At 40.5% G+C, this 123,666-nt stretch overlaps 9 protein-coding genes across 10 annotated transcripts; 2 read left to right on the top strand and 7 right to left on the bottom strand.

Moving 5' to 3' along the window:
• Positions 1–9,129: 9,129 nt before the first annotated feature.
• Positions 9,130–13,557, bottom strand: LOC118787869 (troponin I, fast skeletal muscle-like). Its single transcript, XM_036543602.1, has 7 exons — positions 13,467–13,557; positions 11,065–11,097; positions 10,614–10,650; positions 10,316–10,444; positions 10,052–10,141; positions 9,778–9,954; positions 9,130–9,648 (listed from the first exon to the last, which is right to left on the bottom strand). The coding sequence occupies exons 2-7, from the start codon at positions 11,070–11,072 to the stop codon at positions 9,559–9,561; spliced, it is 531 nt and encodes a 176-aa protein (XP_036399495.1). The 5' UTR covers positions 11,073–11,097; positions 13,467–13,557; the 3' UTR covers positions 9,130–9,558.
• Positions 13,558–14,783: 1,226 nt separating this feature from the next.
• LOC118787870 (troponin I, fast skeletal muscle-like) lies at positions 14,784–20,161 on the bottom strand. Of its 2 annotated transcripts, none has more exons than XM_036543604.1 (7): positions 20,115–20,161; positions 18,517–18,545; positions 16,918–16,954; positions 16,122–16,250; positions 15,759–15,848; positions 15,488–15,664; positions 14,784–15,104 (listed from the first exon to the last, which is right to left on the bottom strand). In XM_036543604.1, the coding sequence occupies exons 2-7, from the start codon at positions 18,522–18,524 to the stop codon at positions 15,015–15,017; spliced, it is 531 nt and encodes a 176-aa protein (XP_036399497.1). In that variant the 5' UTR covers positions 18,525–18,545; positions 20,115–20,161; the 3' UTR covers positions 14,784–15,014. The 2 variants fall into 2 exon arrangements, with proteins under 2 accessions (XP_036399497.1, XP_036399496.1); XM_036543603.1 differs by having other exon boundaries at positions 20,111–20,158.
• Positions 20,162–22,276: 2,115 nt separating this feature from the next.
• LOC118787871 (troponin I, fast skeletal muscle-like) lies at positions 22,277–34,349 on the bottom strand. Its single transcript, XM_036543605.1, has 9 exons — positions 34,251–34,349; positions 30,654–30,745; positions 30,392–30,535; positions 26,397–26,429; positions 23,925–23,961; positions 23,318–23,446; positions 23,014–23,103; positions 22,715–22,891; positions 22,277–22,569 (listed from the first exon to the last, which is right to left on the bottom strand). The coding sequence occupies exons 4-9, from the start codon at positions 26,402–26,404 to the stop codon at positions 22,480–22,482; spliced, it is 531 nt and encodes a 176-aa protein (XP_036399498.1). The 5' UTR covers positions 26,405–26,429; positions 30,392–30,535; positions 30,654–30,745; positions 34,251–34,349; the 3' UTR covers positions 22,277–22,479.
• Positions 34,350–36,573: 2,224 nt separating this feature from the next.
• On the bottom strand, positions 36,574–42,188 carry LOC118787867 (troponin I, fast skeletal muscle-like). Its single transcript, XM_036543601.1, has 7 exons — positions 42,107–42,188; positions 39,300–39,332; positions 38,489–38,525; positions 38,126–38,254; positions 37,855–37,944; positions 37,562–37,738; positions 36,574–37,024 (listed from the first exon to the last, which is right to left on the bottom strand). The coding sequence occupies exons 2-7, from the start codon at positions 39,305–39,307 to the stop codon at positions 36,929–36,931; spliced, it is 537 nt and encodes a 178-aa protein (XP_036399494.1). The 5' UTR covers positions 39,308–39,332; positions 42,107–42,188; the 3' UTR covers positions 36,574–36,928.
• A 5,558-nt stretch (positions 42,189–47,746) lies between these two features.
• On the bottom strand, positions 47,747–56,403 carry LOC118788445. Its single transcript, XM_036544447.1, has 5 exons — positions 56,340–56,403; positions 55,724–55,822; positions 55,458–55,541; positions 52,703–52,887; positions 47,747–49,860 (listed from the first exon to the last, which is right to left on the bottom strand). Exons 2-5 carry the CDS (start codon positions 55,809–55,811, stop codon positions 48,979–48,981), a joined length of 1,239 nt encoding a protein of 412 aa, XP_036400340.1. The 5' UTR covers positions 55,812–55,822; positions 56,340–56,403; the 3' UTR covers positions 47,747–48,978.
• Positions 56,404–60,641: 4,238 nt separating this feature from the next.
• Positions 60,642–65,203, bottom strand: LOC118788283 (synaptotagmin-1-like). Its single transcript, XM_036544239.1, has 8 exons — positions 65,071–65,203; positions 64,616–64,785; positions 63,713–63,808; positions 63,250–63,417; positions 62,359–62,526; positions 62,087–62,204; positions 61,750–61,883; positions 60,642–60,883 (listed from the first exon to the last, which is right to left on the bottom strand). The coding sequence occupies exons 1-8, from the start codon at positions 65,201–65,203 to the stop codon at positions 60,644–60,646; spliced, it is 1,227 nt and encodes a 408-aa protein (XP_036400132.1). The 3' UTR covers positions 60,642–60,643.
• Positions 65,204–70,953: 5,750 nt separating this feature from the next.
• Positions 70,954–78,217, top strand: LOC118787744 (cathepsin D). Its single transcript, XM_036543379.1, has 9 exons — positions 70,954–71,199; positions 73,267–73,423; positions 74,985–75,108; positions 75,398–75,516; positions 75,778–75,977; positions 76,169–76,291; positions 76,985–77,129; positions 77,222–77,320; positions 77,656–78,217. The coding sequence occupies exons 1-9, from the start codon at positions 71,138–71,140 to the stop codon at positions 77,815–77,817; spliced, it is 1,191 nt and encodes a 396-aa protein (XP_036399272.1). The 5' UTR covers positions 70,954–71,137; the 3' UTR covers positions 77,818–78,217.
• A 783-nt stretch (positions 78,218–79,000) lies between these two features.
• LOC118788326 (cadherin-related family member 5-like) lies at positions 79,001–86,495 on the bottom strand. Its single transcript, XM_036544286.1, has 14 exons — positions 86,290–86,495; positions 85,530–85,702; positions 85,104–85,160; positions 83,951–84,040; positions 83,211–83,297; positions 82,920–83,024; positions 82,517–82,702; positions 82,235–82,325; positions 82,029–82,126; positions 81,433–81,639; positions 81,153–81,266; positions 80,817–80,883; positions 80,223–80,392; positions 79,001–80,065 (listed from the first exon to the last, which is right to left on the bottom strand). The coding sequence occupies exons 1-14, from the start codon at positions 86,411–86,413 to the stop codon at positions 79,535–79,537; spliced, it is 2,100 nt and encodes a 699-aa protein (XP_036400179.1). The 5' UTR covers positions 86,414–86,495; the 3' UTR covers positions 79,001–79,534.
• Positions 86,496–108,360: 21,865 nt separating this feature from the next.
• LOC118788243 (D(4) dopamine receptor-like) lies at positions 108,361–119,857 on the top strand. Its single transcript, XM_036544199.1, has 4 exons — positions 108,361–108,742; positions 111,024–111,136; positions 112,975–113,549; positions 119,655–119,857. Exons 1-4 carry the CDS (start codon positions 108,500–108,502, stop codon positions 119,855–119,857), a joined length of 1,134 nt encoding a protein of 377 aa, XP_036400092.1. The 5' UTR covers positions 108,361–108,499.
• Positions 119,858–123,666: the final 3,809 nt, after the last annotated feature.

The following is a 123,666-nucleotide window of genomic DNA, read 5'->3' as shown; positions in this document are numbered from 1 at the left end:
TTCAAGACAAGCAGCACCCCTTCTCCATTCATTGTGGTCATCACAAGCTGTTTGGGACAAAAAAAAAAAACAACAAAATTTGCATTTAAGTGTTAGACAAATTGAGGGAATGTGGATTGAACCCAAGGAAAAATGTCCCTGGAATACATTCTCAGCAAGAAAATGTGATTAAAACAATTAAAGTAGAACTAGTCAGCATAAGTCATTTTAACTTTGTTATAAGAAAACCAATTTTGCTAACAAGCTAATTTATGTTACTTCACTATCAATCATAGATGAAAGCGCACATTTCATACACATATGATAAACCATACATAAGTAAATACACACAATTTATATTTGACAGCATTGTTTGTAAAAAATGAGGAACTGAAATGTTTGATTATATATGCCAGTATCCAAAACCAACAGATTTCCTAACACTGAAGTTCCCCACACAGGAGGCGCTGCTAGGTGGCCCAGTTGACCAAGGTGATTGTCTTGCTTCCCCTAGTGTTGCAGTACTTTTAGTTTGTCTGGTTACTTTTTTTTGTCTACTACATTTGTTCTGCCTTGTAAGTGCCATTGGAATCTGTTCATATGTGAATGCTAACTGATTTGTATCCCATATGTGTACTGTAATATCTTTAGTGCATGATAAAAAAAATAGATACATACATTTTGAAAAAGTGCTTGTTCTGAGTCCAACAGTTTAGACCAGGTTCAAGCCTAAGCTTTGTCATTCAGCGACAATGGCCAGGAGTCTATAACGGAGGAGCACAGCTGACCTTGCTGCATTGGGGAAGGGTGGGGTTTTGTTAATTGGGGTTCCTTTGTTACACCTCTCTTCCAGCACCATGCAACTCATCAGGCACATACGAGTCATTTAAGTGACATCACAGATGCAACTATCTTCTGTTCGGCATTCACTGTTCTGGTGCACAAGTTGCACGACGTGTTGCTATTGTACTGTAACTGGGTTTATATGAGTACACAGTAACATAGGAAAATGCATTGGAATCTGGTAGGAATACTTTACCTCTTCAACACCTCTTTACCTCTTTTGGTTAAGAATACTTCACCTCTACAATAATAGCATTCAAAATAAATCCTTTAAAAAATACATGTTTATTCTGCATGGTTGTAAACCCTAAAGATAACTACTGGGGTTGTACTGTGTTAATGGCCAGTAAGACATTAAAAGGCATTTGTTATAGCACAGCCCGGTTTAGTTGGCTGTCAAAAAATTTTGCCTGGGAGAATTTTTATTTTTGTAAAACCAAAAGGGAATGATATTTGGACCCACACATTGAGACTGGATTCATACCAGCTCAAGGGAGACATAAAACCGATACTGTGACTCCTTGGTGAAATGTGTCAGCCAAAACACACTGGGCAACCAATGGGTTCATCAGCTGGGGAATGGAGGGAAATCATGTTAGAGGGAAAGGTCTGGAAAACAACACAAAGCCTCCATCCAGTATTTTTACTGTTCATTATCATCAAGCTCATGCACACTTCGTCTGAGTGCAATGATTCATATATTGGAAAAGGTAAAAAAAATAATAATAAGTGTTTTTAAAATCTTGTTTTAATGATTTAACATTTGGTAGTGTTTCTGTTTGTGGCAAAAATAAAGGTTGTTGCTATGTGATGTACAAGGGGGGACAACATTTTACAGGATTTAAACTTTACTAAGAAGTGTCAATATAGCATGTGTCAAATTACCCAGCACTGAAATTACCTGAAAACACTGAAACTGAGCTCATCCTGGCCACAGTATCTTTTTAATGTTTTAATGTGAGAGCCACACAAGTCAATAACATGTGTTCCTGTCATCATGGATCAGACAACAGTCCTGTTGTATTGTGATGGTTTTACAGCCATGGCAGAGACAGATTTTCTACGACTATCACTTCCTGTGAGATATATTAACAGCTGGGTTCTTGAACTGCGACGGAAAATGACACAAACACTCCCCCTAGTGACAAAGTTGAGGAATGGCAACATGGAATGGGCAACCAACTATAGGCAACTCCCAGCACTACTGATTTCTGTTCTGCCCGTGGCTGTAATAAACATATGTTTTACAGAACCTAAGAAAACTGCAATCCATTCTGTTAATAAACTTCTGATGAATTAATCTCTGTTTTACTTAATCCAAATCCAAGTCTAATTGCCTGTCCATCTCTAAATGCCCGTGTAGTGTAATAATTATCTATAATGAAATTATATACATTCAATTTAAACCCACAAAGTAGATCAGATTATGCTGCTGAAACTTCAATATGAAGTGCTTTCACTCCAAGGGAGTTTAAAAAGCTATCAGTGATTTTATATTCAATATATTCAATTTATGTTCAATTTGACCTGTTGTGTGTGAGTGAGGCTTCATGTGCTCCACTATTTTGTTAGCACGTAGCACTTTTATTTATTTATTGATTTACTTAATTAAAAATAAATTATTAATGGATGTCCAAAGTACAGTTGTTATTTTTTTATTTAGATGTACTGAATCTGTCAATATTATTTTATGTAATATAATAGCCTTTACAAGTTTGGTGGAAATAGTATTGAAACAAGGTGTGTGCATGGTTGACAGTTTAACAGAGTAAAACTTTGTAGAGACTCAGGGACCTACAAGTAATAATGTGAGCACCTACTAGCTGCGATTTATTTTCTGACAAATCAGAAAGTTTTCCTTTTGGCTCGCAGTCCGTGTCGGGTTTCAGGAGTCAACAGGACTGCCAACGGCCAATGAAAAATGACCACCCATCGTCATTGTGCCAGCAGTCAATGGGTGTTTTTCCTGCAGAAGCACAACAAGGAGAAGAAGCAAAAGAGCCATATAAAAATAAGGCATCAATGGCACCACATCAAAAACACATTGTACAGAAGCATCAGTGGCACCACATCAAAAACACATATTGTACGGAGCAGAAGACAAGGGGCTATGGAGCTGTATGCCCCTGAATTATGCTCTGTGCTTTAAATCCTCTGAGCAAGCTAGCAAGGAAATAGCAAGTTTACTATGATGAGAACTAATCCTAGCTTCATCATGAGGTGGTGACACGTACTGCGTGTCTCTCATTTCAAAACTTGGAGGGTCGTCAGCCCAGACTCCATTGATTCCACATTTGCAATGCATGCGCTCACTTGTGATTTAAATATAATCATAGTGTGCATTCTTGGCTTTAATCGATGGTCTCAGCACGAGAGTGAAGAGCATCGAGCCCAGTCCATAGAGCAATAGTCTCCTATCCTCCCCATGAGCCTTTGTAATACTTTTTTATTATTTTACTCTAGAGTGCCTTCTAGAACCTTTCCAAAGCAACCTCTGTTTTCATTAACTAATCAATATCCAGTGTACCCATGGGAAACATTTCACGATCCATCTCATGTTAGGGTTTCCTCATTTTTCAACTCCAGTATTTTCTTAAATTACATCTACAGTGTGTGTGGTTTCTATAGTTGTGCACCAGTCTCTTAGCCAAGACTTCTGTGTTTAATGAAGTTTTTTATTATTTATTTTTCTCTGCCGTCATGGGTTACACTTTTATAGAATGTTTCCAGGAATTACAGTACTTCATGTCAGAAACGTAATGTCTTAAATGTTAGAAAACCTCAAACCTGGCCACAATCTGCAAGATAATCAAAACAAACTTTATTTTATGATAATTAATGTGTTTAGAACCAAAGCAAAAGTTAGTGCATGGGAATAAAACAATTAAAACGTGTGGTAATATTTTTCATGCTTTCACGCCCTTTAAATTTCACATAAAGATTTTATCCCTATATTCATTAGGTGTATTTGTTAAAACAGAATGCCTAAATTTAACTATACTGATAAAATGCTAAATGTAACAATATACACAATATAATCAGTCATGGTGTGTTTTGATAAAGGAACTTAAATAATGCAAATTGACTACCACTGTCAGTGAGATCCGTTACACTGAGAAGGGGAGCTTCTGGCTGCGTACTGTCAAATCTGATTCAGTGTTTAATGAACTACTCATTCAAGCCTAATTAATGGAGGGCATAGCTCGAACTAAAACCAGCAAACATGGTGTTCTGGGAAACCCTGGGTCAATAATTTTCACCTCAAGTGGGATGAGATCAGCAGTTATATGCTTCTGGAGACTAGGTGGCAGCGGTGTGCCATTTTCACATGTCTGATAACCCATACAGAATGGAACGCTTTTGTGACCAAGTGATCATTATTTTTCTTTCAGTATCTTGAGTAGCAGCTGTCTCATTGACTACCACTATCTTTTTAAGTAATATTACTTAACTAACTGATTAGCTGAGGAGGTTTTTGTTTAGCTGTACCCATGCAAACGCATGACCATTGCCCTAAAGTGCGCAGCGGTAGATTGATTGGGCTAATTGATACTGACTATATGTCAAACTGTAAAGCCAAAGAGCAAACAATGATTTGAAATGCTTCTGACGCATAGCTGTAGCGCACTTTGATATCATTTCCAGACCGAGATTTCGGACATATCGACTGACCTCGCAACTGTGATATGACCTTTCTGTGCAAGCCAGTCTGGTTACTGAGAGTGACATCGGGTCAGCTGGGGCACGCCTGTGATAGCACGGTTATATTTAACTCAGCTGTGCTGGCGTCAGTGTGAACAGAAGGTGTCAGCGTATACCGATGGAAATGTGAGCTGGGCAGCAGGCCTGAGTGACTTACTGACATCCTGAGATCCAAGCAATACTGGCTTGCAGTACTCAGGATGAAAGCTTGGCTCTACAGCTCTAAACCCTTTTCTGAGACTCTAACATAAAAGAATTTAGTGCTTGTTTTCTTTTTTAGATCATAAGGAATAGTTTTTTTAAATAAAATTTAAACTATTTTAGTTTTGTACATTTTATAATTACTTTGCAATTTTCTGTTACTTGTTACATATAACACAAGTAAGTGTGTTCATTGTTACCACATGCTCTTTTATTATTTGGCTGGTCAAATTTGGCATTTATTATGGCTCTGAAAGTCTGTTTACAGAGGGCCAAAATACACATATTAATAGTTTTCATTTCACTTAATCAATGCTGCGTTGGGAACATTGGCTCTGTTTCACTCCTGTCAGCCAATTCTTGCATGCACTGTGTCACACCAGTAAGGAAGGCTCAAAAACAGAGAAGGCTGTTCCTGTAGACCTGCTACTGTTTACACTGCCAAGGACCCGGAGTCCTCCAGGGCCCTGAACAACAGTGACTTCACGCACAGATAGATCATGACTCGTTGTCTCATATTCATTTTGTTAGGCTGAATATGAAAGCCCAGCCAGCAGTATCTTGGTTTTTAAGGGGTCGACTAGGAGCAGTGGCATTGCATATTTGCTGTCTTATAGCCCAACCTCAACACCACTCCCAACCATCAGCCACAGCCCCACTCATGGCTTTTGTATGTGGTTTGTGAGTGGCTTCTTTCCCATTGATGTTCCAGTTTATTGGTCTGTCCTTTGTTTTAGTACAGCTGCCAGCCATTGCACATTATTTTTCATGTACACTCTTGCTGAGTCAGTGGCACCTACAATGGGCCAACCTGCCCCACAGTGTTTTTAGTATATGTACCCTTTTTAAAAGGTTAGAAAATACATAAAGCCATGACATCCCTGACATAAAAATCTGGTGCACAGCAGAGGTGAGGCTGGGACAGTCAGCGTTTAAGAAACCCTTGAGGATCAAAGAACTGCTGCACTTGTTTTTAACATGTTTCAATGTGAACATGCTTGCAAGTTTAAATCAGGATCACCTATCAACAGCTGATTCTATTTCACTTGTGTGACATAGTAACATTAGAATATGTCTGAACACATAAAATACTTTTAATTACATGACAAAGAGATTGGTGGCTGGGTTTAAACTTAAAATAAGCTTTTGTTTTCATTGACTTTTCACAAAAAACCCTGGCATACTTGTCAATGAAAACATGTCAAACAATCAAAAACTGGGCCTGGATAATTAATAGCTGAAAGGTACCTTCTCTGACTCCCCTGGCTCACCAGCCACCTCATCAGATGAGGGCATGATGCGGAAGAAATATTTGGTTGGTACATGTACATAATGTTCATTTCACAGATAGTGTTTCAGTAATATGAGTGTCAACAATATCGATATCTATATGACTTTCATGCTAGGTGTATGCTGACACAGGGAGGCTCTGAGGCCGTCGATCCCCAAAGGCTACCCAACAGTGTCAGGCAGGAGGGATGTCTGGTCAAAATGCTCAAAATACGCGAATCTGGGTATCTGGGACAATAAAGTGAGGCCCCACAAACAGCAGCTCCAATAATATGGGACATCCAAGGGTCACTGAAATTGTCTCAGGGACAGGTGAGTTCCACATAGAGTGAGGGTGAAATCAGTGGCTCCAAAGATAGCACTAAGGCCGCCTCCTCGCGTTAGAAACCATAGGGTGTTCCGATACCCTTGGAATGTCACCTCCTTGCTGGCTCTCATATGAGCTCCGTGGTGTAACTTAAGCACGACAGGCATGTCTGACATAGAGCTGACAGAGGGAGGATGCTGGAATGGCCATAAATGGAGTGTCAAGGGTTCGCACAGCCAGCTGGAGCTGAGAAGGCCTTACTGGCAGAAAAGCTGACTAAACTCATCCAACAGCTTTCTAATGACACCACAATAAGGTTAGCTTGCAGCCCTCCATTTAACGGTTCAGCCCTGTCAGTATATAAAATGCAAATCTTGTAAAAGAGTGTCTTTAAAATTGTGTGTGAATGAGAGAGAGGGGTTCTTCCTCCTTAAAAGCGTTATTGCTCAGTTCTGTGCCCACCGGCAGTGATGGATTTGATCTCTTCAGCCAGTTCCATCCAATATGTAACGCAGGGAGTACGTGGCATTTTAAGCTACAATACACTCCAAACACTGTCAATGAGCATGCAGTTGACTTGCGAAATGGGAAGAGAAACCATTACTGGCACTCACAGTTACATTGCTATGCTTTTAGAACATTTCCATTGGTCATTTTTTCATACAAGATTAGTTGGCTTGTCATCAGAATTTTTATTTTATCTGATCTGTCAACCTGGAACAATTTGAAACAGTTTTCATAAAACATAGGGAAACTGATATTAATATTACACATCTAGGTAAACATTCCAATGGAAAATATTCCATTCACTTCTAGCTTACACGTAATCCTACAAAAGATTTACCTCCTTGTATGTGGCGAACAATGTCTCCATCTGGCTGGAGATGTGCAAAGTTCACTTTTAAAAATCAGCTCTGTTTGCAGGAGATTGCCGGTTCCATGGCATGGTGCCAGGCCTGTTCCGCCATCATTAGTTACATAAGCAAAATGTCAAACATTGCCTGGCCACGCCCTGGCTACAGTGCTATGTTGCCAACCGCATCTTGAGCGACCTGCATTCAACTATACCTCATCTACAGCTGGCTACAAGTGAAAACACATTTTTTAGCGTAGCCATATCTATGTGCTCCTTGACATGTGTTAGTCAAAGCAAGGGATTTAATAATGAAAAATCACCCAAAGCAGATTGAGAGTGATCAGTTTAAAGGCAGGTTCTTCCTCTCGCCCGTAGGCCTGTATCTAAAAATTTGAAAACAATCAATGAACTAACGGCTGCTGTTATGTACATTAGTAAATCTCTTGCTGTGAAGTTCTCATTGGGTCTACTGTTTGATAACTGATACAGATCTGTGGTAAATCAACAGCCAAAGCAAAACTGAAATGATTTATCGTGAAATGTCATCAGTATGGCTGTACCTTTTACTGCTAGGCTCCTTTTTGAGTGTGGCCCAGGAGCAGAGGACTTTGTTTATGTGTTCTTTCCTTACTCCAAGGTTCATACTGCCAGCCATCTCATGATCTCAAATATCTCTTAATCAGTCAAGTGTTTCTATTTACACAGCAAAATAAACACCGCTGAGCTCCGAGACAAGATACCCTGTCCTAGGTGACAAAGATAAAGCGCAAATGCATCTCATTAACCTTCTGGAGTTAATCTCAATTAACCTCATGCTTTGGCAAATGGAAAGAGCGTTAAAAATAAGTGTAAAGGTCGAATGTTCAAGTGGGCAGCTTACCTTCCAAATACAGGGACAGCTGAGTTTTCAGCACCTGGATGCGGCTAAGTGAAGACTCAGGTCGTTGGTATCACCATACACAACAGTTATTGTCATGACATCACAAAGCACAAGACTTACTTTGAGCACTTGAGAAAATCTAAAGGTTTGGATTTTGACTGTCGTTGACACAAATGGAAACAATATTATTTCTCATGGAAAAATGACACGCAAAATAGCAAAAGGAACAGGATCTGAGGACAAAGCCCAATCTTAAGCTATATTTCTCTAGAACAGATAGTAAGCAAATTCTGTGTGTCACTATTGTGAACAAGAAGCCATTCATCTATATGCAAAGTATACAAATGGGGCAGGCAAAGGGGAAATTATGTATGTCAATAAAGAGAAAGTGAAGAAGCCAAAGTACTTAACATGTATTGACCTGCCTGAGGCATATGTTTTCAAAGACTAATACCAGACAGTATAAATAGCTTCTCACTGCTTACAGCTCTGAGGCCTAAATGATAGAGGCATCTGGGACCCATTCAGCGTGTCCTTCTTTGAGAGTGTGTTTCAGTAAACATATAAAGTCATTAAAATTGAAAGATGATGGTTTAGGCATGTGTTCATAAGAAAGATAAGAAAAATCTTTAGACTATTATCCTTTGAAAATGAAGGTTGTGTGATATGGCTTTGCTCAGACTGTCCTGATCAACAACTGAGTATTACTTTGATGAGCTGAAATGCAGAATGCACTTGATAACATAGCATTCTATGAGCGGGTGTACATTGATAACACCAACCTGTCAACCTCACGTTATGGTTTATTGTCATTGATAAGGATCAGACTAAGTTGCAAATACAAGTTGGTGAGTTGGTGACAGTGGACTATGCCCATATGATGAAGCACAGGTGAAGGTCATGAATCCTTAAGGCCCTGATACATCTGGGTGTCCTCTCCCTGGTTGCATTTAAAAAGTGCATGGTTTGACTCAGTTTTGAATGAATTATATCATGAATAAACAGTATATGTGTATATGTCAAAAATAAGTCAAAAACAGTAAAGTCAATACAGAAAAGGCTTGAAAACTGTAAGTTGCACTAATTTAATTTATTTACATGTGACATTTCATGCTAGTACTGGAAATATTTCTCAGCAAAATGCATTATTGATTGCAATATATCCTTAAATTGGGGGAAGAATCTTTTTGGCAAATGCCATAGTTGTGGATATGTGTCTACAGTGGTAAGAGGCAGGGGAACTGCGAACACCAGCTGGTTACACCTGCCTACCTCAGACTCTCCCATTGTTCTGTCCCCTACTGCCAAAGGTTGACCAAGTACTGAGGTATATGACATTTTAATGATAAAGGGAGTCAAAACAGAGAAGAATGTGTGTCTGGCATGGATACCCACTGGAAAACCATGAAGTTTGTTGAGTTCCAATAGAGCCTGAGAGCATAGTGTGGCCTAACTGAAATCTACTGCAAAACCAATGACAACCCACTGAGTACCACCCATTTAGGCCTCTGCCTCAAACATCTTCTTCCTGCCGTCCATGCCAGCCTTGTCCTCGATGTTCTTACGCCAGTCACCGACCGCTTCCTTCTCCTGTGAGGAAAGAGTGTGGGAGAATAGGGGTGAAAAGAGAAAACTGTCAGCATATGAGAGATTTGAAGCGTGTGCACTGTCAACAGTCAGGTATCTGTCTCTGCTGCCTCCACAGAGCTCTTCACCCACCTCCTCTTTCACCTCCTTCTTCACTTGTTTTAGGTTGGCTCTCAGATCCAAGTTCACCTTGTGCTTGGAGCCCAGCAGAGCCTGCAGCATGGCGTCAGCAGACATACGCACTTTCCTCAGCGCTGGCTTCTTGAACTTGCCCTTCAGGTCCTGGACTTTAATCTTCAGATCCTCAATCTGGGCAACAGTGGAGGAAGACACAACAAAGTATCAGTGCCGGATTTACTTCTACACAAAGGAGAATACAAACTGAAGGGCTTGGAAGGCCTCAGACCTCTTTGTCGCACTTGGTGGCTTTGGCTGCCATGTCGTATCTCTCCTCATCAACGACATCAATCTTCTGATGAAGCTTTTTGCACAAATCCTTATGAGAGGTATCCAGGGGGAAAAAAAAAAACGGTAAATAATGAAGTCAACTTCATATTGATTTGTGAATTTCTCATTAGTCATACCTTCTGTTTAAATCTCAGAATTAGACATTCTTAGTCGGATTCTCAGTTGGATAAACAACTGATGGGTTGATAGGTTGCTATCATACCTGCAGTTCCTGCAAACTCCCAGGCATGTCCAGTGGGGGGCAGTTTTCCGCCATGTACTTCTTCCTCTCTTCTACCCTCTCAGCTTCTTCGGCTTCAAGCAAACCCTTGGCAATCTGGAGCATCAAGCTCTGAGAAACAGCAGGTGTGCGTACAGTGTTACAAGTTTGGCTAAATCAGGGAAAGGAAAGGCTGCTTGTACAGATATGTTCTGCAAATTGACTTCTACATTAACAAAGACAAATTTTGATTTTTAATATATTATGTACATTATGTACATTTGTGCTGAAATCTTTGTACCTTCAGATGTTGCCTACGGCTCGATGTCATCTTTTTCCTTGGGGGGGGGGGGGGGGGGGGGGGGTTGACAGATTATGAGAAGGAATATCCATAAGAAAATCAATGACATAAAACAAGGATGAAAAATAACACTCTGACTGTATCATAGTGGCTTTGGACCATGATAAATGCCAAGATAAATGTGGTTGATCCACTTTTTAGTGGATGTGTTGCCCTCTAGTGGTAAAACAACAGTACTGTCATGACTGTGGGGGAGCTTCTAAGTGTGAAAGACAGTCAGTGTGATGAGCAGTACTGTTGGCAGGGCTGGAAGGTGCATCCTCAGACTAATAATTACTGTGAGGTAGTTCAGTTCTTAGAATCACAGCTCACAGGTAAGCCATAGAGAAAGAACTGGGTCTTTATCACCATTTCTACTTTGATCATGGAAAAAAGCAAATGGCACACTTACTCAGACATCTTGGCCCTTGGTTTTTCTCACACCCTGTGAAAAAAAATGTAGTTACACTCTGTAATTCCTACTGTAATTCTTACTGGTACTTTTACTTTGGTACATGTACATTAAGTCATGCATATTTTGGAGAATTTTGGAGGTCTATATTTACACCTTTGCAGAGGCTGTCACCGTATTTAGTCTTTTCCATTATTTAAAGGTTTATTTATGTCATAGGATAATAGTGGAAATTGTCCATCTCAGGTAACACATTTCACATTTCCACACAGAAACTTTGAGCCAGCAAAGCATTTCTAAATGCAGGCAGGGTGTGCCATGCCAGCTGTCTTCTGTCACTCTGTTACGGTGTGTGTATTTTTTTCTGTGGGATGTCGTTAACGCCTGAAACCGTGACAGCTGATACCCATCCTGAAATGCAGGAAAACATCCTTGAAATGAGCAGTATATTGCTTCTCAGAGACGTTTTGACAGGCATTCCTCTGCAAAAGCTCTTTATGTCAAAAGGTCTGCATAGTTTATTATTAACACCAACACCAATTCATTTAATGCAAGTGCACTTGGTCAAGTGCGAAATACCCTACTGGGTCAGGCAGAAAGTGTGGCCAGTGCATCACACACATTTTGTTCCATGTCAAAAATGTCTGGCTAATGTATGCAATATGAGGCCATGCGTGATCATACATAAATATAAGGGTATGATTTTGCATGAAGCAAGGGGCAATGTGTGGGGCAAGAATATTGTCTGTATGGTATTTTACAGTTAAGGAGCCATGAATGAACAGACATTGATCTCCATCTGTACTGTACTGCAGCCTATACCATCACACCTCCACCTCCCAGCTGGTCCACACACTCAATGCAACATGGATGATACCTCTCCCAGCACCTGCATTTCACTCTCCATCTGCTGTCATGCCAGAGCAGGTAGACCCACAAGTCATCAGTGTTCATAACATTGCGCTGGTTTACATTCAACCATTTTCTGTCAGGATAACTTATACAGTTATACAGTACCAAGAAATCCTGTGAAGTAAGTTCAGATGCCTTTATAATGGGTTTAGTGCATGGGAGCTTATCTGGCTACAGCAATGTCCAGGTGTCTCAGAGACACTTTGGGATCCATGTAGAAACTGACCCTGGTGATGCCTCAGTGAGATATATCTTACCCTTTGGTGTGATTGGGTTGCCCTGCCCCTATCATATGTTTAACCCATCTGAATGTATCTGGACTGCAGACATAATATTGGTGACAGTGGACAGAAAAGTCAACCCATCATTGTTTTTAGACAGTGTTACTTGCCCCTGCAGTATAATGTTATGCTTGAATACCTGAAAAATAACATTGTTCATACATATTCTGGGAGCAGGACAATAGACATTTACATAGTACTCCACACTTCATAAATGTTTGTGTTGTTATAATTTACAACAGTACACCTACTTTTGGAGATAACATGTTTATATTGCTAATGTTGCTTAATACAATGTTATTTTTTGGGCAACCAAAGAGATAACCTTTGCGTGCACAAACATCAAACCAAATGTATTTCCTCCTTCTCTTCAAAGGAAAATATTTAGCACATCTGTATAATGGAACTCTCTTTTTTTCTCTCTTTTTCCACATGCACACAATTACCTGTGTCTGCTCTAAGTCGATTTTCATAAATTCAATTTCTTCACTGGTTGCCAGCCTAGCCTATGTCCTGATTGTGGCAATTTTGCAGTTTTGCCTTGCGTTGGTTGGTTTTTGCATTTCCGTACGCTGCCAATTTGGTTTAAAACACCCAAAATGAAGACAAGTGAACCCCCTCCTGAATGGCAGGCAAACATTCCTGAAATGGCTGTAATTGGTGCCTCATAAACACCTATCTAGTTTCAAGTTTCAGAAATACCTTGCACATCACCATATTTTGGCACTTATTATCACAGTGTTGTGCAACTATGAGGTCTGGAATTTGAAATCTCACTGGTTTCATCATTTTTTTAATCATTATTTGTGTCACAGAAAAAGTAATCTATGGATTCAATCAACATTTTCCGTTAACCCTTGACTCACAAATAAATGCAAATTTCCTCGCTGTGTGTCAATCAAAGAGCGAACTGGTACCATTATTTAAATCTGTATGTCTGGTCTTTCGACTGAATCAAGAGCCTTAAGATGCTAGGACAGACAGGGTCAATAACATGCTACTACAAACTCCCTGCTGTCCAAATACTCAGAATCACTGCCACAAGCTTTTACAAGCTAATACCAACAATGAGGTCAATCAATGTGCCCTTATCCTGCTGATGTGAGTAGGTCCTGGTCAGAGAGGTACTGTTAAACCACAATTCCCCGTGATGCCAGTACAAAGTGGCAACATCACAGGGGAGGCTGAAAGGAACAAAGAGGGTCTCACCTATGAATGAAGAAGGAGATCAAGTCAGATTTGGCGAAGAGATGAGAATAGTAGCTATGCCGGGGGCAGATGATATTCCCAGACGGCTTATATTGCATTCTCCACCGCCTTGGTGAGATCCCACTTCTCTCGTTATGGAAACTGAGTTCTCCCCAGACCAATAGGCTGGCAAGCTCCCGAAATACCCTCTAGCTCCTTACTACTGTTTCAGAATTAACCTCTCCTTCGATATGTCCTAGCGGGCCCTCTTTCAAAATCATCAGTGGGCATAATAGAAAATGGCCAATTACTCATCAGATCATTTTGAGTTATTTTGTCAGTAGAACTAGTGCAATTATTTCAGACTGTTTTTAGGTATACCCTACTGTTTCAAAATGGTTAAGGATAATTGTTTGAGCAAACTCTGTTCACTGTTGAACCAGACGTTTCTACACATCTGATAGCGTAGTAAATCTTCTTGAAATGAGCTCATCGTTTTTCAGAAATTCAGCACAATTTAATATGTCTGGATTGAAAAGACAACTAGCACCACACCGTGGCTCAGTGTAGCAAAAACAAGTTCTGGAATATTAAAACAGCCAATCATTATCACTTGATGCAATTAAAAAATTGATTATATAAATCTGTTCAACTAAGCAATATGATCAAAATGGACATGGGTTTGTGCTTCCTTTTTTATACTGTAATTCTACTCTCTGTTTCCACTGTAATGTCCAGGGAAAGACTCAGAGTCTTCAGGAAGGGCCTCAATGTTAACCTGTAGATATGAATGGACACCATCTCCTAGGTGTGGAGTAGGAAGAGATGCCTTGACAGTGGCACCTGTGGTCAAACATACTGTACTGTAAATTTGTCCTAACTGCCTATCATATTGGGTACCTGCTCACCAGGTGATCTGCTTAAGTGGGAGAATGCTTATCGAAGCTACAAAGTGTCATCTACCACTTGACCTGTACAGCAGTGACCAGTCACCAGATGATTTTTGACCATTTGAAACTCATTCATCACAGCAATACCATGGCAATATTCATTAATGCTTAATGCGTAAATAAGTCAAAAACATTGCACGTAATATTTCAGCATGTTGCCAACCACGTTGTCCATTTCATAAACAAAGGCAAATGGTTTAGCGAGCACATAGGCCTGAATAATTGGAATCCAGCCACCACATGGATGGTGAAGCACATACAGAACAATGACATGTAGACTTAGGAGTTCCCATCAAAACATTTATTCATTGAAATTTGTTTGGCATTGTAATATTTGTCTCAGTCTAATACGTTTTTGTTTTCTTTTTTTTTTTATTTGGTATATGCAATAACTGCATACCTCCAAGATAGTAAGAGGCAAGTAAGTTGTCGATCCATAACTGCTACAGATGTGCGCATTAGGCTTTCCCACTACACTGTACCTCAATAAATATGACCATGTGCAAAAACAACAACAGAATAATCATGAAGACAAAGAGAGTGCGAATGGTGAACGAAGTGTGGCCTATTTCCAAAACCTACTGAAAAACAAATGTCAGCCCCAGCAAATACAACCCATTTAGGCCTCTGCCTCAAACATCTTCTTCCTGCCGTCCATGCCAGCCTTGTCCTCGATGTTCTTACGCCAGTCACCGACCGCTTCCTTCTCCTGTGAGGAAAGAGTGCAGCAGTGGAGAGGTCAGGAGAGAAAACTGTTGGTGTCAAGCAATGTGGCAGGGGGTGGCGGTGTAGCATAAATGTAAGGAGCAGGGCTCATAATCGAAAGGTTGCTGGTTCGATTCCCCGCTGGGGCGCTGTTCCTGTACTCTTGGGCAAGGTACTTAACCCACAATTGCCTCAGTAAATATCCCGCTGTATCAACGGCTCAAATTAAGTTGCAACCTGTGTAAGTTGCTCTGACTAAGAGCGTCTGCTAAATGTCAGTAATGTAAAATGTAAGGAAACATGATGCACGTGCAGAGTCAGGTATCTGCCACCTCTGTAGAGCTCTTCTGTGCTGTAACATTCCATCAGGGCGAGGAGAGCACCCACCTCCTCTTTCACCTCCTTCTTCACTTGTTTCAGGTTGGCTCTCAGATCCATGGACACCTTGTGCTTGGAGCCCAGCAGAGCCTGCAGCATAGCGTCAGCAGACATACGCACTTTCCTCAGCGCTGGCTTCTTGAACTTGCCCTTCAGGTCAATCACTTTAATCTTCAGTTCATCAATCTGGGAGCAGTTGATAAAAGAGATTCAGCGACCTAGTAAGACCTTCTTCCACAAAAGAAATAAGAGATGGAATGATAGGGCAGACAGACTCTACCTCCTTGTTGCACTTGGTAACTTTGGCAGCCATGTCGTATCTCTCCTCATCAACAACATCAATCTTCTGATGAAGCTTTTTGCATAGATCCTGTGAATATTCAGAAAACATTCAGAAAAAATTTAATCAGTGAATAAGACTGTGCATTATGAATGCGCTGTGTCTTTTCCATTTGTTATATCAGAACAAGGGGCCAATATACGGAACCTAAAATGATTACATTCTATTACTAGTCATGATCATATCATAATTATATACAGTATAAAGATTTTCTGCAAATGGTAAAGGCTGGCAGTCTGGATGAATAAAAGCTGCGGATCCACTGAAAATGAGCACAGGTGTGTTGACTGGTTGATGTCGAACCTGCAGCTCCTGCATGCTGTCGGGCAGGCTGAGTGGGGGGCAGTTCTCCTCCATGTACTTCTTTTTCTCCTGCTCTGCCTCAGCTGCCTCTGCCTCCAGCATGCTCTGGGCGATCGAAAGCATCAAGCTCTGGGGAAAAAAAAGGAGCAGGTGCATATGCTGTTACCATGCAGACCCAGGCAAGACCTTTATCAATCAAGGCAATAATGACAAGGGGTTTTTCTCACAGAAATATTCATTAATTTGGTCAAGGTATCTATCTATCTATCTATCTATCTATCTATCTATCTATCTATCTGTCTATCCATCTATCTATCTATCTGTACATGTATGTGTATGTATAGAAAGGATAAAGATAAGTACATGAATATTATTGATGTCTGGAAACAAAGCCTGCCACGTAAACTCTCCTCAGTGGAATATGTTATGCTCTACTCTGAATGAGCTGAATGTTTACTTCAGATTATTTACAAACAATATACTAACACTGTTTCATAAATTCATAATGTATATCTTCAGTGATTACACTATCCTGTAGAGGGCAGTAGTGAGCCAGAGCTGAACTCAGCAGGCCTGGGCTGTTATGCAGGATTATCCTGGACAGGATGCCTGTCCTCTACAGGGTACACACAAGGGACACTATAACCCCAATCAACCTCGACTCTATGGACCGTGGGAGAAAACCCAATGTGGAAACATGGATGGCATGCAAACTCAGCACAGACAGAGCCACAATGGCCCTGACCCTGGACCTGTGAAGAGGAACAACAGAGGTATCGAAATGTTGCAGCTTTACCTTCAGATGATGCTTTCGGCTCGATGTCAACTTTTTTCTGTTGAGGAAGGGGGAAAACATTGGTTTAGGAAGACTGGAATGGGACCTCATGGGGCACAATTTAAAATTTCTATCATGATCCCAAAATCAGGGTAAGTGTACACTATGAACAATAAGATATTTTCACTTGCTGTTTTCACTTGTGCACTCCTTAGTTATTTAGCCAGGTATACTATACTGAGCTGTAAAACTACTGTCACCATACAATTTTGGAATTAAGGACAGTTACCAAAGGATTTCAAGAGGCTCACTTGCAGATGCTTTAATATTAGAAATTGGATTCCTAGGTGGTGAGTGTGATCTAAACTACTTTAATACAAGAGTGTGACAACATTTCAGAATGGCAAACCCAGTATTTACTGACTTCCATTCCATTCTCATTTCATTAGGTTCTACTGAGGTTTGACTGATTTTACATATTTAAACAATATTGGCTAACAAGAAGATAAAAATATGAACAAATTAGGAATACGAGTAGGCCTTGAGGTTTATTGATTAAGAATGATATGTTGTTCAAATGGTGCTAGAATAATTGAAAAACTTGAAGTTAAATTGGGATTGCTACATCAAAATTATTCAATGAGGCAGATATTGGAAAAACAACATCTTTGTCTTTATACAAGCACACAAACCACTCTGAAAGCTCATTTTCTTTTATTTCAGAAGAATTTGCATCAGGTTAAACGCAGAAATGTCAAAAAGGTAATTATTCAGTTCAGTTATTCAGCTCAATCAAAATGAATTAACTGAGGGCTCATCTTAAATGAAAAAGCAGAATGTGTAATAGGTATCCAGGGCCAGGTTTCTGAAAAACTGGGCTAGGCTGTCTTCCATGATGGAAGGAATCAAAAGAAGATCCCCCCAGCCATCTGCTTGGTATTTCAAAGGTCTTGTTGGCGTTTTTATGGACCCGACCGCCTGATCTGTAATTGTAGACACTGGCTGGTGTTCCAGCTGGTAATTCAATCTGTACCATTTTTTTGTTATGATTTTGAAATGCGTTTGACATTAAACGATTAGCCTACATTCTGTTTTGTAAGTTAATAGTCATTAATTTAATAATAGCTGTTCAATAAACACAGTGTGACATGGTGAAATTTAGAGTTTTGAGAGAAATGAACTAGGCTGTGTAGTGGAAATAGGTCAAAGTTTACAACCCTGTATTTAATTGTAGGCACAGTTGATATTTTTGGATTTAAAAGGTTGCAACCCCTCAACACAATCCCTGTCTCACACATCCACATTCACTCATGGCTCTACCCACTTAAAAAAACTGCTTTGCTTTTTAGAAGTCCTGGTCATTTTAAGAGGAGAGAAGAATGCACTGTGAATATGTATGCGCAAGCCTATGTTTGTATATGTGTATGTGTATATTTGTACACTGTGAAGATTAATCACATGAAACTTCAATGTGAAAATGTGAAACTCTTCCTTGCTCCAGTCAGTTTCTGGACTCAAGATTGCAACTGTAGTTTCATTGTGGAAAGTGACTGGTAGCACTGAACCTGAGAGGGGAAAAAATAATGTGTACAAATAAGTGAAAATGTAACAGACACTTACTCAGACATCTTGCCGGTTTGTTCAACACCCTGTCAAAAGAAACAACAGCAGTCAGTAAAGATATCACTTGTGCTGTTTTTCTCCACTGGAAAAAAATCACATGCACAACAGCATGCCATATCTAAATCATAGGAAAGCTGAACCCCTATACCAATTCTAGAACAATTGCACTATAGAACATGTCATTGGAACATTTAAGATTGGACACTTTTAAATGTCCGTTATGTGCTTTTGAATGAGAAGTGTTTTCCACATCTTGAGAGGAAACATTATCCTGAGAACAAGAGGTGTTTCTATATTTAGGATGTGTAGGCCGCAGCTGTCTTGAATCAGTCCTATGGTCTATGTTCCTCCCTAGGTGGCCCAAACACCCGAAACAGACGCAATTTAATGGTTCTGCCTTTTAGAACAACTTTATTTGAGGATCCTTGCCCTTAATTTTATATCTATGTGAACAACTAGTGTGCCATGATCAAAACTTGACATGAAAATGTTTTTTTTTCTTTTTTACATTTACGTTTACGTTTATTTACATTTGAGGTAAAGTATTAACAATAATTCCACAGTTTAAAAGTTAAAAAGTAATGTTTTACACAGCAAAAACTGACAAATACCTAAACTTGCCTTAACTGCAACAAATGAAAACAGTAATTACAAGTTGGTGCCATTAAGCAATTGTGTTAATGATAATTTCAAATACCAAATAAAGTTAAGTTAATGTTCTTGTTAAGTTTCCACACACTTCAAAATCTACTACTGCAATCATTTTAATGCTATATGATTACTTTCTAACTCATTCTGACATTTTGACATTTTGTCAGTTGTAACATTTAATCAATCTACCATCTTACTTATGATGACTTCTTTTCTCTTTTGGTCATTGGGTTAAAGTAGAGTCACTATTCACAGTTTATCCTAAACGATAAGGCAACAACAGTATATGTAAAAACCATGTCATGAATTTCACTCATTGAAAACTACACTGTTTCTCAAAATAACAGCCATTTCTATTCATATTCCCCAGTCTTTGGGCACTACCTATTATAAAAGCAGAGATTCTTCCTCAGTAACGTTTATCAGGTTGTAAAATGAACTATGTACATATCATATGATGAAGACTGGTACACCTGGACTAGAATCAATGATTCCAATGTTACAATGTTTCTAATTTTACATTAAGAATTATCAAACACATTGCATAGGGCACTGAGATTTTATTTTGATGGATCTCAAAGAATTTTACTTTTCCATTTGTCTTTGCCTGTTTTTCTTACAACTGTCCATATTTCCAAACTCATAGCCTTTCCTCATATACGGCGCACAGAAGAATGTGGCACACATTTTGAGGTCTTACTGAATAACAGGAACCAAGGCAGATAACAGAGCTGGATCCTGGCTTTGATTCAAGCTCGGCATCACAGGACTGCAGTAACTGGAAGCAAATGACTCAAGGCTCAGTTTTCTGTTTAGTGACAGACTGGAGGAGGCGCGCTAAGCCAGCAGCCCCAGAGATGTGACACCTAGATAAGCGTGTTAAGAGCTGGCAGAGATGCAGTATCACAACACAGGCTGAATGAAACAGAGAGGTGCTCACCTACTTTGCAAGAGGAGGAAAGCGGTGCAGGCGAGGTGGAGGTTAGACTGGTTAGGCACAGCTCGCCGAAATGTTTAGGTGTATATATGACCGGCCTTCTGTTGTGGCTCCAGACATTTCTCTCTTTAAGGAAGAAACTCCGTAGTTCAAAGGTCTCCTAAATTCCTGGCATGCCTTCTTCCTTCCAGCCCCCTCAATTATAAATAACTCTTTAGGACAATAAATAACCCTTCAAGGAGTCTTCAAGGCCCATAAAATGATAATTGTTCATTATGGACTCTATTATCCAATAAGTTTTGTTTCTTTTATTAATTTGTTGGTTTTTTGGTTATAAAACTGATGCCATATGAGGTTTACTTCATAAAACAGACATAGGAGAAAACGGAATTGTACTTAAGTGCAACAAAAGTATCCAAATTATTTTTGTTCAATCTGACCAGAGTTCACTCACAGACACAGAAATGTCTATGTCTAAGTATGTGCATTTGGTTTACATCTGAAACACAGACATTGACACACATCGTATTTCTTCTTTTTGAGATCAATGGCTAAAAATCATTATGGATTGGAGGGCTGAAATAGATCCATGACATGGATGGGGGATGAGGGGACTTGTTTGACGGTTGGGTTTTTTATAGAGAGTCAGGATTTATGATTGGGGAGTATTACTTGCTCAGACCTTTCTGAAAGGGATGTTATAAGGGAAGAGGGTTGATAAATAGTGTCAGCACACATTTCAGAAAATGTGTCTAGTTAGTCTTTTAGTAAAGGTTCAGACATTTTTGGAAAGGGGAATATCAGAGCAGTGAATGTGACAATGGAGAGGACAAAATGGAAGTTAGAGTGTAATGACTGTTGGGATTGCATTCTAAATACAGACACTTCGTCTCTCTTTTTTATCACATATATGCTAATAATTGCATAGGGATTTTATTAAGCACTAGGAATAAGATCAGGCTGTGTGGACTGGCATTTTAGTATATACTGTCTACTTTTTAGAAGACAATTAAATATCCACTAAAATTCCTTCAAGCCAAGGTTTCATTTCCCACTCAATCTTTGTAACCAAAGATTAAAAAATGCTTACCTCCAAAGGACCATAGAGAGAAACTTGCTTCAGTCCTTACGAACTACATCTAGAATTCATCGCATTCAGTGATGAAGCAGATCATTCTGTTTCAAAAACATAAAAATATAATTACATAGGCATTTCCATCTTTTATGCCTTAGTTAAAGGTGATTTGTAATGTCCTAAAATTAATAGACCATTGGCACCACCCTGTGGTGAAATGCTGTACAAAATAAGAACAAGTCCTACCATCTTCAAAAAGCAGTCATGTGAAGCAACATCATTAAGAGTTAGATGCATGCTACATTATTGAATATGACCACAAATACATAATATAATTATAATTATATTATAATATTATATAATTATATAATATAACAAGTTTAATAAATTAAAATAAATGAAGTAAATTACCTCCATTTTAAAATCTGGCACGCCAAAACACATAGGGTCTCCCCCGTTTTGCCTTTTGCAAAAAGTGTAAATTTCTTCATTTATCCCCCATAATTCAATCTGGCTTTTCTGAAGCATTTCAGTGCTAAGATTTATACATATATGGCCTGTGCCTCCCCAGTTATCAGAGCGAAGGTTGAGTAGGCATAGCCCTTGTCACACACCCAGTGACCTCAGCTTGTCCTGTTCTATTTACTATAACAGCCCATCAGTTGTTCCCTGCAAACTGATGAACAATGACTAACTCATATTGTATCTCCTGTTTTTTAAATCTGAGATCACCCACTGATTTCAGACCTGAAACTCACTACGTAGAATAACAGTATCAGGAACTTATAAAAAGGAAGTGGAGAGTACAAAAGTCATTAACACTCTATAAAATCAATCATAGATATATTTTTTTCTACTTCAAAACCATATTTTCTGTTCAAAATTGTATATGCATGTATGTTTTTCATTTCAGTAGAGCTTGAGCTAGGTAGAGCTTGCTTTAACCCAAGTGTGACATGCAAACTTGTGAGCATAACTGCCGTAATAGTTCCAGCATGGACATACATGCATTACGTAGGAAATGAAAATGTTCACATCACAAAGGGGTGAAAACTGGAGGTTTAACTTCAAATAATTTATTTCACAGAGGTCATTTGGCATTGAATGTATTTTTCACATACACTAGCTGTAAATCTGTAAGGTGGAGATCTTGAGGTAAGTGGTTATACACCATAATGCTATACCCAGACAAATCAGATAAAAGATGGCCATGTACACACAGACCAAAATAATGAAGGCACCAGGTCAAAATGGGGAGTACTATCTAGATAACAGGAAGTCCACAATGATAACTCATTTAAGCATCTGCCTCAAACATCTTCTTCCTGCCACCCATGCCAGCCTTGTCCTCGATGTTCTTACGCCAGTCACCAACTGAATCCTTTTCCTGTAAGAACAGAGCAGGAGAGACAACGTGTTAAATGTAAAAATGTGAAGGGCTGCCGTACTGCCATTTTAATTAATAACCATAGAAGCTCAGATCTCCAGCCTTTAGAGTTGGGTCACTTCCTACCAAGCAGCGCCGTACCCACCTCCTCTTTCACCTCCTTCTTCACTTGTTTCAGGTTGGCTCTCAGATCCAAGTTCACCTTGTGCTTGGAGCCCAGCAGAGCCTGCAGCATAGCGTCAGCAGACATACGCACTTTCCTCAGAGGCGGCTTCTTGAACTTGCCCTTCAGGTCCTGGACTTTCATTTTCAGGTCCTCAATCTGGTCAGGAGCAGAGGAAGACAAAAAGAGTACCAGCGACAGCAGTGAGGCCTACTGTACTTCCAAACAAAGAAGAAGATAACAGAGGGAATACAAATGGAAGAGATGGACAGGATGCTGACCTCTTTGTCACATTTGCTCACTTTGCTTTCCATGTCGTATCTCTCCTCATCAACCACGTCGATCTTCTGTTGAAACTTTTTGCACAGTTCCTTAGGAGAGGCATTCGAGCATGAAAACAACCGGTGACTGTTTATTCTGTAAATGTCTATGCTTTAACCATCAGCATTTTGGTCAGGCTAGCACGCTGGAACAATGAGTGAATGGACGTGATATTGTCTTGTGCAGAGTAACAAATGGGTGATGCGATCATAGATTTCGTGGGCCCGATTGAATTGAACGTGGAAGGTTTGCTTCGCTTCGTACCTGCAATTCCTGCAGCGAGTCTGGCATGGATATTGGCGGGCAGTGCTCCTCCATGTACCTCTTTCTTTCTTGTTCTGCCTCAGCTGCTTCTGCCTCCAGTAAACCCTTGGCGATCGCAAGCATCAGGCTCTGGGAAGGTGACAAGTGAACATATCATTAAGAAACGGACCGCAGCCAGAGAGCATGCTTATAGAATTGTTGAAACTGACATCCAGTGTTGACATTCATATGAACCCAAACAAAGCTTATCTTTCCATATCTCTGCAGGCTGTCATTTACAGATTTTAAAAATGTGCCTAGAGCACATCTGTGTTGAAATATAACCCATGGCAAATGCTTGGCTGTAAACTTGCAGTATTTATCAATTAGTCCTTTAAGAGTGGCTGTGTTTGGTACTGTATGCTGGGCTGTGGCACTTTCCTTGAGTCCATTCTCAAATATATTCATGTGACGAGTTGTTTACCCACAACAAGTTTATACAACTTAAAGCCTAAGACTATAATTACAGTATTGTTTTAGAAGTGAGAGAGCATTTTCCCATTCACTCTAAATATATTGGATGTTCACCCAGAACCATCATCGGGAAAATAATCAGACAGCTGTTTACCTTCAGGTGATGCCTGCGGCTCGACGTCAGCTTTTTCCTGTGGAGAGAATTAATCAGTGAATGCATAAAAGCTGAACAGATCCCTCATAGGAGTTCTAGATCTAATGCTCTAGCAAAGGTGAGTGTGGTTTATGATAAATATGGGTTGGTCAGACAAGTAAGCTGTGTGAGGTCCGTGAGGTGTATAAGTTACATTTATTCATTTAGCGGATGCCTTTATGGCAAGTACTTCTGGTGCATATAACGAGGGCTAACCATAGGCAACAAAACAAAGTCAAAAGTATCACAACTGACAGCAGATTTGTGCACTGTAGAGAGCACAAAGGTGTGAATGATTTCCTGGTTGGTGATAATGCATGGATACAGTGTAAAAGGCTACAGCAAATAGGCAGTCACTGACAAATGTGGTTAAGAGCCATCATAAATTCTTTTTTTTTTGTGGCACAAGAAGCTGTCTGTCTAATCTTGTTATCTCGTGAGTGCACACCACTTAATATTTTATTTTTGTTTATTTATTTTTTGAGACAACTGGTTTGATCTTGAGCATTGTTGAAGCTCAAGATCTCCCCGCCCCCCCCACAAAAGGAAATTATTGGCCAAATTACTCAAACAATCTTCAGTAATATCTACCTTCTGTTGCCAAACAACCACTCCTAATCAATTTTCAAACTTTGTACACCATGGAAAATCTTAAAGCAAAGCTGCAGGCATAGTGATGGTTACAATTATTTAGAAGGTAAAGTACATAAAATGGCAAAGCAAAAGAGATTATCTGAACATAATTATAGCCAGCTAACTACCAAGAGACCAAGAGAGGGCAGCAAAGCTGTAAGTTTTGATCACTTGCTAGCTTACTGCCCTAGACCTCAACCAAAGCAGGCCTACAGCCTGCTAATATTACATGCCATTTTACTAACATTGGCTTGCTAATAATCTGTAAAATCAGGACAAGCCTTTTGACAAACTGCTATCAAATTGATGTTATGAACTAACTACCTATCTAAAAAATACCACATTGCAGCACCTAGATAACTTAATGAAAATGAATATTCCCACACACAGTCACATTTGGCTTTAGTGGTTAGCTCCACTAAAGATCTAGGAGGCTGGTTAGCTACTGTATATCACAATGCCTGATGTCTAGTTGACTGGATTGAGAATGTGTTGCTTGTCACTGATTCTAATCATAAATGATGCTGCGTACTTGACTGAGGTAGATACTGAAGATGAATTGCTTAATTAAAGCTATCTATGTACATGCTAAATATGTAAAATATACTGGGTTATCCTGGGTAAAGGTGCCTGTTAAACAAATAAAAGGCAAAAAGATGAAATTGTAGTTGAAAAATGAATGAGTATGGAAATGTATTCACACATATCGGTCAGGTGTTACAACAGGCTTTGACTTTTTTCCACCATATAATATGACACAGTGACCAGCAGATTTAAACTTAAGATAATGGAGACAAAAAATTGCACTTAATGGACACTTAATACACAATGTACTCAAGATTAGCATGACAAGCAAGATGTATTTCTAACGTTTTTGAAGAAAATGAACAAATACACTATTTCCCATCGTAGCATAGTGCTCATTTTCTTCACATATTAAACTTCTTCACATATTAAACTTAGAATGAATAAATAAATTTGCAGGCAAAATCAGTTGATTTTGGAATAGTGTGTCCCACTTTTAACCCCCTCCACTTTCTCAATGCAAAAGCCTGTGGAATTGCAAAATGGAGAGCAAGCATTCTGTAAGTGCACTTCTCAAAAAATACAACAGGTGTCACTCTTGCGCTGTTGCCATTTTTTTTCTCAGCCAATCTTGACCTTGACTTAGTAAAAGAAAGCAACAGATTACACCCTGACATCACTGCTAAACACTGTGACACAATTAGGTACTGTATGCGACATGATTCATCTGTGCACCTGTCTTCTGATTTAGCCATAGTGAGGATATAGCCCAGCACTAGCAGAGCACACCTGCGCACAGTGTCTCATGACACATATTTTACAATGAAAGCAACACTGAATAGAAGCGATAGGTAAGAATACCCCCTCAACGATTACATTTAACCAATTTGCACATCACGTTCTGATGTCTACAGTGTTCTGAAGATTGCAGTTGTGCTGGAAAAGGTTACATTATATTACATCACTAGCTGATTTAGCAGACACTCTTATCCAGAGCAACTTACATAGGCTAGTTTTATCCTTTTATACAGCTGGCTATGTACTAAGGCAACTGTGAAATAGTTGCCCATACCTTGGGCAACGGTACAACAGCAGTGCTCCAGCAGGGGATCAAACGAGCAACTTTTTTTTTTTTTATTATAAACACTAGTCCTTACCACTGTACTACTCTACTGTTACCATTATGAAATCCAGCAGTTAAAATCTGTCATAGCCATGCAGTAAACTGGTATCTCAGTCATATCTTAACAGTTGCCAGCAAAGCAGAGTACTTACTCAGACATGGTGGCCTTTTGCTTGTTTCACTTCCTGTGAAAAGATGTGGAGCAACAGGAAAGAATAAGAAACAATTGTTTTGCCTTCTTTGAAGAAAAGAAGTTAGCACAGTAAAGCACTTGAATTGCATATTTGTTTTTGTTTAGAGCCGCTAGTCATGGTAATGACTTATTGAAATACATATGGCTGGAATTTACTTTCTTGCCTTTGACTTAATATGATATCAACATTCAATCATGAGAATAATTATCAACATAACTGAAATCCATCTGGGAGCACAGCCCAATTCACAGAAAGAGACACATTGCTAAACTTGGACAAGATATTGGGAGCCAGCTGTCATCTTGGGTTGCTGTTGTAATAGGCTTGTCTGATGTCTAGGGCATGTTAATGACAGCCCATGTTACATGGCACCAGTCCTGTCATGTAGAGGAACATACTTGAAACGCCCTGTTAGGTGCCTTCAGTACCTATTCCAGGACTTCACAGCATTAACACCGCCTTGAATGATATGAATTTATATATAAAAATGAATGCAATAATTATAACATCAATTATTTTATTATAACATTAATTATAATTCTTCAGCTTGCAATGAGCCAACACCTAGTCTTTTTAGAGTCTTTTTGAACGCGCATGATAAGAAAATCTGTGGTTTAATATATCAAGCACGAATATTAACATTTTACATTTACATTGACATATTCATTTGGCAGACGCTTTTATCCAAAGTGACTTACAAATGAGGCAGAGCACAACACAAGCAAAAAAAAGCCACATAAGGAGTCAACATATTTTCACCAATTGTTGGCGGCAACTTTTTCGTCATATAGTGCTGTACGAGCAGGGATCTATTACACAATGAGTTCCTCGACATCTGATATGTCAGCATATTTTGGAAACATCTTCTTTCTAAAGTGGGTAGGTGAATGAAGTAAAGGAAGAGTTATGGTAAATGAATATTTACATCCACTGCCACCAAAGGAGGGCTCTGGTGTACAGCTTTCAAAATGAACTGCCTGCATGGCTGACATGTTTCTTGTTATACTGTATGTTGATATCGTATATCAAGCATGACCTTATAAACTGCCTACCCCTCACTTCATGCTACTGCCACACCAAAAGTGAACTATGACTTAATCTAAGGGATTTTTATGTAATAAAATATGGCTATTATTTATTATTTCATTTTTTAATTACTATTTTACTGACAGACATTTTTCACATACCGTATCATACCTAAACATCTTACTTAGGAATTATTTAATTGAAGTGAAAACCATTCAGGCTTGCACAGTAATACCTTAGACACGATGTGTCTAGGATGTGCAGAAACCAAAACTGTGACAGCTGCTGTATGTGTAGGATGCAGGTAACAAAGTAAAGAGCACAGTTACATTTCATTCATTCAATTCATTTCGTTGTCAAAGGTTTTAAAATATAGCACCTTTTGCTCGATCACCTCGCATTTTATAATGAAATATTACGTGTCCTACATACTTTTTTCAGATAAATGTACTGAAATATCAATGATTACACATCAAAAACTTCACATGAACGGTCGTTTAGAACTATGTTCAATTTGCATTGTGTTCTTTTATGTTGAAGTTCCCAACTTAACTTATCAAGTTCACATGGACTCCTTTTCTACTTATGAACATTCAACTTGACATTACAAAAATACGTGTTCCAATCCACATCACAGAAACACATCCGTCATATCACTGCATGCATAGTCATTACACAAAACAAGGGATAACATCACAAGGACACACACTGAAAGTGTGTCACAGCAACTCACAGCCCTAATGTCTAAAATTGACACACTACTCTGCAGCAGACAACTCAACACAAAATCCTTAACACATATCATGATGTGGACTCACAGGCATTTTTTTTCCATACATTATCAGATATTTGTATGTAAAGATGTGTGGTCGTGCTGTTAAGATGTGTGTCGTGCCTAAGACACTGATCTCAGCCAGATCTACGTGGTGAACCCCAGTGGGACACAGACAGTGGTGTACGGCCCAAAAAAAAACACGGAGAGGTTCTCACCTATGTAAGAAGGCGACGGACGGGACAACCTTGAGACTGGCACCGGCGGCTGCAATGCCAAGAGGGTTTTAATGGCATTCTGTGATGACTCAGCAAAACTCATCTGTTCTCTTTAAGGAATTGGGTTCCGCCTCAGACCAATGGGTCGAGGAGCCACTGAAAGGATATCCCCCGCCTCCCAGTTCCCCCAGTATAAATAACCCTTCCTTGAAGTTTGTTATTCTTGCTTGATTGCTTATTTATCCAGCAGCCACCCGCGTCCCTGGGCAGTTTCCAGAGCATAATGACCTCTTAATTGAGGGGTCCTCAACAGCTTTGCCTAAATGAGCAGGGGTTCATCAAGGGTGCCAAATGTGACTTCAGGACTCCTTTTTGGATATGGAACTATGGACTTTTACTACACTCCTAAAGCATGGAAAAGGTCTTTGCAAGTGTTGAAACAGACAATTCTATCAAAAATATTAAATAAACAAGTTAATAAATGAACGGACAACTACAAAATATATCATCAATAGTAAATCTTTTATTTTAATTATAAACTTAGTATAATGTTTAGTATAATAATGTTTAATAATAGTATAAGTATAATGTTTTTGAAATGCTTACTCTTGTTTTAGTAAGTTACAAATCCAGGATTGAACACATTGGACACATCCCAATGGCTCTGTGGTGAACAAATCATAAAGATTTGGAATCACAGAATAGTATTCACATATGCCATTCTTGTGTCACATGAATTAAATAGAAGCTATTTGAACAGACAGCCAATCAAAGCATCTGGATTGTAATTATTACATCTCAGTGCTTATGTAATGTTTGGCATCCTTTAACAGGACAGATGTTTGGTCTTTCTACTGTCACTCCATGGTATCAACCAAGCACACAAAAACAGGAGGAGATATGGTCGAGGGAAACGGAATCCCTGAAATCTCTGTGAAGTGAACAGATATTACGACAGAAGCTATTTCAAGCTGAGTTATGTCAGAAACATGGGCATTTGTTAATTGCGAGTTTTGCACTGACTCCAAGAAGAAATTTTTTTTTTTATTTTATACAGTTATTGAAACGTTGAAGAGCTAGCCAGGATTCTTTGTGGGAGTACAGCCCATTACAGCCTTTGCACATTGAATCCCATGCCTTTTTGTTGTCCATTTGTCTGTAAAAAATTTGCGAGTTTGTCTGTAAACAAACATTAGTATACATGTACAGTGTGCTGATGTAGATGTGGCTTCTGGTGCATGTTGTCACATGAACCTCTGGGCTTTACAATTTGAGAAGTCCTGCTCTAGACCGTAGGTAATACGACAAGCCTATATGGGATGACTTGTTTTCCTCATTAAACTTCTTATGCTCCCATCAGTCTTGTTTAGTTAACTAGTACCAGCTCGATATACACTGAACACTTCAGTATTAGCTGGCTGAAAAGTAATAGCAGTGGTAGTACTAAAACAAAGGCATAAACGAAGTATTTATCATTTAGTATGAAGAATTCATATTTAATTAATATAGAATTATACTATACAGAAGGTAATGAAAAAAAGACCACTGCATTGGCTAGGCCACCAATGGCCTGCAAGTTGTATGCAACCCTGTGACGGCTCACACAGAGGGAAAAAACAGACATCTCAATGAAATCCCAGTAGAGCTCACATTTAAATGTTCCAAAAATAGCTGAACATTATACATTAATGTTTTATTATTCTTAATTTCATATTCAAATATTGCTTCGTGTTACAGTCAGGACTAAATTATATTCAGGCCAATTTGGTACGAACGAAAATGATTGTAATTCACAACGATAATGTGTGCGTAGCCTCACTGGTTTCCAACTGATCTCTTTAACTGATCATTATTAACCCTTCATGCATACTTAGTATTAGTAACACAAAGTGTACAATTTAAGGCACTGTTGATTGTACAATAGAGCCGTCACCCACCTCTTCCTTCACCTCCTTTTTCATTTGTCTCAGGCTGGCTCTTAGATCCATGTTGATCTTGAACTCGGAGCCCAGCAGATCCTTTAGCGTGCCATCAGCAGACATATGCACTCGAATTGCCAGCGCTGGCTTCTTGCTCTGCAGCTGAACCATGTTAATCAGTCATTGCTTTGGGCAGGGGAGGAAAGGAATTCACATGAGGACTTCTACGCTAATGACTGACGACTGGATATGTGAGTTAAAATGACCACAGATGGTCTACCTTCATGGAGGGAGACAGGAGCTTCTTTCTCTCTCTTCTCCCTGCATCTCCTCTGGCTTGAGCATGTGAGTTGCAAATTGGATCGCCATGCACTGAAAAACAAAGTGTTCGTGTTGGTGATGACAAAACTGCTGCAGAGTTTTTAAAATCAGTGGTTGATGCAGACTTTTTAAGGGATGAAATATCTCTTAAACAGTCATATATTTTGCATGCTAACATTCCTGCTTCCACAGTGAAAGAGATTAGAAAAACATTGTATTCAAATTGTGGGAGGATTGCAGAAAATACAGGCAAAGCAGGGTTGATTTTGGTGGTTGGAAACAAACTAATGTCACAGTTCTCAGAGCCTTTTGATTTGCTTCCCACTAAGATGTTCATGGACAAATGAAATCACAAGCAAAAAGCCAGTCCTAGAAAGAGTTTAAATCCATCCAAACTACCAGTACAGACACCCTCATACCAGCACAGAGAATTACCAAGATTTCCAGGAGATGTTCAAGCACAGGAGGATAATGGGCGCTAATGGTCAATAAAGCACTGGAGGATAAGAGTCACACAACTGAAAACACACGTAGTCATAGTGATAGTTTAGATGCCACACTGAGGCTTAATGAAAAATCTGAGCTGAACTATCTTAACTGCACCTAAAAAGAACAGATCTTGAAGACTGACCAATGAAGTACGAGGTTTGATTTGTCAGAATGACATACAATAGTAGTTCAACTTAAAGTACGGCTTCTCCAATACAGACTTGGGTGGAGCTTTCATGTGTTAACACTGACTCTGATTTCAGGCAACCCCAGCATTTAGCTTTAGGAGGCAAAGTATTTTGTTTGCTTCAATCCAATCTATGATGAAAGTACTCCACCCATTATGGGTTTCATGAAGCCTCATTTGCCAAGCACTACCCATTTGGTCTATAGAAAAAATTACAATCAAAAAGGTTACTTCCAATCTACACGATCTGACACAAATGAAATACACAGCACAATTTCCTACTGCAGCAAATTCCCTCTTGGAACAAGGTAACCCAGTATTGCCAGTCATAGTTCACTAGTTCAGAGTTTAATAATACTGTCCAGTGGTTCGAAAACTGCATTGGAACTCCCTTGTGGATTATAAGGGTGCTGAGGGCATTGTGACTGATACCTCTTCTATCAACAATAATCCCCATACTGCCAAATGTACAAGAATACCTTTTGAAAGAAACTGTCAAAATACCCCAACCCACAGACACTGTGACATTATAAACATTGTTTGATTACTTAGTCTTAGCCATTAATACAATTGTGATAAAGCACCATTATTAACAAAAAGCAAAAATGCAAGTCTGATATGTTTTTGATAAAACTGGATCTTCTCAAGAAACACACACACACACACAAGAGAGAGAGAGAGAGAGAGAGAGAGAGAGAGAGAAACATATATATATATATATATATATATATATATATATTCTGAATATATATGTGTGTGTGTGTGTGTGTGTGTGTGTGTGTGTGTGTGTGTGTGTGTGTGTGTGTGTGTGTGTCTAGGCTGACCTACTGTATCATAACACAGAGGCACTGGAGAAGGACATACTAAAAACTGCTCTTCCTCTTTTAGTAAAACCTGTGCTTCATCTGTTGCTCTTTTTTGAGCATTCATAAAACTGTTTCATGTAATGGAAACGATGATGAGTGAATGATACATTTCACTCAGATACTTGACTCCAAAAACATTTTATGATGCAAGCAAAAGTGTGTCTAAATTTGGGCTGAGTGTCTCTGTTATGTGGGGTGTGGGTCGGACAACTATCTTGAGTCTCTCTCCGTTATGACAGGCTTCTCTTAGAAGATTGCTGAAACCTGACACCACGGATGATGATCCCCAGCCTTGCCTTCTAGAACATACTTGACATGGCCAAGACATTAGTGCACATCTCAGAAGTGACCACAGACCGCTCTGTCATTGCAGCTCTTAACAACCTTCTGTATGCTTCCAGGCTACACACAGACACACACACACACACACACACACACACACACACACACACACACACTCATTGGTCTTTTTTTATAACAAAAACATGTTTCACCCTCAAAAAATGACCATTAAAAAATTACACAGATTCAAATGCCTTAAATTTTAGTTAGTGATGACCAATACCCAAAAAAACATCTAACAGACTAAATACTTATATAAAAGAAAAACAGGCATGGCTCAAGCAGCTATTAATTAGACAAATACAGGACCTTTTCATGCACTGTAATGATAAAAAATAACATACAAACAAAGACTGTTTTCAGCTAAGGATACACAAATAATTGATTTGATGGCCAATCACTACCTACATGCCTATTGAGAATCTCACATTTACTTATAAAAGACCTATGTGTCTCTTAAATTCTAGCCCTTGAATATTTTCCTGTATATTTGCATTTCAGTCATTCTGCTTGCTATCCCTAACCATCTTTCAGACCAAACCAGACCGGTAATCCTTCCATATATATTTAAATCTTTAAAACAATTTTTAATCAGTTTGTTTCACAACAATCCTCACCTTAAGGGGTTACTTATTAAAATTGAGGTGCTACTAATTAAAATCAAAATATCACTAGACATTTTTAGAGAGAAAATGGTCACTTCATTATTATAAAAATGTTTGTATTGTATTGTCTTGTGTTTTACAAATTTTTGTGAGTTTAATAACTAAAATATATTATGTTTCTGAACTGAAATGTATCTTCAATGAGCAGAGCCTTGCCCTTTTATATTTAATGTGCTGTTTTCCTTACATTTTTTTCTCCTATCTTACCGTGGTCTATTTTTTCCATTTTACCAGAATCATTATATGAATGGGCGATTTCATTATGGTTCCAGGTATGAATGAATTAAGAATGAATGTTGTATTTAAGTAGTGTGTGAAGTAGTAGTGAACTTTTTTTCATTTTTGAGTAATATTTATGTCCAAATGTTTGTGTTGACAGCAAAGAAAACATTTGAGGATCCCTTTCAGATTTATTGCCTGTAGTGGTGTACCGTTTCGGCAAGTCACATCACCAGTCTGTATATCAAGCCTACTGCTTTTGGCCACTACATGTCACTGTTCAGCCAAAAAACATGTTATTGAATCAAACCACAGGAAATCATTACAGGAAAGGAGCATATGACACTAATTACTGTATTATATATAAAATAAATATGCTATGTAAAACCACAGGATTTCTACTTGGGTTTGCCCTCCAAAACATATCATTTAAAAAAATAATAAAAAACAATTAAAACATAAATAATAAAATTTGAATTTAAGGCCTTAATCTCAATTAAGGGATGGAACATATATATAAACAATATACATGGGAATCAAAGCCAGTCCATTTAATTACTTTCATGGAGTACACGTAAGACCATAAATCAGTTGATCTACATATCTATTCACACAAAACATTTTTCAAAGTATGAGACATTGCACACAGCTGCCATCAGATTGAAATATGTGCCATCATCACACACCATTTTTTTTTTACCAAATTAAATATTTTACATCTGTTGCATTCAGTTGACTCAACCAATTTTGCAACGCGAAGCCACAAAAAGGAATGGAAAGCTGCTTACCTTAGAGAGGCAGGAGGCAGAGGGTCTCACTGGCTTTGCACACGGATGGGAGGCTGGCTTGGAGAGCACAGGCAGGTTGGGCGCTGATGAGTCAAGTGCATCCTCCGATACTGATAGCTTGGTAAATCCTGCATTTCTCTTTATGGAAGTAGATTACACCTCAGGCCAATGAGCTAAAAAGGTCATGAAACATAGTACTATTCCCCCTCCCCGCCAATCACCACCGCTGCCACCATCATTATAAATAACCCCTCTGTCAAGACTGTTATTCCCTATTATTATGTATTTAGCAGATGCCCTGGTGCAAGATGAGCACCTGCACCTGGCACCTGCGTCAGGGTGGAACAGTCATTTGTCATGGAAGTTCTGTAGCCTTTATTTTGCATTGCATTTGGAGAATTTCACTTTGGCTGTGGACCAAGCATGCGACACATCATTCTCACATTTATGTGCATTTATGTACATTCATGTTATGGAAATGAAGACATTACCATCCAGACAGACTTGCAAGCAAGCATATGCAAGTGTATTTAATGAAGTCAGAAGAACCACAGTTCATACAGAACATGACCAACCACAAGGCACTTACCCTTATGATATCAAAAGGGCTGAAGCTGACAGCTGGGCCTTGGAAAAATGTTTGCACATGTTCTACAAAAAAGAATTTGAGAATCTGACATCACTATAAATCAAAATGTGAAACACTTTTAATCAGTATTAAATTTAGCTGCAAAAATGGACTGAAGGGACCTGTAGTACCAATGCATGGCTCTGTGCTTTATACCATATTAATATCAAGGGTGAAAAAATAGCACTGCTAAATCCTTGCAAAAGCAAGGATTTATAATAGCCTTACCTCCCATTTTATCCTGGGAAACTCACTGTAATATCATTTAGGCCTTAATCGGGTTTACTATATAATTGTCAAGAATGGCATTTCTCTTACAAATTTCAAGATGGACTTTTGTCCCTTCACTCATATAGTACCACGTTTCCACTGAAAGCAGGCTGTTTGTTCATCAGCGCACTGGGAAGACTCTCACATCGGACAGAGTACCTGAGTCATTGCATTATGGGCCAGTAGCTGTTTTTGGGTCGTCAGCTTTGCCCCCTCAGTGTGAAGCTGGCACTTTTGCAAACCTGTTCCGGGTGGACAGGTAAGGGTGCAACAAGCTCCTTCCACTCACCTCCTACCGAACTGAGACACAATGAATACGGCAGACAGCATGCTTCCAAATGAGAGGAGTTACCAACCAAGGCTGTGGGGAATGTTTTGGGACACAGACAGAGAGAAAGTGTGAGATAATCCTCTGACCTCTGTGGTCACATATTCTGGATCGACCCTTATCCTGTTCCTGCACAATGACAAACCCTGGCCAAAACACGTTATCCTCTATTCCTCCCCATGAATGGTACATTATTGCTACCCATTAATCCAGGACCTCCTAAATCTTGTGGTTTGCAATAGCAATATAGTGAACTTATTAAAGCCAATAACAAGCCAAAAACAGGCATCAATGTCACGTTGCATTTTGGACCCTACTGATATTTTGCGTTTAAATTGCTCCCAGTTCCATGGATCAATCCATGTGTATATTTCCTTAGGTTTTCTGCATGCTACATGGCTCATGGTCCATGATTTTTGCTAATGCACTTGTAAAACGAAGACATGTCACATGCAAACATATACAGGATGAGAGAATAGTTACATACAAAAAAAAAAATCATTTTAGCTGGGTTAACATTAAACCTGGAGGACACCAGTTTGTCCCAATGTAAAGTGGAAATGCATTAACATGTGGGATTCTGCAGATTTTGGAACTTAATTGTTTGCTTCAGTAAAATTTTAGTAAACTGATTATGAACAGGGGTTAGAATTTAATTATTATAATTTCTCTATTTCTGCTACGTAATGAATCCTTCACAGTACCACATCAAGGGATCTATTTGTGTAGAAAAGAATGCTAACAAGGAAATCATACCACTCAATTACATCTAATAATGAATATGTATATATAAATGGATTTTATCAAATCGTCTACAAGATTTCTTTCTGAGAGATGTAAGCTGTTCCTGTGTGTCTCAAAGCAATTGTTTTGCCACTGTAATGTCTGTCATAGCCGTATATTCATATATAAAACAACATCACAACAGCATGATCTAGACATGATAGGACATGGCAAACTGAGGAACTCTACATGCGACCTGACTTCTTCCAATCACTGTGGACCTGACCAGCTTCACTCAAAAGTTCTTATTGTTTGGAAAACGTGGTATATGCCACACAGCATAGCCAAGCTTAAAAAATGATTAAAACCAAGAGTTTCCTTAAAATGGTTTATTTCCACAAGGGGGTTTGAAGCAGACATACATTTCTTAGAAAACTAATTTTTAATGAGTGATTTTCAAAAGCCCTGAGGTGTTTAAAGCTGCAGCTGTGACTCTGGTCTCTGTGATGGCAAGAGGCGAGGAATCTGTAAGCCAAAAAAAAGAGGGCACTCTTTCGCACGTGAATTACCTGCTCCATCTAGATATTGTACACTCTACCCAAAAATGACCATGTGCAAATGCAAGACCATGATAATAATTAAGACATTAGAGAGACAGTCAAAATGGAGAGCACAGCGATTTGACCTCCTACTGGAAAAGCGAACAGCAACCCAGCCATGATAGTCCACTTAAGCCTCAGACTCAAACATCTTCTTCCTGCCGTCCATGCCGGCCTTGTCCTCAATATTCTTACGCCAGTCGCCAACGTCACGCAAGTCCTTATCCTGTAAAGACGCAGAACATCAGAAATTGTCAACAGCTGTAAGATGTCAGATATACAGAGTACTGTCTAATTACACCACACATATGACTGAGTACAACCACAAACAGGGACAGAGGTACAACTGAATGGAGAAGAGGTTGAGGGGGGTTAAAGGCAACCTCAGCACACAAATGGTTGAAACACAATGTCTCGCAATGTCATGAAATGATGATGTTTACAGAATAACTGAACTAGCTAGCTACTGTCGCCTTTGACCTCTGTACTCAAAAAAGGTCTTCATTACTATAATTGTATACTATAATATACTATAACTATTATAATATATTATATTATATGTTTGTATATGCTAGGTAGTGTATACTATACAATATTATATTAAAATAAAGCACTTGTGTGCTTCACAGCAGATTGAGCAGTATGTCAATTAATAAACTTGTAATGATGACTGGCTGCAGTTCATCTCTGCAGAAAGATGCACGTGAGGTAGGATTGGCTGTTTTAAGTTGCTATACCGCACCATCTCCAGAAGAGCACCCACCTCCTCTTTCACCTCCTTCTTCACTTGTTTCAGGTTGGCTCTCAGATCCAAGTTCACCTTGTGCTTGGAGCCCAGCAGAGCCTGCAGCATGGCGTCAGCAGACATACGCACTTTCCTCAGAGGCGGTTTCTTGAACTTGCCCTTCAGGTCCTGGACTTTAATCTTCAAATCCTCAATCTGCCCAGGGGTTAGGAAGAGAACGTAAGTGATCCAGTGAGACCTACTTTCAAGCAGATGAGAAGCTGGCACAGAGAATGCCAAAGGAAATGCACAATGGATGGGAAAGACTCTACCTCTTTGTCACACTTCACCACTTTGCTTTCCAAGTCATATCTTTGCTCATCAACCGTATCAATCTTATGGTGGAGTTCCCTGCACAGTTCCTGAGAGGAGAGATTCAGAGCAAAACATTGAAAAACAACATTATATTAACATTAGTATGACCACAGTCATCACCTTTAATTTGATTGATATTGGCTTGGGAACAGTCATGCAGGGATAATGCAGCATGAACTGCATGGACCCTGTTAAAATGCACGTGATTTGTCTGACTGGGACTCATACCTGTAATTCCTGCATAGACCCAGGCATTGAGAGTGGGGGGCAGTTTTCTGTCATGTACCTCATTCTCTCTTCTTCTCTCTCTTTTACCTCCTTATCCAGCAGGCTCTTCGCAATCGAAAGCATCAAGCTCTGGTGAAGATCAACAAGAGCAGATGTTATTGAAGAGACTGGCAAATCACAATAAGCTTCTAGGACTGCTGTTCTCAAATGGACCAATAATTGAGAGTAAAGTTTGCATCTTTATGTTTCATTATGGTTGTTTGTGAAGTACGTGTCACTTTTTGTTCTTGCTTCAGATTTTTTGACATCTGAAAAGTAAATGAATTATAAGTCAGTTATGAGAAATTTTGTCAAACTCCATACCTTCAGATGATGCTTTCGACTCGACGACATCTTTTTTCTTTAGTGGTTATGGAAGAAAAAGATGTGAATTCATTTTGTTATTAACACTGAACACGGAATATTTGTGAAACTTAACATCTGCAAATTGGGAATATGGTTCAGTCACACCTATTTTAGAACAATATCAATGAGGAAAGAATAAAATAATTCAACTGAGCAACATGTTACTGAGCAACATATACACATTCCTTGCAAAATACAAAATTCATGGGGCAAGCATAATAACAATAATAAAATACTCATTTGCTGTACTTTTGGTGTCAAGAATGACATTCAATCACCCAGCATTTTTGCTACTGTAAAGTTAAGTACAGAAAGCGTATCCACATCAGTAGGGGTGTGAACATTATGCCCTCCATACAGAATGATGGGATATAGCAAATGGTTCCAAACTCAGATATCAGTTTAAATCTAGCCTTTTCTCCCATTCTTGCCTAGATATGCACATATCTACCAACAAAGTATTTCACTTCTAACATCTTCAGAAATATAACTGAGGTTAGCGGTATGGGCTCCATTTGCCAAATTGCTGGCAGTCACAAGCATTATTTGGCATACATAACTGCTTATTTACTTTGAGAGATCATAACAGACATGTACTTCACTCAGTGATTAATTCTAAATGAAAAACGTTTGGGAGGAGACTTAATGGGAAACTATTATAAACGTGTTGCATTTCTTAGACTCCTAACGACAAGAATAAAAACCAGTCGACAGAAATGATTAGCCATCATTCCTAGACCAGGTCCAACAACTTAAACAGAGTACTTACTCAGACATCTTGGCTGTTTATCCGTTTCCCACCCTGTAAAAAAAAGACATACGTGCAAATTTTTATTTCACTGCAACCATTTTCATTCTACCTCTACCTAAACAAGATTCACATCTTAACAGTGATATTAGTCATTCTCAAAGAAAACAAATATAAATTTAGGAAGTTTTAAGTGTAATGCATTAATCTGGATAGGCTGTAGGAAGGCAGGCACCTTCTATATTCAATCATTGTTGGCACTTCTCCAGGGGCTAGCCAACACCTGATACTTACACCAATTGATAATGCAATGCTCCAAAGCCACTGAATATTCCACCTTTAATCTGAATATCATTCATATGAGAGATTTCTGTAATGTTCATTTTTTTAAGACTTGCACAGGGAATAGAACAGGTCCCGAGAAGAAAGAAAAAAAAAACAGACACTTTGATTTTCCAGAATGGAAAGCTTATGGAAAGCTTTATAGCTGTTTGGATTTTTCTGAACTATTCATTATTATTAATGGGAATTATTATTATTATTCAGCATTATTATTGAGAACTCCACTATTATTTTGATAGCGATACAAGCACTTGATTGATTGTATTTAACTAGCAAAAGCCATAGCCAGATACCTTTACCTGCAATTTATGTTTTGAGGTTTCTATAGTACAGCTTTGTCTGTGATATACAAACCAAAGAGATGTACTGTAGCTAAGGTATTAACTATTATTATTATTACAGTCTAAGATGTGAATGATTGGTTGTCGATGACAATTTCTCATTAAAAAGGCCCACTTTCTTTCAACTTACATGGAATTATCACGGACTTATTAGTGCATTCTGCTTATAATATTAATATATTAATCTCTAGCAACCAATCATGTACCTCAGCTTATTGCCATTTTTCATTTGTTTTATTTTGTTGAAACACACACAGCAACCGAACAGAATGAGCCCTGCTTCCTCTTCCGAAATATATGACTCACAGCTGACAGCTACTGACAGCATTTAAATTTAACCGTGCTTCTGTTTATACTCTGAATCCCAAGACAGGCACCAAATAGGAAATAATAACCATCCCTAGACAAATCCAGATGACGTTTTTACTGTACAGAGCATTATATGGTATAGATTACATAACCTCCCAGTAATGCTGTGCTCTGCAACCAAGCAACAGCTTTCTAAACACTACATATAGTACTGGATAGCATAAGTACAAAATACTTTTAAGAATGGTGTCTTGAAGATTTGTACAATGTTGCGTCTAAAGCAACCAAACCACAAGTCTACCTGGACATAACCTTCTGTAATGATACTACTATACTGTGATTGACCAAACCAACATGCTGGCTTCTTTAACATTCTGTTTACAAAGATGGCATATTGCCTTAGATGTAGCAGATGCTCTACTACAGTGGTTTTTTCAGTAGCCTGAGGCTATTAAGATTGTAAGTTTGCCAAATTGAAGCTATTAAATAGACTATACTGTACATGAAAACCTCACAATAGCTTTTTTATGTTCTGCCTGTAAATTTAGACAAGAACATTTACAGACCTAAACCAGCCTACTACTACAGGAAGCCGCTTGTCCTGGGAAATACTGATTTTGTCACAGCACACAGCGTGCTGACATACTGGCCTTATACTGTATTTGATTAAGCGCCAGAGGCATCAAATTGCCCTAAGATTATCAAGGAGTCAGCAGATAGGGATCATCTCAAATTCTCTTTGCCACGAGATTCCTGATGACTCAATGTACGCGATTCAGTGCAGCTGGGTGTGCAAGTGTAAGCAATGAGTCTGAAAGTCTTTCAATGTGCATTTAAACGTTTTAACATTGAATGCTGGTGTGCTTGTGTGTTATTATAAAGGTCTTGCAGAAGTCTGATATAGCGTGCATGCAATATTAATGTTCCATCTCTCCATATTTCCAAAGCCTGAAATGTATCAAAAACAGCTTAATTTTTAATTGAAAGTGTTCATGTGACACTAATGAAATAAAAACCTAAAGATTTATTACTAATGCTATTTAATACACTACACGGTTTGAATTGACAGTTGCTGCCTCATTACACTGCTGTAACACTGATAACTAATACCACCACTGCGGTAATGGCTGAATCATCTTTAATCCCCTGTCTTACCAAAGCAAAAGAAACCTCTATGGAATTTTCTACTTTCAAAGACATCCTCCCAGGTTAAAGATATTTCTGTTGAACCTGCGAGGGGCGCCTGGCATCTTTTCCAATGAACACCCTTCTACAGCCCACTGTTTATGTTGACACCAAGGTAAACACTGCCGTATCCCTTTCAGAATACTTTCTTTCAGCCTTGTGTCAGCACATCCCATCATCAGACACCACACACAAGTGTCTCTGATGCAAAACAAAATTACTTGAAAAGGCAATCCTTGGCAATGAAAATGTTGCCTTTGCATGTTAACTGTCCTTTTTGGGACTTTGGAACTACTCATTTGACACTCACTCCTTTGACATTCAACAACTTACATACCGAAATTAAAAAAAAATAAATGCATAGAACAAAAAAGTCTGTTCAAATATGTGACATTATAAATAATTAGTATTTGTTGCGTCATTTCTTCCTAGGGTTGCACTTCAAGTGAAGTATCACCACATAAATTGGAGTCAACTACTAAAGCGATGCAGGATAATTTGATTAATGTTTAGGTCTACACAGTGTTATACGACCTTAGCTAATACACTACAAGCTTTACACTACTGTTACACCATTAATCCAGTCTTACACTTGGCTCGGAAAGAGGCATAAACGACGGTAACATTGAGGCTGACAGGAAAGCTTCTCACCTGTGAGAGAAGAGCAGGACAGACCTTGTGGAAGGATGTGACAGACCAACGAGTAAAAGCCGCTGACGTGTTAAAGGGTATATATTGTGTTATCTGATGGGAAAAGAAGTCTCCTCCGCCTTCTCTCTCTTTATGGTAGCGGATTGCTCCTCAGACCAATTGGCTGGCATGCGCCTGAAACTCTATATCCCCCTCCCAACTCCTTCATTATAAATAACCCCTCCTTTAAGATTGTTCTTATTCTACTCTTCTTCAGTACAGATGCTGCCCTTATATAGTTGGGAGTTTTAAATCCAGGATTTGCGCAGGAAAGGACAACTCTGCTACATCTATATCTACAATTTCGCTACATTACATGACATTATTGTCAATCAGCAGACGCTCTTATCCAGAGCGACTTAAATAGATTACAGTTTTTTCATATTACCCATTTATACAGTTGGATATTTACTCAGGTAATTGTGGGTTAAGTACCTTGCCCAAGGGTACAGCAGCAGTGCCCTAGTGGGGATCCAAACCACGAACCTTTTGGTTACAAGCCCATTTCTTTACCAGTATGCCATACTTACATACACTATATGAACAAAAGTATTCGGACACCTGATCATTACATTGTAATGACATTGTATTCAAATACATATACTTTAATATGGAGTTGGTCCCCCTTTTGCAGCTATAACAGCTTCCACTCTTCTTGGAAGGCTTTCCACAAGATTTTGGAGTGTTTCTGTGGGAATTTGTGCCCATTCATTCTGTAGAGCATTTATGACGTCAGGCGCTGATGTTGGACAAGAAGGCCTGGCTCGCTATCTCCGTTCCAGTTCATCCCAAAGATGCTTGATGGGGTTGAGGTCAGGGCTCTGTGTGGGCCAGTCAAGTTCTTCCACACCGAACTTATCAAACCATGTCTTTATAGTTCTTGCTTTGTGCACTGGGGCACAGTCATGTTGGAATAGAAAAGGGCCTTCCCCCTTCTTTGTTGCCACAAAGTTGGAAGCATAGCATTGTCCAAAATGTCTTGGTATGCTGAAGCATTAAGATTGCCCTTCACTGGAGATAAGGGGCCTAGCCCAAACCCTGAAAAACAGGTGTGGCCAAATACTTTTGTCCATATAGTGTATATTATTTCAAAAATGATATTTCACCCTCATCATCTCACATCCCTTTCTGACATCCTCCATCCTCTGCTCTTCCACTCATTACCCTGTTCTTTACATTTTGCCCATAAGGTCACTGAGAGTGAAGAAAGCAACACGCTGCAATAATCTAAGACATTTACCTGGGTTGCAGTGAATGAAAGAAGGTGAGGAGCCCTGTCTTTCAGGAAAGCCATGGGGTGCTCAGTTCCCTTCTGGGGTGGAGGGCTGTGGATGGGAATGAGCAGGCATGTATAGGCAGAGCAGGACAGGTAACATATTGGGGTGTCGGAAGAGGGTCAATGAGACAATGCACAGAGGTGTGAAACACAGACTACAGCTGGATGCAAGCGCACAGAACCAAGAAATGGAGGATGCATGAGCGTCACCGGGAGTGATCAACCTGGTGGGCAGTGGAGGTCTGAAAGAATCAAAGGTGGCTGTACAACACAGGTAGAGAGTTGCACTAATCCGCATAGCAGAGTTCTGGAGCTTGGGCCTGCAGCTGTGTAGAGCTGGTGGGCGGTGAGGTACAAGCAGTTTCTTCTGATGCTGGGCGGGATGAAAGAGAAACTGCAGCTCTGTACACCCTGTACAGAGCAGTGCTCAGCGTGGTGTCCGGCATCACGCCACGATCACTGCCTGTCTGACTCTGGCAGTGCATCAGTGTAGCTGAGTCCTGGAGCAGCAAACTCTTCACTAGAGGGCACAGGAATCCTGTTTTGGGGAAGTTCAACACTAGTCTGTGGACACTTATTCAGGTGGTGATGCCAGCGTGGACTTTGGAGGCAACCTCCTAATTGAGATTAGTATGACAAAAATATATTTCAGAGTGGTGGGTAGCCACAGCTTAAGTTAGGCTTTGGCTGGGGAAAGGAGATGGCTAGAAGTATAGATCTGGGGTAGTTTAAATTTCTACCACTTCATTTCTGTCAAGCCCAACTTAGCTCAGGCTGAGTGGAAACTGGAAGAGAGCCAAGGCAACAGCGGGCAAGGGGGACCAGCAAGCGCAAGGCAGATGGAAAACATGAGGGATGTGACAGAATGCAGTCAATGCTAATGGATTACTGAGAACAGGACTGAAATTTGTGTCAATTTATATGAGAAAAAGATTTATCTTCTTATTAGTATCTATATAGAACCTAAGAATGCTGACTTATTCATTTAATATTAATTTCCCTGCCCGCAAGTGCGCAGGTCTGCTGCGAGTCAAGTTCTGCCACGAGTCATGCCTTTAAAAGAAAACAGAAAAACAGAAAAATTTAGACATTGTGTGAGGAATTGAAGTTGAAGGTTGATTGAAGATTGAATATTTGAATGTCCAGTTATTCTAAACACACCTTCATAGGCTCCTGAAGGCAGCATTGTCTGTGAGGAAACTGGAGCTAAAAAGTAATGCATAATCATGCATAAAATATGTGCTGATACCTCACCTTGACCATACAAGGAATTGACACTGAAGAGCCATTTTTATGCAGCAGTACAGTTAGCTAATATTTCCAATTCTGTTGACTCCATACCCAGCTCCTCTGTGATCCAGCTCCAGAATGCATTTCACTGTCTCCATCACTTTGGATACGCACACCGAGGAATGGAAGCAGAGAGGAACAGTTCTGAGGAAATCACTGACCGTGAAATCTGTACGAAACATAATTGGCTAAACTGGTACAGGACAGTCACCTGAACATGTTTTGACTTGAGGGTACACATTACGATTGCAAAAATACAGATTTACTGTAGATTTATCTGTCCAATCATTTTCCTAGAGAGAGGGATTATAACATTCAGACTGGAGTGTTACATTTTCAGACACTGAGATAGCTTTGTGGTCTTTGTTTGAATATTCATTAAAATGTAATCATTTAAAATATGCTTTGAAGTTTTTTGTTTTTTTTTTTTGCTTTAACAACAGCCAAGATGGAGAGAACAGATGAGGGGAATGTTGCATAATGAAGACCGTGGCAGTGAAAAGTTTGAGGGAAAGACTCGTATGGCAGGAGAGAAAGCTGACATTTTAATGAACTAGCTTTCTTGTAGAGTCCAAGGAGAAACCATCCATGTAAACATCATGTTTGTGATTAATGCAATTTAAGAGGATCAATTTCATTAATATTCAAAATTCACCACAATATCAGCATGTTATGATACTGTAGGTGAAACACTGCAAAAACTAGTTCAAAACTTTCCCACAGGCAGACAAAAAAGGTAATGACTTACTGATTCAAAAGTTATTTTAAATAACTTGCTGTAAAACATTAGGAAAACTGTTCCCACATGAAGGGGATTAAAGAGGGAACTGGAGCAGTGAACCGAAGCGACAAGACAGGTCAAAGGGGAGGAGTCTTCTGAGAACACAAAGTGAAATTTCCATCTTATTCTGTAGGTGGGTATAGATGTGATTAAGGATGGTTCGCAAAAGGAGGAAGGGGAGGCCAGCAGAGCAGTGCGATACACCTACGTCACACGTATGGCATCAAGTGAGAGAAACCCATCTCAGTGACCACGTGAACTTTCGGGGGGATTACTGGGAAATGTGAAGACCCAGCCCACCATCATGCCCAGAAGTGAGAGCAGTGAGACGGCACATACAGCTGGCATCCGAGCAAGCAGCTAGGGCACAAACTGCCATCAGTGTGAGTCTGTGTCGCGCTAAGAGCGAAGAAATCTGAAATTCAGCAAAAGGCGGGAGCTGTAATCAGAGATGATCTGGACCTTCTTGGAAACAGACTGGCAGCTCCTGAGCCAAAGATGGCAGGGAGCATGGGGTACGGGGATCAGGTTTGGGGGATTGGGTCCAAATGCAAGACAGTGGTGACAGGATTGGGGGGGGGGGGGGGGGGGGGGCAGAAAAGCAATGAGAGGATCGCACAGAAATAGACAGTTTACATATGACTTGATGGGGAGGAGAATAACAGATGGTTATGATGATGATCGAACTGCCACTCTGACAGGAAAACAGCCCACAGGCCTACCTTCTAGCACTTTCTCCCTAAGTATCCAGATCCATTGAGAGGCTGTGGCTGTGTTACAGTTCCTCTGGTACTATGAACAGACAAATTAATGAAACACACATAATCAAACACACACACAGAATGGAAATAAAGTCACTCAACCACCATTTTAATTCTGAAAACCCAAGGAAATCAATCCGCAATTGGATCACTACAGTCTGCACTTCCAGTTACAACCACCTTCACCCAATACTAAAAAAAAACAATGTAACAATCCAATGCATCCCAGAACTATATAGATCAGATGTAAAAGGGAGGGAGGTCCAAAACACACCTGGCCACAGGAGCCTCTGCTATCAGCATGAATCCTGATGAGGAGCACGTCACACACTCTGCAACAGGAGAGGCTCCACCCACGGTCTTCTGCTCGAGTCCCTCTGAACCACCCACAGGTAGACTCAGGAATGGCATCGGCGTTCACCTGAAAACAGAGCCTGCGTCTCCTCAGCAGATCAAAGAGAATTTAAGAAACGATTATAGATTTTTTAATATATAACAGATTTATTTTTCTAAGGCCATTTTGTATTTGGGAAGTAGTCTGTAATTGCTTTATTAATACTTAAAATGTAAGATGTTGAGAGAGAGAAGGCATACCAAGAGAATTCTTGTTTTAACTTAATGCTGAAGTGTGATCAAATTTGACAAGGGGTGGGGTGGGGCCTCAATATAACTTTTGTGGCCACATCCTATCGATCAATCTGATCTAAACTGTTCCTTTATCCAGCTGCTACCTTCTCGTCTGGAGTCCTTACAGGTGGGAGAACATTGACCAGAGAGTCACACTCATTAACACCCTGAAGAGTCAAGGCAGGAACACATCTCCTTTAATATGTACAATTCCATATACAAATACAAATGTGACTTGAGAAAAATGACATTGGAAACACGTTTCACATTTTATGCTTTTCAGTTCAATCCACATAATCCAGGTCTACAAAATTCGCCTGAGTGTTAAAGTTCCTAGACCTACCTAGTACTGACATAGCACCAGGCCCCTGGTGAAATATAATTTGGAGGAACAAAAATGATACTAAGCAAATGTTCTTGCAGCAACAACTACAACTGAAAGAGCTAAGATGTCTATTTAAGCAGGAATCAATATCTACAGAGTGTGCGATTCCCAGAAACGTCAGAAACATTATAAAATGCCTTGCACACACCACTGCCACATTCTGCACTGATAACACACTGGAACCGTTCAGAACACTGGAGTACAAAGCTTTTACAGCACACCATTAATGTCACATCACAGATACCCGTACTCTGTCATTAGATCACAACATATTCCACATAGTGCACAGTTTGTCATTACAGCTTGCAGCATCAAAACTCCCATTAGTCAGGGTCTGAACCAGCTATGCACATGTATCACAGTACAGCTGCACAAGACAAGTTCATACAAAGGCACCAAACACTTAGCTTTTGTCCAGGAATTCTTATGGGTTGCTTAATAATAATAATAAAAAAAAAACCTCCAGCAATAACAACAACCAAAAGTTTCATCAAGGTGGTCTGTCTTAGTGAAGCTGGGTGTCTGGGAAGAACGTCACATCAAAGTTGCCTCCACTTAACAGTTTACTAGTTTTTATGTTTTAATGTTTAATGTTTTTAATGTTACACAAGATGTCTCCCGTCTTGCCTTACACAGCTGTTCCGAATGAATGTCAGTTCTTCATTTATTGAAATTGGATTTTTTCCCCCCTCCCACAAGATGTTTTGCAGTATTGCACTGTATCACAGCTCAACCCAATTTGCTCGCCAATACTGACATTCACCAGCAATGCAGTCTGTGATTTACCTGCAAATAACACCTGCAACGAGGCAACCACAACAACCACACGTCGCCTGAGCACCAAAGCAGCTTTTATTCAATGTAATGTTCACAAGACAGGGATCACCACTGATTTAAGTCCTCACGGAGGACACTGTCCTGGTATGCACCATCCTACTGGTGGACTAACATAGAAAGTCATAAGGCTAACCGGCAGTGTACTGCTATGGTTAGCAGATATGATGGCGATAGTACTGGCAACAATAGCCATTGGTAACCAATGGCTAAAAACACCACCAAAATGACAAGCTACAAGTCTATTACGATCATACAAATTCTGCAATAAGCAGATTACACTGGCAGTCACTCCCCTATTTGCTCCCCTAGAACAACTCTGAATCTCTTCCACACTTATATTCACATTGATATGGGTAGTGAGCAGCGGTCTGTGCCGGCCCCATCAGCTCAGAGACTGAGGCAGAGACAGTCTTCCTCCTTCTCATCCTGCAGCTCTGTTTGATTGACATCATTCGCTCACCTGAGAACTTCCCCCAAAGGCCCTGAAAGAAAAACAGTGCTGAATTTGCACTATGGCTGTGGTGATTGTGGGACAATAAACAGCTCTGTTTTCAGAACTGTGACGGCAGGTCCAAAATTCCCGCAGGGTAAAGTTGGCATCCCATCAGTAAACCACAGAAATCTCAGTCAAGGTGAGGATGTGAGAATGTGTACGGAGTGAACATCTCGGTTGTCATTTTTGTCCTGACACAGTTGAAAAGAGTAAAATAACGTCCATTCTCCACACATTGTAAGGTTCATTGTTGGGTTTTACGGGAGGGGCATGTGGTGTGGGGGAGTGAAAGGATCACTTTTCTGAAATGGGGTAAAAACAAAATAGAAGACCAAAAACACAAACAAAAAAAAAACAACCAATGGAGTGAATGTGCAAGAAAGTCAGGTCCAGGCCATTTTGCGGGAGATGGCCTGCTTGAAGCACTCTGGGTCCACGTCGCCCCCAGGCCGAAGGGCCTTCTCCAGGCTCACCAGCAGGTTTTGGTGGGCCTCTCTGATGTTCACCGGGTACTTGGCCCTCAGCAGCTCGTAGGCCGTAATGAGCCTCATATTCTGCTTGACCATGAGGTACTGGATGATGCAGGTGGGGGCCAGGGAGTAGCCGTCACGGCAGTGCACCAGCACGCGCTTCTTCTTCTCGGCCGACGCCTCGATGCACTCGTTGATGTCCTCGAAGCAGCGGCGCTTGAGGGCGGGGACGCTGGCGGCGTCGGACGCGTCGCCGATGTCTACCTTGAGGCGGGACCAGCTGTGGCGGGCGCCACGGGAGCAGGTGCAAGGGATGAGGCTGAGGCTGGTGTCCTCGGGGAGGCTGCTCATGTCGATGATGCTGTCGATGTTGTTGCGGCAGAGGGCACGCCCGCTGTAGGCCGCATTCAGGTTGCCCACGTAGATGTAGTCTGTCACCTTCGAGATGACCGGTTCTGAGTACTGGAAGTGCTCGGTCGTGCCCTGCTTGGCCTCCGGAGTCTCCTCCCCTTTTCCCCCGGCCCCACCCAGCCCTGACCCCACCCCGCCTCTCCTATAGTTGCGCAGCTTCTTGGAGCCGGAGCGGGAAGGAGGGTTGGAGTCCGACTCGGAGCTGCTGTTCCAGGGCGGGGAGAAGAGGGAGAAGCGGCTGGAGGACTTGCTCTTGGCGAGGGTCTCCACGGGGCTGGACAGGCCCGAGCTGGAGGTGGTGGTGGAGCCCGAGGCACAGAAGAGAGAGGCCCTCTCCAATGAGCCAGTGCTGCTGGCTGCTCCCACACTATGGGCTTGCTCCATCTGCAGGCAAACACACATGGCATCCGGTTAAGTGGGGCCTGTCTTGGCAATAAGCGCTGCAACCTAAAAAAGGGGACAGCTGTGCAACTTTGGTCACTTTTCTTGGCCTCCAATCAGATCTTGCAACTCCAACTCCCTCCAGGCATGCAGATAACAGAATACGCCCCCAAGACACCCCCTGCAAAACCCTGCACTCTCACTTATAGCTTTGGTCTATCCCCTTTTTTTCAATTAAGGAACTCTGCTATTTTTTTCAATTACTACCTGCCAGGACATGCCACTACAAGACCCATGAGCACTCATTTGCACCTTAAGGCTAATTTTAGAGATTCGCCTTGAGACTCCTAACCCCAGATGTGACAAGAACTCCTGAACAGCTTGGACACAATCCGATCTGATGAGATGTTTTAAAACATGTTTGGCTGCTTAGGTATTAGGTATTCGAAATGACCCATATTGGGGGCTGACCCATGGTTACTTTTTATTTTTTGGTATGAAGCATAGAATAATAGTGCGTTGAGGATCAATGGCTGAATTTAATGAACATTTCTCTGAAACAAAAGAAGGAAACAATAATCATCCAAATACAAACATGGGACCCAGTGTCCCAGGGAATTAAATGACAGTAACATGCCTTAGAGCATGAGTTAAAACCTAAGGCTAGGTTTATCCTTTTAGTAAATGGATTTTATGACTATCATCTTCTGTATCTATCTGTATCTCCCCCTGTAATGAGGGAACACAGTATAGCTAGGCATTTGATTAGTTACAAAGGTTTTTGAACTCCCGTCAACTCCACAATCCAATGGGCCTACACTAATTGCTACTGTGGGAATATCCTGGTCATCTCCACAGGCTAACCCCTGACAATGCAAAAACCTTCATTCTGTGGTACTTTAAACTCTGTAGGTACTACAACTCTTAAAACAAATGCAACTTTAACCACTCACCAAAAGTCAAAGTCCAGCGGGAAAAATATATAATTATATGATTCTTGCTATGATCCAATCAAGAAATTACTGATTTTATGGCTCCTACCCACCCAAGTTATTTTGTTGTGTTTGTTAAAAAGGCATCCAAATTCAGACAGGACTAATGACTTCTGAGCAGGTTTAATGCTTTGCCAAACCTAGAAGACTCCCTAAAATATTTACAGCACAGGAATCACATTTCCCACAATGCAAAGGGCAGAGCTGAATTTGGAATAAAATCTGTCACTGACCCCTTCTCTGGTAACCCCCCAAATGTAAGTAAGGCCCAGATATGATGATAGGAGTAATATTTAGGTCTGGGCCTTTTTTCAGCCAAGATCAATTTTTCAACTTTCAGTTGCCCACGGGAGAGACGGGGGTAAATATATCAGTTTTGAATATGGCAAGCGCCAAACACCTGAGGTGAATTTTTCTAGCAAAATCTGAGACGAATGGTGAGTGAGACTAATATACTTGGACTGATCCACTACTGTATCCAATAACACCAGCTAATTACCTTGAAAGAAACTCCATCTGTTAAGCATCTGACTTACATAACCTTAGCAAACTTTCATCACATATACTTTTCAAGATATGCCTACATGTGATCCCAATACGTAACTAGGGATGTGTCCTCAGTTCTCAGTCTCAGTGAAAGCGCCGTTACTTTCGAACCATCTGAATCGCATTAAAACGTCTGATAACTGTAAAATGATAATCAGTTGTAAGAAGTCAGAACATGTTACATACTACACGTCTATTTTTATGTCTATTTTACCTACAAAGACCCTTAAAAGCCATCATCTGCTACTACATTCAGTGGTTTACAATGAATTCATCTTCTCAAGTAGTTAATTTGTTTGCTGTTATTGCATTTCCTACAGCCTAATTCATAACAGAATTGTGAAAAAAAACAGTGAGATATAAGCAGACCAACGATGAGAATGCTAACAGGAATATAACATGCAAGTGGGGAAGCACATTTAACACCGCAAAGCATTGGATTTGTCATGGAATCAATCTAAGATTGCAGCATTACACTGTTCTTGGTCACTCTAAGAAAGAGCATCTCAGAAAGTGTAACTCAAACAACTGTTTCTGCTTGTTTCCAGTTTCACTGCCCTCCAGGCACCTCAGCATTTTCAAACCTGTTATTGCCCACTGATGATACTAATGAGGGTACTTGAGACACTACAGACTAATGGCAGAATCGAATTCACAGTGAGAATAATGTTGATGAATTACATGTTTTTAAAATACCATCTGTGTTCTAAATATCATTTAAATGCAGGAAAGGTCTGCAGTATAAACGTCTTAGCCAGAATAATTAAAAATATAGTAGTTTGTAATGACAATCATTTCAACAATCAGCTTGCTTGCTAACACAGATTCAACATCATTGTCTCAGTAAGAACCTGAACACTAATGTGGCAAAAGCAATTTTCATAATTTAAAAGTACAGGCTTAATTAATAACTCTAGCTACATCTGTGGAAACATACAGTACCTGGACACGTGACAGCTATGTAAAATAAAATAGTTCTGTTACTAACACACATGTGCTTTACTCAGTCATACAAACTGTTCTACAACTGAGTCACTACCTGGTATGTTAGAGAAAGGAGTACTACTGGCCCATTATCAGCTTCAATACCAACAACATGGGAAATCCTTATTATTATAAGCTAACATATTGGTAGTCCCCTAAAGAGGAGTCCCAATCCTGACTATTCAGAAATATAAGCGCATATTTTTTCTGGTTGTCCAGCTGTAGAAGAAAGGATGAAGAAAAGGAAACAGAAGAAAAGGATGTAAATGCCCATTTGAGAGCACTGGCAGAGCTGGACAGTCAGTCAGTCGCTCAAAGTTTACCTGCGCTTTGAGGTTGTTTTTCCATTCCTGTGTCTCCAGGGCCTTGAAGCGGCCATTGCTGTCAGATGAGACAGAGAGGCAGAGAGGCCGGTGGGCCCTAGGGGGCAGCTGGGGGGTGAGAGCCACGGTGACCTGCCGCGGCTCGGGATGCTCGTTCCTACTCATGATCAGGTTCGGACAGGAACCTGGTATGTGGACAGACAGGGGAAACAAAAGGATGTTTGTAGGATTTGGGGGGGCAGGCAAAACCAGTTACAACATGCTGTCATTTTATCTCTGAGAATTAAATTTAAAAGGGCGGCAGTGTAGCATAGTGGTTAAGGAGCAGGACTCGTAACCGAAAGGTTGCCGGTTCAATCCCCGCTGGGACACTGCTGCTGTACCCTTGGGCAAGGTACTTAACCCACAGTTGCCTCAGTAAATATCCAGCTGTATAAATGGATAACATTGTAAAGAACTGTAACCTATGTAAGTCGCTTTGGATAAAAGCGTCTGCCAAAAGAATAAATGTAAATTTAACATTGGCCAATAAAACCCTCCCAATCTGGCCTAAAGAAGGCAATTGTTTCCAACATTATGGACTCCCAGCCATGGTCAGTGAACAGCATATTCAATTAATTTCAATTAATATTTTGGAATTGATGTCAACAACTGAATTATGACATGTAAAGACAGCACTGTAACAATTTCAGTTACAACCTTTGAAAGCTTAATATGTTATATTATATATGATATCCAGAATTCCAATTTTGATTAGTAAGAACAGGACTTTTGATATCAAGAACTGTGACCCTGACTAGTAAGGACAAGCTATTATTATTATCATCATCATCATCATCATCATTATTATTAACTTATTTTGACATTTAAGTGGCTGTAATTTAATCACAACTTACATACACACAAACATAACGGAATGAAATCATGAGTTACCACTTGAAATGCATTAAAGAAGTCAAGAATCAAATTTTACATTTTGTAAATGAATTGCAACTATTCAGGAATAATACATATTTAAATGGTTTGCCATATGGAACAGCTGTATTTAACACCATAGCAAGTCCAGTTACAGGTTAAACAATGCCAGACACATTTTCACTGAATTTAGTTGTATGTATGTCCTTCAGAAAAAGTACTCCAATCCAAGGAGAATTTTAGGCAACACTTTTAGGCACATTTTCATGATGTTCATGAAAAACTAAGTCCTGTAAATCTAGAACATCAACCTGTCTTATTGTATAACTAAGACTATAAGCAAAGGACTGGGCAAACAGTACGTTTATGGTTTGCATATTTGTATATTACTGCTCCTAAAAATTTAGTCAGAGGTTTTACAATGTTTATTAGCATCACCAGTTCCAGAAACATGGATTGTGTGCAAATGTGTGCTGTGTTTCTGTACGAGTCCCGTTAAGAGTGCTGTTCTCAGGGTCTTCTGTCAAATGGCAACTCTACCAGAGGAGCTGAAGTGCTGATAAGCATGTGAATCAGCACGGTGAAGCCCAGACGAATCAATACTCCTTATGCTAATGCACAAAATGTGGGCAGAGAAGAGTTGCACGCACACGAACCACTGTGCCGCCACCTAAAATTCACATTTCACGGCAATAATGGAGAGCTCCGCAGTCTGCCACCTCAGTGAGCACACAGTGATTGTGATCAAGTACTTTCACATTCACACCAGCACAACTCCCACATTGTCCATTTTTTAATTGCATGGATTAACCAATCATGGCCATCTCTTCAGGACACAAACCCATGATTACGGCTGATTTTAAACAAGCCAGTTTAATCAACACAGCCTGGTTCAGGATTGTTAATGTTGGTGGACATGAAGAATGTAGGTAGAATGGGCTATAATGATTGCCCTCTTCAGCTAGAGACTGAACCACACAAATCAACACTGTGAAACAATTAGTAAAGTTTGTGTACCTGTAATGAGGTCTTATCTGTGCAACAAGATAATTTTCCCCCAGCCTACAATCGTATTTATAAAAATTTTGCAAATTCATTTAACTTTCAAAATATTGAAATAACAATATCTCTGCCTTTATTAGTGAGTTATCGAGTTCATTTGTCTTAAGGCTTCAAGAAATCAATATTTAGTCTGCACATGTTAAATTACAGCTGGCCTTAACTTCTCTATAGTTTACCGGCTCATACAGTCCATTACATACAGGCCATTTCACTCAGAAATGAATTCCTCTCATTCTTTCATGTCTCCTAAAAGTGAGCATAATTGCATGCTAGTGTCTCTATCACACTCAAAAGGTCTATCAACAGAATGAGCACACAAGAACAGCCAAGTTTACAATGACGAGAACAGACCATTCTGCCCGTGTAAGCCTCATTTTGCTGAGTCCAGAGGCTCCCAGCTCAGATGCATGAAATGGAACATCCTTCTCATTGCATGGCTAATCATTAACATGGAAAACTGATGGGTGCTATAGACCCTTCTAGATTAACAATGGATGAGGAAAATGTCAATGTTTGCATGTGTCACTAAAACTAATTAGCAAAGATAAGTAGCCTTTCTGATAGACCACGTGACAGATTATTGTAAAAGACTAAGATTGTGGAACAGTCTGTCGTCGTTACTGTCCAAGCCTGTCACTGTGGAACATTAGAATGGCAACAATCATTTCAAGACGTTTATTATACACATTTCAATATTAATTATAGTCAATATTAAAATCTACAACATCCTATACTTGCCCTTCTCCTCCCAGACATGAGATATGAGAGAACAACTTACCCGTAGCACATTCTGATCGAGTGATGGCAGACTGTAAGCAATTGTGGATCTTGAAAGTATTCTGAAGATGCTTAGCGATCATGCCTACAAGTTACGAAAACATAAGGGACCTGAAAATGCTTCTGAGCACTTTATCAAATTTTATATTAATACATTCAATAACAATCAATACTATATTGATAAGTTGGTCAGTTTTGGAAATATACTCTCTGATACACATAAAACATGTTATATCATCACATTGTATTATTAAAAAGACCATTTACCCGTCCTGCCATTCTTTTTTGAATGCAGCTTCTTATCTAGCAGCTTAAGTGCTATAAAGTCTTTGTTCCATTTTTCTATGGATTCCATTTTCTGGTCCCCTGCGGCAAAAAAAAAAAAATGCAATTAGTGATAACTTTATGTCAGTGGTGCAACAGGACAGTAGTAGTTGCACACAGCGTTAACAACTGCACTCCCACGCTGGTTAGCATGTTCGCAAGTCAAAACAAACGTTTTTAACGTTATTGACTCACGGTGCAAACTTTCAACCGTTACCAGCACGCTGTGCATTACAACACATACCCAAGACACCCGTTTCTAAAACGCATCGCGACAGATACATGGACATTGGCGATCGCTATCTCCTGGCTCCTTGGCTAACCCCGTCCAAGCTAAATGAAAAATGCATTACTACATCACTGCGGTTCTCTGCAGATGTATGATACTGTAGCTTCGTGCTATCACCGCCACTGGTAGCTGGGTCGTGCACAAGATTTGGCCAATTTCATGGGTGCGCGCAGATTACTGTCTTACACGACATATTCTGTTTATCACAAGGACAACTACTATATACATACATACACGCATAAACCGTTTTAAAATAAATTTTACACAAACCCTTTCGCCATTCACTCGCTCTATGCGGCACACAATCGAGAAAAGCTCATGTGCACAATGAAATTACGTCAGCAATGCGACCAGAAAGGGATTCTGGTATATACAGTCCTGTCGGTCTTGGGAAACTACAGTTTGTGTACGCTTACAAACTGTGCTGCCACAACTGTTTCTTGCTATTTTAAACTGTCATAATGATTAGAAATAGTGTTCGGTTTGATATTTGTCTGAATAGAAATTACCAAAGACAACAGCAATAATTGCTACCACAAAATCAGTAATAGCACCCACAACAACATTTATGTCAAAATGTTTTAAAAGTTTGAGGCGAGCACATCCTATAAAATACATTAATATATTATCTTATTCTAACTACGTTGTAACTATGAACCAATGAATCGTCACTCTTTAATTCAATAATATATGGTACTACAGGAATAATACAAAATATTGTGTTACTTCGTGTGGTCCGATCAGGAATCGCCGTTGACACAGCACAGTAACATCCTGCATTTCGTAGAGTGATGTGTCTCAACCACACACATTTCCAAACACGCCATTGGATGAATTAAATGGCTGCTTTGGTAGTCAGAGGCGCAGACTGAGGCACACCCAAAACCAATCTAAGACTAAGATTAAATCTTCGATTTACGTTGATAATCACAACATGGTTCCAGCATGATTGTTTGCATTATACATTTCTATAGTCCCCCTTTACCTGTGCAAGGTTTTAAAAGAATTATTGTGAAGGGGCAATCGGTAAATGCCTTCAGCTTCAGATTAACTGGCATTGAATTATCGATGTACGATTCTATTCTTTTTGTCGATGAGGACCTCTTGGACCTTGCTGCACATTTGTAATTTGACTTACCTGTGGAATACAGCTACGAATTGCAGAGGGGTGCTAATCGTACTACTTCTCTCAAGCTGTAGCAAATCCAACTCGGCAGAGCTTCAATGAGAATGCTCCCTGCATGATTCCGTATTATACTATGGGGTAGAAGAACCTCTCAGAGCATTAATTTATGTAACAGGTCTATGGCACTCAGTTGCAATTGGACGGCTTCACCCCTCTCTAGGTAACCTGGTAACATGGGCCAAGGGTGATGTCACTTCTGACTACGTGTGAGCAAAGTACATGCGGCGGAGAAACTGAGAGCGCCGCACTAAGCGCTTAGCAATTATTCCGTTTTCTTTGAACCTCGTGTGTTTTGTATTTCGTCGTGTGGAAGCGGTGAGACTATGGAGGAGCAGAATCCTGACACCACCATTGTAGATCCTTAGATCACAAATTCTAATTTTGCGTGTAAGAAGCATCAAAATGAAATATTTGGGGAAAAATCCTTTCAGAGTTATATATTTTTGTAATGGCGACGGACACGTTATTTTCAAGCATATTGAGAAAGACGTGAAATGTAATATTTGAAGTGACAGACTTTAAATTCAGCCCTTGAATCTAATGCAATGGCAGAATGCAATGATTCTTTGGATTTATTTGAGGAGTGTAGATCGTCTGTCTATAATCTCAAAGAAGCCCAATATTCATCCTTTTCTAGCTATCTGATCAAAACCTGATGTATGAAGTCAATATCTCCCCTTTCTGCCCTATCTGCACCTTTCCCATACCTGTAAGACAGAAACAAATGTGTAAGCAGATGTACATTTGTATAAGCAGCAAGTTTGTTGCACCAAATGCATGCCTCATGTTAATATTATGAAGAAAGAGCTGTCCTGCTGTTGACAAGACACTGAGTGCAGAAGGCTAGATTGTCTCTGCTGTTGTATATATGTTGTATTGTATGTCATTTTGTGGTTCATAAACATATTCCCGCACAACAAAGAAAAAAAAAGCCTCATTGTTCTGTAAGGCAAACAGGTCACATCATTTTAATGTCGCTGTTAGCTAGCACATGTAAAATGAAGAAATCGTGTCAAGCAAGAACCACCAGCGAAGGAAGCCCAGACAAAACACGGTGTCACCAATGCAGCACCAGTATATTGGTGCGAGATGTGATTATGGGCTGATGTGAGAGCTGATGATTATGAAAACACCCAAGGCATCTTCAGGCTGAATAAGGAGACGGCATGGTAATGGACACTTGCTTATGCATGGAGACGGGCGATGGATCACAACACTGGTGGGTGGCCGGCGGCCTGAATTAGCATTTCAAAGGGTTTCCTGAGCCACTCAGCCCCTTTTTCATTCACAGGTAAAAGACATGCTTCACCAAGACCGTCGTCACACATCTGCCCGGGCTTGGCCAGACCACGACGTTACCAGGATGTGGGACCACTGCTTTACTCCCTCCTCTTCAGTACCCATTGTCTTGCACCTGTTTGAGGTTGTTAAAGCACACTGCCCAAAATCCGTGTTCACACAGATTTCCCTTGTGGGAGGTAAAGAGAGAGGAGCCGCATGTGGGATGAAACTGAATTTGATGCCTCTTGATGGGTTGACTGAGATAAATTAACATTTGAAGTGAAACAGCGAATGCTATTGAGTTACTTCCTAATATGGTATTTTGGCTTATATTACTCAAGAGTCAGCTGTTCTTTGATGGGGCTTGCCTCAGTATTTAAGGAAGACAGAGACAACCTACAGCATACAGGACTGAATCTGTTGACATACAGTATACAGTAGGGAACGGTGGAGAGGCGTGCGCCTAACTTCTATCAGATGAAAGCCTTTCAGGGGCCCCACGCATGTAACATTACTGCAAACTCATGCGACGATTTGTTTGAAATATCCTGAAATAACTGCATCTGCCTTGCCCTAAGGCCATGGCAAAAAGTAAACTGTGTGTGGTAGTAAAATTAACTCACTGTTTTGTCTCTCTGGAGGGAGATAATGGCTTTCCCCCTTTACCAGTTAACACTCCAGCGGTGAAGGACAAACTGCTTCTTGGGGCCCCAGCGAGAGTGGGGTGATGTGGCCAGGAGATCAGAGCAGGCAGTGGTCATGACATCGTGAGTCACTGCCCAAAGTTTCCTCTACAGGTGCATCAACAGGTCTGATGTGCAGTCGGCCTATTGTAACAGGTTGGACATTTTACTTCACATTTACTTTACATAAACAAGTAACCTCAAGCAACTAAAACAAGAAAGTCTTTTTTTTTATTTTGTTTTATTTGCCGTTGGCCCTTGGCCATTCTCAGATTTATTACTCAGAGGTATTACTTTGGCTTAAATCAGACAATAATAAGAACACGAGCAACACATCTCACAGAGGCATCTGTCACAACCTGCTAATTGACACATCAGTATGAATGTGATTGCCACTCCCTATTGGTCAGTGCTCCAATTACAGCCCTGCAGGCAGGAATGCTTGCTTTCTCATTAAGTGACACTAATTAAGCCACATGTGAGCTGACGCGCTAGCATACTGTATGTCCTGCTGCCATTGTTGCTGCCAGAGGGACTGACACTGCTGTGTGTTCACTGATTTCCCACATGTGGTCTTGCTGCTTAGTGTCAAAGGGACAGAAACGATGCTGACACGGTCTCCTCTTAATTAAGCATGGGACACGTCCCCCTTGAGAGACTCACAATTAAATAATGAAGCATCCTTGCACCATTCTAAGTGCACAGGGCAAAAGCCAGTAGCACTCTGTATGGAATTTGCTATTACAACAGACCTGAGAATGGATTTCATATAAGCTAAAAACAGCTTAAAAGTTTAAAAACAAATAAATAAATGAGCAGCCAAGCAGATAAAATACAGAAGGAGCTTTCATCTCTATTCATAAACAGTGTTTTGAAAATGTCCTCTTAAAAATGGCCCTAAATGGCCACAGCCATTCAAGACGCCATCTCTTCTAAGAACGTGACCTCACCACACAATGTACCAATATGGAGTATGACAACAGCACTATGCTATTCTAAATCAACTGACCCAAATAATATTCAAACAGAGCTGTTTTAGATACATCATTTGTATCTATTGGGTTTAAGATTAGATTGTAATAGTTTAGCACTTCAATTTATTTGTATGTGAATGCATGTGTGTGTGAGAGGGAGAGCAAGAATATCATTTTTCTCTCAGACACTGTTCTTATTGTGGATTAAATAGCCTTAACAATGGTCTGATAAAAAAAAGTGGTTTTATAATCTCAACAAACCTTCAACATTTAGATAGCTGGTTGAAATCACCCCCCCCCCACCCCATCATGTCAACTATGAAAATGTATTCATTTATCCTAAGTATATGTGCATATATATTAATATTATTTTGCAGTGATAAAAAACAAACTAGCTACAGATGCAGCCCAGAAACCAAGATAAGTCTTTCTCTCAAACAGCCTGGGTCCTCAGAAGGTTTTGTTGGTGAAGGGGATCTTGAGGGTGTGCTTAAGTGCCAGGGTGGAGTCGACCTGTTCGGCCGACAGGAGAGAGTGCCACTGTGCCACCGGTCTGCGGGGATTGGACAGCATGTCCGCCCAATGGCGCAGCTGGTTCCCGGAGGCATCGCAGCCCAGGAAGATCTTCCCGATGGCGTCATTCCTGCTTACCTTGTCGTAGTCCCACACAGATATCACCAGCTGGACCCTCTGCAGAGACACAGGACACCCATGTAAAGCATCACTCATCGGATACCAGAGGAACATCCAGGGAATGTGGGCCTCAGTCATAAACACTTAATCCCAATTTAGACATAAAAGGGAGGGAATCCCTGCTTCATTGCTGACCTGGAACAAAAATATTTGCTGGCATATACATGAACACATTAATTAATAAAATACTTTACCATTTTGCAATTTATGAATCTCTAAACACGTCCGCCAGACGTGATGTCTGGTATTTACCAACAAGTGATAAGTAAAGAAAGAATCATTGCGTCTATGTGTTTGTTCTCTTGTCAAGAATTTAGGGGTAGATTCATCAAATATCTGTTTCGTTTTCCTTCATCCAAACCAGCTAACATTTCCTTAGTTCTCTATAAGGCAGTTGACAATTTGTCCCACCTCTTGAAATTCTACCTTCTGAATGTTTTGTTCTGAAATTTCTTGAAATTCTAAAATTGCATTCAAAGATTTTTTTGTATTCATATTATTCAAATGACAGGTTACAACCTTTTACCACTTGTTTTTTTTTTCAAGATATAGCAATGTTACAGTAGTTCAACAGTTGCCAATGAAATTAGTAAATGACATGTTAAAGAAGTTATGGTGACATTTTGCAACAAAGGGCATGGTAAACTCAAGATTGTAATTATTGTTATAAAATGAGGCACAGAAATCATTGCTGTATTATGAAAAGAAGCAGATCACATGATTATGTTCAGGCTGTTACAGCTTACCAGCAGAACTTAACATAATCAAGGCTGGAAAGCTATAAAGACTCCAAGCTTTTTCTTACTGTATAAAACCTGTCATTATCATTTGTTGCAATCACCTTGATTAGCAGCTGCACTCACCTGTATCTGATCAAAGGACACTTCAAAGTTAAATGATTCATTGAAGTAAGGATTCAGTGTTTTCTTCTTCACTGTCGTCCTTTTTTTCTTCCACTTTTTCTTGTCCAGGATCAGCTGCACTTTCACATACGGATCTATGATGGAAGAAAAAAAACAGAACTGTGACCAATCAATGAATCAACGAACCAGTTAGTGGCTCACAACCTGCCACGCCATCAAATAAGAATAACCTGATGCTGAAAGGCATTGAAGCTAAGGTGATCTTCAATTAAGGTGGGATACCAATTCCACATGGAATACAGTTGTATGTTAGTCCTTTCCTGCTGACATGACTGACCTGATAGCCCTCCATAATCCATCTTCTTCAGGTTCTTGGCTTCCAGGATAACCACAGTCAATTTGCTGGCAGTGGGAACATAACGCAGAGAGAAGCATATCTCCCCAAGGTTTTCCTGCTGTTATTCAGTAACACAACAACAGGAAATGCATGTGAAAATGTGCAATAATGTGCCAGAATGGAATATCACCAATGGACATCACAGTGTAGCCGTAAAGCTGTGTCCTTTATGTAAGGTCATACTAAATCTTCCATTGACACAGTGGTCCTACCTCAAACTTGGATGCTTCACCCAGATCTTTCCACTCTTCAATAACATGATTCCAGTCTATGGTGCCAAGCTGCAATCTTAGCTCGCCAATGATCTCATGTTTGGAAAATCTGTTGAAGTCGTACACCTGCATCACCAGCGTGGAATCACTGAGCTCTGACTGAGGGATCTACAGACAGGATGTAACCCAGCCCCAGGAGAGAAGTAGGCTGTGACTACTATCCCACAATCAACATTCAAAACAGAGGATGAAGCTAATATGATATACTGTATACATTCAATATAGTTTTTATTCAGTATGTTAAGAACCATAGAGTCTATTTAAGGTCAGTTACACCAATAATATTATTAATCTCAGTTTACAATTGTTACAGCAAGAATTTGTAAATCATGTTATATTTAATCAGAAATGGGTCACAACACCTAGTTTTAAACTTTGGATCTATGATGAAGGCAACAGCTTGTTATTTACAATAAGCTATGGTGTTGGCTCTGTTTAATTTTCAGCCATGAGAACAATGCAAATACATAATCTGACAGCATATATTTTATATAATTAACATATAAGAGTTTTTTTCTGCCCAATGTGGAATTGCCAACTGCAGTATACTAAGCTTGGCTTGCAAACATCAAATGGTCAGAAGACATCTCACGAGTGGCACAGTGCCAAAAAAAAAAAAAACTCTGGCCAAAGAAACCCACCTCATCCTGATGGAAAAAAGCCAATTGTTTTTCACCACTACAAATGAGACATCCATTGTCAGCGAATGACAGGTTCAAACCTGGGTCTCAGATATAGGACTCATGACCCATGTGGAACAAGTACCTTAGAACGTGTGTATTCTGTTGTTGTTTTGCAATGTAGCTGAAATGTTCAGTACAGCATACATACCTGGAATTTAAAATACTCATTGAAGACTGGCTGGAGTGTTTTCCTGAACACCTTGGTCTCATATGTCTTTGACTTGTTGGGGAGGCTGTAGACTTTTACATAGGGGTCAGATGTTCCTCCCAGATCCATGGCTTTTAAGGCTGTAGCCTCCTTTATTCCCACTGTGAGCTATGGAAAGGAGAGCCAGTCAAAGCCACTCGGTTATGGTAAATGGTCGTAAAACATAGTGCAGGGCATGATATACAGCATATCAAGGCATCCGGCCCTCTCGAAAGACAAGTATAATGCAAATTAAAATGTGTGCATGAACATGCAATGCTGAGCATAAAATTGCATATGCTAAGAGAAAGGGCCGGATACAGTCAAAAACAATGGGACTGGAATAATATGCTGTAGATAGAAGCTTTAGAGAGAGGCACTTCGTAATATGAGATTCAACATATATAGAGAGAGTGCAGCCCACCTCTGAGTCCTGGGCGTTATATTCCAGAGAGTACAGCAGTCTTCCCCTGGGCTTGTCTGCTGACCCATATTCCACATCATCTATCTCTGGCTGGACCTGCCAATCACAGACACTGTCAAAGGCAGGATCAGCCAATCACAGGCTCTGTTGAAGGCTGGCCCAGCCAATCACAGGCGCTGTTATGGGCTAGACCTATTGGTCATCGTGAAAGGCTGGACCTGCTAATCACAGACACTGTCAAAACATTGCAGTGGGTCATCTGAGCATAGACATTAATTTACTGTAACAATTATTGCAATTAATTAGATTATGTAATGTGCTGGGATGGAGCAATAAAACATAAAAATCTCTAGCACTCCCTGGCTGCCTTTAGGGGATATTAGGTGTGAACATTAAGATTTTAAGACGCAAAAATTAAGAAGTGAAATGACAATAGTTCAGGCTTACAGACTGACATACTATAACACAGGCTAGGCGCCAGGAGAAACTACAGTAGGGTGCACTTGCAATCCATGGGGGGTCACAGAACATCATATCTTAAAAAAACTTAATAAATACTGTGTAGACATTGGGATATAGGAATACAACTGGGGGTGCACTGAGGTCCATCTGGGGGTGCAATGCACCCCTAAGCATCCCCATAACACTGGCCCTGCTATAACAATAGGTTCACTGTAAACATTATCTTGGTTGTTTGCAGGTATAGAGCGAATACAGTCAAAATGCAGGCACTGTCAGTTGCATTCAATAGGCTGTGACGGTTTTTTTTTTTCTCTTTTCAAAGTTCTCTGAGGCCTACACCACAGCACAAATAAGACAATATCTCAGAGTGAGGGCATAATGGAAGGTAAAGGCATGACACATCAGATTCTCAGCGGGGGGGCAATGCACTTCTTATCTCACCAGCGCCGTTGTGGTGGAGCCATTTACACCTTTCATGTTGATCTGCTGGTCCACCTTCTTCTTCCTCTTCTTCTTCCCCTTGCAGCAGCATTTCACGCAGATGCAGAGCAGGCAGACCACAAACACCAGGATAACCAGGGCAAAGATGGCGTAAACCGCCCACCTCGGCACTGGCAGGGGAATAAGAGGGACATCAGCCCAGTATTATCTGCAGCAGAGCCGCAGAGTGGAGTTTCAGTGACCGCTGGGGGAACATACTTGCAGCATGAGACAGAGCACAGCCACAAGGATTAAAGGGAGATAAACTTGTAACAAGTGAAAATTGAGCAGTTAGAAATGTGCCGTTGGCGTGGAATTAGATATAGCATGCGGAACAGGTGCGACGGCAGTGTTCCATCTGTAATGTGGCCCGGCGGAACCAGGGAATGGGAGCTTTGGGGAGGGCGGGTACTCACAAGGGATCTTGTTGAGCAGCTGGGTCAGGAACCCAGGCGAGGCGGTGGTGGTGGTGCTGTTAAAAGCAGTGGTGGGGGTTACGGTGGTGTTAGCGCTAGGGTGAGTTATTGTTAATGGGCTTTTGGAAGACATGGTCTATGGCCTGAAATGATGAGACCTGAAACACGATGAACAGCAGATATACATCATAACATACGGGAACATATTATGTGTGTTATGCATGCTTATCACCGTGTCACCATCAGCCAATGCAAGTGTTATAGCAGGAACTGCAACATCGCTCTCTGCTGGTTATAAGTGGTATTGCCGCTTTTTGAACACACTACAGGTGGTCATGACTAGATCATTAGTTTTTCTTAATCCTTTAAGGTCAGAAAAGTAAAAAATAATCCATTTTTATACATACATACATTTTTTAAACACTATGAATTCATTTTATTTATTCATTTTCACACATTTGTAATTCTAAATAATAAATGTTTGTAAAACATGTAATACAAATCTCTGCATTCACTGTAAAGGTCGAAGAAGAGTTTCTGGACTCCACACTGAAATCACTTTTTCAAGTATAAAGCTTTTATGCCAGCTGCCCAAATTCAGACTTCGCATTTACAAATATAAATTCCTGTTTTACTATCATCGATCAGCTATTTATTATGAATAAAAGCGGACACAGATGAAGCTACAGTGTTCTCCTTGATAGAGGTTTAACACTGTAGCAATGAGAATAGAGCAACCATTTTTTACCTTCTTTGTTCACCAAATTCATGGATTCATAAGGATTGTCTCTCCGCAACATCACCTATTCCTACAAAGGAGCACCGAAGCGAGATAAACGCAATCCCTCAATGTAATAATGCAGGGCCAATGGCTATATTTCACACTACATCTCCCACAATGCACCACAGTGAAGGTGCATCTCCAACAACATCATCCAAGTGATTTACAGGCACTTCACAAGTCCCTTGGTGACCCTATTATGTGACCCACAGCATCTCAGCCAATTGTATTCTGCTGCTATGGACTCATGACCATTGTCAGCGAATGTCACAGCTCAGACTCGAACTTGCACACTAAGTCTATGCGCAGCAAGCACCTTAATCAGATGAGCCACCCATGAAAGGTCAACTTCTTTCCAGTCATTTACAACATAATAACCAAATTGTAATTTGGTGTGTAAGTATGCTGTGATGCCTGTGCGTAATTCTTTTGAGGGCAGAAGAAATGTAGATGAAGTCACATTTCACAGTTTATAATGAAGTAAGAAGCCTTTCTTACACCATAGGAATCTACATTTTACCAGCTGTTGGTCAAGTGTAATGCAGACAAAGACATACATGCACTTGAACATGCACATGAGCACATACTCACACACACACACACACAAATAAACACAACCTTTAATAAACACAAACTACTTTGAAAGTCTTTCTCCTATATCTTCAAATACTCGGTTGCTATGACAAAGAGCGGAAACTTAGCCTCCACCATCGTTAAACAACTCTGGGGAGTGCTGACAGCAGCACTAGCCAGCCATTAAACCAGGGCGTGCTTCAAAGTCAGATAACATTCCTCAGCAATAACATTGAACCCACACAGATCTGCTGTGTCGTAGTTAAAAAAACCAAGGAGTCCTATGCATTATGTCAACACACACATACACAAACACATTATATACACATGCAAACAAAAACATGTGCACACACATAATATGCACTGTAAATGTCATGCACAAATGTGAGATATATGAGGAAATAGATGAGCACCTAGGTAGAGCATAATAACAAAATACACCATTTTTCACATCAGCGACTCTTATGATGTCACAAGAGCTGAAGCGAAGACAATTCCCACACAGTGGACTGAAACATTCTGCTGTGCATGCAAGAAGAGCAGAGTTCTGTGTTCAATGCTACATCATCAATACCTTCACATATTCAAACTTCCCTCATCTTTTGTTAGTATCATAGTTTAGTGATGTTCACATATCAACCAGTTTAACATCACCTACTTGCTCAGTATCGCCGAAGTCCAGTTCGATCTAGACTGAGAGGGCTTTGTGTTATTGTGTCTCTAATTATCATGCTCTGGCTAGGACTTCCACTAGAGAAGCAAGAACAGGCAGCAAGGAAGGAAATCATTTCCTATGGAGAGGGCTGGGCTAGCTTGTGTTTGTCCAGTATAGTACAAGACTACTGTAAGATCTGAGGGAACCTCAGATTGCTTGTATTTGTTGAATACGGTTTATGTGGACTTTTACGCACATCATTTAAATATGGTGCTAATCACATAAACTGTCAGCTCTTTCACATTGTCAGGACATGTAACAAGGACAGACTACAGTTTATAGATGAATGTGCAAATATAGACTTACAGGCATCCACTGGGGTTATGATGTTCATTGGATATTTGCTCAGCCTAATCCCTCCACGATCAAAACCAAACAAATATTCCAGTTCAGTCCTTAGTCATTTTGGTTTTGTGGAATTAAAATAGCCCTAATATACTCATTCAAGACATTTAAAATATAACACACACTTCCCATAAGATATTGCACACACCCACACCCCTCATCACAAAATTCATATTACCATTATAATTCTTGTAACTGTGCGCCAAATAAATTTTGCTGAAGGGTATCACATTTGCTTATGCGGCTCCACATGCCCTCCTTCCTCACAATATTAGCATGGAACTGTTGGCACCGATACAATCTACAATCTTAGAATCAGATTCTGGACTTTGTCCTGCACAGAAATGATATTTACATCTCCTATATATAGTAAGTCTACCATTCCTGTAGCAATCAAGGTACCAACCTGTTGGAATGTTTTCATTTGCTCATTTTAAATGTTTACACCAGACCTTATTACTCTAGCACTACTGTACCTTATGAATTCCTTCACTGAGTCAGTATCAAAAAGCATTTGCTGCTGTAATTCACACTACTGTACTTTTCTCGGCATTATGCTTATCATTGCATACAGATAATTAATCTTACAGTATTTATGCTAGACAAACTGCATTTATACTTTGTGTGCTCATTAATTCCCCCAAGCTGATTAGGTTAACAATGTAACCACAGTATGGGGTGTAACCCAGAACAAACCTCAGAACAGTCTACCAACTGACCCAAATTTAAGACTTAGAGAAGACTAAGAAGATTTTGTTTGTAGTTAAATGATTCATGGTAAAATTCAAAAGCACACATTCACAGCAATGTGTAAGGCTAAACAGCTTAGCATAACAGCGTACAGCATAAACCTGCTCTTACTTCTACCTCAAGATACACAATGTCATATTAATTTGAGTGTAATGTGTATGCAGTGTTTTGCCAGTGAGTGTATAAGAACTCAGCTCTGACTAAAAATATTTTGTACTTGATCTCATCATTTCATGCTTCCATAATTCTGCATAGCTAAAGCTCAAATTATTTAGCAGCTATGGCTAAACTATAAGGACAAATATTGGTTTTCCAAAAAATCAAAGATCACTTACAACATTGTGACTATCGATTTCCTTATTCAAACTCTCTCACTAATGTAAACATATCAGAATGTGACATACTAGGGATACTGCAAAATCATATACAGTTGTGTCAAAGCAGAACTGACCCTCTGAACTGCTATAGGTAAAAAGCAATGCTCAAATGAATCTCACTAATGAATGACATTAGGGCACTGCAACTAACTAGTTGACACAGTCTGACGATTGCAAAGCATGTACCAAACTACCCATGGGTAGCCCAATTCCAGATACTTTTATAAAATATGGACTACATTGTGAATTCACTACAATGAGATTGTCATCACAGCACACATCATCACGTCTGGGAACTAAACTGTAGTCTTACACATATAACCCATACCACATGCACCAAAAACCACAAGTCACTTGTGGTCTTTGGGATATCAAACGCACCAACAATATGAAATGCTACACGTGTCAGTTAGACAAGACTTACCTTACTTACTACTTGTGCTTTGAATTAGGATGAAAGAACAGGGAGAGAGAAAAAGTTCTGCCAAAGAGAATCTTGTTTCTTGAAAAGGTACCCCCTTTACTCTTCCTCACTTGGGCAGCAGTAAATTCCAAACATCTGGCGTTCTCATTTCTCAATAAAAGTTATGGTTCATATACAGTTAAGCGGTTGTGAACAATCAGGTCTTGTCATTTCAGTTATACACTTAAATACACTAAAGTAAATACTAAACCAGTCACTGAGTTGTCCCAGCCACACCTCATCTTTACACACACTCACCTGAAGACTGGGTGCTCTGCTGGAATGCACTTGAACTCCACCCAGAGAAAATCTCCATGTTGATTCAGTGGAATTAAATTAAAATTAAACTAGAATATTAAAATTTGTCTACAAAATTTACCCACATGCGTTTTCACTTTTCATAGAATGTGTCTATTGTATCACAGTAGGGTAACACTAAAAGCATAATGATTGTACTTTTAAACCTGAACAATCCTGTATAACAATGTCAAAAATGCGAAGCTTCAGCAACTGTGTTACATGCACTGGTACAATCATTTATTTACCATCTTAGTTTAGGTTGGGTATGAGTTAAGTAAGACAAAAAAAAAAATCTCAGTGCTACAGGATGTAGTATAACATTATTGCAGCTATTGCTGTTACCATGATGGATTAGATGTTGTGGTATGCAACGTAGTCTATGGTTCAGTCTAGGGTTAGCCAATAAAGGGGGCACTCCAGGTGAGTACTCGCAGACTAATCCTCGCTAAGTATTGTAACGCTTTAACAAAAGTAATTTCCATGAGTTTTCTAATGAGACATTTTGAGTAAAACTTGTCAAAAGGCTGGAGCAGGTATGTGGTTTAGCTTATGCTGCTGCAATGCTGACACAGTGTTGAGGCAACATTCTAAATTTAGATTTTTACAGATTCTTCTCAGCATCAAAAGTCTGCCATTTTTCTTTGTCATTTAATCTTGCCATTGGGTTTGCTTTAGTCTCATAATGCTGGCCACAATGGATTGGGGAAAATATGTCCTGAGGGACAGATATGCTGTTTGAGACATTCTAACTTTTTATTTCCTTACATGTTTAGCATTACAGTGACACTTGGAAAACATTTTGAAAAATGGATTAGCATGGAATGTACTTACTCCAGTGCTTATTTTCCGAGAAAGCCTTTCAGTGTTGTATTGTAGACCTGTGATGCAGTGGCTTCGCAAAGCATTTAGACTCCTTCACTTTTTGCGCACCTTACTTTATAGACTTACTTTATAGTCATCTAAAATGCATTAAATGTATTCTTTTGGGTGTCAATCTACACACCATAACCATAATCACAAAGCAAAAACATTTTTTAGAAATGTTTGCAAGTGCATTAAAAATCAAAATTATTAATATTTTATATAAAATTATTATTACAGGATAATTGAGTTGTCCTGAGACACTATATGACTTTTATTATTTTCACACACTGTGATTTTTTTTTCTTGATATATTCCCTGTGTCTTTAATGCAATAATTTGACATCTGATTGAATATACTCATGTATAATTTGGCGAGTTAGGCTAAATATGTTTATAAGCTATTTGATTAAACAAATTCCACCCATCATTTGGACTTGGACTACAAGCAAAGACAGCACTGATTTGTTTGATGTTACGTTTTTCAAGCCAAGTAAAACATTTCATAACATTTTATCACAAAGAATGTAACATGGCACCGGCATGGTGACATAGAAACAAAGAGGCAGAGGCACGTGAGAGGGAGAGAGACATTTTGCGGTTCCTCCTTAAGGTTTTGGGAGGATTTAGGTGTGTCTCTTTAAGAATTAATATCGTTGCAAGTCTGTGACTGGCGATAAAAACATGGTAACCGAAAAGGAATCATTTTAAAAGTAAGGCTTCCGCTGGTCACTCGCGCACCTCGGGCTGACTCACGCTGGTAGTCACATGATCGAGTTTGTGCCGTCAACATCAGCTGACTTCAGAGCCTCTTTTATTTACCCCAAACCAGACGACCCAGTCACAAGTTTAATCGAACAGGGAAATTAAAGTCTTCTGTAGTTGGACAGTACAGCTACGCAATGCAGCTTTTTCATCTGTGCTTGTTTGCTCTGTTTGCCTGGACGTCCGATGCACTCGTTCGGTAAGGCAGTTATTGCGCCTGCTAAAGTAGCTTGTTAGCTAACTTAGCTACACTGTCTTGGTTCAGTCTGCTAGCTAAATTAGCTAACGTCACGTTAGTTACCAGCACACGCATGGTATATTTTGCTCTCAGACGTATTTGCAAGAAATCACTGATTTGAAAGAGTCACTACGGAATCAAAGAAATAAACTCAGCTTGTTAGGTAGCCTTCTAGCTACATATGAATCGTTTGCTGAATATTACCACGCTACCAATAGATTATTCAGTTCTCTGGATTTAATGTTTAGCCTGCTGGCCAAACTTTAACTTGCGTTTGAGCTTTCAGAAAGTGAATATATGTTAGCTATTATTTATTCGCTGCTGTAGAAGTGTGTGGCTGCGGTGCAGTTTCGCAGTCTTAAGTGGTAACGTTAGACTAGCTAATTTAGTTAGCTGAGTACCTAACTGTGCAGCCCTGTTCAGCCAGCATTATAATAATCCTCACTTGGTTGCTAAGTGACAGTGGTAGAAACTGGCCATTTATGTTTTTGGTGAGCAAGATTGATTAGCAAGATGAGTATGGATAGGGCCAAGGATTTGCCCTAATGAACATTTAACTACGGCAAATCAATAGAATACATGATAATATAATCCCAGTGTATTGTTTCCAGTAGAATGGTGTGCAAAGGTCTGGGCGGTTTACTAAACGCAGGTGTTAAACTGGGGTGTAAAGCGTTTCTTATCGTCTGCAGTGTGCACAAGGTTAGACTGTCAGGCAATATTTGACACGTTTTTCAAACTTGTTTTTCAAACCAGACTGATTACGACCAGAATGGCTTGTAGAGAACAGCCGTCTGTGTTCGCATTCTGCCATATCTTGAACGATTCAATGCAAGATTAGGCCTGCATTTCCATTACAGTGCATGTGCATGTGACGATATTTGTTCTGTTTATAGATGGAGAATATCTTCTAAGTGTTTCGGCTGTGTAAATGCCTTCATTGCCTCAAAACTGAAATAAAATACCAAGTCTCCCTAAACACGACGGTTTTCATCTTATTCTTATTATGGCTTTGTGTATGTACTTGGCTCAAGGCTCAGAAGGTGTTTACGTAAAGGACAAAATGTGAAACTAAGCTTTGTTTGATCTGCATGTGTCCAAAACGGGCTTTAAAATTGACCTGATTTTGTATTTTAAAAAGGTGTCGTTTGTAAAGCCGATGATTGCGCAGTTAATAGTTTGAGGGTCAGAGTTTGAACGCAAACAAAGATCATCTGGTACGGGTTTCCTCTAATCTACTTGCTGTAACAGAGTCCAATCCAAGGAAACTAGCCAGACGCTACCCCGAAAAATGAATTGTTCTCGTTTTCTGATTTGAAGGTTTTTTTTCCCCTCAGTTACATTACCCAATTCACAATAAGCATCAGTGGTGTATGACATTAAGAGGCTGGCTCATTAAGAGGCTGGCTCATTAAGAGACGCAATTCTTTTAAGTTGTCACCTCCTTCAGGTTTCTTGTTTTGCCATTGCTTGAAAACCACAAGTCACATGCAAAAGAACACTTGCGTGCAACAGCAACTGTGACATTTCCACAAGCATGTGCAAATAAGTGGTAACAGGTAAAGTATGAGGAAGACAGTCTGCACTTAGGCACATGAACAGATATGAATTTGAGGACAAAGTTTCAAATAAATCATAGAAGCAGTCCTACTTGAACCTACTTGAATAATTTTCTTTAGTCTTCAGCATGTTTAGAAATAACAGAAAATCAATGTTTGGTGTCTGAAGATATTTTAAAGACTTAAAGACTTTTTAAAGGGAGAAATAGAATGAACAGACTTAGTTTACCTGGATGTTTAGAATCCAGTGGTCAGGGAACATTTAGCTGAACATGTAAAGTATATTTTGAATGTCACGTGTTCAAGTTATAATCATTATTTTTGTTGTGCTTCATGCATGACAATCAGTTTTTTCCAAAACAATTTAAGCTTGCAAAAATCATTTTCAGTGATTTAAATCAGGCCATGTAGGCTGAGAAGTTGTGGAAGGGATCCCTTGAATGTGAGAGGATTGTGTGTCTGTTAATAGGATTCCTCTGAAGAAGTTCCGGTCCATCAGGCGGTCTCTGTCGGACTCTGGGCGGAGTGCAGAGGAGCTGCTGGCAGGAAATGAGGGGCTGAAGTACAACCTTGGCTTCCCTTCCAGCAACAGTCCCACTCCAGAGACGCTCAAGAACTACCTCGATGTGAGAGCCCTTCTCCTGCCCACCTGACTCCCCTTTCTGACTCTCTGAGCACATGCTCGCTAGCAGCGTAAATCAGGTCCCTGTGGTAAACAAGACAAAGCCCACCATTAATTAGTGTAACCCTCTCCCCTCCCCCCATGTCATTTATCTTAGCTGTATAATCCAGCAAGTTAATCGTGTTTCACTGACAAGAGACGACAAGCAGAAGGTCCCCTTTTGCCCTGATTTCATCAAACTTCCTTTGAGAGAACGTGGGTGTGGGTGAGGTCTTGGTGAGCATAGTGAGCCTCAGTGAAGAGGCATTTGCTCTAATTTGCAAGACTGACACAATGTTAGTATATAGCACAAACACACAGGACTTGGTGACTCACCAAGTTGCCGATCTGTGAGATACTTCATGCTAACCACCGGACATGAGCTTTCAGGCTGTTACAGAAGGCATGACTCTGTGGTTTGGTTTTTCTTTTTTTTTTTTTCTTTTTTTTTGTCTCTCCCCCTCATCTAAATTAAGGAAGGCTATACTAACATTGTGTCAGTCTTGCAAATTAGAGCAAATAATGGATCTAAACTTGATATGTCAGCTTTTGGGAAAAACTGAGAGATGGTGTGCCTTGTGGCTGCCTGCTGAATCATTGTCACATGAATGTTGACAAATGGCTTTTACCCTAGCTGCCAAATGCCCTGGAGGCTGCAGTTTCTGTTTCCAAAACTGCCTAGTCATGCAATGATTGCAGGCACATGCAGGAGCACAGTGATAAGCACAACCAACAATATGCTATGGAAATGCATGAGAAAATGGAACAAATTTGTGGTTCCTCTTGTGTGCTTTGAGGTGGAGTCCTACTTTTATACCGCCGTGTGAGACTGGCACAGAGTTCACAAGCACTGTCTGTTAGGCAGACTGCACTTTAACAAGATAAAGATCTCTTGTGCCTGGGACTCAGAAGATTAAAAGGAATCCTGGAGCAGGGTAAGCTGACATGAGGACAAGAACGCGTAGTGCTGTGTGACATGTAAAAGGTCAGAACATGCAAAACAGGAAATTCATTGAGAAATTCAGTCTGGGGAGACAGGATGTCACTGCAGAGTTACAATGAGTAAGAACTCGGGACGCTTTCTGCACAGAAAATCTGGAAAGAAACTTTAGTGCAGCGATGCCTGGGCTCGTCAGGCATTAGAAGTTGTTCTCTCAGCCAGATTTTTGACCAGTATCGCGAGGCACGGCGGTGTACATAAATATTGACTTTAGAGTCTCCAGTGTCCACCTCTTCACCACGTATTGAACTTAAATGAAACACTGCTCATCCCTTTCGGAATAGTTAAGGCATGGTAACAAGGTGTGGGAATCATTGTGAAAATATCAATCGTAGTGACCAGCTTCGAGAGGTCTGAAGAGCAGTTTGACCTCTGAGATGGGAAGGATAGGAAAAAAGATGTGGCACATGATAGCGTTGCATAACATCGCATGACACTTTTCTGCATGTGCAAACCACATGTGTCATACTTCCCTGTTCTCCCTCCATCCGGACCGATTTTGAGCTGACAAAGCGTCTTCCTACAGGCCCAGTACTATGGCGAGATCGGCCTGGGCACTCCAGTCCAGCCCTTCACCGTGGTGTTTGATACAGGGTCGTCTAACCTGTGGGTGCCCTCCGTCCACTGCTCTCTCACTGACATAGCCTGCTGTGAGTATGGCCTGCACTTTCACAGGGTTTCATTACTACAGCATCATTTCTTTGGTAGTTTTTGTCAGTTTAGTTCTCTTACTTGTGTCATAAGAGTATATGCTTCCCAGTCTGAATGAATCATGGTACTATTACTAATCTTTGTAACAGTGAAGTATCCAAAAATATATGTCTGCGATGCAAAAAGAGATGGAATAAAGGAGTAAAATACTGGATTAAAATAAAATTTGTTCCAGAAGTGACTAATACAGCTTGACTGTTGTTGGTTTGTCTTCTTTCTGTCTTGCAGTGCTTCACCACAAATATAATTCTGCCAAGTCCAGCACATATGTGAAGAATGGGACTGCCTTTGCCATTCAGTATGGGTCTGGTAGCCTGTCTGGGTATCTCAGCCAAGATACATGCACGGTACGGCTTTTAGAAATGATAGGGACACCAGATATGGTACTACGGGATTCTCAGCTCGTAACAAAAGCCATCGGATGACTTCATGTGTATTATGTCATACAATAAACTACTTTAATTGGAATATCACTTTCACCAGTACGCAACTGTTAAAAACTTTAGTTTTTCCTTGAAGCATCTTTGACAAGTTATGAAAATTGTTGTATTTAAATTTTGCATTGAAGTTTAGTTGAGTGGAAACCATGCATACGTCTTTCCTTTCAGATTGGAGACTTAGCTGTGGAAAAGCAGGTGTTCGGGGAGGCCATCAAGCAGCCGGGCATAGCCTTCATCGCGGCAAAGTTCGATGGAATCCTGGGCATGGCCTACCCCCGCATCTCTGTGGACGGAGTTGCCCCTGTCTTTGACAACATCATGAGTCAGAAAAAGGTGGAGCAGAACATCTTCTCCTTCTACCTGAACAGGTGAGTAATGCCCTTATGTAGTCCATTGTCTTGCGGCCTGCTAGTGGGGAAAATCCACCCTGAAAATCTGTTAATCTAATGGGTGATTGCTAGTGGAATTCGCAACTGCAAAGGATCTGAGCAAATAACTGTGGACAGCAACACCTCTGGGTCAAAAAGGGCATGTTCTCACACAAATGTCACTGTGGCAGGAACCCTGAGACACAGCCTGGAGGAGAGCTGCTGCTCGGAGGGACTGATCCTAAGTATTACACCGGAGACTTCCAGTACCTCAACATCAGCAGGCAGGCCTATTGGCAGATCCACATGGATGGGTGAGTTCCGTGCTCCACAATGTCAGGGGTTTGATCATGAACCTGGAAGTATAATAGTAGTATTTAGGAAAGGATTAATAAATTAAGTCCCAAGTAATTGACACACTGATTTGAATAATAGCACCAGACAATTGACAACTAATTCCTGAACCATACCTTTAACAAAAACCACAAGTCTCAAGGGAGAGGTTGGAGCTTTTTAAATTGCCAGATTGTGATCTTTGTTTCTGCAGATTGATTCTGCATTAATAATAACCACCATGATCATGCTATTTGGCCATGTATCTCTAGTAGGCCAGTTTGTGCCCTGCTGATTTTTCTGTGAGGCTGACTTTCAGAAATGGAATGGTGGAATTCCCATTCACATAACTGCACCTGAAGAGGTTGCCAGGTGCTCTAAGATGGAACAGAGTGGTCCCTGCTCCAAACAGAGGCCTCTGTCTTCACTGTACAAACTGAAATGTCCTCCAGAATCTGCTGAGCTCTTGGCTGACATTTGCATTGCAGAGAATCTCTAAAGCGGTCCAGCACACCCACTGTGCTGCAGATACCAGGCACTGAAGTAATGCAATACTGAAATTAAGGGTTCTGAAAGCACTGTTGTTTGTTAATGTGCTCATTCAAATATATAAAACTCCATGCACGTATATAATTACTGTGCTCTAGTGTAACAGCTGTACTCTGGTTTGACAGGATGAGTGTTGGAAGCCAGCTTACCCTGTGCAAGGCTGGCTGTGAGGCCATTGTCGATACAGGCACCTCTCTCATCACCGGACCGGCCGCTGAAGTCAGGGCCCTGCAGAAGGCCATCGGAGCCGTCCCCCTCATTCAGGGAGAGGTACAGCATGAGCCGGACTGAAAGCTAGAAGTTTAAATGCTGTATTGTGATGAACTGCATTCTCTGACACACTTTCCTTGGCTGTGTTTCAGTACATGGTTGACTGTAAGAAGGTTCCCTCCCTGCCCACTGTCTCCTTCACCCTGGGCGGAAAGGCCTACACTCTCACTGGAGAGCAGTACATTCTCAAGGTGAGTCGTCGCTTGTTATGTTACATTTTTTACCTGTGTTCTTTGCAGCCTCTCTCATCCAGGATTTCTTGCGTAGCTTACATGTGGAATAGTATGGGCCTATATTTTCACCCAGTGAATGTTTTACTTGTCACACAATGGTCAATCATGGAATAGCTTTCCCTCTGTAGAAGAACAGCGCTGTCACAATACAATTGAACCTTGGTCCTTTTCTCTACGAGCTAAATGTTTTTTGAGAAATGCAGTTGTAAAATGGGTAGCAGTTTAAAAAAATTGTAGCAGAAGAAAACCATGTCATTATTTATCACCTGATATATATGTGTTCCTATGTGCAGGAGACCCAGGGAGGCCAGACAGTCTGCTTGAGTGGGTTCATGGGACTGGACATCCCCCCACCTGCTGGGCCCCTGTGGATTCTGGGAGATGTGTTCATTGGCCAGTACTACACTGTTTTTGACCGTGAGAATAACCGCGTGGGCTTTGCCAAGTCCAGATAGGCACAGTACCACTTTAAGGGGTATATTAGTGGTAAACTCAAGGCCCAAGATATGGAGTGAAAATAAGAAACCTAAAGATGCTGCAAGACAATGATCTCTGGTGGTTTGGATACTTGGTAGCAAAATGGCTGTATAGAGTTTTAATGCACTGTGCTTCTGTGTGCTCACAGAATATTATGTTTAAATGACTTGCGGAGCGATCAAAATGTTCAAAATGAATGATACTGGGAGAGACGTCATATCTGAATGTTTGATACCATTCGGTGATCGGAGTTTTTAGCATGTTGTGTGGTGTATTTTTTTTGGTTGTCATCCTCTTTTGACCAGGTGCATGTGTGTTTAGCAATTACGGTACAAGATTTTAGTTCCATTTTAACGCAGATTTACCTGCCACTGACTGCTGAGAATAACTGAATGAAATAAATATCAATTTTACTAAGTGTTATACGGTCTACTTTCATTGAAGTTTACTGTGTGTTGGTATTACATGATTACATAAATACTTTACTCTGGTGAGTGGTAGTAAATCCTCACATCCTTAAAGCCTCCATCCTTACTTTAACGTGGCAAAGTTGGCTAACAGTTGCTATGCTAATGACACAACAATTGGTAGCAAAATGGCATGTATTACAGAGGTGTGATATGAAGGTGGTAATATGTCATGTAACTGAATGCGTATTAAATTAGGCCTATTTTAATTTTATTATGGTATATAAAAAAAAACTATTTCAACCTAAAATAATGGCCAAACCCAACCTGAGCCCAAGTGTTTGATGTAAAATATCTACCTGACCTCTTTGGGTCTCATCGGGCTCAGGTCAGGTATCATAACTCCACACTAGTGTGTCAGTCTGTTTTAGTAAAGAAGCCCTCGTGATGGAATGGTAAAATTGGCTTCGAGTGTAAGAGCCAGTTTTTGTGATGCTTAATACTGGAAAATCTTGCACTCTTGCAATCTTGACTCATGTCAGTGATGAACACATCACTCGTTTGTTTTCTTAAATCAAATTTGTTTTATTATTCTCTTCTGAAAAGTTAAATGTTTCACTTTTACATCCAGAATTGCAAAAGGTACAAAAACATGGTAAGCTTTATAATTTAGACCTTTACCCACAAGGAAATGAGATAAGGAATTATTGTTACAACTACAAGTTAAATACAATTATTTACAAACTTTATTGCTGTGTTGCTTAATGTGCTCTTAGTAATGTACTGAGCTAACTTCCCTTTCCAAACATTTTACAGTCTAATTAAACATGCACATGGGTTGTCATGTAAAACATCTGTTTCTTTTTGCACATTAGTAATGCATATTTAAATATTTTCCTGAAGAAAAGGGGTTACTAATTACAAGTTACAAACACAAGTGACTACATGACTAGAATGATCTAGAAATTCCAAGAGTGGGCTCAATTTTGTGTCAAGGACGACCAGTTACAGTTACATGTTGTATGGCTTGTTAGATGTTGCATAAAAATGGAGGTGAAATGTGAAATTAGTTTGTTTCTTGTGAACTTAAGAAACCATACACTGAATGTGAAAGATCAAAAGATCTTGTTACACACTGACATGGATCTAACAATCTACATAACTAACATTTTTTGATCAGCTACTCGGGAAATCATATCTTAAGCAATTGATGATTTTGACCAGCTCTTTATCTTCAAACATCAACACTGAAACCTGACCCTTTTTTAAGACACACTAGGTCCACTTATTATACAGCTCTGCCCTCAGATTCCGAAATGCCGTTCTTTGCCGGGTCCTGGAATCGCACGGCAGCCTTGTCAGTTGTCTTTGAGTCGGCGAAATAGACTTTCGGGGAGGCAAGGGGCGAGCTGTCATCTCCATCCTCTCCGTCCAGGTACTCCTCCTCATCCTCATGGTCGGGGATGATCACCACTTCATCCTTGGCGCTGGGATCGACGTCCTCCTTGAACCAGACGGACTTTCCACCCTCCTCGTTCCTCCGCTCCTTGGTGAGGATGGGTTTCACCGCCCTCTCGCTGTCTGTTTTGTCGGACCCCGTCAGGCTGCTGGTTTCAGGTGCGATGCTGGCAGCGTGTGGGATGGCGGAGGCCTGGGGTGTCGGCTTTTCAGGGGGCGTCCCTCCAGCCTGAGGTTCTTGCTCTGTGTCCAGCCTCAGGTCCATCTCCTCTGTGGGTTGCGGCCTTGTGCTGCTGGTGTCCCCCTCGTTCTGGAAGCCATCATTGGTGTAGTGCATCTCTTCTTTTGCCTCAGTGGATTCCTGGATAAACAGGAAGCATGGAACAAACCATGGAAGACGACACATGGGCAGGGTGGTGGGGGGGAAGCACCATATCCCTATGCAGTGTCACAGAAATTGATACACTCAATCAGCACAAAGACTGGGCTGCATTTTACGCATTTCACACGAAACTCACAGAACCGCGGAAGGTGCTGGCCTCCGATAGCTTCTGCCAGTCCCCATTGCTCTTCTTCATGTGGAAAATGAGTAGCCCGATGATGACCAAGCAGAGGATCAGCACGGCTGCCAGGGTAGCTCCAAGTACTGCCATGTCTTCAGCCCGGTATCTTCCCGAGAGCCATCCCTCTGCATCATTACCCAGGGGTGCAAGTCATTAAAGGTCAGCAATTAACATCTGTGGCACTACATACAGCACGGCTCTCCTGATAGGGACCCCACAGCTGCTCATTCTGTCTGTAGGTTGTTCTCAGTAAGATGGTAGGCCTAGCAGTGCTGGTACGAGTAAGAGCAAAAATTCAGCTTTTGGGCAGTAGCCTGACCCTGCTTCTGTAGTGAGGGCAGTTTCCCGCTCCATACTTTAATGAATCTGACATATATATAAGCTCTCAGAACAGACATTATTTATTGATTAGATCACATTTTACTTTAAGGCTCTTTAATAACTGAAGTGTTTATACTCCATGAACCTTTTTGTATACCATTTTAACACTTGAAGCAGTAGAATAAGACAGAAGCCATGAAAACAATGTACATGTACAAGAAAACTCACTTGGTAACACCTGGACAACAAGTTTGGCATTGCCCCACTCGTCATTGGGAACATCGATTGCACGTATCTGCATTTCAACACAATGAAGCAAGGAATTACTTATTTCCCCTTTGTTTTAGTGTTGATATTTAGTCTGATCCACAGAGTGTGCGCTGACCCCATCTAGTACCTATGATATTTGTTCACTAATGACTTGGATTTCACCAGAAAAAGAACTTCTTACATATCATTACAGGTTGCCTTAGTTTGTGCATATATGTAAAGATGGTCCATTTATACAGATAGACGAAATAATGCAGAATAAGTGTCATGCTTCTGATCATTTTTAAAACTTACTTGTAAAGTTACTGTGCCTTGAGCCACTTCTGCATTCAGAAGTAAAAACCCTTCTGCGGTCAAAGTGAAATCGGTGCTGTCCACAACTCCATATATTAAGTCAGGATTCACACCCTACAAATAAAAACATGGATTTAATCAATGAGTTCCCCACTTCCTGGCACAGAAAGTGATACAGACACATATCTTTGGTTATCAGCCCTGTTGATTTATAGAAATGGCCATGAGATGGCATACACCCATGTCATTACCACCTCCACACTCAAGAAGCCATTCTTACATCCGCAAAGTCTTCATCCTTTGCCCAGACCCTGAGGGGCCTGTTGGAGAATTTGTCATCCAGGACCAGGCTGCCAACGGGGGAGTCACAGGATATGTATCCTTGGTAGCACTCCTTCCCAAACTTGGGGAAGCGGCGACTCTTTTTCATGACCTCAAATGTGACCGAGGTGATGGCGAACTGGTCGTTGTTTGTAAATTGCGAGGCCTGCACATCAAAACAAAACCTAGATGAGAGCGTGAAATCTGCACATTTGCTCACATTATGCAAAGCCATCTGGAGACCAGAATCCACTGGCAGCTGGCCACTGTCTCCCTCCTGAAGTCACATTACTAGATACCCCCCAAACACAAACGGAGGAGCACAGGCTCTGGAAATTTTGGGTTTCCTCATTTACGCTGGCTGAAAAAAAATATATTGTTACACGTTATGCACTGTTACACACAGGAAGTGCAACAGCACATTGGTGTGCAAATGTTTTCCCCATCATTAGTCAACTATAACGATGGAGTCCTCTGCAGTTTAATGAAGCATTACATTTTTACATCTTGATTTCATCTGCACCTGTATGTAGTGGTAAAGGATCATTTCTTTACCAAAACTGTTAAGGTTATTGGGCCAGCTACATCTGCAGCTTTCAGCATTGTTATGTCTCCAGTGTTCTCATTGATGTGAAATATGCCAGCTTCATTTCCTGGGAAAGACAAGCAAAAGACAGCGTAAGGTTAAATCTTCTGAATTTACGATTTGTCTTGGAGCGAAGAAGAAAGGGGGGAGGAATCTGTTTTTTTTTCCTTCTTACCACTAAGAATCTTATAGCTTATTGGTTCATCCCTGTCTTTGTCCCCATCTATAGCCAGCAAAGGGCCTGGATCCAATGGTAAATCACCCTCCTGTAGCGCAGAAAAAAAATCTATTATATCATCCACGATCATATTACAGTTGCAGTTGCCAAAAATACATTTTACAAAGCCAAACATTGCCAAGGAAGAAGGGCTGTCCATTTGAGGATGTATCAGTATAGGGATTTACAGGAAGTGTTATTAGTACAGATATGATCATGGTGGGAGATGTGGACCTGTACCTCTTTCTCTGTTAAGTTGACCCTGCCTTTATAGCCAGAGCTCAGGCAAATTTTGGCTGTGCCAACAACTGTTTCTGTGCAGGGCTGGAACCAGGGTGGGCGGTTATCAATGTCCCTAATGTTGACGGTAATGGTTGTTGTGGCCGTGTGGGAGGCCTCACCAGCCTGTGTGAGAGTGGGAGTGTCCTATGGAGAGAAATGCACGAGGATCAAGCAACCAATCACTCAATAAACCAATCACAAATACTGAATTCTAATCAAATCTGCAAAACACAGACATAAATCTCAAGACGAAACTCATCAAAAAAGCAAGCTACTTTTTGGTACTTTATGGTTAACGAATGGGTCGAACATGTATTAACTCAAGTCTTCTGCATGTTTATAGACGGACAACAGCACTTACCTGTGCATACAGGAGGAGAGTCAGGGTTTGGATGATGTCGTAATCAAAAACCTTGTCCACAAGTATATTTGGGTTGTTCACAGTTTGTATTTTGAAATATCCATCCTGTAAAAATGAGAAGGATCATATTTATGTGTATTACATTTTTGTCTACATTGAGTCACTTTCCCTTCTCTGGTATTACTACTTTTGTCTATGATCTGGTGTGAAAATACACAGTAACACTTTTCAGGGTAACAGGGGCGTATCATGGTAAATGTGGGGGGGGGGGGGGGGGGGGGGGTGGCTTACCGTAGAGGGTTCCAAGTGATAATACAGCAAGCCTGCATCACGGTCATTGGCTTCTATCCTTCCAATACTTGTGTCTTCTGGTGTCAGCTGGACATGAGAGATGGATTAAAGTTTCCCAGTGGAACTTCCAAACTGGAGAAATAGTGCAGATTCAAACTAAAGACGCTAGTCTATACTTCTACTCTATAATTCCTATTCTAGTCTATACTTCAAAGCATGATGCATATTTGTGTTTGTATCTTTACTTTTTTCTTTAAAAATTATACCTTCATTTACATTCCTTCAACTGATTTCAGAAGCCTCTTTTGAAAGCATTTTAAAGTAGCAATCTAAAAGGCCCATTTGTCAATGAAATATTGGTCTCATTATTTCATATTATGGGAGCCTCTACAAGCTTATAAAACAGTTTTTAGAATGGCAAGGCGGTTCCATAATGAGAATAGGATATTTTAATGGGGCGGCAGTGTAGCATAGTGGCAAGGTAAACCTGGGGCTTGTAACCAAAAGGTTGTTGGTTTGATTCCCTGCTGGGATACTGCTGCTGTACCCTTGGGCAAGGTACTTAACCCACTTTTGTCTCAGTAAATATCCAACTGTATAAATGGGTAATGAAAAATTAAGATGACGTAATGTAAGATAATATAATGTAAAGGATCCTTGTGATGCAGGAACTGTAAGTGCTTCATACATGTGGCAATGTGAATATCAATACTGTGGCACACTGTGACACAAAAGCTCACCTCATCAACATTCAGTGTGTACTGACTTTGAGCAAAAACTGGGGGGTTATCATTCATGTTCTCAACCAGGATGCTCACCAGCAATTCAGCCTACGGGACAGGGGGAGTATGTGTTAATTCAATGCAAGCTTTTACTAAACCTAACAGGTATGCTATATACAGGGTATACCAAACTGAGTACCAAAGTAAATGCCATATACCCATATATATACCCATAAAAAAATGATATAATTACTATTATAAAATGAATAGTGCTGGCTAGGTTTGCCTTGAGTAAAAACAGGGTGAACAGCTTTGATGTCAAATCAGCCCTATTGTGCTTCAGCCTTATGAATATGTACTCATACACATACCTTATTTATACTCTATATTTGTACTGAATATATTTATCAGGTAACCTTTGGGTAACAGGGTCACAAGGTCAGCTCCTGAGCTACACAGCTCTGCTACCCCAAATGAGATCATGCAACATCATAAAGTCACATAAGTATCAATCATACTTGATAAGTTTAGGTCTCTTTCTCAGTAATGGCTTTGGCACAATCATCAACCCATCAATTGATTAATCTGAAGTTAATGTGAAGTCGCATCCCTGTCTCACATTAACGATTTAACACACATTTTGTGAGTGTTAGTGTATCTGAACTAAGATTGAAAGTTTCTTTTCAAAAAGAACAACCCTTTTTGATTTTCAGTGATGCACCTTTGCCATGTACAATTCAGTTCAGAACACATTTGTTCACAGAAGCTGGCATGTATAGCTTGGGCCAGATGGAAATAACACCAAAAATAGCAAAGTCAACTGCAGCTGCTTACAGTCAGACCTATACTTTTTTCTATTTGCACAATATTGTGATTTATGTCATTTTCCCATGAACACCTGGCAAGATTTGGCCTAAGCTATCCCCTTAATTTCAAATAGTGTTAGTGTGGCCATATGGACATGGAAATTCTGTGAAATTCTGTTCACAGGGCAGCTATTCCTCATCAAACCCCGATTCAATTTTCTACCATTATCAATAGCACAGAAATTAATATAATATCAATATATAATATTAATATAATAATATCAGCAATGAAGCATGTACTCTTTTTCAGCTTTGTTCATACCAATTAGGAATACACACCACACAGTGATGGCAATTCTACTTACAGATGGAAAGTTAGCTTTGTCACATTGAACACGAAATGTGAGTTCACTTGGTAGAGTCTGAAAAGTAAACACAACAGATAAATATTTGTATATATGTATTTCCTTTGTTAGGATTCACCATTTTATTAGTTGACCATATTAAGCAAATTTAATTTGAAACTGTATTTATGACAAATGTGTATGACAAATCTGGCATTGATGCATGTGTCTCTACAGTTCCATCTCAGGACTAGAACAATTCATTTGTTTTCTAAACTACAACTATGCCTTGCCATCAAAGGCAAAACTTCAGTTATACTTATTTGAGGGACAGTTAAAGCTTCAAGTTTTGTTTTGAGAATTCAGTTTTGCTCTTGGTCAAAGCCAGAATCCCATACCATTAGCCAGGATAGTGCCATCAATCAATAAATCAGTGTAAAAATTTACCTCAAAGTCCAGTACTTTCATCAACATTACTCTGTTGCCCTGGAGTCCAAATAAATTGTCTGGATTATCCAACAGAGTGAGAGTCACCCCTTCGATGATGTTAATTGTGATGAGAGGAATGTCGATCGTGTGATTCTCTTTAATTGTTACTGGGTCAGGGGGCACAGAGCAAACTGTGGAAAGGAAAGAAAACATGGTATTGATTCTACAATACGTGACATATGGGACACAATCAAAGTAGTGCATACCCTTTGTGTAATCTGTTAAACTAGGCCTTAGTGTTCCAACCTCGCATTTGATATTGTCAATACTGTACCAAAAGCAAAGAGTCATTAGAAATATATTCATCTTCAGAGTGTTCTTTTTCTGGAAAATGTTGTTTTTTGATGGTGAGATAGAAAACATGTACTTTAATATTTTGTGGAAAACAGTATAGGACATACAGTTAGGGACCATGAAAAGGGGGATGTCACTGGCTGTTATTAGTTCAGATAGAAGTCACTCATTTGACTACTAACTTGTCCACCTGTGATTTATTATGTGATCTTCTATGAAATACTGTAATCGGTAATATACCTCTCAGCAGAAACCCATCACAATCAGTGATTTGATTCATCCAATCTATGTTTAGCTACTATACCATTACACATAAGATGCACCAACTCTTGTACATACAGACGCCACTCACATGGGCACTAACTCATTGCCCACCCCCAACCCCCCAAAAGAAGACCAAAGTGTTTATTTCAGAGATACTCACGTTGCTGGCCCAGAGAGGGTTTGAGAAGCAAGAACATCAGCAGAAGGCAGTAGACAGAACTGAGTGAAAAACGAGTACATTTTAGCTCCATGGCCCGTGTTTCAGGTCCGCACAGTCTCGGCATGGGAGAATAAGAGTGCTTGGTACCAGCGGGTACCTCCCCACATAAAGCGCTGACTGTTGTTGTCTGATACGCAGTCGTTGACTCCGGTCCCAGCAGTTGTGACTTCAGCTCTGCCGGTTTCGTGGGCAAGAAGAGCTTGCTGCCCAGCGAGGATTTTTTTTTCTACTATTATAAAAATGCAGACATCTGTTTTCGAGCAGTTATTTTGCGCTTATCCCCATGTTCTCTTTACAATGGAGTTAAAGAGCATTGTGCCTATGGATGGGTGGACATACTTAAGAGACTTAATTTGGGCCTTCATGACTATATTATGTGTGGTCTTATAATCACAGGGGGAAAGCAGAAAGGCTGCAGAGAAAAAAATGTGTTAAGCCTCTGATTGCCAACACAATTTGACAAATCCCTCTGATAAGATATACAAGGGTTAATCTGGGAGCATGTATTCCAACCCTAAAAAATGTTCCATACACAGTCTGATTTAAGTCTAGAATTCTCTAGCCCTTAGGTTAAGGCTGTTATTTTTTATTTTGAGGTTAAAATATTTTTTAAAATTTTAGCCAGTACAAATAAACTTCATGACAGTTAAAATATACGAGGAGCACTTGCTGTCAATTTAGAAAGAAAACAAATAATATGGGTGATGGGAAACACCCCTTTATCTGAAATAGTTAAACAATACTGATCTGAGAAATGGGAAACAGTTGTAAAATATGGTATTACTGATACCACATAGAGTGATGTTCATGTGTGTCACATTATCAACCAGCTCATTGAATGAAAAAATGTGTTCATTTATGTATTAACCTGGGGATGGATGACTGCCAAGGAGGCACTTCATATCATATAATACTTTTGCAAACATATTCCCATGCTTACCCTCTTCCCTTCATCAATGTTCAAACATGAAAACACATGCGCACTCAAAAAGTTTGCACTCATACACAATAGTTCCACCAAGAAAAAATTGTAAATGCCTTATTTGAAATCGTCTTCTGAAATTAAATTACGTAGGATTGCAACGCAATAAGATCAGAGCAAAACAAATTGAATTCCCCATACAACTGCATTTCGACAGAGGATATAAAATAAATGTGAGATGGAAACAAGCACCCACACTAGTTTCTTCTTTATGGGACAAGTGTGAAGAACTGCATACGTCCAAACAGGTTTTTCATGTTTTAAAAATCTTGCAAGGACAAGACCAAGCAAGTTTTACACAGGGAGTGTGACGGATTAGGAACATTCGATCTGAGACACAGTCATATCAGATGGTCAGGTTTTGGTCCTGTCAAGGACTCGATAAATTTACTATTTCTATGCCCTGTGTGCTGCAAGCAATTCCCCAAATCAACCAGTTGTAGCCAATACATAGTTTTGGCAAATGTTACTATATATATACACACTAATTGTTCAGACAAATACAAAGGGTCACTTTCCACGACTAATCTATGATTAATACTGCTTTTAAGATGTGTTTGCATAACAGCTGTTCAGCTAATTTTGGTCTGATCCTCAAAAAAATTCACTTCTTTCACCAAGCACAACCCACACCTGTATGAGATCATACAGTAGAGAGAGAGGGTTTGTCTGAAACAAACACTAACCCGTGGCTGATCGCAGGATTACTAAAGAAATCACAACTGAAACATATGCACAACTTCCTAATTTCACCTGAAAACAATGTGTCAACACCATTGTGTTGTTTGAACTGAAGACTGGAAATTGAGTAGGAAAACAGAAAAAGTGGAGCACCCCAATGTGTACTTCACAATACTGCTAAAATACACATAACCGGGCCAAAGAAATACCAACTTTATTTAAGACAAATCACAGAATATAAGTCAAGTATACATCTTCAACTCATAATTTACATCCCTATCATCAACATTTTGTTAACATCAAAGAAATCATACAAAGTGCATTTGCCTCTAGGTATATTTAAATCTATATTTATTTGAGTGTTAACAACTGTCAATAATTGGATTGTATGCAAGGCCTCAGAAACAAACTAAATTGGATAAACTGATAAACAATGAGAGATGAACTGTATTCTCCATCCATTTATTTCTATTTTAGCTCACACACCGCCATCAGTCTCTGTTTTTAATCCTGGGGGGTGTCTTCGGATGTTCCTCTCTTTCTGGGCCGGTCCAGCATCTCTGGGCTATAAGTCAGGCATCCACTGGTACTCACTGGGACACATGTACTGCTTCATGAGCTGATTGACCCCCTCCACGTCCCCCCCGAGCCCGCTGTGCAAGCAGAACAGGCACACGGTGTCACAGGATGCATGGGACATTGTGTGGCCGTGCAGTGGCATGCGCATGTCACGCATTTAATCCAAGAAACATGAGAAACCAAAGACAGCTGCACTACAGAGGTCTGCATTGTTCTGCCAGGCGACACAGCAACGGCTGCAATGGTTACCTTTTCTTAATGCTTTGCATTCGGCGCAGGAAGGAGCAGATGGTGCTGATCTTCGCCTTGGACCTCAGGTGCTCGGCATACCTGTTGGAGAACTCGATGTCCCCGAGCTGTCTCGTCTGCAGCCCGGACAGCTCAGACAAGCTGGAGGAACAACCATACCGGGAGAATTAATGCAATGGTCACGCTATTGGTACTTATTACATAACATTCAGTGTCTGAGAGAGGAGGTGTGAGAAATGCCCACTGCCGGTGGTGGGCCTGCCTTACCTTCGTTTGTCAGCCAAGAGGGCTTCCACATACTTCCTCGCAAACAGAGAGTTTAAATGACTGATCTTGTTTCTAGTGATCCCCTCCACATCCTCCTGACTTCTGCCGTGAAATTACATGTCAAAGAAAAAATATGTTCACTCTCTATTGCAATGCAGTGTAATAAGATATCTACGAAAAATACAAGACAAATACAAGACAATATTATCAGGGATTTATTGTGATTATGCCTGCTTCTGTTATTGCTGTCTTCAGTAGTGATTAAATTAGCAGTCTGTCACTAAGAATTGCATACAACTACATCAAACTGAATCTGGAGACAATGGCACACACATTATTCTCACAAACACACTGTGCATGTACACAGGTGTATGGATGCACAAAGTCAGAAATAGACAAGTGAAGACAGAGCTGTTGTAATCAAGGATGAACATGGAATATCCAAAGCCTGAGCCAGACATATGATGGTAGAAGGGAAGGCATTCTTTGAAATACCACATAAATACAACTATTTAACTATTTAATGCAGCAATTTTTAAAAAGCAGTAATTTAAAAAATTAAATATATTCGAGGAAAGAAAAAATACACATACAAGAGTGAAATGGTTGCTTGAGAATCAAAAACAAAGTAAGGCAAAAGGAAGGGAAAAAAAGGAGAAATACATATGTGTGTAACCCGTGAGAACCCATGGGAAGCAGTGAGATTACCAAGACTACCCAGAATTCTCAAGAAAAGAGGAAACCAAGGCAGTCCCAGAGGAGAACCCTGGGTTACTGCGTTAATGAGAGAGTAACAAGTAAACACAGAATGTCTCTAGAGACACAACAAGTTTAATTAGCAAAGTAAAAAGGAGACCAAAGCATGAGAAAGAATGGAGTAACCTCCAGGATCCAAAAGACGCAAGACAAGTTAGTCACAGACAGCGAAGTGGTTTCAGCTGAGGGGGAGAAATCAATATTAGAGCAGAGTAAAGTGCTGAGAAAAGGCATGTATTGTGTCTCATCCATAAGACTGTGCCAGGAGACGGACCTACCTGTCAATGACAGGAAGTGATGCAGTGTGCTGGAAGAGAATTGTGGCAAGCACTAGCAGCTGCCCCAAGCTAATGAGAGAGGTCATGATGTCAACCTGGGGGGAAAAAAAATCAGTTTGTTTCACATCTGCTGAAAACTTACTGATACTGTGCTCTCTGACTAGATTACTAGACAGGGTGAAATAGGAATTTTACACTCTTTCATAAACCACACACAAGCAATACGGCAAAAAAGTTGCAACCAGGACAGAGATTCACCCTCACTCATTTCGACAGAGCAGTAAATATTACAATAGACAAATACTTCCAGATGTGGGCCAGTCGGGTCCTAGCTGCGGAGAACAAGAGACTCCTCATTCTGCAAGGTCCTCGGTTGCTCTATTCGGTTTAAGTAGAAGCACTCTAAATAAAAACGCATGATATTAGCGCAACAAAGACACCACTCACCCTGGGTAGGATAGGCTCAGAGCGAGAGGAGAATCCGACGTGAGTGCATGACGCACGGCCAGAAGTGCGGTTTAAGTACCCTGGTATTATTGACACGCTGAGAGAAATGACTCGAAATGATGTCACCCGGCCCCTGACCCCCACTATACAGCCCAAAACGTGGTTTTATTGCCATGATTATTTGGACAGGTCATAACATTTATCTGCTATCGTTTTCCGCGACCGGCACGGCTACCTTCCTCGCGTACTCTTCCTAGCTACGACCTATTACTCATCTGTCGATCATTTCCTTAACTGATATTAATTTCAGCAGATTGACCCTTTTATTATTATTAATTAATTTATATCATGTTGTATCAGTGTTTACACATGCATTCATTGAAAAAAATCGATGGAAAAAATAGATCAGTTGGCATTTACAGCCAGAATCCCTATGAGACGGGTAATATTTGAAAATGAGTGAGCCATGCTGGTTGATCAGTTTTCGCACTCCTAGTAATTTGAAAGACACACTTTTTTGAATACTGTAAAGCAGTATATTTTACTGAGGTCAAATTACTCTAAAGAACAAGGCTTGAAACGAACACGAATACAGTGTGTTAGCAGTGCTTTTAAACATGCATAAAGTTCAAGAGAGCCTGAGACACGTGAGAAAGCATACAGCCAGTCTCACACAAGCACAGGTATTTCATACATAGAATGGAGGATTTGCAAAATACAGATATACGTGTCTGCGTGTGCGCATGTGTGGTTTTCATGATTAACTATGCGAGGTTTAAGATGTTCTCAGTTTCCTATATGCATGTTTAGACATTACTAATGAAATCGTACGAATGATGTCGTGTTGTGACCCATTATATACAATACAGTGTATCTTTCAACCGTACATCTTATTTATACTGGTTAGTTAAGTAATTGGATTGATTTGGGAATAGCTACTGTGTGCCGGTAAACTGCACTCCAACTTTGCGTAGTTCTCTGTCAGCGGTTTTTGGAACCACCGCAGTAAATTGTAAGTGTTTTGCAGGACACAGACAGAACAGCAGAGGGCAATGTTGAGCTAGAAACCGCAATTGATGCAATTTGGTCGGAGGTCAGTGTTTCTATCTAATAATTTACCACTAAGACCTTAACAGGTATTATATACAAACTACCACATTAGCATTGAATCAAGCAGATGCGTTCTATACCATATTGTACATTTCTGCAAAACCCAAAGAGACTAAATTTCCAAAATATCGTTGTCTTCTGATCCATGAACCACAGTAGACAAGAAGCTTGACATTTCAGAATTCATACTTGGTGCACTTCATTCTTATAGGCAACCTCTTTTCTGCAATAAAATGCATTGTGTTGCTTTCAACATCAGTTCATCTGAGTAGGATTTCTCTCGGTTGCGTTAAGTGTGTCTGTGAACTGAGGACTCCTACAATCATATTAGATTTGATGGCATCATCACACAGGAAATTAGCTAATAATATTGTTTTAATAAAATAGTATTAAAGCAGCCCAACAGCTTCATTACCACTCATTGATGGCGCTGCAAGCAAAAGATCCAACTCTATGTGGCAAGAACATTTGGTTCTTAAATCACGCCAGTGTGAGGCTGAGGTGCGACGCCTCAGAGAAGCTTTCATGTCTGTAATGTGTGCCAAGTCGGTCACACAAACTGTTGAATGTCAGACAAATAAACAAACAAAACGTATGTGCCAGACTTGCATCTGAACAGGTTTTGTCTGGCAAATGGAGGTAGAGTCCCATGTTTCATCCCCTGAAGCTCTGAGTCAGCACTGTAATTTTCCCCCATTCAGATGGCACACAGCACAAGCCATCATATGATTTCATTCAGCTCTTCAAAAGACCTGCTACGACCATCACGGCACTCCAGCCATGGCGCTAGAATTAACCGCTTACGTAAAACTCTGCAAAATCCGTTTGCTATGTAATCCAGGAGCTATGCAGTACGGCTGCTCTGATTTCCACATTGTGTTTTTTCATTAATTCATTCATTTACTGGTAAAGATGCAAAAGAGAGACTTTCAGCCTCTCATGTAGGTCAGACTTGGAATATGACCCTTCTTAAATCCATTTAAAATGTGAGGTTGAGATCAAGGTTGCCAGGTTGAATTTTTTTTTTTTTTTTTTTTTTTTTAGCTCAGCTGTGGGTAAGAAATCGGGAGAGGTTCCCATGCCCTGCGCTTGCACTGAGTGACCTAAAATGGCCTATTAAAACTACAGTACAGCCAAAATGATCACTTCCATCTCATGGCTTTTGTGTCATCTGGCATCTCGGGGCGAGTGAAAAAAAATGCTTCTCGTACTGGAAAAACATCTGGAACAGTTGGATTGGAGTACTGTACGTACAGAGACAAAGCACATATATGAAAATACAAAACAGGCAGATGTGACATGAGCTACAGAGAGTTAAAGAAAATGTCCGAAAGTTTAAACAATATATATTTTAAATGGAGAGAAAAGAACTCGTAGCCAAGATGATGTCAAGCAGGGGAAAAAGTGGTCATGTAGCACTGTTTCAACCAATGGCTGGCCTGTTTCTTGAATATCCTCATGAGATTTGCTGGTGTGACTCTGCACAAGCAGCTTACAGGCAGTGAGAGAATTCCTCCATATGCTTGACCTGAAACAGCCATACTGTGTTGAACAGGGAGTTTCAATCATGTGGTGCCAGGATTATCCTACCTTAGTGGCTAGCGGCATCAGTGCCATGTACCACTCCGAATATGCGTCATAATGCCAAGATTCCACACCTTTCACTCATTTTCTAACATACACTGACACAGTAGTAAGAAAGTGGATTAGAAAATATCTTTTTTTAGCTTAAATTTAATGAAAGGGAACAAATATGTTTTCAGTATATAAAAATCTATCAGTAACAAGGAATTATATTCATCAATATCAAGCTATATTAGCAAAATTATTTCTTGAACTGAAGACACCTCTGTGTTAAATTTCCAGTCCAGATAAGTTTTGATATATTTAAACATCTTTCTTGTCATTGAAAACTCATCATGAAATCCTTACAGCTACTTGGTGATGGACATAAAATGTATGATACCATTTTTCTGTGCTCTCATCTCTGTGATTTGACACTCCCTTTCTCTACAAAGGTTCCACACAGTACAATTTTGTAAAAAAAAAAAAAAAAAAAAAAAAGATGGAAAAATCTGCTCCTAAAAGTCTTGATTTAAAATCTGAATTTTTGATTCCTCAAACGTATTCAGAGCATGAACAAGGGGTATTTTCTTTGCATCTGTTTTGACAGACTCATCCTATCAATGCAATAACATAATAAAATATCTTGCATTTATGATGGTTATTGAAGGCATTTATAAAGTCATACTAATACTGCAATATTTTACAGTCTGACACTGTGTAAGCTTGTAACTGTTATGACACCATACACTTTTCCACAGCATGCACATAACAGGAGTTAGCAAGTAAAATGAAACGGGACTAGCTGCATTTAATGCAATGAGACAGAGCATGCACCAATCAGTTTTAGCCCTATGCTAGTCAATTAATGTTGTCAGCAGAAGTAAAAACAACAATCAGAGAGGAGTTTGTATTCTCTGACAGAAGTGAGTCTCGGTAATAGCATCTTGATGCTGGTTTGCACAGAGTGCTTCCAGGAAAGTCTCATTTGATGGAGAACACAAAAGTTAGGGGGCTGTACAATCCAATATCGCTTACAAGGGTTCCTGTGTGCTTTCATACATTTCATGTCTGCAGTAGCATGTATAGACAGTGGGAGAGTTATTACTGTACGCTAATGCAGCGTTCTTAAAATGCCAATACATAACAAATTGAAAGAGCATGGCATTGTGGGTGAAGCTAGCTTTGCGGTCAGACCTTTGGGAGAGCTTGTGTAACGGATGCAGACAAAGCTCTGCCAGTTAAAGGATTGCCCAGTCAGCCCATTGTATCAGGTTGGGTCCATCCCTTCTCCTTTGACATCAGCTAGAGGTAATATCGATGTAGTCCTGGCAATGGGTGGGAAGTGATCCAGTAAGGCCCTTTCCCATGTACAAGGGCGATTAATACACAGTCTATTTCCTTCCGTTCTTTGTATTGGTAAGATTGTTATCATTGAGAGTACAAATCAATAACCCATCTAGCTGGCTACAGGGTGTTGACCTGGTCACTCCCCTAAGCTGTGTAGTTTTAATTTGGTGACTGTTACACTATAGCTAGTCACTTGCTTAAATAGAAGTTATTATCAGATTTAAAAGACATGGAACATGCACATTTCTTTGTGGAATGCACATATGATAAGAATTTTGATCACACTCATGGAGATGGAGTTAACTTTCAGGGACAGCTGCAAGGAATCAAGATACTGCTCTCATCTCCAGTAACAGTGTCATTTAATTGAATAGTGTGATGAAAGTAAACTTTTGTGTAATGTCTATATAATGTCAACATCAGGTTATTTATTTTGAAATGACATTCACATCACTTGTCTTATATTAAAAAAAATATTCTATATACATATACATACATATGCTTTAAGTTCATCGACCAACACCCAACATGTTATTTTATAACCAATATGGATTCCAAACAAAAAAGGCTAGTTTTGGTTTTAGTGACAAATATTGTGGATTGAGCATGGAGCCCAGCAAGGCAAATGCAATAAACTTAGATTAGAATCCTGCTAATGACAGGACTTTGATGGGATCAAAATGGAAACAGTTTAACCTTAGCAATCACAAGATGACCTCATAATGATGCCATTTCTGATCTCACTTGCCAAGATTTTGTTTGGTCTTTCACAACTAGTGGTTCAGTTTGTTAAGCTGTTTCACAATACATGTGATGCTTGCTTGTTGTTCAATTAAAGCAGGAATGTCTGGAATGAGTTGGCCCTCATTTGCACCACATCCTTTGCGATAAGATGAAAATATAATGCCACCCACCAATTTTAAGCAAGACAAAGTAGTTAGAATTCTAATTCTAATTCAAAAGTAATTGCAAAATGCCATGGCCCTGACTTCAATTTAAAAATTTGGATGCCATCATGTCATTCATTAAAATGTGTCCAGATGCAGTTTATTTTTGTCAAACATTTTAAATGAATTCAATTAAAATGGTAACATTTGCTACCTACAGCTTGGTACTGAAACACAAATCTCATTCTGGTCTATGTCCCCATTTGCTCCCTCCTTCCCTCTCATTTTCACTCTGTAGGGAAGCCCAGTTTTTGCCATAAAGCAGGATAAATTCTTATGGCATAATATTGAGGTGTTTGCTCATCATTCTGACTTGATAAGTCATTATTATGATCTGTGGATGCTTGTTTGCGTGTGAATATTGAGTTTTTGACTCAATCAAATGAAATTAAATGGGGAAGTCAAAAAGCACAGCTCCAATCATTGAAAGAGACAAGCAAGCTATTCCCTAGGAGAAACCTTTGAAATTCATCCATTCCAAAGCAAATCTAATATTGATTTGTGTCAGAGTCATCTTTTTGCAGGGTGAACAAAGAAATTATGTTGGGTCAGAGTTTGTGCAAAAATGCTGAGTGCATATTCCTCTCCATCAATCTCTCTGAATGCCAACACAAAAGAACAAGAGCTATTTTTCGCAAAGCATCTCTTGACGTCATTTTATTGCATTCATTTGAAGTTACTGGATATCTTTTCCAGACCAATGAGGTACATTTCATCTTGCCTCGTTGTACTTTACAGTCTCATAGGCACAACCCATTGTAACTGGGAGAACTCTATCTTAACAATAAAAAAATACCAAATTGAGAGCTCTGGTTTCAAAACATCTTCTAAATCTAAACCAACTTAGCCAGAATCAGGGTACACCAACAGAGAATGACATTAGAGTGGACAGCCAGGTTGAGGACTGTGACCTCTGGAACCTCAATGTTGGAAATGTTACTTGAAAATGTATGCTGATAAAGAAGGCAGGTTGCTCTGCTCTTTATGTAATCGGTTTTGTGCTACTCAAACTTGGTAACGCTTATTTTTTAGAATATAATTATATCATACCTCTTCAGATTACCTTTAGCATACTTTTGCAAGATTTGCTCAGTTTGATTAATTTCTTCTGATTTCTTTGGTTTGATTCAGAAATGATCAAGGAGCATAGTATGTAGCATGCTGATACAACCTAGAAGTTATTACTATTGTATTGTCTCTAAATATATCTATGCGCACAAGTCCTGTGCATGTGATTGCGAGTTGATACTGTTTTAACAGGTTATTTAGCAAGCAGCTAGATACTCACTGAGCCCCCTGAATCAGCCAATCCATGTACCGTTAAGATCATTGTATCTGCGTATATGGCAGATGCAGATCAGACAGACAAATGCTTAGTTTAAAGAGCATATAAATAACCATGGCATGAGACAGATTAACTGTTACTTATTACCAAATATATATCCAAATATAAAATCTTTTTACAAAATAATTACTCAACTTCTGCTTTATGTGCATTTATTTGGATATACCCAAATTATCACAAAATGGATGGTATTTTCACCTCTAGAACACAACCGATCACAATAGACTGCAGTGGTTCTCCTGTACTTCCTGTATTACATAAGCCTCTTTTGCAGCACTTTTGCAAACTTAAAGCTGACCTTGCAAGGGTCATCACGCCACATTTTTCAAACAGAAAGCAATCAACTACTGGACAGGTGGCGCCATGAAGGGAAAAAAAAAAACAATGCTGTGAATTGAGCCAGCTCAGCTGAACGGAGGATGGAGGCTTAAACTAGCAAAGCTATGGACAGGGAGAGGAAAGTGATTTAAACATCTTTTATTTGAACCTTGTGGATGGTTTCTCAAATTATTCATAAGTAATGCTGAAAGCATTCCGCTGAGCTTTAGCTCTGAAAGTATCGGTAATCTTAATACCCACTTTACTTCTGCAGCCATAATGGAATACGGTTACCGTGTTTTAGTGCTCTGAATACAGGAGATCACTCCATCCCTCCCTTGATCTTGCTGACCTTGATAAAGGAGCTATTCACAGTTCCCGGATCCGAGAAGCAGGATGAAACAAGTGTGCTATCGGCATGATAATGTGATACCAGCGTGACATCGTTGTGACACCAGTACGATATCGGTGTGACAAGTGACTGGACAGAACAGCCTGGAGCCATATGGTGTTGTCCAAATCTTTCCCGGCCCGCTCATACTAAATTTTATTAGAGGAAGAGCCCAGCTGTACCACCATGTCTACTGCAGGCCAAATCAATTCCAGTAATGGACTGTGTGGCACCGCTGCCTCATTCAGCATCCCAACCTGTGGAATGAGCCATCTGTACTTAGCGCCACTCACAGCCATACTAAACTAGCATTTGTTGCTTTATTTATGTATGAGTATCGATGCAGGCATCTTAATCGGATGCAGATTAAATTCAGTGCAGCCCCTCTTTGTGGTTTTGTGCTTTGAGGGGAGGGAGACACAGAGTCGAACATCTTCACAAAGCTACAGTCCTGGTGATGTTCCTCTTAATGGACTGAAACTTCAGTCCTCCAGAAACCCAAGACAGCATGGATGTAGCTCTCAGTGGATCCTTTAGCATTCGTTCTGCCATGTGCCGGAACCTGAGGGTGGCTAATTTTTCTGAAGTTGTGCCATAAGGTGATATCCTTACCACACAATGTAGTCATATGAACAGATGTTCCTCCTTGGGCTTGCGCTAGCAGGGCCGCCTGTTTTCAGATAAACATGCTAGTGTGAAGGTTGGGGCAGTGCAAGCACATTTTACATCAGTTGATTTTTTTAAGGTGGAGACAGGGAGTTAATTTATTGGTATGAATTAACGTGAATGAGACTCGGTGCTGACCATAGGTGTGACACATGCAGGAAGAGAGACAGCCATGCATAATCCTGAGGTCTCACAAACGTAATGACCTGGCGCTTACTCGGACAGCTATTTCATTCCTCCACTTGCCTCTTTGCCAATTGTACCAAACCAGAAAGAAAAAACACCCTTTTCACTGTAGTGTATGTTGATCAAGTAAAAGTAGTTTACTAGTTTTATTATCATCTAGTGAGCTAGTGTTTTCAGGAGCAAGTCCATTCATCAACATCAAGAGTGCAGTACTAATGTGCTAGAGGTGGGGGAAGGTTGGATGTGACTTTCAGTTTGTTATCTGCTACGTCCTTTTTGCTTCGAGATTGGTATAATGCTGACACCATTTAATTAGTTTAAATTCTATCTTCATCTCCTATGTTGCCTGACAGCAACACACTGACATAGCACTAAATTAAGACAAAATGTAACTTTTAGAATTGTTTTGTATACGTACAAAATAACACTTTATGTTAGCTAAAAATTTACAGATTGTTACAGAAAGATTCAATTCTTTACTATGGGAATAAACAATTGTATTTACAAATACAGTTTATTCAGTTTTATCTCAAAGATTGTGAATAAAGTTGCTGCTTCATGTCACTGCTGACATAACTGGAGCGTGACATAGTTAAAAAATAACAAGCACATGAAACAATTGCTCTGCCTATATGAAAAAACCCACAACAATGGAGGTACACTGGTTCCGGCAGTAACCCACAGTGCTCCAACAAAAGCAACCAAAAGCAAACAGAAACGTTATTACACTGTTCATTCCGCATGAGCGAAGTACAAGATGGACTCTTCATCAAGGATCTGTGCACTAGCTCTGGAGGAGACAGAACTTAGAACACTGCATGCCTGAAACCGGGGGCGACGATTGGTTCGGGCATATAAGCCCCTCCCACCTTTAATGATCAGCTCTTGCATCAAAAAACTTCTTGAGTTGTAGAGCTTCACAAAGGGTGTTCTGTCTGCGTGAGGCAGCGCAGCAGCAAGGGGAAGAAGAGGTTAAGTGGTGCTCGCGCCCCGTGATGCTTCCATTCCTGGCAGCTACAAACACATCCCCTTTATAGCCCTTAACTACATTTGACAGGTGGAATCCTCTTACTGTTCTGGGCCTATCAATTAGAGAACCAAATAAAAGGAGTGAACTACAACTGACCCACTATAGTTGTACTGGAAATATTGCAACAGGAGGGCAAGGGTCAGTTGCTCAGGTGCTGAATTGGAACACATTTGGAACCCAATGGTTTTTGAATGGCTGTGCTATTAACTGCAGAAAGCAAATATTTGGCATGGACCGGCATGAAATACTAGTTCTATTTACACAAGTGCATGTAGGAGTTGGCTCACAGAAGGGAGTGATGATGTTCAGTACCCCCCCCCCCCCCCCCCCCCCACCAAATCTCGCCAGAACATCCACATGCACGCATGCTATTGTCATGAAAGGTAGAAGCTGCAGTGGACAGGAAGTTTTGAGGTAAGTGTGGCACAGCTGACCTAGCCTTGCACTGTCCTCAGCTCAGATGGCAAACCATCTTTGGAGCTTTAGCAGGCTGAGTTTCCCCTGAAGTACTTCAAAAACGCTCCATGGCAGGTCACTCCTAAAAGGGCTATGATCTGGTCAATAATATTGGTTATTTTAATTACGGCAGTTGATTTTCAGATCTGACACCCATATGCAAAGCGAAACTTAGGATCTATTATTTTACATTTTTGGAAATGCATGACTAAAAATGGAAACCATTAGTAATTGGAGTCATTTGGGTTAGCATCTTCCTCAGCAGTTAAAAAAGCTGTTTTCAACCCCAGACTGCCCACAGTGATCCCTTAGCCCTAACCATTTGGCATCACAGCAGCCAGTGTAAAACATATGGCCTGTCCTTTTGGAATCCATGACTGAGGAAAGTGGTCTGAATTTACCTGTTGAATACGAAATTCAGCTATACCAGTGATTTCCTGTAGGTGTTTTATTCATCTTGAAGACCGCAGTTTCTATGGTAATATGCCTAAAATTCCATCCTTTAAACAGACAAGGTTTTCTATTGCATTAATACATCACAGCACCAACATGAGTACCCATGACCTTGCAGAGTCACTTATTGAATATGGCAATACTACTGATAGATTCTTATATACATAAGTGTGGTTACCTGGTATGCTGCTACTCAGAATGGATCATATATTACATAAATATATTTACAGAAATAAAAAGGTATGTTTTTTCATTCAGCATGCATGTCCTGTGAATCCATCCAATGAAACTCAAAATGTAAATGACAAAGCATAAATGATGAAACTATTAACCACATCCACTAGACACTAGAAAGAAAACAGATTCTTGTCTTAAGAGTTTCAGATGTGTCATGCTCCACAGCGCTCATGCCAGCCATTATCCATAGTGTGCACACTGCTATGATCATTATTTACCTTATTGCTAATCGACCTCACATAGACCAATGAAGTGAAAACCAGACGTGACCAGGTCTCAGATCTTTTTTTTTTTCAGCTGTTGAAAAACTGACATCATCGCCAAGCATGGACTATCAGCTTTCTGACCATGTGGGACATGTGCAAGCGCTTAGCGGTGACAGAGGTGCACTCAGCTGGAGAAAGCTCTTATCCCTCCTGATTGTATTAGCCTTGCTACAGGCTGAGGCCCAAGCAGGTGACCACAAGGATGTGTGCTTAAAAAGGTAGTGGAATCTACAGTAAATGTTGTAGTCGTTCTTCACTCTGCAAAAGTTTATTCTTCATATACGACTGACTTCTAAGACTGCATTTATGCTTTAGCCCCCCCCTCCCCAACCCCCCTGGTTTGTGTAATCATTCAGATTGGCTTTTGCTGTGACCAGTGTCTCCAGAGAGATTGATTATCCCACAGACGAATCGTTTTCCGCGGGCCGTATTCCTTTCAGGCCCCCCGAGACATGAGCCTGAGAACGATCTCCCGGCAGGTTTGATCTTTAAACGGTCTTTGCTTCATTCCTGTGCTTCCATGAATCACTTTACGCTGAGGGCAATTCATATCTTTGCGCCGTCACTTCAGGACAATCGCTATGCAGAGGGACAGCAATGAATCCTGAAAAGATCTGAAATGTGACTTTGCCTCTATGATGGTAGAGACCCCCTGGCTCAGAGCATTCAGTGACTAGGCTGTGGAATGGAAAGAGGACGGCAGGAGTTAAATTCTATGCATGTACATATTAACTGTGTATACAACTGTATATGTTTGTATTATATAATGTATTGTTGTATTTTTATGTTCGAGAGTTGTGGTGTACAGATGAAATGATGATGAGGATAATAGCGATAATATTACCCTGATATACTTGCAACATGAGGATGTTTTATGTTCTAGTAATCTTCCTTTGTTCTAATGGTATTATTAAAGTGTTAATTATGAGAGGCGCTAATTTGAAAGGGGTACCCTGAAAACATTCACATAGCAAACCATTTCCGATAGTGAGCCATTGGCCATGGCTTTACCCCAGGAATATCATCTCGTTTTATTAAAGATGTGCCGTTTCCATTACATTACATTACATTCATTTAGCAGATGCGCTTTTCCAGAGCAACTTCAAGCACAAAAGAACAGAAGTGCATCCACTCAAGCTGAATGGACAAGTGTCGGACCAGGCTAACAACACTGCCAGACCAGTGAGTGTGAGCACAACACCATTCGAATGCTATCGCAAGTTAACTTGTGCTAACCTCACTAGACAGCCTAGAAGCTAAGGGAACAGCCACTCCTGAGTGTGTATGTGTTAGTCTGTCACTGGTTGTCTGACATCTACAAGTTGTCTCTGCATCGACAAGATGTCTTCATTCAAAAAGTGGATTTACCCAATAGGCGTGTGGCTGAATGCCACATGCAAGAGCCAGTCCATGAACATCATTTCAGTTTCCTCAATGAAGTTTAAAAAAAATCCCTAAATCATATTTCATGTTGGTTGACATTTCCATTTGTTGCATTTTTTTTTTTGGATCAACATATTTATTAAACACAATTACTGATAACGGAAAGGCACCAGAGTGCAGAACAAACACATGATCACAACTGGCACTCATGCTCCAAGCACGTTCAACTGTGACATTTCCTACACAAGTAGCTGGGGACCACCACTTAATTCAGCACACGAGGTTCAAGGTTATAGCAGATTAACTTTCAGCTTCATTTAACCTCATATATTAAGGGCTGCAGCCAGTTCACTAGAGCCTGGTTTAAAGGGCAATGACTGTTAATGTGTAGTAAATTGTAGTTTAGACTGAAATCCAAGGTTAATCTCAACCATTTACCATCAGAGGGCCCCAAGAGGGTGGAGGCAACATCAGAATTGGGGAATGGGTGATGCTCGGGCCCCCCTGCTCCAAACACCACATGAACTTTGGCAACAGCACTCATTTGACCTCCTTGGATTTCACAAGAATGCCATGGCGAAAGCCACTCAGCTCATCACCAGATCACAGCACCGAAAAACGACTCGTTCCAACGTCATGCAAGACGAGGAGCTCGGATGGCTGAACGAAGGAGCCCCCCCCCCCCCCACCCCCCAGTTGCTCTCAGACACAGTCGTCAAGGCGCTCTGTTCGCAAACAAGTGCATGCATATGATTAAAATAAAATTAGCAGCAATTAGCCACTACCACTTCTCTCCTCTGAGCCACGGGCAGAAGGGTTGGAGGGAGCATCTGCTGGGTCCTGAAGCGACTTGAGGACAAGCGCAAATGCAAATGGGGGCCGGCGCAGATGTTCCACAGCTCATTTCTCAAAAAGAGAGGCACGACAGAGAAGGAGCCGAGATCTTTTTTTAATCATGACACACATTCTTTTTTATAATAACAAACAACAACATCTTTTTCATATAATGTAGTAATAATAATACAAATTTCGCGACACAAGCTGAGGTGACAGTGCATTTACATTACGGTGTCTCATTTGAATAATCTCCTTGGAGCTTCACCTAAAACAACAATAAGAAATGTTCGATGTAATGGGCAAGCACGTTAATCCTCTGTGTTATGGCAGTGGAAATTAGGTGAACAGATTTTTAAAATTAAATCTGCTGCACCGAAGCCAAGGCGGTTGATTAAAGAGGTTGTTTTGACCAGAGCTCCTTTTTTTTCCTGAAGACCCACTGATGGAATGTTTGCGGCTCGTCTCTGAGCTCACTCCAAGTACAAGGAGTGCTAATTTGTTATGACTGAGCATTTGACTGGCAACACAGTCTCAGCTGCCACGGACACACTGGCTCCATTGTTTTGGGTCCTGGCTGGTAGAGTAGTCATCTATTGTTGATGCCAGACTGAAACTACTTGAAAGGCCCAGCTATGGCAGCAGTGTGGGTCAACAGCACAGGGAGAGTGGGACATGAGTTGCTGCACTGCCTCTCAGGGAAGGAATTCCTCACACTCAATTAATCCACAGAAATCTAATGGTACCGCAGGAATTTGCCTTTCCTGGTTGGGTGTGCAGTTTATTTTTCTAATCATTGCTTTCCTCTGAAGATTTAGATGTACATTTCGTAATCTGGCAGACTCTCTTGTCCAGAGTGACTTTCAAAGTGCAAATACAAACTGCATCTAGTAAAGTAAGAAATCACTTAATTTCTAATATAAGTGAAGGACAAATTTAACTGTGGTGAGAATAAATGTAACCACATGGGACAACTATGTATCATGTCTTCCGTGTTTGTCTTTTGCTGGACATATGCTGAATCTTATAGTATATACACCCTTCCTGCTACAATACACAGAGCTATCCAACAAGAAAAAAAAAAACTGAGGTGACACTGCCACGCTCTTGAGAGTTCTCCACTAGAACTGACTGCAGTGCTCTCCACAGCAGGGTATCAAAGTATCATTTGTAACCAGACTGCAAAAAAGAAATTATTTTAAAAAATTGATTTGAAACTTGCACTTCTTGCACTTGGGCGGCAGTGTAGCATAGTGGTTAAGGAGCAGGACTCGTAACCGAAAGGTTGCCGGTTCAATCCCCGCTGGGACACTGTGGCTGTATCCTTGGGCAAGGTACTTAACTCACAACTGCCTCAGTAAAAATATCCAGCTGTATAAATGGATAACATTGTAAAAAACAACTGTAACCTCTGTAAGTTGCTTTGGATAAAAGCGTCTGCCAAATGAATAAATGTAAATGTTTCACCTGTGACAGTTGTAGCATAGGCTGGTGGAGCATGTTCCCTGTTTCTCCTGTCTAGCGAGAGGGAAACCACTGCTTGTTTAAAGGCGCTTGTTTAAATATCGGCTTGTGATTCACACAGAAACACTCAAGGCCTCCTAAGGATTAATGAATCAGCTTGAGAGAGAGAGAGAGAGAGAAGCTGTAAAAATAGGCAGACCAAGTTGCAACTTTAGGACAAAACTGAAAAAAAAAAAATTATTCTAACTCTCTGCCCTCATACACTGGCTGATCGGGTGTCATCATTTTGTGTTCTTTAGCATAAACCAAGAAAAGAAAAGAATGTACAGTCTCAAATGAAATTTAAGAACAAATCTTGCAGTTGGTGTCACTGTCCTCAGTCCTCAGCTAGTTTTGCAGGGGTGACCTCTGCGGTAATTTTGAAACCATCCAGGATCATGAACTCATGAGTGGGTTGTAAAGATGGGGAATCAGCAGAATGGGAGTCTAACACAAACTATTTTTACACATCTAACTGTAATAAAAACCGACCAGAACATAGTGTAACTTCCTTGGTTCATCTCTTTTGCTCTATTAATGTAGAAAAAAAATAATGGGTACTGATACCTTGTAGAATGATGTTACATTCACTGACAGTTCTGACAGTTGTTCTCAGGCACAACATGGTTCTTTTGCACATGAACAATTCCCTTTTTTCTGTGTCAGAAGAGATGGCACCACTCGTATATCAAGGAGTAGAATGCACACACACACACTTGCGCGCACATAAAAAAAGAGTAATGGCCACAATTACACCAACCCATCACAAATGTCCAGCTACATGAATTACACAGAGCATTACACCATGCAGAGAGTTATCTAAACACATCACAATGCCAATGTACACAATTGCTCTTCATTAGTGGGGCCATTTATAAGGCAGTTGGTTCTCTTTTTTTCCTTTTCCCCTGGCAACAGAGTTAATCTCATAGAAGCCAGAAGGCCAGGTCTGAAGCACGGCCCCATCTCATTTCAGACACATGTGAACTGACGTTTTACCAAAGGTTCATCTGAGCACCAACAGGCAAGTGACTCAAAGACGGCTGAAATGAAATGAAATGTATCGCTTGGCAGTTTCAATTGTTTCAGATGTGAAACTTCAGCTGAGATAAAGGTTAGCAGCTCAAAGTTCAATGAGAGCAAAAAATAATCATTATCGCAGCTTTACTACTTGTTGCATCTACAGTAGCCTAATGCAAGCGTAAATAAAGCAATTAGCTACTTCTCCATCTTAAAACCGTAACACTAACACTGTCTCCCTTTATCGTTTAGCAGGCATTCTTAACCAATGCATCTTCAATGAAATGCGTGATTAGACAATTTAATTTAAAATACAGATTTAGATGTTTGTGATTTTTAAACAGTGTACAGTATGATGTAAGTAAACTCGTAAACAGTAAGTTATTATTTATAGGCACATGTAATGGAGAAGACTGAGTATTGCATAATATGAAATGGCAAGATGGTGTCAAAGAAGAAACGAACTGGGAGAACAAGGAGGAGAGACCCCTGGGTTTTTAGCAGAAAGTGAAGAGACTTCACTGTAATAGACCCTCCTACGCACTTTTTAAAAAAAAGTCAAAATGATATTCTCATACGTTCCTTAAAAGAAGGAGACTATCGAGCAGCGATAAAAAAACAAAGAGGTCGGAGCTGGAAAAGACAAGCTAAAGATAAACCTGTCTCGCGCGTATTTTCTTCTGCAGTCCGTTTTTTTCGCAATAATTATACAGCTGTCAAAAGACAATGGATCTGCCTTTAAAGTATTTCCACCTCGACACCTGAACCATAATGTCCTGATCTGAAGAGAACTGATTTCATGTTTATACACTGAAATAGCTGATATAATCATATTTACTATATTATAGCAACAGCACATAATCAATAAACAACTGTGCGGAGTTGCCCACAAAGAATCAAATATCAGGGAACGGATAAAAGGTGTAAATTCCTTGTTCTTGAAATGTTTAAATTTTACATTTCAAGTAGCCCCTTCACGTTAAACTATAAAGGGGTGCTGTATGGTTTTGTCAGCCTCAGTTTTTTCATTTAACTCCCGGCTTTTTCGACATACTTTGCATTGGGAAATACGATTATTCTGTTACATATTGCTTGTGTAGACGAAACGTCTTACAAATGCATAGGCATGTAGAAACTATTTAATCTCAGCTCGAATCGTCAGAGTAAACTGAATTGAAGTTTGACAGCGATGCAAAGGCGCCCGTGGTTTCGCGGCATGCTTTTGTTATCAGAATGACCAGCGGCATTTGGACACATCTTTGGTCCATCGACCAGACGCGCTCTGCGATTTAAAAGGCTAACCAAGTGAAAACATGCAGCTGGGGCATATCAGTAGCCTATTCTAGAGAGAATTTTTGCAGGAAGGAACCAAAAACTTGGAGAAAAATAAGAGCATAAAATTTTGAGCAATTTTTTCAATAGCAATAAATGCAGCAAACATGTCAGACCTTTCGTCTTAAACATTCTTAAATAAATCAAGTATTGTTCCAATATTTCACACAGTCCAAAGGACAACAGAGTCTGTTTCAAAGTATGGCAGAATATAAACACAAAATTATCTGATAACGTTTCAGACAATACGCCAGTGCTTGTCAAAAATAAAACATCGTCTGCTTCTGTTTAGAATCTTCTCCTGTACAGCGTAATACCTTTTTACCAGTTGTGCGTTCTTTAAAGGTATGCGGACAGCGCTCTGTATGACCCATGAAATGTGGATGTAAATATTTTTAAATATTTACACACGTTCAAACAAATCGTCCATTGATCAGTGCCACATCAGAAATAAACTTTATAAACATAAAGGTGTAGATCTAATTAACTTTTCACACATTTCAAAATCAAAGAGCTCTTGTTGCATGTATTCTTGATGCTGATATTAAGATTATAAAAACGACAGTGCAAAATCTCATAAAAAAAAATAATGCACTTCCTCATAACTATCATAGCAAATAATGGGGGTACTTTGAATAACTGATGTGATGTGCCTATGAAGTATTGTTGTTTATGCGTGTCCAAATGCCTTGCATTGAGCAATGACATCATTTACTGGAAGCATTAACACATAAACACCGCGCGCAACTGAGAGGATTAATGTCACGCGAGCGAAAAGAATTCCTCCCCTTTGCGCGAACGATCTCGCTCACTTAGCCCAAATTCGTCCGTGAGCTTGGTTTCTATAATGCTGAACACCTCTTCCCCAACCCATATTCGATGCATGACAAGACAAGACACTTGGCTTGAAATGAGGAGTGGAACTCGCTTGCGCAGAGCTCTTGCCTCCCGGTGTCAGTCTCAAGGAGATACGAGTCAAACCTCAGCTATAAGCAGCTTTGCTTCGCTGGATTTGGGACTGTGCTTCTAAGTCTATTCAGATACGCAAAAACAGGTCACGGAACGCAGCTTCTTCTTTCTGCTTTGAAGAAAAGTATGTATTGAATTCAAAGCGTCCTGAGAATATAATCGACTTGATATGTATTTTTTAGATACTTCACTTCGCTGAGCCGTGTCTTAGGTATTGAGCTTTGGCATTTTGTTTTTCTCCTTCAGACAAACGGAAAAGAAAGTTTTCAGAGCACTGGATAGGAGGCAGCTTTGCTGCGAAGCGCCGGGCCACTGTCCACAGCTCGTGGTGCTGAACGTCGAAGACGACGTTAAAAGAGGACATCGGTTCCACTGATGGAGTATATTCTCACCGAAACTTTCAGCTAACAAAAAGCAACATTATTTCTGCAGAACTGGTAGAAACGATGCATAGATGAAAACCCATCTCAAGGAAGCCGCTCTCGCTCGGACCAGGCGTTGTAGAGGGAGACTGTGGATCTCTGGCCGGCGCGAGGGTGGCTGCCAACAGACATGCCAGCCAACCTCACCGTCTCCAACCACACCATACAGTTGCCGGACACAGACTATAACTTCCCCGCACTGATCTTCGGGATATTGTTAATTATCGTTATCATTTGTGGAAATGTGCTTGTGTGCCTTAGTGTATATATGGAAAACGCTTTAAAAACTACAACAAACTACTTCATAGTCAGCTTAGCTGTCGCGGACTTGCTATTGGCCGTCTTGGTTTTGCCATTGTTCGTGTATGCGGAGGTAAGTGGGTAATATCCATTTCGTTATTGTAGCTACAGCTTTCATACCGATGCATGTGCATGTTTGCAGAGCCGTTTTCTCTATACAGTGACCCGGGATATCACCGAGGTTCATATTACTGGTGTATTAATTAGTGAATGAATTGTTATCAATGCCCTAACGATGTAAGAATTGTTTCGTTTGAAATTCCATTGCTGTATGTTTTATTTCACTACTGTCTTTCTAAAGACTAAGAGCTACACGGCTTTCTAATTAGTGTAAATTACGAACCTGGATGGTCATCCAGTTTCTTGTTAGCCAGTTCATGTCCTCCGTTAAAAATCGTACGGGGAAATCACGTGGCAACAAAACGTTACAAAGGATGAGGGAGAACATCCAATGCGTAGACACATACAAACAACTGTTGTGCACTGTGAAACTAATGCTGAGATTTAACCTGCTGACCGTTTTCTTGTGGGAAAATTAAAGAGCCGACGAAAAATCCAACTTAGACACACCACGATGATTTAAAAAAAATGTTGAGAAAAGTGACACTCAAGAATTCTTAAGTAGTTAGCAACGCTAGGTGCCGCAAGAAGATGCGCATTTCTTTTACGTCTCTCTAACACTTCTTGTGCGTTCTGCACAGTTATTAACGTCAAGTTGTGCTGTAGGAATTTTTATCCCCTCAATTTCTTTTTTGTTTTGGTCTGTCCATCTCAATATTTTATCATTCCCTCTCACTTCACCAATGGTTAGCATTATCTAGTTCACTCTGGAGTGCGAGCTAAGGAGTGTTACACATCGAGCAGAAATAAAATGACAGAATAAATTGTTGTCACTGTTCCATGACCTTAGGTGCTCACATTATTACATCACACGCCTCTATTCAGACAGAATGTAAAGCCTTTAATGCTGGTCGCATCAGGTCCCTATACTTTGTGTACCTCGTGACCTCTTAATTAGGTATACTTGTTATCTTGTTTCCTCAAAGTTACTCAGGCCATTCACTCTACGCAGCGCATAGCGAGTGCTACTAACCCGTGAGGGTTGTCTGCTGACACGACAGTGTTTCATTTAGCAGGAAAATTAATGGGAATTGGACAGCCAGCCTCGGTCATCTGCTTATTTGCTCCGGAGGGTGGGGGCGCGTTTCGTCTTCATCCAGTATACACTGAACAGTTACGCTTGTTTGAATTAATAAGTTGTATTGTTGTGACTTGTGACAAGGGCCACATTTAGAAACATCACCTCGACTTTTTAAGCAGTCATCACTGGTACATTGCAGGGGCACATCAACATGTATGGGTGTTGATAAAATACTGGAATTAGAAACAGTAGAGATTGATTTGGAATTTGCCATTAATGCAAACCTAAGCATGTACTGTGAACACAAATTGGAGAACTTGCACTTTCAGTAAGCCGCATAAATACAAGCTTTGGTGACTGCACTTTTATTTTTTCTATACAAATAGCCAAAGAATAAGGGTATTTGTTGTCAAAGAATACTGGTCTGTCCTCCATTACAGGACAAAGTGTGAATTGAATCTGACCCCACACAGGGGGTATTTGGGTCTTGTCTCTGAAAGAAGCTTCCTCCCTGCAGCAAGGCACCATCTGGGTCTGATCAAAGGGTGGTCCCTTTCTTCAGCCACGACATCTGAATCAGAGGAACAATCCTCAGAAACTGTACATTTCGTTCCCCTGTCACACCAGATAGTGTGGTGGCCTCAGATTGGCCGAGTGCGAGGGAGAACAACCCAGACTGCCTAGGCAGCAGAGAAAAGAAGAAATTCATTTTTAAAACCAGGCCTGCGTGTGTCCTAATGATCCCGCTTTGGTCTCTGTTAAAGTGCACAGTTTTGGCTTTTAAGGGGAAAAAAACCGGTCAGAGTGAAAAAAAGCAATCAAATATTCCTTTCATTCAAAGAAAGGTCATGCCCTACAGATAAGAGTCCACATACCTTCCATTTGTTTGAAATGCTGAGATGTGTCATCAAGCAGGAGACCTGTAATTTCTAATCAGCCTGGGGGGTGTGTGTCAGTTTCTGCTCCACTTCAAAGGAGCCCTGCTGATGACAAAATTATGATTTTATACACAGACAAACTGGGTGTAAAAGTGATTCATTCTTGCTTAGTCTGGACATCTTTTTTTTACTCTTCTCTGTACACTTTCCTCTGATTGTTTTAGATGTGCTGTGTACCATTCAGAGGCAATCATAAACAAACGCGTGATGTGTGAGGTGAGAGAAGCAACATGCCGTCTCTAACTGAAATTCCCATGTGTGTATCATCTGTGCAGTTTCAGGGCGGAGTGTGGGCCTTAAACATGGTCATCTGCGATGGGCTGATGACCATGGATGTCATGTTGTGCACAGCCTCCATATTCAACCTCTGTGCCATCAGCGTTGACAGGTTTGCTTTTTCACACTTAATTTTCCTACTTCGCAGATGCATTCTCAGTGCTAGAATTTTCTGTGCAGCTCAGAATTAGAAGCTTGATCACACTGCAGATTTTGCTAAGTGTCACCAGCTCACCTTAAAAAATTCAAGTATGACTTACAAAATTCAATCGGTTTGATTCAAAATGTTGGTCTGTGATTTAAGAAATAACCCCAGCTGAGACATTTGAAAATCTTCTTATGAATCAAGGTATTCATAAAAAATACATCATAAGGCTTCAGAATGGGCTCCCAGCATAATCTATACACATTTAATACATTTACATTAAATTTACATTTATATACACATATGATACATTTCACATTTTGACATGGTAACTGACCAATCAAGGTGAGTCACATGATTTTCTCATTGTAAAAATAACACTATACAGATGGATCTCAACCATAACCCCATTAACTGCTTACTTATGTATAATCTTAGTGCCAACAGCTTCTGCCCCGACCCTCACATTGCAGTAACCGATATTATTTGCTCAGTCTCATGAGCAAAGCTGAAGTGACAGCACATTCTGTATACTGTAACGTGTTACCACCCGGTTACACATTTATTTTCTTCTGCCTCTCTCAGTTTCCTTCTCTCAGACCTTGTTTGTTCATTGTAACAGATACATAGACTTGCAAATGCTGTTCTTTTTTCATACTGTGGGGTAGGGAGGCAAATCCTGTTATACTAAAACTGAAGGAAAATTTTGGATTGGCTTTGCCAGATTTGGATCGGCCCACAAGGGCCTCCATGGAAGACCATGACCGCAGATGGCTAACAATATTGCGTGAAATATGAGGAAAAAATACACTTCACACCAAGAACAAGTGAGGTATCAGCACTAGTGACAACACCTGACAATAAAGCACTACAATGTCTGAAAATATATGGCTACTATCCCTCTCATCCTAGCACAAGAAACACTGATCTACATTTCTAGCTACAACAGTTTTACGCTTTCTAACAGCAACACCCAAACTGCCAGAAGTGTTAGGCTTAGTATACTAATTATGAATTTGGAACTCTGAGGGTTTGCTGTATCCTGAAGCTCAGAGAGACGGTTTGCTGAATGTCAATCAATGTGTGAACCACAGACATCCTGATTATCACAGAATAATGTCTGCAGAAGCTCTTTGGATTCCTGGCCAGGTCTCAGTACTTGTGCAATCTCAGGTGATTAGGGAAAAGGACTGCGCTTTCAAACAGAGGTGACCCCCTCTCATTTTCCTCTTACAAGCATTCCCGCGGCAGACAACAAAACAGAAAAGCAGACACAAAAGGGATGCCTCTGTCATAACAAACAGCAGAAATTATCATATAGTTGATATGCTGGACTTCACTGTTTCATCTTGCTGTGATCCACTGAATCCCATTGGTTTTGTTACCCTACAGTAGTAATACTTTATTGGAGATTATAGACAAGCAAAATTTAAAATCATAACCATTGGTTATTAGAAGGGAGGGAGCAAAATATTAACTATGGTGGGGGTGTGATAAATATTTGTACCAAAGCATAGTGGGGCTAATTTTAGTCACTCAAATTCTGCACCATATGCCATTCTTTCCTCCATGATACTATTCTAGTTTAGTCAACACCCAAAACATGTGACTGAGCGATTTTTAGTCATGTATTTATTTTTGTTTTGTCACCAATTGCCTCTTACTCAATAAGAGCCAAGGTCATTTTATATAAGTAATGTGCATAAATTCTACAAAAACACGAGATTGCATGCATATATTCATTACACCCAAATACTGTACCCTTTACACCATCTAAATCTTTCTTCTCTCTTTTGGCTCTCTAGGTTTATTGCCGTGTCAGTACCCCTCAATTACAACCGGAAGTACGTAGATCAGAGGCAGATAATTCTACTCTCCGCCACCTGGATATTAGCTTTGGCAGTGGCGTCCCCCGTCATTTTTGGGATCAACAACGTGCCCCACCGGGACCCGAAAGAGTGCAAGCTGGAGGACAACAACTACATTGTGTACTCCTCCGTCTGCTCCTTCTTCATCCCCTGCCCCATAATGCTGATGCTGTACTTCGGAATGTTCCGGGGCCTGCGGCGCTGGGAGGAGGCGCGCAAGGCCAAGCTGAGGAGCAGCATCGAGGCCTGCCGCAAGCTCCAGCAGGCGGCCGCCGGCCTGCCCCCGCTGTCGGGCCTGCCGCCCCCGCTGCCGCCCGTCATCGAGTGCGACCTCGACGACGTCCAGCTGGAGGAGCTGGAGCACTTCACCCCGCCCGGCTGCCCCTACCCGACGGAGTACAAGAACAGCCCCATCCAGGCCGTGACCAGCGCCCGGCCCCCGCCACAGAAGAAGAGGGCCAAGATCAATGGGAGGGAGAGGAAAGCCATGAGGGTGCTGCCCGTTGTAGTGGGTGAGTGGTCCTCTCTTTTCACTACAACAGTTTGTGGTATAGCAGACCAGAGCGAGCCCGCAACAGTATTTTTACAACAGCTGCGTTTATCACTTTGTGCTTTGACACCTGAAACAGAAGCTTGGAATGTGTCCATTCGTTAGTCAGGAAGGCTGCTTAGTGCATTCCTAGTCTAATTACGATTATGCAGTTGTCAGTGTCAAGTAAGGGAGGTCCTCTCAAAGAGAGCAGAAAAAAATACAGCCATTCCAAACAGTCATTCCAATTTTTCCGCAGGCACCAGTCTACACACACACTGCACTTTGGGCAGACCAATTGGTCGTTTCTGCAATTCATTCTAAGCTTCAACATATGACGATACACAAAAGAATGTTGTTTTTATGCAGCTGCAGAGGTTAATCTCTCTCAGGCACAGGCTGTTAAAGTTTCCTTGGCATGACTGTTAGCTGTGACTGGGAGGAGGGATTCGGCTTTTAGTCAAAACCACAATGCTGAAGTCAGAAATGCGTTTGGTGGCTCCTTCTTCCAGAATGTACTGACTTTGTCCCGTCAAATCAAATTTCAGCTGTAGGTCATAGAGCATGTTCAAATCCACTGTGGGATTGAGACCTGACCTCAATAGCTTTGGCAAAGTGCTTTTCCCAAAGTTAAAGCACGTCACGAAGATGGAGATCATTATGGACACATTTGCAGAACAATTATGGTTGCAAACAACACAAAATGTCTGTGCAAACAACTGACAAACTATTGTATCAATAAGCCAAGGGAATGTTAAAACAGCAATAAAAAGGAGTCAGAAGATCAGAAACAGTAACGGCCAACAATAATGGTTTAAAAGATGTTCAATATTTCCTCACAATCTGTAAGGTAAAGGCACCTATTAAGCCCAACTAAGTTAGTTTGAACTATGTTTTAGACAAATTAGCTTTTATGTCAGTAAAGTAGGATGAGAGTAAATGGTTAATCTCTCACTAAAGGAAAAAGATATCTTCCTCGACATGAGAAGGGTCTGGACTGGGTACGTTTAAGCCCATTTGTGGTCTAAATGAGCCCGCTATTTTATGTCTTAAAAGTACATTTTGTCTATTAAATATATTTTCTAAAAACAATTTAACAGATGAAAATGAATATGTAAAACCTCAAACATCTTCCTATTACACATACTGTTCACTGTCTAATTTGGAGTTCTAGAAATCATATGTAATAGGAGTGTCATCTAAATATCTGACCCTTACACAATTATAATTACAGATCTACATACTTTAAAGATTTCAGCTTTTAATGTTATGTTGTTTTCAGTAGTGAAAATTGCCTCAGAGAGGTCAGATGTACCAAGCTGATAGGCACCCCTACCCCACACAGTTGTATGGCAAGGTATGAAAGTAAATGCATTTGGATTTAATTGGACACACACGTCTCAATGAGGATACTTTACTGTGATGGTGACATTTTCCTGCCTTTGCTTCAGCTGCCTGTCTTATGCATCTCTTGTTAAACATATCTGAAAGGATAAGGACTTGCCGAGCGCCATTTCCTGCAGAGCGCATAGGATCAAACAGGCACCTGAGCTCAGACAGACCTGCTCTGCTGTTCTGTTGGTGTTCTGCAGACCATCCAGAGCCCTGAGGATTCGTATAGAGCCCCTGCACTTTCTCTCTTTATTTTATGAACTTTCTCTCTTTATATATATGAAGGGTCTTTTTCATCACATATTTTGAGAAGTGTATCTCAATTGCCTTGAGGGGGGGGGGGGGGTTAAAGAATAATTTTACAATGAGTATCATTTGGGTTTTTTCTCGGTTTTTAAATTATTCCTTGTGAAAACAGTGCAAGTACTCTGGGAAAATTTGATTGTAAAGGCATTATATCAGATAAAATTGATTGTGTCTCGGACACAGCCAGACAATGCTTTTCTACTACTAGTTAGTCAGGGATGACCAGGTAACACACAGGAAAAGCAAGACGACAGCACCTGGCCATCTTTATTCTGCCTCACACATGTAGATTCTACTGCAAACTTCCACTGCAGGTTGGCAATAAAGTGGGCAGATCTGGAAAAACTGCAAATAGTATGTGGAATAAACAAGTTGTCGACAAAGAGGACACGGCATAAGGAAATAGCCATTTGACGCAAACCATAGTAGTTTGAGATGTGTAAGAAGCCTAGATTAATCAGATCTAAGGGAATGAGCAGTTGTGTACGTGCAAAAGGAGCTGAATATCACAAGAGAAAGCTAAACAGTTGCGACAGCTAAAACCTTCTTACTTTTTTACTCACTAAATACTGCAGTGACCAAAACTAAAAATCAACACATCAACTGAAAGGCATTCCATACAGGGTAATCCATTCATCATAGGAGTTCTCCCTTGTTTTCACCATCACTTTTCTTTTTCAATCTCTTCTGTTTGGTCTTAAGGGTGAAAAATGTAGACAGGTTTTTCTCTTGATGAAAAAGCAAATAGGCAGAGACACAAGTAAGCCCAAGGATTGAGGAGCGATCATTTGTCAGACCAAAGAAAAATGCTGTAACTCTGTATCATTGTGCACCAAAATTGCCAGTTTCTTACTCTGCAAGTTTAATCAAGGAGATGAAAGTGGATTTGCATGAACGAAGTGGTCGCTTTTAGCCCACATTAACTAACTATAGAGCCAAGCTCTAAATCCAATTATTATGTAAGGTTTGCGTGGGGCCTAAAGACAATTTAAGCTCTAAAGACATTTCCTCAGAATATAGCTAAGCTGAACCATGGAACCAGGTTCCGAAGTTTGGTTTTACATGGGGTTGCATATCGTTCAGAACACAGGACCCAGAATTCATTCCAGTCTCGTAGCCGATGAAAGAATGCTACCTCAGAGCTGAGGGTGATTTGAATGTGATCTGGGGTAAAGCCTCAGCCAAAATGACTGCTTTTATATATTTTTATCTTCCTGTGCCCTCTCTTCAAGTTCACTTTCAACCAAAGCCTGACTCGCTCGGACAAACTTTGAGATTGATTTGAGATGAAAATAACTTCTTGTAGCCACATATCTGGGTTAGCAGCCTTACGCCTTGCGCGTGATAGTTTCCCTGAGTTGAGCGGTCTCTCTCAACGAGCAGTGGCGCTCTCGAGTTTCGAGCGAGGAACCAGGTGATATTCACACCTCGTCCTTGGCCTCGTGGGCTACCGTCGGGGTCATGGAGCTAAACTGGGCAGACAATCCTCCTACACACCCCGGCGGGCACGCGCGCTCCTAATCTGGGACTCCCTGTGCCACGAGGAGGGCACTGAAAAGTGTGTCGGAGGATCGCGCGCTCGGCCCAAAGCCACATTCCTCCTCTCTGCATGACGATGCATATGAACGGTGGGGAGAGTGATGAGAGCATAATTGGATAAAGGGCTGGGAACCAAATCATTCTCATAGAGAGAGAGAGAGAGAGAGAGAGAATCAGCACTTCAAAGTATACTCCACCCAGAGCTCCTCCGCCACAAGCTCCCCGTGGCTATCCGAACTCTGCTCTCTGAAGAGGCCGCTGCTATCTCCGTACGGTTTTTATTGATGGAGTATGAGAGGAATTTTTTTTTCTATGTTTGTGCCAGACTTAACACAGTGCTCGATGCACTGCAGACTACAGGCAAAATGACGGACCTAGATGGGCTGAGCGGCCCATTAAACTTGTCATTTGTCATTTCTTATGTTCTTCTGTTTTCAGCCACTGGTACAAGCATCTCTAGGGCTACTGGAAATGGTTGTTGGGAAATTTGGGGAGCGAGGTAAACAATCATAAGTTATTTTAAAATATTATTAAATTATTATTTTAAATTATTATAAATTATAAAAAAAATAAACAGAAAACATCAGAAATGGATGCTGGAGTTAAATCCTGTTCCCCAAAAGTATAGAGAAAATTAAGTTCAAATCCTCTGGCCTGACCAACTGATGAGTATGAGGATCCCAATATCAACTACCAAGTAGAAATTGGTTAGACAAGGGTTTAACAGAAAACAACACAAAAGAATGAAACTCTTGGATGTTATATGCATATGTGTGTTGTGAGGAGCTGCCACATGTTAGCATGGAGTTCCTAGTTATCTAGGCCACCTAAATCATACAGGAAATATGTCTCCCTTTGTCAGGAAGCAGGCTCCTATAATGAGCTGTACTCATTGCCAGATTAATAAAGTTCTAATTTGTTTAAAACGAGAAGAATTAATGTTCTGCCTCAGCCTTGTGATATCTGCCATTTTGGTCATCTTTTTTTGGTAAAGACCTACCTTTCCCCCTCAGATATCAAGGGCAGCTGTTTAAGCTTGATTCCTTATTCATGAGAACGCCCACGCTGCATACAGCTCTAGACAGGCAAAAGCAGAAGCCTGTCAAGCGTGGCGATGAGGACGGGACCAGGTCCTGCGGGTAGATCTCCCTCACCTACCCTTGGCCCTGTGGTGACGTCCCTCCGGAGGCACAACAACTGCCCCAGCTCCCCTCTCTTTGATACCGTCCCCCCTGTCGCACACAAGGGTCCAAAGATGAAAGATTCCCAAGCCACTTAAGGCTTTTTTCTGGAAAAATCATCAGTGATCATTTAAGATACATCAGACTGGAGACTGCAGTTAATTGCACATTCTCTGGGGGGGGGGGGGGGGGGACACAATAAGTGTCTGAAAATGAACCCCCCAGGGGAGCATTTGGTTGGATGCAGTACTCAAACGCCACGCACAGCTCTTGCTAGGCCGATTTATGCATCCTCAGTATGCTCAAACACCTTCCCAGCGTGTGCTTTTTTTTCCTCGTGAACCACCTCGTGCTCCTTTTAACAGCTTAGTGTAGCTGGTGTGACTGACTGCAGCGGAGTGCTTCTCCATAATTAAACACCTCTCACCAACAGCAAGCCGAAATGTCGACGGGATGTATTTTAACAGAGACGCAAGCTGCTTTGTGACGCATTAAGGATAAAAGGGCCTCCTGGCCTGGGCGGCTCTCAAAATGAACCTCAGTTTGAAACATCCGCAAATTGTCCGTGGCCCTTGTGAGAGGTGTGCCCCCCCCCCCCCAAAAAAAAAAACTGTATTGGTTTGTAATCTGCTACTCAAACCCTCCACTGGGTATTTATAGAAAAACCCATCAGCATTCTTGAATTATTCAGTCTGGCAACAGCCATCAGAGGAGCATGTTAGGTTTGTAATCTACATGTACGTTTGACACACAGTTCATTCAGTTGATTCTCCTCCCCATGCACACACCACCTTATTGTATGCCTTCCTCAGATTGGCAATATAAACATCATTATAGTTGACACAGTTAAGTTAGCTTTACCGACATCTGCGTGGTGAGGGGGCTATGATGTATTCAGTTTGTGTGTTTCAGTTATATTAATATCTGTGTGGCCTGTGGTGATGCTGAATAATTTAAAATACCTGTTTACAGTCCAGATTGGTGTCAGTTTGAAGGCTTTTCCTCTCTGCTCTCTTTTTCGTCTCCAGCCTTGGCACCTTTCCCCCGCAGGAAAGGGGTCATGGCAATTCCAGCAAATTCAGATAAACGAAATTCAAAACATGCTGAGATCCTGGTAGTTTATCCAGCTCATAGTGCATTTGTAATTAAAGCCCTCTGTGAAACAGTTTTCATATTTGGGTGGCCCCGGTTGGGTAGTTGAGTTGAAACTGGCACCTCTTGCTTTTAGGTTTCTAGGAGACTGTTATTGGGGGTGGATTATGCTTCTAGATGGAAGTTTACATAAGTACTTAGCATGACCTAGACACTTCAATTTGAAAAATAGAAGATAGAAGAATAAAAGATAGCCCTTCTTGTTTATTCAGCACAAAGAATTGTGTATGAAGGCCATCTTTCATTTGTGCTATTTATTAACACCCACAGTTTACTATAACAAATGGAAAAGTGTGACTTGTCATTTTAAAGCTTTAAGTTCTCTACTTCAGCTTGAAGCCCTGTCCAAAAGAAAGAATGTCCTAAAACCAATTCATGCACCACTGCTAAAATATTCTTAGGGTTTGATATTCATACAGCTGTCCTCTGCACTTCCTCAAAGTCACAGCAGACCCCCAAACTTTCATTCGAGCAGCAGAGAACCTCACCCCCCTCTCCCTGAAATGTGACCCCCGCAGGTGCCTTCCTTTTCTGCTGGACGCCCTTCTTCGTGGTGCACACCATGCGCGCCCTGTGCGAAACGTGCGACATCTCGCCCCGTCTGATGAGCATCGTCACCTGGCTGGGCTACGTCAACAGTGCCCTCAACCCCATCATCTACACCGTCTTCAACACCGAGTTCCGGAAGTTTTTCAGCAAATTCCTGCACAGCTGCTGCTAACAACAACCATGGAATCACTCTATGGAAAAAAAGCACAAGGATACAAAGTATTAAAATAAACAAATACATATATGAAAACATAGGCTATATCGTGCTACTGTATCTCTTCTATGGATATGTTTATGCAATCTGACTCCTGTTTCATTTGTGTGAGAACAGTATGCGTGTTTGGCTATTTGCAGTACCTGCTGTTTGTCACCTCACTGTTTAAGGTGGAAAGCTTTCAGGGAATGAACAATGTTCCCTCGAAAGACACTCAAAAGAAATCAGCAGTGCTGGTCTTTGAAAGACTATAAAAGGTAATTCATTTGTTATACTCTTACACTGGAATGTTCATTCTTCATTAAAAATATATTTTTTTCACAGGAACGAATGAGTCTTTGATTTTGATGTTAGTAAAAGGAGGCTTTTTTACTTCAAACCCAGTCATGATGTATGCCCACTGATACAATTCAGTGGAAGATGAGCAATCAATGGCTCCGTGAACTTTGGGATCAAGAAAGTCATATGTACAATATACAAAAACCAAGACCAATTCCTCTTGGTCCCTGTGTCACTTAAAGCAGTGAGCTCATATGTCAGCCAGCAGAGAATGTTAACCTTGGGGCGATAGGAATACGGCCTCACTCAAAAAGGAAGTTACTGTCACGTTGCTTTGGAGCACAAATGAGACAACAAAATGAATACTTCTACAAGAGGGATTTTGCAATGACAGAAGCCAAAGGTAAATTAAAAATGACAAACCATTTTAAAGCACCGTCTTGTCATGCAGCACACAGTTATTCAATAACTTAGCACAGACTGGCAAAGATATGCTTAACAGTTTGCTAGATGGATAATTTGAGGCATCAAGATTAGGTTGTACAAGTGACAGAGAACAATTAAATGAGCACAAGCATCGCTTTCACACCCAGGTTACACAAAATACTGCCGCCCTTATATAGTATTTATGTTCATCACACCCTAAACACATCCAGTGAACTCTTATTTCTTTGTAGGTTTTTTTAGGTACTCTTTAACACTTTTTGATGTGATACCGGGCAGCTGAGTGTATTCAGATGAAAAAAAAATGCAATCTCACCACTTGGTTTGGGGAGTGAATTCAAGGACAAGCAAAACCTCTTCTACTTTGGATTTCGCTGTAAAATGTGATTATGTCGGAGGGGGCGGAGAGAGGCTTTTAAGCAGAGTTAGGCGTGTCATCTTTCATTACAGTCAAAAAACCCTCAAGCCTCTGACCAGCTGCCAGCAGACACGCATGTCCCTCCCCCTGCCCCTCCCCCCTCCCCAGTCCACACCGCCATCCACCTGCAGAGCACATATCAGTCTGGAAGAAACTCAAAGCAGGGATTCTTCTTTTGAAAAACAGATAAACAAAATGACTCACCCACAGCAGGTATCTACACTGAATTTGTGAGGTGCTTTATTAAAGTTATCTTCCTGCTTTTCTCTCACCTCATTACACTCGGAAATTCACCTGTTCAGTCTATGCACGATGGAGACAAAAGATGACTTTGCCACCTAGGCTTCCTCTCAGGGATATATCTTATGTCTGAATGTAGACTTCATGCAAACTAATATCACAGCAGGAAAAATATGCTACTGACATTTTAACGGAAATGTCCCAAAATGGCCCCCAACCCTTAATGCTTAATCAATCACTTTGCAATAGTCCAATAGAAGCTTTGCAATAGTCCAACAAATATTGGATTTCACAATAATTTTTTTAGGACAAATTTCTCCCTCCCAGCCCAACACCCCTAGAGGGATTCTGGGAAGGCTTTCTCTAAAAATCTGGGTCTAATTAAGCACAGTGACAAACACTTTCAGTAGTAGAGTCATACACTTTAAATGGAAACAAATTACATTATCCTGTGAGATAAATTGCGCAACCATTGAAATATTTCCCCCACATTCAATTCAATTTGAGATAACAGTATTTCTTGCACACAGGTAAAGCCTAAGTTTTATTCAGGATATACACCTCATACAATCATACAACATAATGCAGTGCAGTTCTAGAACACTCAGTAACAATTTTCTTACAGTCAGTCAGGTCTTTAGAAGGTATTTACGTATGTAACTGACATGTTGTGGCACCTTTTGGAATTTAGATATCACAGAAGACAGAAGAGCCCACCACTGATTACCTGATAGACATCAAGCTGAGCGTACTGTAGAAATATCATAGCTACCTGTAACCATGTCGGTCTGGAGAGTGATTACTTCAGGACAGAAGAAATTATTTCGTTAATCACAGATATTTTTCACCTATATTATGCTGAGCTCAGAGATATCTTGGGAGGTTAAGGGCTTCAGGAGTTTCTGTGAAGGGACCAATGCTAAGGCTTTAAGCTCACTTTTTCCAAAAAAAAAAAAAATTAACCAGCCACAAACTTAACTATCCATTATCTGAGTGTGTGGCTCATCCCAAGGCTCTGTCCCATTCTTGGGTTTCATGCTTTCTTCACCACATACATGCAGTTATTATTTCTGTGTCACCATTTCAATGTCTTTCTTTTCAATGTCCTTTAGCCAAGGTCAGCCCCTACAGTATGCAGCACCTTTAATTCTCTAGAGCTCTCTCTCAACGTCATGCCTTTGCAGATTCTTGCACCTCATGCAATAATTAAAAGCAGGTGCTCTTTCTAATTAGCACTGACTACACAATGGTGCATTGACATTTATAGTGCAGCTCTGGAGGGTATCAATCTCAGCATGAAATAGAATACTGAAGAAATAAATTATCCTGCTGTTATCAATGTATATTTATGCATCTGTTAGCACCTCGGTAGTATTTTTGAAGTGGAGTCATTTCTAAAAAGTTCAGAAAATTTAAAGACAAAGTTGGGTGTACCAATAATAATATAAGTACATGGACTTTACAGGGCTAACATACAGTATATTACCATATGTCAGATACATCCCACTAAACAATTTCTTTGGGTTAATTCAGAGAACCTGTATTATTTTGGCAGGAATAAAATCAGGAATAAAACTCCATTGCAGCACTTAAGACTCAGGGCTCAGAGGCTATGCATTAGACATATGTTTTTAAGTAAAGCAATAAACCAGAATTTTCTCTTTTCAGGTAATAGCTAGAGGGCAAAGGCTGAGAGAGCTGAGCGTGGGTTCTACACAGACAAATACAAACATGAATTTGTGTTATGAAAGCCACCTCAACTATTCCACGGCTGATTGCGTTGTGCAAGGGAAAGAGACCTCCCCAAGGCAGTGGACGTCACTTCCACATCACCAAAGAGCCCGGGGGGTCGAAGCAGTGGAAAATGGACTGCCGACACTCATTTTAAAACAGCGGGACATCCAGCACCACTGGGAATCAAACCCTCTTATGAAATGCCAGCTTAACCACATTCCAGCAGAAGCCGATGTGACTCTGACCTGTCTACCTGTATTAGGAGGTAATCAGGTAAGCCCCTCTGCATCCCCACTCTGTACTCCCATCGGCTTTCATCGCCAGCAGAACAGAATACAGAGAGTGCATTAGTGCTGTCAGAATGAGGTAGTACCAGGGGTGCCAAAAGGACACGCTACCGGCCAGTTTTGATCTACCCGCCATGCACTTTGTTCCTAACTTTGAGTGAAGAAATTCGCACGTTGCATATTTCCCTTTCGATTTTTCTAACATCGTCACAATGTTGCGCAAGAAGACAATAAAAAGTAAAACTTGCCTAAATTTGTCTCTCCAAGTTGTGGATAAAATCATATTGGGCCTGGAATTGATCTAGGCTTGTCTCTTTATTTACAGTCATAGGGAGCTACCTCACATTGATTGGTTTCTCTGGCTG

This window comes from Megalops cyprinoides, chromosome 13 (assembly GCF_013368585.1).
Source record: "Megalops cyprinoides isolate fMegCyp1 chromosome 13, fMegCyp1.pri, whole genome shotgun sequence".
In the NCBI taxonomy this organism is placed as follows: domain Eukaryota; kingdom Metazoa; phylum Chordata; class Actinopteri; order Elopiformes; family Megalopidae; genus Megalops; species Megalops cyprinoides.
Note: the sequence above shows the minus strand (reverse complement) of the source record. Positions and strands in the feature narration are given on the sequence as shown.

What these genes read in the sequence shown, in the direction of transcription:
- LOC118787869 (XM_036543602.1), bottom strand. An exon ending in GCCGTAGGCAACATCTGAAG is followed by an intron (nt 10,445 to 10,613) that starts GTACAAAGATTT and finishes GCTGTTTCTCAG; the next exon opens with AGCTTGATGCTCCAGATTGC. An exon ending in GGAGTTTGCAGGAACTGCAG is followed by an intron (nt 10,142 to 10,315) that starts GTATGATAGCAA and finishes ACCTCTCATAAG; the next exon opens with GATTTGTGCAAAAAGCTTCA.
- LOC118787870 (XM_036543604.1), bottom strand. An exon ending in ACAGCATGCAGGAGCTGCAG is followed by an intron (nt 15,849 to 16,121) that starts GTTCGACATCAA and finishes GAATATTCACAG; the next exon opens with GATCTATGCAAAAAGCTTCA. An exon ending in AGAAGGAGGTGAAAGAGGAG is followed by an intron (nt 15,105 to 15,487) that starts GTGGGTGCTCTC and finishes CTTTCCTCACAG; the next exon opens with GAGAAGGAAGCGGTCGGTGA.
- LOC118787871 (XM_036543605.1), bottom strand. An exon ending in ACTCGCTGCAGGAATTGCAG is followed by an intron (nt 23,104 to 23,317) that starts GTACGAAGCGAA and finishes GCCTCTCCTAAG; the next exon opens with GAACTGTGCAAAAAGTTTCA. An exon ending in TGAGCAAATGTGACAAAGAG is followed by an intron (nt 22,892 to 23,013) that starts GTCAGCATCCTG and finishes GCTCCTGACCAG; the next exon opens with ATTGAGGACCTGAAAATGAA.
- LOC118787867 (XM_036543601.1), bottom strand. An exon ending in GGTCTATGCAGGAATTACAG is followed by an intron (nt 37,945 to 38,125) that starts GTATGAGTCCCA and finishes CTCTCCTCTCAG; the next exon opens with GAACTGTGCAGGGAACTCCA. An exon ending in TGGTGAAGTGTGACAAAGAG is followed by an intron (nt 37,739 to 37,854) that starts GTAGAGTCTTTC and finishes ACCCCTGGGCAG; the next exon opens with ATTGAGGATTTGAAGATTAA.
- LOC118788445 (XM_036544447.1), bottom strand. Translation starts at nt 55,811, where the DNA reads ATGGAATCCATAGAAAAATGGAACAAAGACTTTATAGCACTTAAGCTG. An exon ending in AAAAAAGAATGGCAGGACGG is followed by an intron (nt 55,542 to 55,723) that starts GTAAATGGTCTT and finishes CGTAACTTGTAG; the next exon opens with GCATGATCGCTAAGCATCTT. An exon ending in AAAACAACCTCAAAGCGCAG is followed by an intron (nt 49,861 to 52,702) that starts GTAAACTTTGAG and finishes GTTTGCCTGCAG; the next exon opens with ATGGAGCAAGCCCATAGTGT.
- LOC118788283 (XM_036544239.1), bottom strand. Translation starts at nt 65,203, where the DNA reads ATGTCTTCCAAAAGCCCATTAACAATAACTCACCCTAGCGCTAACACC. An exon ending in GTGAAGCATCCAAGTTTGAG is followed by an intron (nt 62,205 to 62,358) that starts GTAGGACCACTG and finishes ACTGAATAACAG; the next exon opens with CAGGAAAACCTTGGGGAGAT. An exon ending in GGATTATGGAGGGCTATCAG is followed by an intron (nt 61,884 to 62,086) that starts GTCAGTCATGTC and finishes CTTCCATCATAG; the next exon opens with ATCCGTATGTGAAAGTGCAG.
- LOC118787744 (XM_036543379.1), top strand. Translation starts at nt 71,138, where the DNA reads ATGCAGCTTTTTCATCTGTGCTTGTTTGCTCTGTTTGCCTGGACGTCC. An exon ending in ACGTCCGATGCACTCGTTCG is followed by an intron (nt 71,200 to 73,266) that starts GTAAGGCAGTTA and finishes GTCTGTTAATAG; the next exon opens with GATTCCTCTGAAGAAGTTCC. An exon ending in TGGCAGATCCACATGGATGG is followed by an intron (nt 76,292 to 76,984) that starts GTGAGTTCCGTG and finishes CTGGTTTGACAG; the next exon opens with GATGAGTGTTGGAAGCCAGC.
- LOC118788326 (XM_036544286.1), bottom strand. Translation starts at nt 86,413, where the DNA reads ATGCCGAGACTGTGCGGACCTGAAACACGGGCCATGGAGCTAAAATGT. An exon ending in TGAAAGTACTGGACTTTGAG is followed by an intron (nt 85,161 to 85,529) that starts GTAAATTTTTAC and finishes TTTACTTTTCAG; the next exon opens with ACTCTACCAAGTGAACTCAC. An exon ending in CCAGCACCTTCCGCGGTTCT is followed by an intron (nt 80,066 to 80,222) that starts GTGAGTTTCGTG and finishes CTGTTTATCCAG; the next exon opens with GAATCCACTGAGGCAAAAGA.
- LOC118788243 (XM_036544199.1), top strand. Translation starts at nt 108,500, where the DNA reads ATGCCAGCCAACCTCACCGTCTCCAACCACACCATACAGTTGCCGGAC. An exon ending in CATTGTTCGTGTATGCGGAG is followed by an intron (nt 108,743 to 111,023) that starts GTAAGTGGGTAA and finishes TCATCTGTGCAG; the next exon opens with TTTCAGGGCGGAGTGTGGGC. An exon ending in TGTGCCATCAGCGTTGACAG is followed by an intron (nt 111,137 to 112,974) that starts GTTTGCTTTTTC and finishes TTGGCTCTCTAG; the next exon opens with GTTTATTGCCGTGTCAGTAC.